The 121,896-nt window shown below is 34.9% G+C and overlaps 3 protein-coding genes and 1 non-coding gene across 7 annotated transcripts; 3 read left to right on the top strand and 1 right to left on the bottom strand.

Moving 5' to 3' along the window:
• Positions 1–200: 200 nt before the first annotated feature.
• Positions 201–74,598, bottom strand: LOC136028942 (apoptosis-resistant E3 ubiquitin protein ligase 1-like). 3 transcript variants are annotated; one of them, XM_065706928.1, is made up of 15 exons: positions 74,502–74,598; positions 62,482–62,619; positions 58,735–58,952; positions 52,018–52,258; positions 47,994–48,157; positions 39,423–39,585; positions 32,839–33,047; positions 27,290–27,431; positions 23,262–23,383; positions 21,356–21,425; positions 20,232–20,515; positions 17,038–17,163; positions 11,273–11,506; positions 9,098–9,315; positions 201–462 (listed from the first exon to the last, which is right to left on the bottom strand). In XM_065706928.1, the coding sequence occupies exons 2-15, from the start codon at positions 62,573–62,575 to the stop codon at positions 360–362; spliced, it is 2,388 nt and encodes a 795-aa protein (XP_065563000.1). In that variant the 5' UTR covers positions 62,576–62,619; positions 74,502–74,598; the 3' UTR covers positions 201–359. The 3 variants fall into 3 exon arrangements, with proteins under 3 accessions (XP_065563000.1, XP_065562999.1, XP_065563001.1); XM_065706927.1 differs by having other exon boundaries at positions 62,482–62,617; positions 74,493–74,567; XM_065706929.1 differs by having other exon boundaries at positions 62,482–62,617; positions 74,474–74,561.
• Positions 2,665–2,736, top strand: Trnad-guc (transfer RNA aspartic acid (anticodon GUC)). Its single transcript has one exon. It is a non-coding gene; the product is annotated as a tRNA-Asp (tRNA).
• Positions 67,552–68,847, top strand: LOC136029615 (uncharacterized). Its single transcript, XM_065708119.1, has one exon. It carries the CDS (start codon positions 67,552–67,554, stop codon positions 68,845–68,847), a length of 1,296 nt encoding a protein of 431 aa, XP_065564191.1.
• A 7,063-nt stretch (positions 74,599–81,661) lies between the features above and the next one.
• Positions 81,662–116,879, top strand: LOC136028941 (ATP-dependent (S)-NAD(P)H-hydrate dehydratase-like). Of its 2 annotated transcripts, none has more exons than XM_065706926.1 (2): positions 81,662–81,861; positions 115,848–116,879. In XM_065706926.1, the coding sequence occupies exon 2, from the start codon at positions 115,894–115,896 to the stop codon at positions 116,812–116,814; it is 921 nt and encodes a 306-aa protein (XP_065562998.1). In that variant the 5' UTR covers positions 81,662–81,861; positions 115,848–115,893; the 3' UTR covers positions 116,815–116,879. The 2 variants fall into 2 exon arrangements, with proteins under 2 accessions (XP_065562998.1, XP_065562997.1); XM_065706925.1 differs by lacking the exon at positions 115,848–116,879 and adding an exon at positions 95,462–97,417 and having other exon boundaries at positions 81,710–81,861.
• The last annotated feature ends 5,017 nt before the right edge of the window (positions 116,880–121,896 follow it).

Raw genomic sequence — 121,896 nt, 5'->3', positions numbered from 1 at the left:
TCTGGCGAAGTCATTGAGTCAGTAGGATATAAAAATAATTTTTAGAGGCGTGCACTCCTTCATCGACCTTAGATGAAAGTGTTCAGATTCACTTTAACCATGCAGAAAATTAACCTCTGGTAACAGAGGACAAATTTTCTGAGGCTGAAGTTCCGCTATAGTTTAATTACTAGACTAATTCAACATTTGTTGGACCAAAACTGGATAAAAAATTTAATATTCGATCAACATATATAAAATAAGCGTTAAATAGTAAAAAACGGACGTCAGGACTTAAAAGAATTGCCAAATATTAGGGTTGAAGGTTCAGTCATGTGCCAATAAATAATCCTTCGGATTGCGTGTCAATCCACCTTAATCTACCCCAGTAGAAATCCTTCCGATCCTTCTTTGATAGCAACTAACATACATCTTTCCATCTTTTCGAAAGACTCATAATCTGGGAGATTAAGCTGATTGAAGCTGAAAAAAGAAAGCAATAAGTAAAAATATAAAATAAAGTAATGTTGACTATAACTAATTAATAGTTACACTAAATTGCAGCTTTCGTTTTAATATGGACTGTAAAATAAATAAGAAAAGATAAGATATACAAGCTCTGTTGTCTTCTGCCAAAACCTAGCATATTAACTAATAATTAACTAACTAATGCAACTAATTAATAGTTGCAGTAAATTACAACTTTCCTTTTAATTTAGACTGTAAAATAAAGAAAAAAGACAACACATACGAACTCAGTTGTCCTCTGCCAAAACCTAGCATGCTAAATAATAATTAATTAAAAAATGCAAATAATTAATAGTTGCAGTAAATTATAATGCTCCTTCTAATTTAGACTGTAAAATAAATAAGAAAATATAACATATACAAGCTCTGTTGTCCTCTGCCAAAACTTAGCATGCTAACTAATAATTAACTAACTAATGCAACTAATTAATAATTGCAGTAAATTGCAACTTTCCTTTTAATTTAGACTATAATATAAAGAAAAAAGATATCACATTTTAACTTAAGAACGGATGATCGTATCTTAATGAAATTCAATATTTAGAAGGATCTCGTGTCTCAAAGCTCTTATTTTAAATCCTGATCAGATCCAGTGGCATTGGGGAGAAACGGAGATATTGGAAAACGCTTAGAGTGGAGAGATCTTAATCAATTTAATAAATAGAAAGATCTCATGTATCAGATGCTCCTTTTTCAATTCGGATCGGATACAGGACATTGAGGGTGGAGGGGGGAAAGGGAAATCTTGGAAACCGGCTATCTTGGAAAACGCTTAGAGTGGAGTCATCGGAATGAAACTTGGTGGCAAGAATAAGCACAAGTCCTATATACGTGATTGGCATAGCCAGACCGGGTCAGCTCTCTTAGGGGGAGTTGGGGGGGGGCATAATTCGGTAATTTGGAAAAATTAAAAAAATGAGGTATTTTTAACTTACGAACAGATGATCGTATCTTAATCCAAATTTAATATTCAGAAGGACCTCGTGACTCAGAGCTCTTATCTTAAATCCCGACCCGACCCGGTAAAATTGGGGGGAGTTAGAGGGGGAAACCAGAAATCTTAGAAAACGCTTAGAGCGGCGAGATCAGGATGAAACTTGGTGGGATGAATAGATACAAGTCTTCAATAGGTGATTGTCATAGCCAGACCGGATCCGCTTTATTTAGGGGAGTTAGGGGGGGGGGATTTCCAGTGCTTTGGCGAGTTCGGTGCTTCTGAACGTACTAGGACGACGGGATGGGAAATCGTGGTAATTCAGGTATGTTTTTCTTACGAATGGGTAATTGGATCTTAGCGAAATTTTATAAATAAAAAGATCTTACGTCTCAGATAACTCTCTTTCAATTCGGATCGGATGCGGGGACACAGGGGAGTGTGGAGGGAAACGGAAATCTTGGAAACCGGAACTCTTGGAAAACGCTTAGAGTGGATAGATCGGGATGGAACTTAATGGGAAAAATAAGCACAAGTTCTAGATAAGTGATTGACATAACCAGTCTCCATCCACTCTCTTTGGGGGAGTTGGGGGGATTTCCGGTGCCTTAGCGAGTTCGGTGCTTCTGGACGTGCTAGGACGATGTAAATTGGCAGGCGTGTCAGGGACCAGCACAAGTTGACTCTATAACAGTCGTTTCCCTGATTCGCACATCAAGGGGGCCTGAAGGGAGGCAAAATCGTGAAAATAGGGGTATGCTTATCTTACGAATGGGTGAGAACCTAATGAAACTTGATACGTACAAAAGATCTTATGTCTTACATGCTCCATTTTGAATTTGGATCGGATCCGAGGACACTGAAGGGTGGAGGGGGAAACGGAAATCTTGAGAGCAGGTAATTTACGCTTTCCCAATGTTTTGGAAATAACTTTTTTTTTGGAATTTGTATTAAGAAAAAAGCCCCATTCTAGGCTTTGAGAAGATATATTTCTTTTTGTGCCTTCTTTAAAGAAAGAACTTAGTAAATGGTTACTCCTCCCTTTTTAAATATTTTTTCTTTTTTTTGCATTTCTATGAATGCTGCCTCTGAATGTTATATACATATAAGAAATTTTTGTCAGTCTTATCGCTTTAGTTTATTTAAAATTACATGTTTATTTATAATTGCCCTGTGGATAAGAATTTATTATAGACTATAGTATGAGCTATAATTCTTTCAAGTCCTCGGTAGTATAGTGGTCAGTATCCCCGCCTGTCACGCGGGAGACCGGGGTTCGATTCCCCGCCGGGGAGGATTTTTTTAATTTAAACAGAGAGTTCCATATTATGTAGTTATTAATAGAAAAATAAGGTTTTTTAACTGAGAGTAAGGGGTGACATTAAAACTTAAAACGAACAAAAATTGTTCTGTACCTCAATGTCTCACTCTTTACGCTAAAGTTTGACTTTGTCACAACTCTACTTTCTAAAACAATACAAATTTTAACGTAATGAGGGAGATGCTGAGAAGGGGAAAGCCCCTTTCATATATGGAATAATTTCTATTCGTTTTAATTTTTAATGTCGCTCCTTACTTTTAGTTAAAAAAGCCTGTTTTTAATTTAATTTCTGAAAGTTTTCATCACTTTTCCGAAATGTGCTAAAGAAGATAAAACATCAAAAAGAAAATTCGACGAGAATAAAAAAAGCCTGCTTTTTACTTTAATTTCTGAAAGTTTTTCATCACTTTTCCAAAATGTGCTAAAAAAGATAAAACATCAAAAAGAAAAATTCGACAAGAATACAACAATGAACCAATAAAAAACAGAATACAATAGAATTCAAAAAGAATAAAAGAAACACCCTATGTAACTAATTTAATTTACCTTCTTTACAGGTAGAATACCGAACAAGAAGAGACTACAGGAACCCTGTATTTGCAAATTTATATTTGTAATTTTTTACCAATAAACAAAGAACAGCAAAATCGACAACTCTAGTACCGAGTCTAATTTTAGGTTCCGACCTCGTCACAAGTGCCATATGAGCTCTTGGCTCTTGTTATTTTCTACGGGTTAATCAGGGAAAATTTCTGATCCCGAGAAAATATCCTGCTTTTATAGGTTGTTTTCAAATTTTTTGTAAAGCACTTAGAATTTTACAGATATTGTAAAATACCACGAACCAGTTAATTTGAGCTAGTTTTGTAATAGCTCATACAATATATATATATATATATATATATATATATATATATATATATATATATATATATATATATATATATATATATATATATATATATATATATATATACTAGCTGTTGGGGTGGCGCTTCAAGCCACCCCAACACCTAGTTGGTGGGGCGCTTCACGCCCCCCCGCGCGCGTAAGTCGTTACGCGCCATATTAGTTACGCGCCATTGTAGTTGTGTCCCTGTGTCCCACCTGTGAATAAAGATAGATATATATGTATATATATTTTTTTAACTACGTAAAACATGCGAATATACAACATTCTTCGCTGTCCCAGTATCTGTGCATATAAATAGATTGTCAGGTTTACCGACTCTTGAACATGCAACATATAATTGTCCATGGGAAAACAATCCGCATTCAGATCTATACCTCATGATTCTAATGATTGCCCTTGAGCTTTGTTGATGGTGATTGCGAATCGACCATTCCCTGTGTCGCCGTCGTCATTTATATATCCCCCTGTGCCCCCTGGCGTCCATGTTGTAGTTGTGTCCCTGTGTCCCGGTCGTCATTTATATTCCCTGTGTCCCGGTCGTCATTTTTGTCCCGGTGTCCCAGTCTGTAATTTCTCTTTGAGTGTCCCGGTCATCATTTATATTCCTTGTGTCCCGGTCGTCATTTGTGTCCCGGTGTCCCGGTCTATATATACATTCGTTTTTGAATTGTTTTTTTTTTTAGTTTTTAGTTTTTTACCTTTTTTTTAGTTTTTTTTTAGTTATACCTCATGATTCTAATGAATGCCCTTGAGCTTTGTTGATGGTGATTGCTAATCGAACATTCCCTGTGTCGCCGTCGTCATTTATATATCCCCCTGTGCCCCCCGGCGTCCCCGTTGAAGTTGTGTCCCTGTGTCCCGGTCGTCATTTATATTCCCTGTGTCCCGGTCGTCATTTGTGTCCCGGTGTCCCAGTCTGTAATTTCTCTTTGATTGTCCCGGTCGTCATTTATATTCCTTGTGTCCCGGTCGTCATTTGTGTCCCGGTGTCCCGGTCTGTATATACATTCGTTTTTGAATTGGTCTTTTTTTTAGTTTTTTACCTTTTTTTTAGTTTTTTTTAGTTATACCTCATGATTCTAATGATTGCCCTTGAGCTTTGTTGATGGTGATTGCTAATCGAACATTCCCTGTGTCCCCGTCGTCAAATGGCGTCACTCGACACACACACACACACACAGACAACTTTATATATATATATATATATATATATATATATATATATATATATATATATATATATATACGTGATTTTTTTGTTTCTGACCATTTACCGCTATCGTTCCAAATCAGTGCACCATTTTATCGAATGTGCGCAAATCGACCTTTAAAATGGAGAACAATCATTGAATGGAGTAAAACCGATTTGACTCAGTATCAGTACTGCTTGATAATCTACTTTTGAAGATAAAAATACCTTTTGACTTGCTCCAAACATCAGTACCTATTCCCACGTCTGAAATTCGTCTAAAACTAAATATGTACTCGTCACTTATTTCGCATGCACTACTACAAGCGGAATTGCACTCTGTCCCTCGATCCAGAGTCCGTGCTGGGTCACAAGTTAAGGGCTGGTCCGGGAACCATCCCTTGTTGAAGCCTGCCAGAAGGCCAAATTTTGGCTCGGCATATGGATAGAATGCGGGAGACCCGAGAACGTCATAGTGAACCAAATACGGATTTCCACAAAGCGCCATTTTTCTAAAGAACTGCAAAAACATAGAGCCGCTATTCGTTCTGATTTTTCAGAAAAGATAATGAGTAATCCGACGCTTCTGTGGAAAAGTTTCACCCGCAACCAGAGTGAAAGAAACGCTCCGTCAGCTCATATCTCTGCTGAGGCCTGGCAACAAAATTTTTTGAAAGAATTTTCAGAACCTGATTCCAAAGTAGAATATCCTCTTAAATGTGATCTAAATCGGATATTGTCAAAAAAGACTGTATCCACGTTTATTGTTTCATTGTCTGATATTATGAATTCTGCGCAAAAAATTAAGAAACCTTTCTCGAGGGGTACAGATAATATTTGTGCAAAACACATTCTTCTTGGAAGTCCCCTACTACTTTGTCACCTTGATCTCATGTTCCAAATGGTGTTCACAACTGGAATAATTCCAACCTCATTCTCTTCTGGTCGTCTTACTCCTGTTCCAAAAAAAAATAAATCGCTGAATGAGTTTTCTTCATATCGCCCTATAACAGTTGCTACTACTTTCTGCAAGATTATTGAAACACTCGTAATGCCAGAACTTACAGATAAATTCTACATGCCGCCATATCAGTTTGGCTTCCAAAAAGGCCTAGGGTGTGCCCACGCGCTTACTGCACTGTCGTCAACACTTATAGATGCTGATAAGTCTGGTGATTCACTCGTCCAAGGGAGTCATGATGTAAGCCATGCTTTCGACTCTCTGATTCACGCACAAATTCTCCTTGAGCTATATAAACGGGGAGTTGACACGTCTGCCATTCGTGCTTTGATATGTATAACCATCTTGCTGTTGTAATCAAGCTACCTGATGGGACCATAACACGTTTCGTTATTCCAGTCCGTCGAGGCGTCAGACAGGGTGCCCTTACCTCTCCAGTTGCCTTTAATAACTGTATCCTGAACGCCCAATCCAGCGCAGTTCCTTCGTGTATTTTAAAAGGGATTGATGTGTCACTAATCGCTTATGCAGATGATATTTTTAACCCCAGTCGAACAGTACAGTCGTTCGAAAGAAATTTTGCTATTTTAAGTAAAGAATATGCTAAGATTAACCTTACATTCAATAGAGAAAAATCGGACGTGGTCCTGTTCAACTGGGTTGAAACTCGAGCAGGATTTTACTATTAATCTCGACGGCGCGCCAGTTTCCCCAAAATCACAAATGAAATATTTAGGGCTTCCTATTGGTGACACTCTTAAAGCAACTAGAAGGCTCTTGATCCTTCATTTCCAGCGTCGAACAGCAACTGCATACGGAAGCTTGGTAGCAAACAAACTTCGACTCAACCGCAAACTGCTAGCGAAACTTTACAATGCTTCTGCACTCCCGAATTTCCTATACCTTGCACCTTTTTGGCGTACGTTTACGATAACCGAGAAGAAGGAACTTCGGCGAATCTATTTCCGGTATGCCAAATACCTGCTTGCCCTTCCACCATGGTCAAGCAGCTCTTGGGTCATTAAAAGATACGGCATCATAGACCCGAATGCTTCTATCAGAAAAAGCATAGAAGCTTATAATAGTAGAATTGGTCGGCACCCATGAAGCGCTATTTTGATTCAATGAATGTTTTGCTTTTGTATGTTTTAATTGTTTTTAAGTAAGGTAAAGTGTTGCAAAGATTTTTGTGTAGTTTTTTAGGTCACTTCCTTTTTCCTCTTTTCTTTTATTCACATTATACTCCGAACTGGTAACGAACTGTAGTAAGGAGCGACCCGGCTCAATAGTAACCGAAACTCTAAAAAACGGAATTTTTATAAAAATAGTTACATCAAAAGAATCACATTTTGATGCTGATTTTAAATATATAAGTTTCGTTAAGTTTAGATTTACCCATCAAAAGTTACGAGCCTGAGAAAATTTGCCGTATTTTAGAAAATAGGGGGATACACCCCTTAAAAGTCATTGCATCTTAACGAAAATCACATCATCAGATTCAGCGTATCAGAGAAACCTGTAGTAGAAGTTTCAAGCGTCTATCTACAAAAATGTGGAATTTTGCATTTTTGCCACAAGACAGATCACGGATGCGTGTTTATTTGTTTGTTTTTTTCCCCCAGGGGTGATCGCATCGACCCATTGGTCCTAGAATGTCGTGTGAGGGCTCATTCTAACGGAAATGAAAAGTTCTAGTACCCTTTTTAAGAGACCAAAAGAATTGGACGGCACCTAGGCCCACTCCCACGCTCATTTTTTCCCCAAAGTCACCATATCAAAATTCTGAGATAGCCATTTTATTCAGCAAAGTCAAAAAACCTAATAAATATGTCTTTGGGGCTGACTTACTCCCCCACAGTCCCCGTGGGAGGGGAAGCAAGTTGCAAACTTTGACTAGTGTTTACGCATAGTAATGGTTATTGGGAAGTGTACAGACGCTTTCAGGGGGATTTTTGTGGTTGGGGGGAGGGGTTAATGGGAGGGGGTTATGTGGGGGATCTTTCAATGGAGGAATTTTTCATGGGGGAAGAAAATTTCCGTGAAGTAGGCGCAGGATTTTTTAGTATTTTTTTAAAGAACAATGAAAAAACAAATATGAAAGTTTTTTCAACTGAAAGTAAGGAGCAACATTAAAATTTAAATCGAACATATTACTTATATTAGAGGTTCACCTCCTTCTAATACCTTACTCTTTACGCTTAAGTAACTTTATTAATTTCAACTATTTATTCTACGGCCTTTGTGATTCAGGGGTGATTCTTAAGGAATTTGGACAAAATTTAAGCTTTAGTGTAAAGAGCGAGGTATTGACGAGGAGGTGAACCCCCTCATATACGTAATAAAAACATACGAATATAGAAGTTTGTTACGTAGGCTAATTCGTAAGTTACGTAAATTTTTACAAATAAAAACGTTCGTAAAAAATTAAAAGTTCTAGTTGCTTTTTTAAATAACCAAAAAATTGGAGGGTAACTATGCCTACTCCCCCGCTCTTTTTTTCTCAAAATCGTCCAATCAAAACTATAAGAAAGCCATTTAGCCATAAAAATAAATTAATATGCAAATTTTGTTTTAATTATTCATGTGCGGAGAGCCAAAATCAAAATATGCCTTAATTTAAAACCGTTCAGAAATTAGATAAAAAAAACAAGTTTTTTTTTTTTTAACTGAAAGTAAGGAGCGATATTAAAACTTAAAACGAACAGAAATTACTCCGTATATAAAAGGAGCTGTTCCCTCCTCAACGCCCCCCTCTTTACGCTAAAGTTTTTTTACTGTTTTAAAAAGTAGAGTTGAGAGAAAGAGTCAAACTTTAGCGTAAAGAACGGGGCGTTGAGGAGGGAACAGCCCCTTTTATATAGGGAGTAATTTCTGTTCGTTTTAAGTTTTAATATCGCTCCTTACTTTCAGTTAAAAAAACTTGTTTTTTTTTATCTAATATATATATATATACATATATATATATATATATATATATATATATATGTATATATATATATATATATATATATATATATATATATATATATATATATATATATATATATGTATATATATATATATAACAACCGGCAATGGTTTGATCTCAACAACGAATTTTCCAGCAAATAAATATACAAATAAGTTTACGACAAAAACAAATTTCGTATTCATTTCAACAAAGCTTAAATATATTATATGTTCACTTCTGTAAAGAATAAGGTTAAAAACCAACGACGGTAAAAAAAAAGCCCAAATTCATTCAAAAAGGCTTAGTGGTGTTAGATACTTACCAAGTGTGGGCTTTGGGCAATATATTATAGGAGAAATCTTCCGTTATTTGAAACTTCGGTATAAGCTGACTAAATCCGCCAGGCGGTAATTGAGAAGATCCTGTAGTAAACTGTAAAAGTCTTGCCATCTCCTCTTGTGTGTAATTACCAACGATTGTCCAGAACCAGCGAAGAACTTTCTGGAACTTTGGTGAACGCCCTGATACGATGCAATTTTTCTATAAATTCAAAACAAAACTAGCCATCATTTCAATCGAACACTGATTATTTTTCTAACACTAGATTGTCTAGAAGAGTTGTAATGTTAGTTTTAAACTGCTTAATGGTGACGGAGAGTTTGAAATAAATAAGTATATCTAATCCCAAACTTTTTCAATATAACGTTAAATTAAATAACGTAAAATAATGAGGGGATTCGGAGTTTGAACCCCCCCCCCCCTACCGAAATACTTGTTTGAATCGTAAAAACATAAAAGAATGCAAATAAAAATTTTCAATGCGTTTTTATAGTTTTTTTTTAAACACATCCCCCTACAAACAAAAGCCTTCCCGAAAAAAATCCTGCATACGGCCCTGTATGACGTCTTCTTTTCAACTGTACACAAAAGATTCTTATTCCTTTTTTAGCGTTTTATAGCATTTTATAAACATTTAGCTATGATTTTCGTATCGGGGTTACGCACTTTGATAGTGCACGAACACGCGTCTTGATTATTCTATGTTCCATCACTGATCAATTTTTTCTCCAGTAATGGGAATTCATCACTCAAATGAGCCTGATATTTCCTCGGGAAATACGGATTCTTTTTTACCACCCAATAGGAGTTGTCGCACCCCCATCAACAAAACCTAAATTAGCATCTAAGTTCCAGGACTTAAAATGTTCAACCAATTAAAGTCATTTAGTGTTATCAAATCTTTTACTACTTTTAGCCATTGACAACGGTAGGCTTTTCGGTTCAACCCTCAACGGTAGTATTTGATCTAGTCTAGATTCGAAAGGAAAGACAAATCTTTTTATACTTTTATCTCTTCTAGACTGAAGTCAATCAAGCAACAGATTGTATTAAGTTAACTGTAATTTAAAAATTATCAATTCTACACATACAACCTGGAGTGAGTTTTAGACATACCCTCCATGCGAGATCATTGATGCTCTTCCACTGGTAACCGAAAGGCACCCGTCATTGAGCAACACCCAAGAACGAACTCCGCAGGACATGCGAAAGTGAGTTTCATCCCAGACTGGTAGGACATCAATGCTATCAATTCTACACAGACAATCTGGAGTGATTTAGCTAGTTTTAGACATACCCTCCATGCGAGATCACTGATGCTCTTCCACTGGTAACCGAAAGGCACCCGTCACTGAGCAACACCCACAAACGCACTCCGCAGGACATGCGAAAGTGAGTTTCATCCCAGACTGGTAGGACATCAATTCTATCAATTCTACACACACAATCTGGACTGATTTAGCTAGTTTTAGACATACCCTCCATGCGAGATCATTGACTTCCAAAAATACTCTTCCACTGGTAACCGAAAGGCACTCGTCCCTGAGCAACACCCAAGAACGCACTCCGCAGGACATGCGAAAGTGACAGAAGAGCCCTTCGGACGAGTTTCATCCCAGACTAGTAGGAAATCTATAGCGACCCACTAGATGGAAGATAGGAGGATGCTTACTGACGCACAGTGTGCCCCTGGAGGAACTAAGATCTAAGGTAAGCCAGTTGTTACAGCATTGCCATTTGTAACACTTGCTATAAATTTAAAATCTGTCTAAAAAGTGATGTATTTAATAATACAGTCACTTTTCTTAAATCTTTAAAATTTAAATATTAAATCTGCCTTTCCTTAGGTATTAAGTCTAGCAATCTCAATGCAAATCCGAACGGACGCTGTGTAGATTCTCCTTTAAGGGAGAGAGGAATGCAAAAGACGAGGAGTAGGTGGAGTTGAGTGAAAAAAATTCTTTCTTACTGAAATTTAAGAGGGATTTTACGGTACACATTTCTTGAATGAGAAAGGACTCAGTCTCCTAGAGCACTCCAAAATGGCATTCCTATACCAACAGATTTTTAAAGTTGAATTTCTAATGGTTACTACTGACCATGAATTCGTGATGATTAATGAAAAAATACAAATTATATAGCAGAAAAATATACATACTTGTAATTCCTTGACGTCATATTCACTAACTCCACAAAGCAAAAGTTCTAATTCTTTCTCATCGAATATCATAATTAAGTCTTCAGGTACAAATGCATTAAAGCCCTTCAGGAAAGCCTGAGTTTCACTTTTAACTTTGGTCACTAGTCTGTACCGAGCTAGCGCATTAATATACTCAATTTTATTTTCGTCACTAACTGGCTTTGCTTTGCCACCAGGCACTAAATCCACAACCTGAAAAGAAAATAAAAAAAAATAATTATGGTAATTCGTTCATCAAGTTTTAATTTTGAATTTAAAGATTTATAATTAATCTATAATTATTGTGCAATTACACCCATTTTTTTGGTCTTTCTTTAGTGTCTAATCAAAGATAGGCAAATTTCCTTATATACCATTTGAAATTTTATCCAGTATTGCTTCTTTCATTCCGTCTTAATTACACATTAATATACTCTGTTTTATTTTTGCCACTAACTGGTTTTGTCTTACAATCATTTGCTAATTTCACAACCTGCAAAGAGGAGTCAGAAATAACAACAAGGTAAGATAGAACCTTTATCGTTGTAGAGAAGAAGAAGAATAAAATACAGAAAGATTCAGTAAAAACATGATACAGTTTTCTAATTTCCCTATAGGTTTTATACATCATTAATGCTGTTTCTTATCGCTATTAAATAAATATTTTTTTTTAAACTGAAAGTAAGGAGTGACATTAAAACTTAAAACAAACAGAAATTACACCGTATATGAAAGAGACTGTTCCCTCTTCGACACCTCGCTCTTTGCGCTAAAGTTTGACTCTTTCTCTCAACTCTACTTTTTAAAACAGTAAAAACTTTAGCGTAAAGAGCAGGGCGTTGAAGAGGGAACAGCCCCTTACATATACGGGGTAATTTCTGTTCGTTTTAAGTCTTAATGTCGCTCCGTACTTTCAGTTAAAAAAAACTTGTTTCTTTTACTTAATTTCTGAATGTTTTTTAGTTAATCCATGTTTTGATTTCGGCTCTTCGCAGATGAATAATTGAAGCGAAACTTGCATATTTATTTATTTGGCTAAATGGCTTTCCCATAGTTTTGATCGAATGATTATGAGAAAAAAGGAGGGGGAGGAGGCCCAGTTGCCCTCCATTTTTTTGGGTACTTAAAAAGGCAACTAGAACTGTTAGTTTTTACGAACGTTTTCATAAGTAAAAGATATATGTAATTTACGAATTAGCTTACGTAACAAACTTCTACATTCGTATTTTTTTATTACGTATATGAGAGGGTTCACCCACTCGTTAATACCTCGCTCTTTACACTAAAGTTTAAATTTTGTCCCCTGAATCACAAAAGCCGTAAAATAAATAGTTGTAATTACTTAAAATACTTTAGCGTAAAGAGTGAGGTATTAGGAGGAGTTGAACCCCTTATATGCGTAATATTTTCTGTTCGTTTTAAGTTGTAATGCTACTCCTTACTTTCAGTTGAGAAAACTTTTTCATATTTATTTTTTCATTGTTTTTTTAAATAATGCTAGAAAATGCTTCGCCCCCTTCATGGAAATCTTCTCCCCCCATGACAAATTCCTCAATAGAAAGTTTTTCCCCACATAACCCCCTCTTCTCAACCCCTCCTCCCAACCAAAAAATCCCTCTGAAAACGTCTGTACACTTTCCAATAACGATTATTATATGCAAACACTGGTTAAAGTTTGTAAGTTGCAGCCCCTCCCACGGGGACTTTGGGGGAGTAAGTCGTCCCCAAAGACATAGTTATAAGGTTTTCCGACTACGCTGAATAAAATGGCTACCTCAAAATTTTCATCCGACGACTTTGGAAAAAAAAATGAGCGTGGGAGGGGGCCTAGGTGCCCTCCAATTTTTTGGTCACTAAAAGGGCACTAGAACTTTTCATTTCCGTTATAATGAGCCCTCTCGCAAAATTCTAGGACCACTGGGTCGATACGATCACCCCTGAAAAAAAAAAAAAAAAAAAAAAAAAAAAAAAAAAAAAAAAAAAAAAAAAAAAAAAAAAAAAAAAACTCATCCGTGATTTGTCTTCTGGCAAAAAATACAAAATTCCCCATTTTTTTAGATAGGAGCTTGGAACTTGTACAATAGGGTTCTCTGATACGCTGAATCTGATAGTGTGATTTTCGTTAAAATTCTATGACTTTTAGGGGGTGTTTCCCCCTATTCTCTAAAATAGGACAAATTTTCTCAGGCTCGTAACCTTTGATGGGTAAGACTAAACTTGACGAAACTTATATATTTAAAATCAGCATTAAAATGCGATTTTTTATGTAACTATTGGTATCAAAATTCCATTTTTAGAGTTTTTGTTACTGTTGAGCCGGGTCACTCCTTACTACAGTTCGTTACCACGAACTGTTTGATTTATTTTGCTCTGTTGATGTACCCCCCCCCTCAGAAAAATGAATTCCCGTGCTAGTTCCGGAGCCAAAGAATTTTAGAACACTAGATACTTCCAGAACACAAGATACTTCCTATCTATAACACTAGATACTTCCAGGTCACTGATATTACCAAAGATAAATATAAGTTAGTACACTAACTAATATACAAGGACATTTAGGAATGACTTAAGCCGACCAGTTTACGCTTGGAGCGATCTGTTACTTCGATGCGAAGGTTTATCAATACCCGGAACACAATACTCCAGTCATCTGCTTAAACAACTTTATTTTGGCATGGAGGCAGGATGGGTCATACTGGTGCCAACCCATTTGCGTTTGTTCCTCCACTCAGTGTGAATTGAGCAACCAAGGAAATCTCTATGTCCCAAAAACCATTGACTTTATCTTTTTTTATTAATGTGTGCAAATGCATCCTTGGTTTCTGTGGAGAATTTTCACCCCTCCCCCTTGACTGTGTCAAAAAAGCACTTGTAATAACAGCTGGATAACAATGCGCAGAGGAGTACTTATTTGAAAAAAAGCAGAGCTGCTTGAGCGAACACTATGTTGAAATATAATTGTGTAGCTTTGAAATGCATATAACAAAAAAAGTTTGGCCCCTCTTGAAACCAGCGGGCCCCTCCCCGCCCGACAAAATGCCAGTAACGGAAAAAAAAAAACTGGTCAAATTCAAATAACTTTTGACTGTGAAAAGCGCGCTAGAACTTGAAATTTTCATTGAAAATACAGAAGTAAAATGCACAACCATAACAAAAAGGTTAAATAGAAAATGAAATATTGGATCCCCCCAAAACAAGGCTCAACAAAACGCCAGAAAAGGGCAAAAACGGGCAAAGGAGAGGAAGTAGTCACACTCAATCACTTTAGATTCTTAATGGGCATGAGGAATGTCTATGTTCAATAGAAGGTACCGCCTCCTAAGTTTCTACGTCCACCTATTTTAAATGAAAAAAGTCCAATAAAAAAAATAGCACTTGGAGGCACATGACTCATTAGTTAGGCAGCACTACAGCATTCCCTCTGATACTTTTTCCTGTTTTAAATTCTTTCCAAAGATGTTCTTTGTTCACGTAAGCTTGCGCTATGGCACCTGCTGGTTGTCAGAAGCATTAACCAAACACATCAAAAACAAGATAAATTAAAACATAAAACTGTCTCAAAATTGTATATAAAAATGAAATACAAGATTAATTTACGCTTCATTTTCAACGCTCAGATTTTACGCTCAGACACTAGTGAAAAGTGTCAGCGAAATATATATCATCTCCTATACTCTGCAGCCAAAAAACCCACCAACGAAATCATAAATTTATGTGATTTACATAGGCCCGATAATTTAGAATGCATTCCCAGAGTATAAAAGGGAGTCAGAGAGTCTCCCACAGCTTAAGCACCGGTTAAAAATGCATTTTTTGAATGATAAATGATCAGGATGGTGAAGAGAAGCGCATTAAATGAGAGTGGGCTATCCATAATTTTTCAGGCCTGAATAATTATTTGAAATATTATACACGTATATATACACATTATTCATTTTTTTTGCGTATTTAATGAGTTAGTATCATTGATGATTAAAGTAACATGAATGTAGTCGCTATTACAGGCCAGAACGGCCTTTTTGCGACTAACTGATATGTATGTGATATAAAGGTTTTAAACAAAATTCTACCTACAAAGAAAAAAGAAAAAAAAACTACCTACCTGATAATGTCAATAACTGATAGCCCACGTGAAGTTCATATTTTATATTTTTATGTGTCTACCCCGCTTTGTCTCACGGCTGGAAGGATCGAGTTGAAACTTCCAGGAAAAAAACTAGGGCAAATAGTAACAAAAGTTTTGCCACAACTTGACCTGAAGCATCAGTAGTTTACGTTAATAACTATACATTTTTATTATATAAAATTCGTCTTATCGTAATTAAATATATATTACATATAGTACCAGGAGCCCAAGCTTCACTCAGTCCCTGGAACTCGACACGCTAGTACATATGCAATTCTCGCTGTCACCTGTATTTATTTTCAAACTTTTCCCCAATAATTATTTTTTCTTTAATTACGTTATTACCGTCAATTCTTCCTTCCATTTCATTCTTTACAGAATCATAACTTTTACAGGATTTGTATTCTCCTGGGAAGCTATCGACAATCTCAGCATTAATTTTAATTACTTCTTAGTTGAGTGGCGCTAGGATAACATGTTTCTTTATTCTGTCGCAATTTTTACTTACAAGGTAATTTCCAAATAATTATTCCATTAGATTACTAACGAAAAGTATATATTTGAACAACTTGACTTCATTGAATTCATTTTTTTTGTTCAATTATTCAGTTATTAGCTATCCAATTATTGTTACTTATTGTTGCTCGATTATTGTTGCTTATCGATTATCAATTATTGTTGCTCGTTGCGGCATGTCTTCTAACCGCATATTTTATTTTGTGCTTCATTTTCGTTTTTTAACTCTTGATTTGACAATGTCCTTGTTTTTCTCATAGGTCTCTTTCCTTCACACATTAGCTCAAAACTCATTACAAACATAATAATATTTCTTTCTATTTCTTTTTGTTTTAGTGGATAGAAGCTCTATAAGTCTAATTCAGAAAGATCGACTGATACAATTATTTGCAATTTCTCATAAGTAATGCTAATTTAAGCAATTTGGGATTTCGCAAGTCGTCAAGAATGAGACCTCTCCCGATATTATAAAACCACAGGTTCAATACGATCATCTCTACGAAAAAAAAAGACTTTTCACGAAGTCATGACTTATCTAAATCAATTTTCAACCTCCAGCGAATAACATATTAATGATAATCAATTATTTAATAAAAAAATCCATTATTCAACGACTATGAATTATTGATGCTTATTGATGCTAAAATATCTTCGAGAAAAAAAAGAATGCATAAGTGTATACATACACTATTACTACTTGCTTGAAGAGAGCAGATATATCAATTTAATATTTTTAAAATTTAATACATATTTTAAATTTGTATAATTTATAATATAAATATTTTAAATATCATATATATTTTATAAAAAAAAATAGCTATGTTTGCGTTATGTAAGCCCCCAGGTTTCAATAAAAGGTGACATATTTATGTTTTTTCTGAATCTTCCCTGATCAGTCGCCTGGCGGGGGGGGGGGGTCGAGTTGGAAATGTCAGGAAAAGATTAGGGCGAATGTAATTTTCCAGTCCTCACAAAAAAGTATACACTACAGTTCTTTTTAGTAGGCCTTCCCTTCTACAGGTTATTTGGGTAGTACTTAATAGTTAATAGTACTTAATAGTAGGTAATAACTAGTTCGAATAGTTTAAGTGTATATACTTACCTTGACTAATTTTCCGTTGTTGTCAAATTCTTCTTCGGTGAAAGTCAAGTCCAGGTCATTCACGGACGAGTTTAGGATGTATTTTATTTTTGATACATACAAGTCGGGGTCATCGTATTCGAAGAACTGCGATGGAAAAAGATGTAAAAATTTGGAACAATTCTACTGAAAAAGCTACCTTCAGACACTAGGTTATATAGGAGTGTGGTTATTAATTTCAACCTATCTAGCAGTACCCAAGAATAAATTACAGCAGATATTTAGGAAGTGTAACTAATTTTCAATTGGTCACGACAATGAAACACAATAAGTTAAGAAGAGTATTCCAATTACAGCTGGATAGGAAATTGTAGAGTTTAGTAATTTGTAATATCGATGACGGATTGATTGATTTTTGAAAAATAGTTTTAAAATTCGATCAAATTTTTTATTTTTTAGTTTCATTACACAGCTTATTACCATCATGGGCGGACTAAAAAAAGGACTTACCACCCCCTCCCTAAAATATAACGACATTGCACCAATAGCCTCTGGGCTATTGGTGTCCCCCTCCGGTATGCAGTTTTGGGAAAGGGCTCACCTATCTGTTTTTCCTCCTTGTAAAACACTGGTCCCTCAAACAAAAGGGGAATGTCACTCACCACTCGCGAGCCCCTAGCACAAGCGGCATCTCATCCTCAAAACTGATACGAGCAAGAAAACTTGTTTCTCCAACCTCAGATTGATGGTCAAGGAATATTTTCTTCAAAACCAATACATCATTGCTTCACTTCAGTTCTTCAATTCTTAAACAACTAAAATAACAATCCAGAAAAATGGAGAAAGAAAAAAAGGCCAGAACATATAGAGATTCAAGAAAAAATTTCTTTCCCAAACTGTTTTATCTAAACGTGGTCAAATAATCTCATGTGCTGAAAATATCTTCAACTTGAGTCGTACCACAGAGCGTATATCAGAAATCTTTTCTTTTTTATATGGTCAATACCGTAATACCAGCCTAAAATGCAATAAAAAAAATATATAAACTGTTCTTTTTAACTGCCGTGGCAATTATTCATCATAGACTATATCCCTTGGCATCTCTGTTAATAAGACCAATGACCGTGTTTCGTACCTAGGCCTCCTTTTTGGTACCTCTTTATCCCAACACTTGCTGTCTTCTGATCACTCACATTTCTCGCCAATTATCTGCCTCCTATGCTTCAATTGTTTCAAAGAAATATCCCTCCATCCATTTATACCTTACCAGTCTTTACATCACCGTTCTGCTGCCTCAAATTCTTTATGTTACGACTTTCTGGCATATTTTCAAAAAAAACTGATAGGGCAAAATTCCCGCTCCATGTTCTTCTGTTTCGCCAAATACCTGTTCAACATACTACCATAAACACGAAACTCAAGATTGATTAGCAAACACAGCTTAGCCAACCCAGAAATCGTAGCTTCAATATTGACTGAAAAACATAAAAGAAAATTGCAGATCCCGTCAGCGTCCTACTTCCAGTGCCCTATTTCAACAACAAAAAAGACGACAAAAAACAAACTGCCACTTTTCGCTCATCGTGTGCCACATGACAGTCTTGAACCGAATAGGATCAAAGTCTAATAGGAATATATAGCGAAATAATCAGTTTAGTACTAATGAAACAATACAGCTAGCACCTTCCGATTTTCAAGGGCGCACTACCACACGATGGCGTCTCTAAGCAAATATTCACTCCATGAAAACTGAAGGGTATTTGACAGTAATTTGAAAGCTTTAGTTGAATAAATTGGTTCACTAAATACTTCAATAGAGTTTTGCCCCATCTAGGATCCCCTAAAGAGACCAGGGATTCTGTTCCATACAGCGTGCTGACGTCGCATGACAGTTGTAAAAAACATGCATCTTTACATTAATTAACAAACTACAACAATATTAACGAAGTTAATGAACTAAAACTTATAATCTGAAAGATTGAACAATGAAACTGGACACGAAGCAGAGATGCTTAGAGTTTTTCTAGGCATAAGTTGTCAACTTAAAAGGTGTTGCTAGCAACTTAGTTACTAGAAGAATTCGAAAAAAAAAAGGCTAGAATTCTTTTTATAAAATCCTTGAACTCTTTCGGTATTCCTGCTGCTGCTGCAACTATGCAGTTTAAGTCACTGATTCTTAAGAAAAGCATTAAGAGATGCTGAACAGATAAACCATTGATTATTTTACAACTAAGCCAGTGATTGGATCATCATTTTACTATGATGATAGGTTTATTATGATTTATTATGATTATGATGATATTATGCTGATTTATTATGATGACATTTTATTATGATTATTATGATAGGGTGGTCCATCACCACCCTATGTTGCAAACTTCGTTAAATAGAGATTTAAAAGAAAGCCTTGCCCTGGATATTCTTAGGCTATATATTAACCGATACATTGTATTTCAATCATATTTTTTCCAAAACACGTCTGCAAAGTTCTTCTTCAAGGAGAGATCAGTAGGTTGATGTAGATATAGACCATCAAGGTACTATCGAACATACAATGCCTTGCTAGTCTTCCCTTTGAGGACAGCTCAGGAGTTGATTTCCGTCAATTAACTCCGAATTATGAAAATTTTAGATTAGAGCTTTGGGCGGGTCCTCGACCCTAATTTCCATGATATTCAAACACAGGCATTTGTCCCAACTTACTAAATACCTTGTAGAAGGACAAGAAAAATGCCAATTGCTAAAGACTAGACTGTATGTAGATTGTGCAGATTACTTAAATTTTTGGGAATATTATTTAAATGTGACTTGGAAGCTTTAAATAGGATGGGGTGTTCGAAGAGCGTTTGTCAGTGTTGGGCTCAGGCAGTTTAACGCTGTGCCAAGTTTTAAACAAGGAATAAAATAAAAATCATAGCATGTTACTATTTTGTCTGCAAAATCTAGGTGATAAATACAATCGAATGTTTTCCTTGACATTGGGCAATCATGAATTGGATGCCCTTGTTTAAAGGTGGACTCTTGAATGGTAGGGTACAGTAGAATTATCAGCAATGAAAAAAATTCATTTCTTTTTTGGAATCTTCTTCAGCTGTTAAAATCGTCCAACTCTTTATGGTATTTTCTATTATCATACAATATAATTAATCATTAAACCACGATTCCCTTTTAATAGGTAACATATAACACTAATTTATTTTAGGCCAAAGAAATACCTTATAGTCCACTCTTAGCCCAATTAGCTGGGCAAGAAAAGATCTACTTAATCTGGCTTTGATGAATTGCTTTGATGAATGTGATGATTCAAAAAGGCACTTTCCAGCAAGTTTTCCTGCAAATTCGTAGAACTTAAGTGTCATCAGTGGAGATCTGTTTGGATTTGGATGCACCAAGGCTTGAGGATTATTTGAAAACGGCACAAAAAGCTCAGTTTCGGGGCTAAAAATCTTTGAAGAGAGAAGATCAAACCATTCTCTGGATACACCGCCATGATCCAAGCCTTAAAAATGATTAAAAAAAAATTGAGCGAACGATAGTTGCAAAAAATATATAAAAAAAAACACTCTACACTAAAAATGGAAACTAAGTCACTGCAGCCGCTGAATGCAAAAACTGATAATTTACTCAATACAAGAGCCTGGGCAATCTCTGGCTACATCCATTATGGTAGTTATACAAAAAAAGAAAAATAGAATAGATACACTTTAAGAAATCCAAATTAGTAGGTTAATATAGTATTTTCATCCACTTTAACTGTTTCTAGTACAACTACCCTATTACTCTGGGAAAGAAAACTTAGTCCAAGTGTCCCAGTTACTATGCCTCTGGAGCCAAGACCCAAAAGCCTAGGAAAATTGTTTCAAAATTTCAAATGACAAGTTCTAAAACTTCGAACTTTTTAGCAACATGACAACATGACTCCATGAGAGGGAGGAGAGAGGGAGAGAGAGAGAGAGAAAGAGAGGAGAGAGAAAGAGAGAGAGAGAGAGAGAGAGAGAGAGAGAGAGAGAGAGAGAGAGAGAGAGAGAGAGAGAGAGAGAGAGAGAGAGGAGAGAGAGAGAGAGAGAGAGAGAGAGAGAGAGAGAGAGAGAGAGAGAGAGAGAGAGAGAGAGAGAGAGAGAGAGAGAGAGAGAGAGAAGAGAGAGAGAGAGAGAGAGGAGAGAGAGAGAGAGAGAGAGAGAGAGAGAGAGAGAGAGAGAGAGAGGAGAGAGAGAGAGAGAGAGAGAGAGAGAGAGAGAGAGAGAGAGAGGAGAGAGAGAGAGAGAACGAGAGAGAGAGAGAGAGAGAGAGAGAGAGAGAGAGAGAGAGAGAGAGAGAGAGGGAGAGAGATAACACTCACCAGGCTCCCCAGAAAAAATCACACGAATCTTCTTGAACCACGCGTAAGATCCCCGTAAGGCATGCATAGACTGAAAAGAGTTTAAATTAGCATAGACTAGCTTTTAATGAAATAGCTGTTAGATATTTTTTGTAATAGGTAATAAAATAATGTTCATCTGAAGGCCTTTGAGGATATGACTTCTCAAAATCTGGTATAAAAGAGCTTTTTCAGATGCTCGTACACTCCTCCAACGAAAATTTCTGACTCTCACTCCTCCTTTCATAGTAATACCAACCTAGAATAGTACTACCATACTCTTTTTTTGTTTTTTACTTAACTTTTTTTCATTATCATTTACTTGTTTTTATTCTTGCTTTATTCTAAACCTGATAAGAAGAATTAAAGACCAAGAGAAAGATCATCCACTTGTCGACTTAGAACCTTGTTTCTTAGTTTTTGGTTAAGATAAAACGAACATAAGTTTAATTAAAACACTTCTCAAATACTTCAAAACAGAACCGTAGAGACGGTTGTATAATATTTCCAATATAAAACGAACAGACGCCAATATGAATTCATTAAAAAATTCTAAAACTATAGAATGAAAAATAAAAAATAATTTAAAAATTAAAGCGAACAGAAAATACCATAGATTCCACGTAGTTTGAGTTGCACGTAGTCAATCCCAATACGGAATAGTGTCATTTGCGGTTTATCAAAAAACTAAATCTTGAGGAGAGCTGTTTTAACCTATTTATTTGAAAATAAAATACATAAAATAAAATCCAATACAATTCAATACAATATTCAATACAATACAATACAAAATACAATTCAAAATGGAATTACAATACACTTATTCCCCCTCCGAAAGGCTCCATGGCCAAGGATACAAGGGGGGTAATGAATGAAGTTTCCAGAAATAATTTATTAAGAACCTATACACTGGTGACAATCTATTCAGTTTTTTAATTTAATAGGTCAATACCTCTTACTTTTCCATTGCAAACTCAAAAACACTAGATTAGCATTTATATTTTGATATAAATGGTAATTTCTGTCTCTCAGTTTGGAGAGACAGAAATTATTTGATAATAATATTCTGAAAAATTAAACATTTTCGATCTCCAGTAAATACAAATCAATCTTCAACGTATCGTTAAACGTGGAAGGCTATAAGAGTCTGCATTTTAGGATAAAGTAAGTCAAATTTGCTCCGGGCCGTTTTGTTAATCCACAACTAAACAAAGGCTTTTTTAATGATGTATACGCATGCGTTATACATATACATTGGATGCTATATATAAGGCTCATTTTTTTTAGAAAACTAAAGTTCAGCTTTTTCTTCTCTTTTTTTAAAAAAAGTCTCGACGAAAACATCGAATAGCACTAGCAACATCATATTTTAAACTTGATTTATGGCTTTTAATTTTAATGAAGCCCGAATAAACATTGAAACCGTGGAATAAACAATTATCAAGAGAAGACTTGACTTGTGCTTGCAATTTATGTCGCAAAAAGCATGAAAAACACACTAAATGGTACAAATTTCTCCTCTTCTTTTACTACTCATAGATACTAGTCTCCTAATTTATTAAAAAAAAACTCTAAATTTTTGGTGTCTATTGTAAAACCAAAAGGTGATGAAAAATCCCGTTTCCATCCATCCATTTTTTTTTTTATTATTTTTTTTTTTTTTTAGCAATTTCTTCAGTTTGGATTTCTCCGGTAAAATGATTGCCAATATCATTTTGTTTATCGCATTATTCTGCTAAAAATTGGAGAAGAGATGATCATGTTTTACTTTAACTTTTTTTGATTATTTATTTGTATGACATATTAGGGTTTCTTTTAGAGAATGATAGAATAGCATAATAATTATAAAAGGATTATAATAATAGCATAATAGAAGCTTACGACTTACCGATGAGAGCAAATTAGACCGATCCACAGTAATACGAGCTTCGCCCAAAAACGAAATATTGTGATGCCGCCTCATAGCACAGTAGAAAAATTCTTGCTTGTCAACAAATGTCTCTGAACCACCTTGATGTATTAAACAAATACAGGTTATAAAAATTCTTCTTTTTACAATTTCACTGAAAAAAAAATGACAAACAACAAAATTCACCCCCTTCCCCTAGATTTTGAGAAATAAATTTTCCCGTATATTTTGTGAAATGACACCCTTCTCGACAAAAACCTGAAATTTAAGAATAGTATGTGCTTTTCCTCGATTTTCACATCATTTTTGTACTACAGAACAAGAAAATTGAAAGGGTAATAAGTTCGTTTGACAAGCTTATGTCAACGCTCCTTTGTTTCCCATTATTGCCTACTAACACTCCGACTATATACCTGAAGCCAGATTTATTTTACTGGTATATTTTACCAACCGAGTACCATATTTATTTTACCAACCGAGTCGGTTGGTGCGCTGGATTTGGGATTCTTTGTCTGAAAGGACGCGGGTTCGAATCCCAGTGTACCCAATTGTTCAGTTTGGGACGGGAGTCAGTGGCGTGACTCTGTAAGCTTAGCCAGAGTCGACTCAGCTTTAAATGGGTACCTGGAGAAAGCTGGGGAAGGTAAACAGGAAGGGTGTGCGAAAGCACAGGATGGTTGGCCCCCAACCCCCCATTGCACTTCCTGGCTGAAGGGCCAAGAAACGGAGATCAGCACCGCCGGTAGGGACTGTAAAGTCTAATGCCGTATCCATTTTTTATAAAAAAGAGTTTCTTAAGAAAAATGTAGGAAAATAAAAACCCGCACAAATAATACCACCTGTGGGAAGTTAGCCAGACCATTTAGAAAATAAAAAAAGGCTAGCTTGGAGTAAGGATTCGACAACATAAATTCAGCGTATAAAAGAGGTGTATGAGACTCTTCAAGCACCGCCTAACCGAGATGATCTACAGCTTGTACAAAATTCTACAGAGAAGGAATTTAGAAGGAAATAAAGAGCACGAAGAGATCTTCTGCACCTGGAATAGATGGCACCCCCATCAGTGTTGCCAGATGTAGCATAATTATGCTGAACATAGCATAATTAGGAAACAAAAGCATCCAAGCATAATCCTCTTTAACATAGCATAATCTAAAAAATGTAGAACAACTTATAATATCACATCTAAAAATAAAACAAACTTTTGCTTTTGAAATGCATTTGCTATTCGGTCCATCTATGTGCTGCTGCTACAGCTGAGAAATTAAGAATTTGTAAGGATGGTGGTCTTCTTTGAAGTTTCTTCAGTTTTGTAAATGCTAAGATGGCTCCAAAAACCAAAAGAAAAAAGATAGTATTTCATCACTAAGTGTGGCAGTGAAAACTCCCGGTGGTGAAAGCTGTCATATATTTTAGTGACTCTAGACAGGAGGAAGGAAAGGAAAGAAAGGAAAACTTGAGGAAGGAAAGGAAAGAAGAGAAAGCTGCCATATATTTTAGTGACTCTAGAAAGGAAGACAGGAGGAAGGAAAGGAAAGAAAGGAAAACTCGGGGAAGGAAAGGAAAGAAGGTAAAGCTGCCATATATTTTAGTGACTCTAGAAAGGAAGACAGGAGGAAAGAAAGGAAAACTCGAGGAAGGAAAGGAAAGAAGGGGAAGCTGCCATATATTTTAGTGACTCTAGAAAGGCAGACTCGAGGAAGGAAAGGAAAGAAAGGAAAGCTGCCATATATTTTAGAGACTCTAGAAACGAAGGTTCGAGGAAGGAAAGGAAAGAAGGGAAAGCTGCAATTTATTTTAGTGACTCCAGAAAGGAAGACTCGAGGAAGGAAAGGAAAGAAGGGAAAGCTGCCATGTATTTTAGTGACTCTAAAAAGGAAAACTTAGGAAGGAAAGGAAAGGAAAGAAGGGAAAGCTGCCATGTATTTTAGTGACTCTAAAAAGGAAAACTTGAGGAAGGAAAGGAAAGGAAAGAAAGGAAGGCTGCCATATATTTTAGTGACTGTATAAAGGAAGACTCGAGCAAAATGGTTACACAGTTGGTAAAGAACAATACATCAAACGAGAAACTTCACAAACGAAAGAGTTTTTTTTTCAGATATCGCAGAACTAGCCAAAAGGGTTCTGTCCCTACTGCATTGGAACACAGACTTAGAAAGAATTTTCACTTGGAAGAGTGATGTGAAGACTAAAAAGCAAAACAGGTTGAAGAAAGTAAGGACTGAAGCCGTCCTTGTCATAAAATCACAACTAAGAACGATATATACACTTTGCTGCAGATAAGTCCCTACACATAATTATATAAGGTTTCAGGATTCTGAATACCATTATGAAGCCCCTTCGAATGCAATCTTTGCTCCGAAAGCAACGATAGCATTTTTTTCTTCCCTTTTTGTGCGTATATGAAGTAAAATTATGATAATGAGGTAAGACAATATGTTTCCAAAGTTGACCACTTCTGGAAGAAAGACAACTCGATACAAAAAGTTTTTATCCTGTATTTAGTCATTTTGTTTGAAGTTTTGCTTTGATATATACCGTACTTTTGCTTCCTTTTTCAGTTAGAAATATATTAATATTATTATAAGATTAGAATATTCTATTCACAGCTTATATTATGATAAGACCGAGTCGGACATGTCTTTCATCTGAAAAAATACCAAACTACAACTGATTAACTTGTTCATAATTTGGGGGAAATGAATAAAAAATATAGCATAATTCTGTCCAAAAAAAAGCATAATTTTGGGTTCAAGAAAGCGCAATCCTCTCTTTAAGATCTGGCAACACTGACACACATTCGTCTCTGGGCTTGGACTAGGACTTGGATGCTTTTATAATTATTTAAAGTATTTTATTCTAAATACTGGTAATGTATTCTGGTACTTTCAAAAGCCTAGTGGTCATTGCAATTGTAAACATCAATTGTAGTCCCGCTTTACAAAAAGGTGACTCATCTTTACATGTAATCTGTAGTAATATTCTCTGTGGCAAGAGTCTGGGTAAGTGCCTTGGTAAGATTCGACGAATAAGATTATGATGTAATCAAGTAGAATACAGGCAGGATTTTGGACGAATTATTCTGCTGTACATCATATTTTTTTTTACAGTGGATTCATTAGCTAAGAAGTATGGTAGGAGGAAAGGTGGCAGATTAGGGTCTCTGTTTCTAGATCTTAGGAATGTATTCGATGAGATTAGAAGGCATTTATTAATATAGAGCATTTTGGATTTAGGCCTTCCGGCACGTTTTGTAGAAATATTAATTGATAATTATTTGATAGCTAAGATAATCTCTTCTAGAGTTCGGTAAGGAACTCAGGGAGCAAGTTACTCGAGAGTAAGGGCGAGAGTAAGGCCCCTCCCTCATACTTTCAAGTTTAATAAATCCTCCGTCGTTGGGAGTGCCAGCGCTATACTTGACCACAGGCATATTTGACCACTGTCATTACTGAGGCTCCCAATATTTTAATGTTGGTTGGAAGAACTATTTTCCTACTCTTCTAAACTTATTTTTAACTGTGAAAAACACGAAGTGCGTATTTCCTTTATACTTTCTCGTATTGCTTTAATGAACAACCCTTTTATACATGATCACAATACTGCAAACTTTCCCAAAAACCTTCCCAGGCAATGGTGCGACGGTCCACACAATCCTCGCAGGCTCCCTCACAATACCCTCTTGACCTCCACCATCAACCAAGTAATACTTCTATGTGGTATGGCACTATCAAGGTGCCGCCAAAGTACCAGGTAAAGATAATACCAACGAAGAAGTTGAATTAATAAAATTCTAAGGTGTTGTTCGCATTTTCATGGATGACTGAGAAAGCTGGAGGAAAAGCTCACAAAGAATTTTAAAAACTTGATTCCGATATTGTTAATTTTCAATAAAAGTTTCGCATGCAATAGTTTGAGTGGAAGTGGCCTGAAAAATTTCCACTGGCTGTATATTCAGGAGATTTAGCGGGTTAAGCCTTAAAGTAGGGAATTTTCATTTTGCTTACCAATATTTTTTGAAAGATGCATTGCAAATATGGACAAAATTTTCATTGCATCCTTCGACGCAAAAGTCACGCTGGCTTGATTGTCATCTGTAAAGGTAACCGCTGGAAAGCCAAGCTTGTCATTCATGCCAACATAATCAAACTAAAAATGGAAAAAAAATTTAAATGCAGAAAAAAAGAGAAAGAGGAAAATAGGAACAGGGGAAGAAAGAAACAAGTTGCCACAGATTTGCACGGTATAAGAAGCAAAGAAAAGTTAACGTAATCCAGCAACTTTCTGTATTAGATGCAAAAGATTAGAAACTTTCTAATAAAATAAATTTACACACCTTTCCCGAATCCTTTGGTGTTTCCCAAAATTTCCCTAAAAGGAAATTAAGTCCATTATCAATAATTTAAGGGTTTTTTTTCTTGGTGTTTACTGTTGTTTTTTTCCGTGTGGTGTTTGCTATTAATATTTTCGATAATGCTAATTACTGTAAAGTAATAATAGTTTCTTGTAGCAGTAATCTTTGCAATTACTTAGCATTTAGAACGATGAGTTGGGAAGGTTAGCCCAACACCACATTTCACAGAAGAAACTATTATACAGAATGGAAAAGGGATTAAAACATAGCATTTTCACTTACCTTGGTTGTATTATTAGTAAAGACGGTGGGTGCAGTGTAGTTTTTAGAAGTAGAATAGCCAAGGCCCAGAGTGTTTTTTCAAAATTGAAAGAAGTTTGGAAGAATAGGAAGATAAGTCCGTGGAAGATAAGAAATGACTGTGGTCATATATAGTTCTGAAGCGCGGGCGCTCTGAAAAACGGAGGAAGATTTGCTAGATATTTTCCAGAGAAATTGTCTGCGGATTGTTTGGGTACCCGACTGACTGACCGTATTTCAAACAGTAGGCTGTGCGAAAAGTGAGGTTCAATCCCACTTTCTAGGGCTATAATGAGAGAAAGGCGGAGTTGGAGAGGGCACGTTCTGCGGATGAAGGATGACATATTGCCAAAGATTGTCCTTTTTGGCCAACCGCTAGGGCTAAAAGGAACCCAGATTGTCCTTGGTTGGAGGAGGTCTTAAGGAAAAATTTAAGGGAAATGGGAACTTCCTGGCAGGCTGTAAAAAGGAAGGCTCTGAATAGATTGGGATGGAGGACGAGCGTGCGTAGCCGTGTTGGTCTCAAACGGTTTTGGTGCCGCGGTGAGTTGATAGTACTAGTACTAGCATTTGACAAACACCCAGTGGCACGTGACGCACATCACATTTTATATGGTAAGAACCATCTAAAAAACTACTTGGAAAAGTGCACTTGAAGTCTCATCTACGTGTCAGTAGAATCTTTACATCCGCGTAAAGCAATGTGTCTCCCATGTTCATACATAAAAAAAAAGTTTTCACAGCTGATAGTGAAGACATTGAAACTTTAAACAAAAAAGACTGCCCTATATATGGAAGGTTACCACCCCTCTAAAACCAATCTTTGCGCTGAAGCTTAATTATTAATTTTCATCAAGCGTTTTTTGAGTGCAGAAAATACAGCTAACAGGTAATTGCAAGTGTTGTATTTATCCACTGCCTTTCAAAACAATTCAACCAAAGATTTCAATATTTGAAGAAAATGAAAATAAATAAGACCTTTCAACCTCAAGTCATTACGATAGAAAATCAAACTTTTTATCATGCTGATTTTGTGATAGAGTATCGATTGTTGAAGCCCCAAGAAAAGAGTCAAACTTGAGAGTAAAAAAGGAGATAAGAGGGGCAAACTCCCCTCTCACATGCAACACAGGATAGTTTCTGCTCATTTAAAGATTTAATATTGTTCTTTATTTTCATCAGAAAAAAAACTTGTCTTTTTATTTATTTTCTGTTCATGTCCAAATATGATTCAGAGTTAAGCTAATTATGAGGGGTTACCATCTCCGCAACCCCACACTCTTTCCACCAAAGTTTAACTTTCAGTGCAATAGGCTAAATAAGATTCATTTCCTTTTCGAAACATCTTTTTCTTCTTTTTCTTAAAAGACGATGTTACCCCCATCAAACACCCGGTCTTTACACTGAAATACAGCTTTGTATACCAGCACTTAGAAACCTAAATACCTGTTAAAAACTCCTTTAAAGGGTTTTTATAAACGCATTTTACAGATACCATTTCTTTTTTCTTTTTTTACAAACGGTTAACCGGTTTTTGACAATTATTTAGATATTTTAAAACCCATTAAAAACTTAAAACGTTTCTTTAAAAAAAAAAAAATACCGTTTAAACGATAGAACGATAGGGGGAGAACACCTGGTCTTTACACTGAAATACAGCTTTGTATACCAGCACTTAGATACCCTAAAACCTGTTAAAAACTCCTTTAAAGGGTTTTTATAAACACATTTTACAGATGCCCCCCCCCCCTTTTTTTTTTACAAACGGTTAACCGGTTTTTGACAATGATTTAGATAGTTTAAAACCTATTAAAAACTTAAAATGTCTCCTTTAAAAAAAAAATACCGTTTAAACGATAGAAGGAGAGCTTTCACCTACTCAGTGGCCTTATTTGGGAGTTAGAATTAATCCCAAATTTTCATTTACGTTGAACGGCCACTTTCTGGCTTACTGTAACATCCACTGTTTTGTATTTTCAAAAAATATTCTTACATTTTATTTATACTAAAGCACCTACTAATAGCTTGCCCCCTCCCCCTCGACTTAGCTTCCAAAAAAGCAAAACAAAGATAGAAAAATTATATGGAGAATATGTAAGACTGAAGTAAACATTCCTAAATATGCACTGAAGCAACATAATAAGCTTAGGTATTACTATTGTTATTGAATCAGTAGGTACGTAGGTAGGTAGGTTTTATTTTTATCCATAATATAAACATAAATAAAAATGACAACACTAATAAATTATTGCAGCAAAAAGAAAGCCCTAAGGAATTGTGCTGCAAATTCATATTATTATTTATCTTTATAGAAATAAAGTTGAATCGAAAATAAATCAGTAATGATAACCAAAACGAAACGGAATTACAAAAACAACCAAGTCAAACTTAAAACGACCAAAAACCATTACAAAGAGGAGTAGGGCTAATGCCGCCCGTGTCTTCAAAGAATCAGACCGTAATTTGCACTTTACTGAAAACAATTTATATTCTGAGCTGTGTAGTTTTATTGTCACAATATCAACAAAAAAAGAAGAAGAAAGAAAATCACATAAAAAACAAGATTATTGAAATGAATTGACGAAATATAGATGACATTTTAATACACATGGATATTCATTCCTGAAATCCCCGAATTTTGTATTTATTAACAATAAAAAATTGAAAACTTTTAAAATGTATTTTATTTTCAGTAAAGTGCAAATTACGTTTTGGTCTTTAGGAGGCAAGAGGGGCATTAGCCCTACTCCTGTTTGTGGTATTTTATTTTCACTTTAAAGCTGACTTGATTATTATTTTAATTTCTGTTTGTTTTGGGTTTCATTTATTTATCAATAGTCATTTGTGTCCATTTACGTTTAAATTATAGTTTTACTTTACTTCTACTCGTCTTTGGCTTAATGTAGCTCTTTACTTTATTTGAAAAACTTTCTTTTGCGGAAAAAGCTTTTTTTAAATTAAATTCTGTTCGTTTTTAATTAACGTAGTTTTTCTTTACTGGTTAATAAAAGGAATATTTGGGAAGCTTTGCTTGATGTTTCTCCTTAAAAAAACAAAACAAGGATTTTGGCTTGTTACTGATGATATTTTGGACAAAGTTTTTGCAACCAATTTTAATAATAGTTGCACATTAGAAATTTGGATAATATTATTCAAATAAATAGACTGAAAATCTACAAAATCATTGAGCCTATTTAGGGCTGAAGTCATTCTGACCAGCATCAAGTTACAACATTGATATATAAATATATTACTCGCAAATTCTCCTCAACATGCCCTGAAATTTTCAACTTAATTACCATAGTCGTTCCTGAAATATCGCAGATAAACGCCTTTTGACAATTTTGAATCCTCAGTGTCTATTGATTTAGTTCAATATTCTCCTAAAATACCGTGTGGATGAACGTAGTGCCATGTAACTTAGTTCAACATCCCCCTCAACATGCCTTGAACGTTTCAAATTAATACCTTTAGCCATCCCTTAAATATTGCAGATGCACCATTTTGAAAACCTCCATACACATAGTTTCTTTTGATTTAGTTCAACATTTCGCTCAATATACCCTAAAAGTTTCAACTTAATAAAACAAAACATTCCTTAGATATCGCAGATACACCCTTTCGAAAACCTTAAAGGCAGACAGCGTCTTCTGATTTAGTTCAACATCCCCAACAACAGGCCTTGAAAGATCCAAAGTAATACCCTTAATTTTTTTGGTATATTGTACAGACGACCTTTTGACAATCTGGAGTTATCTAGTGTCTCTGGATTTAGTTCTACACCCCCTTTAACTTTACCTGAAAGTTTCAACTTCATGCGTCACTTCGTTCCTTATATTGAATATATATCATTTTGACGACCAGGATGCACTTAAACTATTTTGATTTAGTTCAATAGTCGTAGTAGTAGCCGTAATAGTCATAGTTTTAGCAGTAGCGGTCGTAATAGTATACACAGTCTCTTTTGGTTATTTCAACACCCCCTCAACATGCCCTGAAAGTTCCAACTTAATACTCTAAGCTGATCCTGCGATATGTTTGATTGGCCATTTTGACATTTACATAGTGTGTTTTGATTTAGTTCAACATCCTCCTTGCCATTTCTGAGTTTCACCTTAGTACCCTTAGTCTTTTGGGAGAGACACAATGTAACATACTCCCACTTTCCAAGTAACAAAACCTAAATGTAAACAATAGGCAACTTGCATAACTTAGAGCCCATGCCCCAAGGGCTGTTGCATGTCATCTCAAGAGGACCTTTCGACAATTTTACTGGACATTTCGACAATTGTTACTGGACCTTTCGAAAATTTTGAAAAAGATGGTCATCTTAAAATATTGATCGGATGTCTTGTGGAGAGGACAGCTAAAAATGTCGTGGGAGGGGAAGGGGGGATCTGGTGGACATCCAATCACTTTTGACTCTTAAAAAGAGTACTATAACTTTGGATTTAGAATCGAAAGAGCCCCCTCTGAAATTACAACGACAACTCCTTCAATATGAAGCGGTCAGGGAAAAAAAATGTTGAAGACTTCACGCTGTATACTTAGGCAGCGCCATTTCACTGCCTTTAGTCTGTCAGGAAGGATCTGCACTAAGGGCAGCTTAGAGGAAGTTTTCATCGAAATACCCGCATTGTCAAGTGCCCTCCTCAGATTTTATTTTTATGTTAGTGCGTGGATTTTCATAGAGAAGCATCTCTTTAAAGTGTTTCTATTGAAAATAGACAAAAATCAACAGTAGTGCCTCCATAGACTTTAATAAATACATTCCCCCTATAATTTGGTGAACTAACACCTCCTACATCATGCATTGCCAGTGCAGTCTCAGAACATATTTACATCTAAGCTTGTGGTAAATGATTAAAACGAGCTCTAGATTATGCGATTTTGAGTACTTACTGTGGTGGCAAGGGAGACTCGGAAAGTTCTAAATCTCACAGGAAGTAGTCCTAGTATGAATTCACGAAGAACAAGCTGTTTCGAGGAAATATACGCAAAGACCTTCTTTGGCTTACTATATTCTTCCGAGCCAACACATGTAATATATGATTCATGATCTTCACTTTTTTTCTGGCCAACACATTGAGAGACTTCCTCAAACTCAGAGGCTGAATAAAAAAGAAGAAAATGACAAAAACTAAATATAAAAATATGATTCTGCCCAAAACATTGAGAGAACTCCTAAAAACTCAGAAGCTAAATAAAAAGAAAAAAAAGAAGAAAAAATTAAAAAGAAGAAAAGATAAAAAACGCACGATTCTGAGCAAGAGACCTCCTTAAGCTCAGGGGCTAAATAAAAAGAAAAAAAAATGATAGAATAAATACCTTATAAAGAAAAAACTTAAAAAAAACACATTATACAAATGGACTAAACAGGAAAAAATAATTTGTTCGGTTCTAAAGGACACTTTGGATATACATACTTCAAAATTTTCTGAATATTTTGAATATTATGAACTCTTTTAATCAAACTTTATAGAAATTCAAACGTTTCGTGCCATTCAAACTATTCAACTATTCAAACTATTCGTGCCTAGCAATTTATCGTACAAGGATAATTAAATGAAGGCTGTGGATGACAAATTTACAATTCTTTATTTAAGTTTAATGCGCACTACGTTAAAATTTGTACAAGTTGAGTAAAAGAGTTCACAACACTCAAAATATTAAGAAAACTTTGAAGTATGGAGGCTATATCAAAAGTATTCTTTAGAACCAAAAACTTTATTTTTATAAAGTATTTAACCCTTTTTGGTCTTAAATCGTGTAAACTGTACATTCTTAGTTTTTCAATACATACTTTATTAAAATACGAAACATTAAACCAATTCATGCAAGAAACATTTACAGGAAATATAAAAGGAAAAGTATTATGTGAATCACGGCAGGATACTTAACCTTTTATCAGGCTGAACTGAGACGACCCTAAACTCGCAAGGAGGACAATTCTCCAAAACATTGATTGTCATTCCATTAATCTTGGTAAATTCAAGCATTTATAGACCACTACAATTAAAAAGAGGACAATATTATTTTTCTTTTTAATTTTCATTAATCTTTAGTAGGACATTCAGCTTATGAATGCCACAGCCAGTGTTTCCACTTCATAATGGCAAGTTTTCCGTTCTGGTAGACCAAAAATCCGTAAAATTCCGACGCCTGAGAACGAAAAATCCGTCAAATATTCCGCTAAAAAAATCCTAAAAATCCACAAAAAAAATCTGCTCAAAAAGAACTCTTGTGGTAAGCGGTTGTTACAAGTAGAACAGTGCGGTCTGTTGAAACACTTCCAGGAGTTCAATGCTGCCCTTAAAAAAGATTCCACCAGATCCGTGGGCAGTCAAACGAGAAAAAAAAGCTAAAAATTCCATTTATTCACCTCTTGAAAAAGGTGGTGTGAACGGGATAGATAAGAGGGTTGGAAAAATGATGCACTGGCTACTTGAATTTCACCTAAAATATCGTCAAGCCGAACTGCGGATCAGTAAGTGCGTTCTTACCCAGAGTGTTCTTTCCAGTTCACATCTCGTTTCTCCCTTTTTGTGTTTTTAATGTAACTAATGACCCCCCCCCTCCCACAAAGATACCAAAAGAGTTTTAAGACCGATGTTTAACAGTTCATGGATATTTTTTCATATAGTCCAGAATGTCGCCGAGTATCTCGTTGCCTGTAAATTGCTAAATGAATCCTGAAACTATCTCATTGTGAAAAAGAACACAACTTCACGAAACCAAGTGTGTCAGTGACACTTCTGCTTGAGTTGGACTAGAGTATATCTCGGAACGCTCGTTTATCAGTCTATAGACTACAATTCCTATCTGATCGTACAGCTCAAACATACAATATTCTGTTAAGTGGTATACAAATCAGCCTGTTGTCTAAATTATTAGACAGCTAAGCTAACTCAGTAAAAATTGCCGTTTTATCGTGATAGACTACGATCTGCAGTTACTTTGGGCTAAAAAAGCTCGAAGGATTTGATGTTTATGTACGGTAGACCTATTAGAACTCATGAAGGCCAATAAATCGGAAGCTAGATCCTTTGAAAGCCTCTAAATTTTGAGAAAATACACGCTTAGTGACTAGAACGGATACGGATATAGATTAACTATAATATATAATGCTGTATAAAAAAACAAACAACCATTTTCTGGGGTACTGGGATACAATGGAAATCAGCTACCACTGCATATCGGCGACGGAATCAGCTCCAGAAGCAAGAGCTTCACGTTGTATACTAGCTAGTGTTTGACACTCTTCAACCGTCATGTTTGCCTTGACCGACATGATTCTTTTGGTCAGCTTTTGGATCAAGTTGATCGATTCGGAGTGAACGTTTATCCTTCTCATCCCTGCCTTTGTTTGCATCGCAGTCCTTAGCGAGATGGATGAGAGACGATTCCAAGAATCAGTTTTGATGTTTTTTGGACAAAAAAAAATGTTCAATGACGGCGTATAAGAATGGTAGCGAAAGCAAATACCTAATCACGACCATGCCGTTTGCAAACCTTGGATTTCCAGTGGGAGTATTGATATCGGAAATCTTTTTCCAGAAGCCCAAAGTTTCAGTACTTTTGGGGAGGTCTGAGACCAGCATTTCCCGCCACTCGTCATGAATGCTTTTAGCATTCCAGTTCAGAAGTTCGTATTTGAGAAGAAATTTTGATAGTTTTATTGGAGCTGTCGAGTCGGTGGCCATCACAGGGTCTAACAAATCAGCGCACACGAACATTTCGTTGTCAAATACGAATCTTTGCTGTATCTGCTTAATCGCCTCGACGTAAAGACAACGGGCTGACAAATACACCAAATTAACAGAAAGGTCTTCAGTGCGAGTTCTTTGGTTTGACTGCAACGTCTCCAGAGATTCACAGCCGAGTATCCCAAGATATAACTCTTCCAAAGCAAAGTATTCCCTGACATTTTCAGGGTTCAACTCTAGCACAGAAGTCCCTCTGACGTAGGCTGCTTTCATAAGGTTTTTTGACAATCTACGGATCAGCAGCTTCACTTCTGGCTGAATGATGGAAGAGCAGCTTTTCACTCTAGAAGATTTTATTAAAATCATTGAATAACTCCAGAACATAGCTTTCAAATTCCAACTCGATTCTCAGAAATGGATTAGCCAACTCCCTGTATAAATAAATCGCAGGAATCAACTTGACCTGATGACTCATTGCATAGCTCACGGTTGCTTGAAGAGTAGATACGACTTGATCGTGTTAACCCCAAACCGGTTTCTGGACTGGAGTAGGTGAGCTAATTAGTCCGGGAATCAACTATGGTTGAAAAATAGTCGGAACGGAAAACAACAAAGAAACAGCAGTAAAGATTAATACTTAAAAAGATCAGTGTGATTTGAGAATAAAAACAACTAAGTTCAATTCTTACGTAAAATCTTAGAAAATCTGTCAAAAATCCGGAAATCCTACAGATCAAATTCTCATCCGTCGAAGACCCAAAAAATCCGTTTTTGACGGAAAAATCCATCAAAGTGAAAACGGAAAAATCCACAGCCTATATAGACACCAGTTGCGCGGAGTCGTATCTTGCCCATAGAAGAATTTCAACCTGCATCTTTAGACTAGGCGTTAACCTCTTGCAATCCCACAGCCAATCAGTGCGGAAAGATCTTGGCTCTATTCAGGGAGTGGCTCTATCCGCCAATAAGTGCAAAAAGATCTTGGCTCTATCGTCGATGTCGCGACGATAGCTATGTGTTGCTTTTGAAAAATGTTCGCACAACTGGTGTCTGCTGAAGGCTGTGATGAATGCTGAATCTGAAATTTACTTCTTTCTCAAATCTCAATTCCTGTTATGAAATAACGCAGATAAATCCAGTGGCGAGGTGAGGAATTTGCATCGGTTTTTATGATGAAATTTTTGTTTTCTCTGCCGTCTCTACTCCTACGCAAAAATAGCTTAAAGACCAGAATGCTTGTCCAAATACTTTTATCGTGAATTGATTATTATTATTAAATTGCGACTAGATTGTAGAATAATTAAGTAGTTTTGACATTCAAACATATCAAAATATTAAATTGTTAGGTAAAGAACAAGGGGGTCGAAATAGGCACCTCAAATTTTGGCGACCAACAGACAGACAGAAAAAGCAAGTTAAGAAAAACATGGTAAAAACGAAAAGATCAAAATATATGTTTTATAGTCTTCACTCTTTGTCTTTCCAACACACAGAAAAACTTCCTCAAGCTAAGAAGCTAAATAAAAATATGATAAAATCATAAATACATTTCTTTTTTATACAGTGATATTATACTCATCTCTCTTTTATTTTTCATCTTAAGTTATTATATAACTTGCAGAATAAGCTTTTGCAGAGTAAAAGTTTTTTTTTACTGCAATTTAATGACAAATCCTGTGTTATTCTCATTATTGCTAAAGGTGGCTAGTTTATTCCATAGAACGTGGGTACACACGCAAGTACACAAGGCAGGGGAAGAGAAAGGAATTTCCAGCTTTTGAATAAAAAAAAATGGCAGGTTTAAAAAATAGAGGATGAGGTTTTGAAGCAAGAATCCCGCTTGTTCCTTTTTCTTTTAGCCTTTTTTATTATTATTATCATTATTATAATTCCACCTTTACTGAAACATTTCGTGTAGGGTGGGGGAGGTATTTTCTAATTTAGAAGGAATATGGAACCGGTGAATTGCACAGAAATACACAAAAGCATGGTAACGAATCACAAGGTTTCACGGAGAGGTTAGGGAAGGGGTCATACCTATCTAGAGTGCCACACTCTACATAAATGACCTCTTTAATTAATAATACTGCATACGATTCTTAGTATTATTTTTCTGCCATAAACATTACTTTCTTCCTCCCAAAAGCCACCCCTTTTCAATCCATTTTTTTCGCAAACGAGTTATTTAGAATAACTATAAAAATAGTCATAATAAAAACTAAAAATAGTCATAAAATATTCCAGTATTCTATAGCAGTCACAGAATAAATTCTTTATAACGGGTAAGTAGCTGGACAAAATTTAAATGGAATTAATAAACCAAAAAAATATACAATAATAGATGGCCCAATTTTTATTAATTGAGTTAGGAAACTAAGTTTCATAGCAGAAGGTTATAGCTTTTCTCAATTTAACACCGAGAGGATAGATTTTGTCCAACTTAAAAATATAGCCGTAAGGTTGGTCTTTGAACATAGAGATGGTGCACCAAAGTAAAGGGATGAACAACGTCAAAATATAAAATTTTATAAAATATTTTCAACTAAAACCACCTTGAGATCCCAAAAGTACCAAAACATTTTTTATTTTATTCAGAAGTAATTCACACATATTTAAACCATTTTTTTCGGGTTCACTTAATATTGCCGTAAACCTTACCTGAAAGAAAGTTAATAATTCTTTAATATAAATAACATATTAACAAATAATTTATCTAAACACATAAGTGGAGGACGGGACTAAAATATAAACTTTAGGTTACTTGTGATCTGATTTATGCAATTCATCTGCGGATAGAGATCTTATTCGACAAACGGATATTCGAGACAGCTTGGATACGTTTACGGATGGATCGAATGCTTGTGTTTATTCTTCGGCAATTTTTCCCTGTTCCCCTGTCTTGTTTATTATTTTCCAATGTAATCGAACTATAGTCTACTTTAAAATTAAAATTTCCCCATTTTTATCACAATATTTCTAATAATGGTGAACTGCATCTATTTGAGGCAGTTGAATGTAAATATATTGAATATAAAATATTTTATGTAAATATATTAAATATATTTAATATTCACATTATCAAATATGAATATGATTCCCCTAAAATTCCGCTTAAGACCTTGTAGATAAACCATACAGACCGACTACATAAGAACTAACTTGGTTAGAGAAATGTGTGCAATGTTTGGTATTAAAAATTTATTTCATGGAATAAACTAACCTAAAAATTAAAAGAAGAAAATTTCACTTCTTCTAAAAATACACATGGCAATCCTTATAATTTCAAACTTGACTCATTCAATAGGTGATATTCTAAGAACAGCTGTGAAAGAAATAGAAAGGCTACGGAAGAGTTTCCCAGAAGTGAGGGGCACAGATTCAGGAAATAGAAAGGAATAGAAGAAATAGAAAGGCTACGGAAGAGTTTCCCAGGAGTAAGGGGCACAGATTCAGGAAATAGAAAGGAATAGAAGAAATAGAAAGGCTACCAAAGAGTTTCCCAGGAGTGAGGGGCACAGATTCAGGAAATAGAATGGAATAGAAGAAATAGAAAGGCTACGGAATAGTCTCCCAGGAGTGAGGGGCACAGATTCAGGAAATAGAAAGGAATAGAATAAATAGAAAGGCTACGGAAGAGTTTCCCAGGAGTGAGGGGCACAGATTCAGGAAATAGAAAGGAATAGAAGAAATAGAAAGGCTATGGAAGAGTTTCCCAGGAGTGAGGGGCACAGATTCAGTAAATTTAATTTTCTGTCCGAAAAGCTGACAAAAACCTCTTACCTGATAAAGAAATAACTTTGAATTTTCCTCCACTAATTGTCCTTCCTTTTAATGTTACACACGCTGCATATATTCCAGCAGCAAAAGTCTTACTGAAGAAAAGAGTGTTGAGCAGTCCCGAAGCACGAACTTGCAAAACTTCAGGTTTACATTCTCTCACCAGCTAAAATATTTGATAATTACAAACCTCTTAGTCAATGAACTAAATATGTTTGGTATTGTTATTGCTGCTAGACAATAAATCAGAAACGTTTTGAATATCAAAAAATTCAACTTCTGACATAAAAGTCAAATTCTGACATGAAAGCTAAAACGTAGTCCTTTTTTAAAGAAAGCAAACATAGAATTGGCGCAGTTCTGATTCGATAATAACCAAATTTGGAGGGGGTGGTGTGTCGCATTGAAAAAGAAAAATTACTTGAAATTTACCCCACCACTCTCCCAAAATAATGTTCGTTCAAAAAATTCTAAAACAGTTTGTGAAAAGATATTTAATAAAAAAGAAAAACAAGAAGGAATTCAAGTTATTAAGAAAACATTTAAATAAATAAACCAATATACGCCGCATGCTCAGTTTAGAGGAGCTAGGCGTTTTCAACATGCAGAAATCTCAGTGAGAAAAAAAAAAGAAAAAAAAAGTGCAAAGTGCATTTTTTTCGAGCCATAAGGTTGTTAGTTATACATCGAAGAACAAATTGCTGCATGCCTGAGGATGACCCTATTTGATTTTGCTTCGAAATTAATCCTTGCCTTCACAAATCCCAAGGACTTTATTTGCCTAATAAAACACCAAATAGGGTATCAAACAGTTCGTGGTAACGAACTGTAATAAGGAGCGACCCGGCTCAATAGTAAACGAAACTCTAAAAAACGGAATTTTGATGCTAAAATATACATCAAAAGAATCAGATTTTCATGCTGATTTTAAATATATAAGTTTCATCAAATTTAGTCTTTGTCATCAAAAGTTACGAGCCTGAAAAAAATTTGCCTTATTTTAGAAAATAGGGGAAAACACCCCCTAAAAATCACAGAATCTTAACGAAAATCACATCATGGCATTCGGCGTATCAGAGAACCCTACAGCAAAATTTTCAAGCTCCTATCTACAAAAATGTGGAATTTCGTATTTTTTGCCAGAAGACAAATCACGGGTGCGTGTTTATTTGTTTGTTTGTTTTTTTTCCCCCAGGGGTCATCGTATCGACTAAGTGGTCCTAGAATGTTGCAAGAGGGCTCATTCTAACGGAAATGAAAAGTTCTAGTGCCCTTTTTAAGTGACCAAAAAAATTGGAGGGCACCTAGGCCCCCTCCCACGCTCATTTTTTCTCCAAAATCAACAGATCAAAATTTTGGGTTAGCCATTTTAACCATAATAGCCATTAAATAATAACTATGTCTTTGGGAATGACTTACTCCCCCACAGTCCCTGGGGGAGGGGCTGCAAGTTACAAACTTCGACCAGTGTTTATACATAATAATGGTTATTGGGAAGTGTACAGTCGTTTTCAGGGGATTTTTTTTTGGTTTTGGGGGTTGAGGTTGAGGGGAGGGGGCTATGTGGGAGGATCTTTCCTTGGAGAAATATGTCATGGGGGAACAGAAATTCAATGAAAAGGGCGCAGGATTTTCTAAAATTACCATAAAAAACAATAAAAAAATAAACATGGAACAGTTTTTTTCAATTGAAAGTAAAGAGTAGCATTGAAACTTAAAACGAACAGAGATTATTACGCATATGAGGGGTTCTAAAAATACTTTAACATGAAGTGCGAGGTATTTAGGAGGAGATAAATACCTCGCTCTTTATGCTATAGTATTTTTGGCAATTTCAACTATTTATTCTACTGCCTTTCTGATTCAGGGGTCATTCTTTAAGAATTGGGACAAAACTTACGATTTAGTATAAAGAACGAGGCATTAACGAGGGTACAAACCCCCTCATATACATAATAAAAATTAAAGAATATAAAAGTTTGTTACATAAGTTAACTCTTAAGTTACGTATATTTTTACTAATAAAAAAATTCGTTAAAATTAAAGTTTATAGTTGCCTTTTTATGTAACCGAAAAATTGCATGGCAACTAGGCCTCCTTCCACATCCCTTATTTCTCAAAATCGTCTGATCAAAACTAAGAGAAAGCCATTTAGCCAAAAAAGGAATTAATATGCAAATTTTATTTTAATAATTTATGTGTGGAGAGCCAAAATCAAACATGCATTAATTCAAAAACGTTCAGAAATTACATAAAAAAAACTAGTTTTTTTAACTGAAAGTAAGGAGCGACATTAAAACTTAAAACGAACAGAAATTACTCCGTATATGAAATGGGTTGTCCCCTCCGCAATCCCTCGCTATTTACGCTAAAGTTTGACTCTTTGCCACAATTCTGCTTTTTCAAACAATTAAAAGCTTTAGCGTAAAGAGCGAGGGATTGCGGAGGGGACAACCATTTCATATACGGAGTAATTTCTGTTCGTTTTAAGTTTTAATGTCGCTCCTTACTTTCAGTTAAAAAAACTGTTTTTTTTTTATGTAATCTTTCAAGGAACAAGAAACAAAATCTCAACTCCAAGGAGAGATCTTCTACTAATCAGACACTTAGGTAGATATGAATAAAAAAAACGGCTCCTATTGTGGTGAAAAGTAAGGAAATGTAAAAACAAATAATTTTAGCTGTCAAAAGAAAACATTTTTATCATTCTTTTTAAAATGAAACCATTAAAAGCACAATTAATTCAAATTCAAACACAAATTTAAAACAAGTAGCATCAATAGGAGTGTTAAGCGGCGTTCATACTACTTACGTAATTTCTTTGCTACTAATTTACGTTACCTTAACTAAAACTTTTTACACTTAAACAAGACTTTTCACCCTAGGCTAACACAAAAATCCATAAAATCATCATAATAATCATCTTCGTTACGACCATCACAAGCAAAGTATTCAAAAACTGAAAATATGGAAAGGGGATGGAGAATTCTGATTAAATCAAGTTCTAATTAAGCATGAAACACTTTAGCAAAAGTTTATTAATTTGTTTCAAAATCTTTATAAAAATGTACACACCATATAAACACAATAACTCATACTAAGCCAACGTAAAATTCTAAGTAGAGCTCAAGTACTATTACGGCATGTCTACCAGAAAACTTCGCTTCGTTGCATTACGCAACGTATCGGAATCGTAAGGTATCACGTCAGGCTAGTGTGACAGGTTCAGCGGTGTAGTGTTGGAGAGTTATTATTATTATATATGTATATATGTATATATGAATATATATATATATATATATATATATATATATATATATATATATATATATATATATATATATATATATATATATATATATATATATATATATATATATATATATATATATATATATATATATATATATATATATATATATATATATAGGTTCAATAGCCGGCATATAAGCCTAATTAGTGCTTGGCGACCTTCAGACACACACAGTCTGTATGAATTTAGTACAGTGTATGCTGTTTTTTAATTTTCTTTTTCAATGAAAACATTGAAAATGAAATACCCACCTAAAAGGCATTTTTGAATTACATGAGTGTCCGTAATTATGCAATCTGCGGACAGAGATCTTATTCGACAAAGGGATATCAGAGACAGCTTGGATGCATATGCAGGAGGATCAAACATGCTTGTGTTATCGGTGGATTGGAGAAGTGTGGTATATCTCTCCACATACTCTAACAATCTCGTAATTTGCAAATTCTTCAACCCAATCCTAAAAATCACCTCGTTTTCCATTTGTGCTTTTCCTTATTTTAATAAATATGCTTTCATTCCATCGCTTCCTCATTGCTTTCATTCCATAAAATCTATTGAGTTTCAACTAAATTTTAACCTAAAATAGTTACCGTGTGTAGTTTTGCTCAAAACTGTTTAAATTCTATTTTAGCTGAATTATCAGTAACGTAAGCAGTTACCATAGCATGGTGGCTAAGAGACTCTCTTTCAGATTTGAGGGCTCTGAGTTCAAGCCACTTTATGGTAACATATGAATTATACTCTTCAACCTTTAACAATTCAGAATCGTGTTTCTTCGAATTTGTCCTGTGGTGACACAGTGGCTTTAACCTTAACTTGGCAATACGGGACCCAAAGATCGAACACAGTTGTGGCAGCGTACTGTAGGGCCAACGCAGGGACCCTAGTAGTCAAGAAGCGTCGTTAATCCGATTACTTACTTAATTTTGGTAACTTAATTATCTTTAGGATTAAATACTTTTTATCAATAAATATCTATTTTAACATGTTTCTAATCCAAATTAAATAAAAAAAAACAGTTTTTCAACTGCAAGTAAGGAGCGACATTAAAACTTAAAAAAACGAATAGAAATTATTCCGTATACGAAAGGGGTTGTCCCCTCCTTAAGGCCTCGCTCTTTACACTAAAGTTTGACTGGTTTCTCACAATTAAACTTTTTAAAACAATAAAAAACTTTAGCGTAAAGAGCGAGGCGTTAAGGAGGGGACAACCCCTTTCATATACGGAATATTTTCTGTTCGTTCTAAGTTTTGATGTCGATCCTTACTTGCAGTTGAAAAACTTGTTTTTTATTTAATTTCTGAAAGTTTTTTAATTAATGCATGTTTTGATTTTGGCTCACCCCACATGAATAATTAAAATGAAATTTGCATATTATTTTTGCTAAATGGCTTTCTCATAGTTTTTTATTAGTAATAAATATACGTAAATTGCAAATTAACTTACGTAATGAAATTCTATATTTGTATATTTTTATTACGCATATGAGGGGACTCTCCCCCTCGTCAATACTTCGCTCTTTACACTAAAGCTTCAATTTGGTCCCAATTCTTTAAGAATGACCCCTGAATCACAAAGGCCGTAGAATAAATAGTTGAAATTACTAAAAAATACTTTAGCGTAAAGAGTAAGGCATTGTCGAGGAGACGAACCCCCTTATATACGTAATAGTTTCTGTTCATTTTAGGTTCTAATGCTGCTCCTTACTTCCTCCTGAAAAAAACTCTTTTTAAATTATCTTCTCATTGTTTTTTTCTTTTTTTAAATAATGCTAGAAAATCCTGCGGCCCATTCATGGAAATTTTCTTCCTCGTGGTAAATTCCTCCAAGGAAAGGTCCTCCCACGTAACCCCTCCCCGACCCCCTTTAACGTGAAAAGTCCCCCTGAAAACGCCTGTACACGTCCCAATAACCACTACTATATGTAAACAATGGTCAAAGTTTGTAACATGCAGCCCCTCCCCCGGGGACTCTGGGGGATTAAGTCGTCCCGAAAGACATAATTATTAGGTTTTTCGACTATGCTGAACAAAATGGCTATCTCAAAATTTTGACCTAGTGACTTTGGGAAAAAAATGAGCTTGGAAGGGGACCTAGGCACCCTCCAATTTTTCGATCACTTAAAAAGGACACTAAAACTTTTAATTTCCGTTAGAATGCCCTCTCGCGACATTCTAGGGCCACTGGGTCGAAACAATCACCCCTGGGAAAACAAATAAACACGCATTCGTGATCTGCCTTCTGGCGAAAAATACAAAATTCCGCATTATTGTAGATGGGGGCTTGAAACTTCTACATTAGGGTTCTCTGATACGCTGAATCTGATGGTGTGATTTTCGTTAAGATTCCATGATTTTTAGGGGGTGTTTCCCCCCATTTTCTAAAAGAAAGCAAATTTTCTCTGGCTCGTAACTTTTGATAGGTAAGACTTGATGAAACTTATATGTTTAAAATCAGCATAAAATGCGATTCTTTTGATGTAACTATTGGTATCAAAATTCCATTTTTTAGAGTTTCGGTTACTATTGAGCCGGGTCGCTCCTTACTACAGTTCGTTACCACGAACTTTTTGATATTTATTTTGAATGCAAATATCTAATCAAAATTCTCAATAGGAGCAATAGTTTTTCGTAAATTTTTCTTTTTTTTCTAAAGTCTTGATGATTTCTAACAATTTCCTTTGAATAACCCTAGTTGTGTTCACATTACTGACGGAGTACAACATTTTATTATGAATGTAATAAAAACTCTTTAATCTCCAATAGATGGCTCCCAAAGCAGGTTTCAAAAGATGCTAAACCAACAGCTTCAACTGCATTATAATTTATGGCCCCGATTATACAACTAAAGTGACATACAGTTTGTTTCATATTTCAGGAACTGTATCCATTGCCCGTTGTATCCAAACTAAGAGTTTGCCTGGGTCAAAATTTGACATTGTAGCACAAAATTAGTCCCAAAGAAAGAGAAAATACACATTCAGCCAACTAAAACTGACTTTTTTCTTTATAAATAACCTTTTTGGTTTAAATAATAATTAAATAATAAAATAACATAAAAATACTATAATATAATAATAATATAATATAATAATAAAATAATGAATATATATAATAATGTAAATAATAAACAATAAATATAAATAATATAAATAATAAAATATAGTATAATAAGAATAAATAATAATAATAATAATAATTAAATAACCGTATTTCATATAATACTCTTGTCCCAGAATTGCCCTAATTACCAGAATTACCAGAAAAACGACGGGACTCATCCTTGTTAACCTCAGGGGCGGATAAGGAATTAATTTTTAGAAGAGGGATCAACGAGACTTGGACTCCTCTGTTATTATTTAGGATAGGATAGGGAGGATATTAAAAAGAAAAATCCGTTTAGTTTCTTAGAAAAATATTTAGTAAAATATACCTCCACAATCAAACACAACTTGAAAAATTGATAAAGAATAAATTAATCTTCTTTTTGCATTTTTTGAAATAAAATGGACTAATATTTGAAAATATAAACTTAAGAAAGGATTATCCACAAAATATTGGATGTTCTAAATTTTGTCCCAGGTTGTGTTTTTGTAAAATCAATAAGTTCAAAAATTCTGAAACAGTGCTTTATATCATTTTTTTTTTTACTTTTTAGGTTAGTATATAGTGACGATAAATCGAATTTGTGCGACAAAACATACACTGGTTCTTTTGGTATTACTGCATGTTACTATCGTTTGATACACATGGGACCATGCTCCCTATCCAGATGGGAATGTACTCCCTATCCGTTACCCACTCTATTAGTAACTTCGTCTACAGTAATTACCATATTTCATATAGCACTCTTGGTCCTAGAATTGCCCTATGCCCTATTTTGTGCACTATTTCATATAGCACTCTTGGTCCCAGATTTTCCCTATACCTTATTTCATACCCTATATCCTATTTTATACCCTATTTCATATAGTATTCTTGGTCCCAGAATTTTCCTATACCCTATTTCATACCTTATACCCTATTTCATATAGCACTCTTGGTCCCAGAATTTCCCTATACCTTATTTCATACACTATATCCTATTTTATACCCTATTTCATATAGTATTCTTGGTCCCAGAATTACCCTATTTCATACATTAAACCCTATTTCATTTAGCACTCTTGGTCCCAGAATTGCCCTATACCATATTTCATACCCTAGACCCTATTTTATACCCAATTTTATATAGCACTCTTGGTCCCAGAATTGCGTCCAAATTAAAATCTTAACTTTTTTTTTAAAACATATTAAAAAGTAGCCTATATTCTCAGTAACTTTGCTTAATGTCTTCTTTTGTTATCAGAACCATAATCATTTATTACTAAAAACAACAATCATACTCACTGCCGAGGTTGGACTAAACGGCAGATAAAACAAATACTGTTTATAAGGGAGGCTTCCCACTCTTTATTTCCTTGTCCTTTACGTTAAAGATTGATTTTTTGTCACAGTTCTATAAGAGCGATTTCTGAAAGACAATTTAAATAAGAAGTATTTTTTAAGAGGTTAGAAAATTAAAGAAAAAAAAGAAAGATTTTAGCGCAAAGAGCGAGGGATTGAGGAGGGGGGCAACTCCCGTTTATATACGAAATAATTTCTTTTCGGTTTAAATTTTTACGTTGTTGCTCCTTACTTCCAGCTGCCATAGAAACTGTGTTTTTTTATTTAATATTAAATTAAAACGCAATTAATACTACTAATGTATATACAATCAATACCACACTAATACGCAATCGATTTGATATACCTATGCAAATAGGTTTTTTTGAAGATAATGACAAGCAAAAAAATATATAAAAACTACACAATAACAGCACTTCAATAACTAATGGCAAAAAACAAGCAGTGGCCAAAACTTAAGATCGGGGGGAGGGGGTATTAAGGAGAACCGGCTGAAGGGTTAGGAACGCTAAAGAGGGCACCCGCGTCAGAAAAAAAGTGTCTGAAATGTTAGCTTATTGAAATACTCTAATGTGACCTATGCAAAAAAGGCTCGAAGAACCTTTGAACCTTTTTTTTACCTTGACTTTTGAGAAAAAAAAACAAACAAGTACACAGAAGTAAAGACCTCTCCCTCACCAGGCAACAATTTTACCTTAGCCCCCTCTAGACAGAATTCCAGGGAATAACTATGCTTAATTTTCGTTTCTATAGTAGTTCTACTAAACTGCTACACTTAAACTTTTTTTTAAGTAGCAAAACTCAATTCCAAATACCTCGGTTACTGTCATTTCAAAATCATCGAGACATAAACTATCAACGCAACAGCGGTTTTCAAATTCGTCAAACGGGTCCAATGCAACCTGTGTATGACCTTGATTGCTAGTTACTATAGTAGACAACTTTTGAACAACTGATGTTTTTCCTGGATCCGGTGAACCTAAAAAAAAGAAAATATTAAACATTTCCTGTATTACCAAATTTAAAAAAACGATATTTCTAAAGAGCCTTTGTGGGGTCTAATGCTTGTAATTTTTCTTTATTTTCTCTTAATAAATAGATTGATTGATTGATAACCAGATTTAATAATACGACGTACAGTATACAATTAAAAATACATTATCTAATCATGCATGTAAAACAAAAATTGATGCTCGAGGCTTTACTGAAAACAACTCATATTTCAAGCTGTTTATTTTTATCTCTCATGAAATCAAGAGAAATGCAACAACAAAATACTATAACAAGGCTAATAAAGGTTTAAAAACAATAACTACCTCAAATACGAGTGGTGTCATACCACAACACCCTCACTAATTTCAAACCTTCTAAACGTCATGAGTGTTAAAGTTTCTGACCCTTTTTGGATCTCGTTTCTGGGCAGACGTTGTCCCTAATTTGATTTTTTTTTTCTTAACATTAGGCTCTCTTTGTTTCAAGGATTTACGACTGGGAGTTTCAAACTCACCAAGGACAACAATTTTTTCGGCTCATTTTGTGTAGTCTACTCTAACACCGTTTTCTCTCAAAATTTCTTTTGGATCCTCTTAATCCAGGCAAAAATTTTATGACTTTTGTCCCCAGTCCGGGGTAATACCATCCCTAGAGTCATATTCATTGGACTTTTGAATAAATTGGCCAACTAAAATAACAGCAAAAAAAGGACGAGAGGGGGCTATCCTCTAATCACTTTTGACCTGGCCAACAGGGCACTAGAACATTCTACTTTTAATCAAATGAGTTGCCTCCGAAATCTTTACGAAGGCTCCTTCCGTACAAAGTGGTCGTGAGAAAAAAATTTATCCAGATTCGTATGTTTTTTCATTATAGCCAATGCTAGAACGATGCCTCCGATAAAATATGTTATGACCTTTCCTTTACTTTAATTTTAAAACTTTCAGTTTTTCGGATAGCAAAGAATTTTTTTTATTTTATAGTACATTCGAATACGAAAGTTTTTTTTCTTCCAAAACTTACCTTATTCTTCCATATATCTTGCATACATCAATTTCGTGCCTTTCATATTTAGATATTCTTTTTAATATACATTATGTAACTATTAATGGGCCTATCAACACCATTAACTATTCAACAACAAAGCAGTAAGTCAACTTCAGATACCAACAAACCACGCCTACCTCTTCGTAAAAACCAATAACAATGGATTTAATTGTAAAGAAATATGTAAAGAAAGAGTAGGAATGCCTTATTTATGGAATAATGGTCTTTTTTCTACTGATATAATAACATATTTAGAAAGCCAGGTACGATTTATATTAGAGAGTCAGGAAACTCAGCATTGGCAAGGGCTGGTTTTAGATTCTACAACTCTACAACATTATAATCAGGCAAAACCTAGTTTTGGAGAGGAGGTTTATTTTAAATTCAATTTACCAGCTATGATTCTACGGCGTTGGATTCAGCTTAGGGTGAATTGTCTTCCAATCCAGAACAGGCAAAAAATGCTCGACAAAAAAAATGATAGTTAGTCCTGATAGGCGGTATGTTTGTCCCCTTTGTAAAGATGAGGATGAAGACTTGGATCACTTTCTCCGGAAATGCCCGGTGCTCTTGGATTTACGGGAAATTTATTTGCATGGGATTAATTTGATGCTTCCGGGTATTCTGCAAAATAGTAACCCAACCACAATATTTCGAGTGGGAGTGTATATAGACAAATCCTTAATAAGAAGAAAAAGTTTTACATGATTAATTTCTTTTGTTGTTAGATTAGGCGTTTTCGCGTTGTATTCTGTTCTTGTGCGTGTTTGTAATTCATACTGTTGTTTTCCTTGCTTGTTTGTTATCTATTTATATTTTTGTGTGTATATGGCCTATGGGCTTTTGAAATACACTTATCTATCTATGTGATCTTCATAGATTCGATGTTAAATCAAAACAAATGAAGTTAGACAAAGACGTTTTGAAAAGGAAAACTTAAAACTGAATCCATAGAGTATATAATAAGAGCAAACTCCACATCTTCTAAGTCCATTGATCTATGGACTAGATGTATCACGGACTACGAATGACCATGAAGTATCATCACGGATTATAGACTGCTAGAATGTACCTAATAAGAGTAAAATTCAACCTTCACAGTCCATTCATATAGGGACTACAAGGACCACGGACTGTATCTAGAACCATGATGTACTGTGAACTCATTGAGTACACGAATAAGAGTAAAATTAAAATTCATACCTTCATAGTACATACATCGACGGACTAACAAGGACTATGATCTATGAACCCACAGGGTATACCAAATAAGAGCGAAACTTCTACCTTCACAGTCCATTCATCTATCTACTAGAAACAGACCAATCAGCTTGTTTGTATAGTTTATTCACAAGCAAATAATATGGTCGTGACGATGTTGATTAAACCAAATCAAATACAACATCTATTTGGTATTAATTCAGAATCAGATTAAGAAATAAACCATTTTCGGAATTTCATCAGACACACTTTACGGATTCTGATTACAAATACAAACTTTTCCGTCTTAGAATAATTGTTTGCGAGTTTTAAATGTTTAGAATTTTTTATACGCAGACGCTGGATAGTGAGACAACAATTCAGAACAGGTCTTTAAGAATTATCTCTAACGATTATAACATGTCATATTTTTCCCTCCAAGAAACACACCTTACAGCCCTCAAAGAAAGAGGAAACAATGGGACAAAAGCCATTCCCATTTACCTCAGTCTTCAAGATCTTGTTAAACCCACCCTCCCTCCTTTAGTCTCTCCAAAATTCCCAAAATCCTTAATTACCGCCTGAATTTCTTGTGCTCTTGCAACAAATAGACACGTGATTAATGTCGTTTTGACGTTCGATATTTCAGCGTTGGCTCACAATAACAATCGCACAAAACCATCCTGCCGTAATAACGAATAAGCAAAGGTGTTGAATTTTTATTAATAGTTTTTGACAATCTTTCCGAAGTCTCGTGAAATTATCCTATGTATTAAATTTAATATCATGCTTTGCAAACAATTAGACTACAAGGACTTACTTATTATACTATGGCGAATTACCTGCCAGAAAAGTTCTCACAAACGGACTAAACCAACCAAACCAAATAACTCAGATAAAACCAAACAGACAAAACCAAACGACGCGGAAGGCCAACAGTGGCCTTTAATGCTGTTTTGACTTCGATATTTCAGCGTTGGCCCACAATAACAATCGCACAAAACCATCCTGCCGTAATAACGAATAAGCAAAGGTGTTGAATTTTTATTAATAGTTTTAGACAATCTTTCCGAATTCTCGTGAAATTATACTACGTATTAAATTTAATATCAAACTTGACAAACAATTAGACTACAAGGGCTTACTTGTGACTTACTTATTATACTATAGCGAATTACCTGCCAGAAAAGTTCTCACAAACAGACTACACCAACCAAACCAAATAACTCAGATAAAACCAAACACAAAACCAAACGACGCGGAAGGCCAACAGTGGCCTTTAATGCTGTTTTGACTTTCGATATTTCAGCGTTGGCCCACAATAATAATTGCACAAAACCGTCCTGCCGTAATAACGAATAAGCAAAGGTGTTGAATTTTTATTAATAGTCTTTGACAATCTTTCCGAATTCTCGTAAAATTGTCCTATGTATTAAATTTAATATCATACTTGGCAAACTTGTGACTTTCTTATTATACTATAGCGAATTACCTGCCAGAAAAGTTCTCACAACGGACTACCCGATACAAGCTATAGCGAATTACCTGCCAGGAAAGTTCTCACAAACGGACTACACGATAAAAGCTACAGCAAATTACCTGCCAGGAAAGTTCTCACAAAAGGACTACCAGATACAAGCTTGTCTGATATCCTTATAATAAAAACATAAACACCCGCTCTTTTGGCAGTAAAACATAAAGAAATGACGTTTGACTTTTGCGAATTTTCTTTTGCAACATCAACGGCAACATCGATTGGTGTTCCACCACAAGTAGCTCTTGCTGAAAAATTGACATCCTCCACATGATGTACTAGATACGGCTTTCCTCTCTGATACAACTAGAAGAAAATAAAACCAGCATTAGTAAGAGCATAAGACATACCCAGCCAAAAATGATATGGGTCACATGTTTTTCTGGGAAGATTAGCTGCTTCAGATACGCTCTTTATTTACCCAAAGATTTTAATCTATGATACCAAAAACATTGTAGAGAGAGCGAGGAGTTTCTCGGATATATTTTGGAGATCATCCACTCCATATTCCGACTGCGTAAAGCTAAAATTGGGAGTTAACTTTTACATAGAGTAATTTCAAATGATTTTAAGCGATTCAGCATTAATGTTATTACTGTATATTTATATAAATCTAAAATAATAAAATAAAAAAGATCTATCTAAATTAATTCGAAATAAAATTCCAAATTTAATTTCAGATGGAACTAATTTAAAATAGAATGTATTGATATATTCAAAATATTTTCAAAATAAAATAAAATCATTATTAAAATATAATATAAGTATTAATCAATACGATGGCTTGTTTATGTATATGCCTCTGATAGATTTCCTTAATGTAGACAACTACTTTTTATTAGCAAAATTTCTCAACACTTTTCTTCTTCACTCAGAACATATAAATTCAAATAAAGTTTTAGGAGACATATTATTGACATTTATATACCCCAAATTACAACCTGTCCAATACTTCCGTACTTAAACAGAGATAATCAAACAAAAAACATTATTATTTCCATTTTTAATTTATATTACTCCTATAGAACGATGTGGCTACCATTAATTTACAAATAATAATATAGTTTATACCATTTAGCTTTACCAACTAAGTCATGAAGTTAAACCAAAACCTGAACAAAAATATGTGCATATGTGCTTTTTTTGCTTCTTACCAAAGAGCATGGTTAACGGATATGTATGGGTATCAGTTACCCATACTCTTTGGCTTCCTACATTAATTTTGGTTGGACCACATATTACAAAAGAAATTCTGTCAAAAGGGCACGTCAGTTAATTTCGTATTCAATTTCGTTTTCCTCCATTTCTCTTTGCATTTAAGTGACCAAGGATTTGAGTGTCCTTGAAAAACAGCAGAATTAAAAATTTGTGAGGTTGGAATGTCAATATATAAGTAATGACGAAGACTACACTGCCTTTCCATAATATAACAACAAAAGCGAGAATAATGAGGACTTTTTTCCCAAGACAGTGAATCAACAAAACCTATTTGAATATTTCGGCCCTATATCTAAGGGCCGTCTTCAGCAAAGAAAAAATAAAAAACAATAAAACACTTACAATAAAAATTCTCAGTTAAAAATCCATTTTTTTAAAATAGCCTTGGCATCATTACTTCTTAACGAAAAGTTCAGCCAAGACTGTCTGATAAAAGCTAACATTTTGCAAGATAAAAAGGTTCATTCATTTCACTAACTGCATTTATTAAAAATTGGAATGATTTCTTATTGCGATATTTGCCTTCTCTGCAGCTAATCTGATAGTTCTTTTGATATTGGGCTTGTTTTTGTTCGTTCCTATTTTTGTTTTATTTTGAATTAGATTATTTTCTATAATTAATTTTGTGTACATAGGGTTGAGTGTGTATTCACCCAAGTCTCTATTTAGGGATTTGTTATTATTTAAGTTTCGTTTGATTTCGATTGCCTCATGGACAGTTTGTTTGATTCCTAGGTCATTGCTAATTAGAATTGTTTCGTCAAATAGAACATATTGGTCTGGATTTTCAAAAATATGATTACTTAGAGCTGAATCTTTTCAGCTCTTTGAATCTTTCTTTGAATCTTTCGATTCAGCTCTAAGTAATCATATTTTTGAAAATCCAGACCATTATGTTCTATTTGACGAAACAATTCTAATTAGCAATGACCTAGGAATCAAACAAACTGTCCGTGAGGCAATCGAAATCAAACGAAACTTAAATAATAACACATCCCTAAATAGAGACTTGGGTGAATATACACTCAACCCTATGTACACAAAATTAATTATAGAAAATAATCTAATTCAAAATAAAACAAAAATAGGAACGAACAAAAACAAGCCCAATATCAAAAGAACTATCAGATTAGCTGCAGAGAAGGCAAATATCGCAATAAGAAATCATTCCAATTTTTAATAAATACAGTTAGTGAAATGAATGAACCTTTTTATCTTGCAAAATGTTAGCTTTTATCAGACAGTCTTGGCTGAACTTTTCGTTAAGAAGTAATGATGCCAAGGCTATTTTAAAAAAATGGATTTTTAACTGAGAATTTTTATTGTAAGTGTTTTATTGTTTTTTATTTTTTCTTTGCTGAAGACGGCCCTTAGATATAGGGCCGAAATATTCAAATAGGTTTTGTTGATTCACTGTCTTGGGAAAAAAGTCCTCATTATTCTCGCTTTTGTTGTTATATCAATATATAAGCAACTGAAAGAAGGAATAGGTAGAAAAAAAGTATGAGTAAAAAAGACTGGATGCTTTTTGATTAGCTTACAAACTAAAATCTTTCTCACAAAACTTACTAAAGATAAAGCATTTTTTACTAAATAGCAAAGCAGTACTTTATAATAATGAGCTGAAGTGCAGAAGATGGATTGTGTAGTGCGGTACAGAAAAAGGTACAATAGAATTTAAGACGACAAGCTGTATTTTTTTTCCTATTTTTATACGTGATAGAAAAAAAAATACAAAGTTACAATATTTCGACCATCTTTAGGAGGGGAAGAACACAAAACTAGGAAGGACAAAGAAGAGGATGGTCATCCTCCAATCTGTCTTCAGCATTCCATCGACACGCTTTGAAAGTTTTGGATTCAGGACCAAGCATGACCTCTTTTCTAGACAAAGACCTCAGCAACAGTAGGCAACTTGCTTAACTCGAAGCCCATCCACCGGAGGCTGAGAGATTTGTCAACCCGGAGGATTCGTTATTTGATCTTTGATCTTTGATAGTGAAGTTAGGTTAATTCTAATGAAATATTTCGAAACATAGGTGATAATATAATACTTCAGAAACAGAATTATGGAAACTATGACAAAGAATTATGGAAAGCAGGCAGCGCAAAACGCATTACATTAAATACTTACCCTTACCCTAACCCCTAACCACCTCTAAAAATAAAATATTTAATTGAATTATAAATACATCGTAGTTTTCTCATTCGAAATAAGCAAATCATAACCGATTCAAACCGGTTTTTATCAGATCTTAAATAAAGTAATTCTTGAAGATATTCTGTTTAACAGACAAGCACTAAAAACAGCTATTTCAAAAATTTGATCGGATGCATTTGGGGAAAAAAGGACGCGGAGGGTTAGTTGTCCTTCAATTACTTCTAGTTCTTAAAAAGAGAACTAGATATTATGATTTCCAATCAAATAAGCCCATTCCAAAGTTTATACGACCACCTCTTGCATAAGAACCTTATATGTTATCAATGGGCAGCTTGCATAAGTTACAGACCTTGCACCAGGGGTTGTGGATGGTTTGTAAAGCCATAAGTTATAGTCATCTGACTTTTGGATTTTTTTTTTGACAATTAGCTATCCCAAAATTTAGATCGGATGCATTTGGGGGGGGGGGGGAGACGGGGGGGGGTAGTTGCCCTCCGATCGCTTTCGACTCTCAAAGGGGCACTAGAACTTTCCATTTCCGCATGAGTCCCTCCAAAGTTTATACTACTACTCCTTCCATTAAAACCCCTCTATATTAACAATGAGCAACATAAATAACTTACAACCCTTATTCCTGGGCTCTGGGGAGTTTTGTCAACCCCGGAAGCATAATTATATGATCTTTTGACTATTTCGAATCAAAATGCCGATCGGAGGCATTTAGGGAAAAGAGGGTGTGGGATGCGTTGGGAGGACGCTAGTTGCCCTTTGATCACTCTTGAATCTTAGGAAGGGCCATAAAACTTCCAGTTTCCAATCAAATGAGGCTCCTCCGAAGTTTTTACGACAATCCTTTCTATAAAGTGCCTTAGCGAAAAAAACAGACAATAATACTAAAACATTAAAGCTTTATGGCTCTTTAGTATAGACAACGCTATAACGTTGCCTCTGATATACAAAAATGGAGTGTTCCGATGAAAACGGAAGCGAGTGATACAAGAATAGTATCTGGCAATCTTAAATCTACATCTCCTCCAAGTAAAGTCTTTACCTCCTTTCGAAAACAGTGTCATCTTTTTAGCGCTCTTTACTTTTAGCGGTTTCATATGAATAAGATAATAATGGTTAGACACTAATTTAATAATAATTTAATACGACTACAATAACAAATAGTAATTTAATATATGCTAATTCGCCAATAAATTATTTAATAGAGCAACATGTTTCATCCTTTACCTTATATACGGGAAATGACCCAAGCGTTGAATAGTTAAGTTGATGATTCAGGATATGTTTGGCATTTTTATAAAGATGTTTTAAAAATCTGAGTAACCTCAGAAATCATTCTATTTTCATTTGCAGCGCATATGTTCTGATGCTGTTTATGTTTAGATTCCAGCATTTATGCTCTATCTAGTCACTCATCAAGATCATAAAGTATTTTAGGGACGTTTTTCTCTGAGCAAGATTTCTCAGGCTCAAAACTTTGTTGAGCAGTTTTGAAATTGATGAATTTGATTTTTTTGGGGATCAGAATAAAAAGGACAATTCTCCTGATGAATATACTGTTACAAGAATTTCGTTTTTAAGACTTTCGGCTATATTCTTACGAGTGATTAAAATTCAGTGGAATAATGATAATGCATGAAGCTTGTGACTCTGAAAAAATACCAAACATTTTCAAACAAGTACTAATAAGGCCCAAATATTCAAAGCTTTCTCAAAACGAGAAAGAAAAAGGAAAAAGAAATAAAAAGAAAGAAAGAGAAAGAAAAAGAAATTGACACATGCAAAAACTAATTGCAGGATCTTTACTAAACACTAGAAAAAATGTAATGCCAAAAATACAAAGCGTACGCATATATTACCCTGCTATTGTCGAAAATTTTAAGTGGGCAAAACTCGAAAAATTTTGGAAAATAGAATCCAACAGCAACAGATCCTTTACTAAAATAAAAAAAAAACAAAAAACTTTCAATTCAACGGTTTTGACCACTCGCATCATAATACAATATTTGATCAAATAGAAAAAAAAATAATTTCGTTAGACTGTTACAAAGTGTTAAGATAGTTAAGAGTGAGTTAAGAAGATAGTGAGTTAAGATAGTTAAGAGATAGTTAAGAAGTGTTAAGTTAAATAGAGATTTGGGAAAACACAGATTAAATTCTATTCATGACATTGAAAGAAAAGGCCAGAGCTTTTTAAAGTTCTAGTAATGAAGAAAAGGACACTCAACCCCAATAAAGTTTGAATTTCCAAAATAAAGGTCAAAACGAAATAAATTTCGGAGATATCAATGCCGATTTGACATGATAATTTACTTCCACTAAACTAGCAATGAAAGAATTCTTTGAATTTTTCAAAAATAATAGTATTTAAAGACCTTTGAACTGTTTTGACTTAAATTACTCTAATCTAGGTTACACCTGAGACTTTAAAATAAATAGGTTGTTTCCTTTTGTTAGAGTCTTGAAAGAAAATCACGCAAATAACCAATGTTATGCAACTGTTCCACTAATTGGTGTTTGTATTCTATTATAATTTCAAATCATTTTAATAATAAATGGAAAAGCAGCGTGGTCTAAGAAATTATTACTAGGAGTTGCTCTTTACATAAAGTTTATTGCCAGGGAGGTTCTTGTATGATATAGCGCTGACCTCAAATTCTTCATCTAAGTAGAACCTGCTTCTCTGACGCTCAATTCTAATGGAACACCACAAAATATGATGAAAACATAATACCTAACCAAACTGGATTTTAATAAAATAATATTCATTTTTATATGATATAGCACTGACCTAACCACTTGTATGATATAGCACCGACCTAAGATACAATCCTAAAAAAGGGTTATGCCAGCTTCGCTTAAGCAAGACAGATAGTCTAAGCGAGAGGTAAAGGTGGCATAAGCCTTTTTCAGGATTGTATCTTAGGTTGGCACTATATCATACAAGTACCGTCAAGGAGTGTTACATAATGAAGAGATAGGAAAAGAAAGGAATGCTCAAAAGGTGATAGAAAGATAAAGAGAAAGAGAGAATGGGATGAAGAAAGAGGATAAGAGAGAAAGACAAAAGTAGGGTGGGGTGGAATAAAGTAGATATAAAGCGTGAAAATAGATAGAACTCGATTTATGAACCTGAGGAGCCCAAAACAAAAACTACTTCGTAAAATTTTAATAGCATTTTATTAAAGCATGCATCTTTGGATATGACTTAGTTGACATACAGGGGGGTTAATTAATGAAAATTTGGGATTGGAAGGAGGAGGGGTAAATGTATTTTTGAGAATCGAAGAGGGAGAAAATTGTGTTGTTTTTCAATTTTTTGAATAGAAATACCAAAAAAAGATATTTTTGAAAATCTAGGAGGAAGAGAGTGGATATTTAGGTAGGAAAATACCTTAACATGTAACTTCATGGAATTTCCAACAGGATGGGGGTCATTCCAGGTGAACTGAACTTTTGCTGATTCTGCTAGATTTCCACTGGGTTTTAAATAATGGGCAAACGCACGACAAACATCCAAAGCGGAAAACGAATTTTCTGGGTCAAACCGGTTTAGACGTAAAAACTTCGCATAAAGCCATCGAACTCCAAAAATTAGCAATACACCACCGCCTAGAAATCCAAAAAACCAAATGATTTTGTCAACGAGTCATTATGGTATAGTGCTTCTGTTAATCGATGAATTAAAATATGAATAGTTCGACACAAAGTCGAGCCAATCTCTTTTTATTCAAAACCATTCCTATTCAAAAAAAAAGTCAAGACAAATGTCCATTACTATAAGCGCGAGAAGAACTGGCTAACAATGAAATTGTTTGCCAAGAAATATCTAAATACATATTAATAATATAAATATTATATTCAAATAATCTAAAACATTAAATATATTTTTTTTTTATGAACTAAATGACTACTTTGAGCTTTACTATAACTTTTGCTACTTATAACTCATCGAAGTACCAACTCTCCTTAGGTCTAAGTAGCGGCGCAAATTCTTTCTCCGCCCCACACATATAGGAACTTCACTCTTTAATCTCTCCGTGAGCTTCCAACTCATTTTTAATCGTTTCTTATGATCTATCCTCTTTTGGACAAGCGGTCAAACCAAGAGAAGAAAAAAATTATAGGACAAAATTGTTCTCCTTTTGTAGGGGAAGTTCTTCAGTCCTATGGTAATCAAGGGATCTATCAGTGGGCTATTTCCAGGGAGGAAGAGGAAGTAATAACAAAAAAATATTTGGGCCCAAACTTTTCAATTTTTGCACAGGTCCTTTGGATCCTACTTTACAGGATTCCCCCTGTGTGCAGGCATGAAGACAATCATCCAAAGGCAATAGTTTCGAAGCATAAATTTGTTTTCCAAGTATTGAAAAGCCCTCTATAAACAAATCTGGCTCACTATATCCAAGCAAGATAGAGAAGAATACAAACCCCATTGTGGCTCTTATTTTGAGCCACAAGAGAACTGTGTGAGCCACAAGAAAACTTATTGTGAGCCAAAAGAGAAGAGAACTGCGGCTCCAGTTCTCTTCTTGTCTCTTATTTTGTCAATCCGGAGCGTTAGCTTTATTATCATAGTAAGGTTTTGTTTTCTTTCTTTACAATCTCCTCATTACCTCCTTGACAGAGAAAATAAGTATGACAATGAAAATAGCTCTCTTTTCTGTACAAAAGGTAACAAAAATAAAATTTCTTAGAACATAGAGCGCCTAAAAATTTCTTGGATACTCTCACAAAGGCCATGTAAACAAGCAAGCAAAGTTACATTCATAATTTGTATAACCGTACGTGTGAATAGGGATGGGGGGGGGGAGAGTCCATCATAGAAGTGAGCCTAAGCACCCCCCATACCTCATTAGAAAGATTGAACAACAAAAATGAAAACATCTTTTTTTCTAAGTTTATTTTTTACACACCCATACGCCAATCTCTCTCCCATTGGTACAGTGAACAAAGCCTTTTGTTAAAAATTTTTTATTGCAACTTCCTTCTTAACAAACACTTTCTTCTAGTAAAGTCAACCTCTTTTCTTTTAATAAAAGTTTCAGGTCTTAGAGACTCAGGTTTATCTATGTACAAGTATCCCAACCACAAGAACCTTGTGAACCTCCTACTCTTTAATTAAAATGTTCTCCCCATTTTCTCTTGTGAGAAAATTGGTCCTTTTACCAGACAAATGAAACCACACAAGCTCCAGCTAAATAATGCAGAAAGAGAAACTCTAAAAAAAGAGAGAATTGCGATCTCTTTTTGAAACCTATAATTGAGATGTAATCGATATTATAGAGGTTCAAGCACAAAAAACTGCACATCACTAAAGTCATAAAACCCTCCCAGTTCATTAAATAAGACCAAAGCCTCCCATTCGGCACAAGAGAAGGCGGAGTCCTTGTCTTCGTATATAATTGGCTGCATTCCTCTGATATCCTTGCCCTGTTCTTAACTACGTGATTAAATAATCTTGGTAGGTATTAGACCTACACATTTTTGCATATCCTGTCAATTTAATTGTCAATTTCTTTTTTCATTACACCCCAGGTCAAAATTCGGCCAACTCTATCAATTCTACGAAACTGCACAACGGTGCAGATCTAAGTAAATACTCGAATCTTTGGATTGTCCTATCAAGAAATATTAGCCACTTAAAAATTGATTTCACTTGTGGCTTCTTTTACTTAGAAAAGTATTTCTTGGCCACAAGTTAATTTTCTAGTTCTCTAGACGAAAAGTTCTCTTGACTTATCTCAAAGGGACTGCTCTTCTTATATTACCCTAGAAAAGAAACAAAAATTCTCAAAAGAACTAATATAGCTTTAATTCATGGACGACTGAGGTTTGAAAATATTAAATTCTTCATAGGTGTAGAAACACTGCAGTAAGACATGCCTTATAGGCTCCCTAAAAACTTCAGCGAAAATCAGTGCCATTACTAACCTTTCCAGCCTTCCAAACGCCTGTCAAGTAATGCTGAAAGTTTCAAACTGAAAATCAAAGGAATTACAATGATTTCCTGAAACCTTGAATAAAAATTTGACACTCTTGACAATAACAAGCATGGAACAAGTCAAAGAACAGTCTGGTTAGGTGTTCATCCTAAATTTATTCTATCTCCTTTTAATCTAATTTCCCTCTAAATAATTTCTCCAACGAATTTACTCAAATTAATTTAATCTAGTTTTAATCGTAATTTCATTTAGTTGTTTCTTATTACTAAATATTAATTTGCCCATAATGGCCAAGTTGGCAAAATTGTGGCAAAGTACAATTTTATTACTTTATCCATGGCAAAGTTCTGAAAAGAGCAACTTTGTTAGAGAAAAACACAATTATGCAAAAATTTGTTTCTTAAATGCCCACAGAATCGTCCTATTAGATGATGCTAACCATTTAAAATAGAATTCACTTGTTGCCTTTCCCATTTAAAACAAATGGTTAATATATGCACCACTTAAGGCAACACGACCCTTTACCTGATTTGTATACATACGTCTCCCGGGCTTCTAGAAGCAAGTTGCAACCCTACCCCTGTAGGGGGGTGGGGCAGCTATCACATTAGCCTTCTTTCGTCTCTTATTAAAAATTTAAACAATTCTTTTCTGTTAGCAACATCTGGACCTGACTCTGCGTTTTCGCATTATTGCCATACAAGCAATACATATACATTATTGCAATACAAATGTCATATACAAAAAGCTTACTTTATTGACAAGATATTGACCAGACTTAATTAAGAATAAATACAGATTATATCTCGAAGAGAATGATGTGAAAACGGGAGCTCCATTAATATACCTTGTGAAAACTGAGCCCTTTAAATATTATCCAAAAGAGGGTTATCTTTTCAAGTAAGGTTATATTTACAAAGGAAACAATATATGGAAGCTAACTTAAAATTCCTATGAACTCTGTAAATATTGAATGAATTGAACTTAATTTATTTCAAAAACTCACCACAATTAAAGAGAAGGATGGAAGAATAAACAAAAAGGGGAAGTAAAGAAATATGAGACATAAAACTAAAATACATGAATAATAAACTTATTTTTCCTGGCATTAGCAATGATGACTTAAAAACTAACTTAGAATATTAAAACAGACAAAAGACCAAGAAAAATACAAAGATGTGAAATGTTTTACATACAGATCCGAGTATAGAGCCAACTTCTAGTCTCCACTGCTTGAACAATTTCCTCCAATAAAGCTCTTTTCATGTTTCCCAACTCTTGTAGCATCATAGGTTGATCTTTCAGACGTCTTAGACATCAACCAAACAGCATCTTTCAGCATTAAAATGGTAGTTTTTATTAAGTCTGATAAAACTGTTAGTAAAAGCTTACAACAGAAAAAAAAGAAAGAAAAAAGGAAGAATCATTGTCTAAATTTAAGACGATAGACAAATTCTGCATTAGTGCATAATAGTTAGATTCTAAAATATAAGATTATCACTTAAAGGATGATTTTATAGACCTTAGAACAAAAAGCCTGCTGCTTTCCTAACTGAATCCATTGTTGCCTAAAAGGTTGAATTGCTACTTAAAAGGCCATTCACTAAAGAGATGACATTGCTTCTTTTCAGAAAATTATATATAGACTTTTGAATTATATTATAATATAAAATAAATTGTGTTACAATCAAATTGTATTTAGAATAGTGATATTTATATTGCAGAGCAACACCGTTGCAACTGGAGCTTTCTCTTTGTGATTAAATAAAAAAAAGCTTTTTTTAAACTGCAAGTAAGGAGCGACTTTAAAACATAAAACGAACAGAAATTATTCCGTATATGAAAGGGGTTGTCCTCTCCTCAATGCCTGGCTTTTTATGCTAAAGTTTGAATCTTTCTCACGACTCTACTTTTTAAAACAATAAAAAACTTTAGCATAAAGAGCGAGGCATTGAGGAGGGGACAACCCCTTTCATATACAGAATAATTTCTGTTCGTTTTACGTGTTAAAGTTGCTCCTTACTTGCAGTCAAAAAAACTTGTTTTTTTCTTTTATTTAATTTTTGAACGTTTTCAAATTAATGTATGTTTTGATTTTGGCTCACCACATATGAATAATTAAAACAAAATTTGCACATTAATTTTTTTTTGGCTAAACGGCTTTCTCATAGTTTTGATCAAACGATTTTGATAAAACAAAAAGGAAGGGGAATTAACTTAAAAAAAGGACTTACGAATTAACTTACGTAACGAGCTTCTATATTTGTATATTTTTATTACGTATATCAGGGGGTTCGCCCCCTCGTTAGTACCTCGCTCTTCAAACTAAAGCTTGAGTTTTGTCCCAATTCTTTAAGAATGACCCCTGGGTCACAAAGGCCATAGAATAAATAGTTGAAATTACTAAAATTACTTTAGCGTAAAGAGCGAGGTACTGTGGAGGAGACGATCCCCTTTATATACGTAATAATTTCTATTCTTTTCAGATTTTAATGCTACTCCTTACTTCCACCTGAATTTTTATTTATTTATTTTTTCATTGTTTTTTTTTTTTTAAATAATGCTATTAGGTTTTTCGACTATGTTGAACAAAATGGCTATCTCAGAATTCTGATCTGGTGACTTTGGCAAAAAATGAGCGTGGGAGGGGGCCTAGGTGCCCTCCAATTGTTTTGGTAGCTTAAAAAGGGCACTACAACTTTTAATATCCGTTAGAATGAGCCCTCTCGCGACATTGGATCAATGGGTCAATATAATCGCCCCTGAAAAAAAAAAAAAACATGCATCCATGATCTGTCTTATATAGGAGCTTGAAACTTCTAAAGTGGGGTTCTCCAATACGCTGAATCTGACGGTGTGATTTTCATGAATACTCAATGAATTTTGGACTGTTTTCCCCTATTTTCTAAAATGGCAAATTTTCTCAGACTAGTACCTTTTGACGGGTAAGACTAGACTTGATGAAACTTATATATTTAAAATCAAAATTCGGTTTTTTAGAGTTTTGGTTACTATTGAGGTGGGTAGCTCCTTACTACAGTTTGTTACCACAAATTGTTTGATCAGCTATCTTTAGTTCAAAAGTATCAAGTCATTAGAGAATCCAGAAAAAGCTGAGTTTTGAATTTCATTCAAACTTTGTGAAAACTAAGAAAATACGCAATGGGTGGGTTTTCTATGAGTCTTTTGAGCTAGTACTTCCTCTGTGGTTCCAAGTGTGAGGCTCTAAGTTCTTGTATTCAGGATATCCATCAGAAAGAAAGTATCCAGCAAAAGATGACTTTTGAATCTCTGTCAACCTTTGTGACAACTAAGAATTTATATAATAGTTGGGTTTCCTAGGAGTCTTTTGAGCTAGTCCTTTCTTTGTGGTTGGATGAAGGAGGCTCAAAATTCTTATAGTCAGGATATCCATCAGAACGAAAGCATCAAGCAAAAGACGATAATTGAATGTCAGTCAAAGTTTGTGAAAACTAAGAAAATATGCAATAATTGGGTTTTCTGTGAGTCTTTTGAGCTAGTCCTTCCACTGTGGTTCCAATTCGAAGGCTCTATATTCAGGATATTCATCAGAAAGAAATCATCCAACAAAAGACGACTTTTGAATCTCTGTCAAACTTTGTGAAAACAAAGAATATATACAATAGTTGGGTTTTCTGGGAGCCTTTTCAGCTATTCCTTTCTTTGTGGTTGGAGTAGGGAGGCTCTAAGTTCTTATAGTCAGGATATCCATCAGAAAGAGCTAGTGCCCTAGCTACACTCTAAATTTTGGTCATGGGAGCAACTAACAAAACGGGTTGTTGGATTTCAACCAAACCTGGTCAGTAAAAGTATATGCGTTGTTTTTGAGGGAAAATCTATTATATTTATTTTCAACAAAAATCAGCAAATTATAAGGTTAGATTTTAGAAGTTTAATTTCCATTGACTTTACTATAGGAAAATATTGGGTTGTTGAATATAATAGAAAAAACCTGACCTGTAACCAAAACGAGTTCAAAAGCCTATAAAACAGAATTATATTATTTCCTGTGACATTAATGGGCCTATATTGGCACTAGTTGATTTCATTCCGTTCTTGGCAGCATGGAGGGAGGAGATGGAACTTAGGAAATGATGGATATTGATGCCATTCATTTTGCAAACTCTCTTCTATTATATTATCATCATTATTCATTACAAAACCCATTATACAGAAGATCAAAAAAGGAAACTGGCTACATTAAAAATAAATAGAAATTGTACTTAAATAAATAAAAAGCAATAGGAAGTTAAGTCAATATTAGGGATACTAACTCCCAACTAAACACTAAGCACTAGCAGAAGAAACTACTCTGACCGTCAGGACAATTCTTGAATTTCGAGCCATTGAGGGGATTGAGGCGTTATTTAGTGAACCTGAAAAATCATGAACAAGTTTTTTTTGTGTCAGGCCCAGTAAAAATCTTCTAATGGACTTTGGTAAAAGAAAAATTGACTGATAAGAATCCAAAAAAATTGTCAGTTGAAGCACAATTTTGCAGTAGCTTTGGGCTGTGCAGCCGAATTTATTTTGTTTCTTTTCACTGTTTCTTTTAAATAGACAAACCATGAATAAAACAGTTTGTGGTAACAAACTGTAAGTAAGAAGAAATTCAGTCCAAAAGTAACTAAAACTCTGAAAAACAGAATTTTGACAAAAATTTATACATACAATAATTGGTTTTATGTTTATTCCAAATCTATAAAATGCATTAAGTTTATGTAGCCCATCAAAAGCTACAAACCTAGGAAAATTTGCCTCATCTTTAAAAAGGGGGGAAACATCCCATGAAAGTTAACCATTGAAAATGGCACAATCAGATTCAGAATATCAGAAAACCCTGCTGGAGAGGTTTCAAGCTCGTATCTCCAAAAATGTTGAATTTTGTATTGTTTCTCAGAAGAAAGATCATGGATGTGTTTATTTGTTGTTTTTTCTGCAGGAGTGATTGTGTCCAATCAATGATCCTAAATGATTGTGAAAGTGCTCATTCGAAAAGAAATCATAAGTTCTAGTGAAGCATTTAAATGACCAAAAAGATTAGTGAGCAACTAGCCCCCCTAACACTCCCTCTCCTTCCCCAAAGACATCCAATGAAAATTTTGAAACATGTGTTTGGTTCAAGATATTTGAAAGGTCAAATAATTATGTCTTTGGTAATGATAAGCCCCCCCCCACAGCCCCTTGAGACATCTATGCAATTTGATCACTGTTTGCAAATGGTATTTGCTATTGGAAAATATACGTTTTTTTGACAGGGGGAGTTTTCTGTGGGGGAAGGGAAGGAGATTTCCTGGGATGATTTGAAAAATGGTTAGAGTTAAATTAAAAAAAAATATATTTTTCAACTGAAGTGAAGAGCAGCATTAAAATGAACAAAATTTATTCCGTATATGAGGGGGGCTACCACTTCCTCAATCCTTGCTCTTTATGCTAAAGTGTTAAGTTCTTTAAAAATAGTTCTTACTCAAATTCAACAGACCTTGAGTTTGAGCAAACTTTTTTGAAGAATTGTGACAAAAAGTCAAACTTTAGCATAAAGGGCAAGGGTTGAGGAAGGGGTAGCCCCCCCCCCACATACAGAATAACTTTTTCTTGGTTTAAGTTTTAATGTTACCCCTCAATTTCAGCGATTTTTTTTTTAATTTAACATAATTTATAGAATTATACATTATGTACGAAAAAACAACTTAATTATCTTATCAAAATACCTCCATGGCAGTAAAAAAAAAAAAAAAAAAAAAAAAAAAACTTGGTGACTATTTGAATACCATATTGAGTTAAACTTTTGGGACTCAAAACTCGTTTTGCAAAAAACTCAATTTTTTTATTTTTTTTCTAATCACTAATTTTAGACAAAATCATTTGTGCTATTTAATTGGCAGCATTTCAATTTCTTAAAAGAATTGTTCTTAAAAGATGCTTGAAATCAAACAAAAATACAGTAGGAAATTCTTTCCCAGAAAATAAAATAAATAATTTATTTTCACAGTTGTACCCAGAACAATAGGCAGCATGCTGTGCTTTCTTTTAAACAACTTAAAAAGCAAAATACAGGTGAAATATCTGTGTTGCTTTAATTTGTCTTTTCCTTCTACTGGCTGTAGTCCCACTTGTTTTCTTCATCTCGAAATTTCTCTCTCTCTCTCCCTCTTTATTTTTAGCATAAAAATCAAAAAAATTCTTCAAGTAAATCTATTCAAATTTAGAGAGACCAATTTCCGATTATTTTAGGAAAGACAGCCATGAAGTGTCTTTTGGTTGATGTTAAATTGCCTTATCATAGTACTTACATGTGTATTGCAGCTTTTTATCGTAGTCCTACTGTGAATTTATCGAGTCCAGTTAATAATGCCAATATTCTAGCGTGTATTTCTTGTCTTGTTGGTCGTAGTTCAAAGTTCCTTATTCTAGGTGACTTCAATTTACCTTTGATAGATTGGAGTGCGCATAGAACGAGTTTGTCCACTTCATCGTATGAGCAGCAATTTTTAGATAGATTGGATGATCTGTACTTATACCAACATATTGTTAGGCCAACTCGAGCCAGGAATGATGCTATTCCATCGATTTTAGATCTGGTTATTACCAAGTCAATCGATGATATTTTGAGTGTAGATTTCCGTCCGCCTTTAGGTAAAAGTGATCATGTTGTGTTAGATATTTACATGAATATTGATGCTCAACAGAGAGGTTTTGAGTTTTATCAGCATGATTATGCTAAAGTCGATTATGAATCAATGCGACAATTTATTTTGTCTTTTAATGTCATGGATGAACTAAAAAATAATCATGTTTCTCCGGACACCGCGTTTGATTTTGTAAAAAAGGTGTTGAGGGAATGTAGGGATAAATTTGTTCCTTTGGTGAGGAATTTTTCCGGTCGCAGAAATAATCCTAAACTTCCGAGACACATACTCCAAGCAATACGTGAAAAAAATAGTCTTTGGCGGTCTTATATTGAGTCACGACATAGTAAAGTAGTAAGACAAGGGAATTTGGATACTCAGTTGCAAGAGGATTCAGGTGAATGGCATGCGTATTCACTAGCGAGAAACAAGGTCACTCGGCTTCTTAGGGCTAATCGTGAAGAGCTTGAGTCGCGTATTATTCACTCAAGCACCGCATCACCTAAAATATTTTGGAAATATGTAAATAGGAATAAGCCTAACCTTGCACCATCTTCATCTACGTTCACACATCAGGATACACACCAAAAGATTGATAGTGATTCTGAGAAGGCTCTTATTTTTAACCAAATTTTTTCTTCAGTTTTTGTTAAAACACAGCCAATTCATTCAAATGAAGCTAATTTTGCATCTCAAGTAGAGTTGATTGCGTCGCCAGACATTCTTGTTCCATTTGATGATTCAGGTTTCTCATTGACTGAAGTTTATACTATTCTTATAAAATTGGATACGTCTAAAGCGCCGGATATAGACGGTTTCTCGAACATAATGACAAGACAAATTGCTCAAGAAATTGCAGAACCACTTACCTATATATTTAACTTATCTTTGGCGCATGGACTGTGTCCGTAAGGGTGGAAGACGGACAGGGTGGGCCTTGGTAAAGCCGCTTCACAAAAGTGGCTCCAGGTCAGATTTTAAAAACTATCTGCCAATTTCAATCACGTTTTTTTTTTGCCGAGTGATGGAAAAGTTGATTGTTTCACGCGTTCAAAAGTATTTTGACGGAAATTATCTTTGGAATCCTGCTCAGCATGGTTTCCGAAAAAATAGGTCTTGTAATACTCAGCTTCTTGAGGTTACTTTGGATTTTCAACGTTTTGCCGATTTAGCTATACCCTTTGACTGCATTTACATCGACTTCTCGAAGGCATTCGACGAAGTCTCAATACCCACCGTTCTTAAAAAATGTGCAGCTTACAAATTGGGTAAAAAAACAATTGTATTTATTGCTGATTATCTAAATAGACAAACTCAGCAGGTTGTTGTTGGTGAAGCTATGTCATCCTCAATTGATGTGTTAAGTGGAGTCCCCCAGGGTAGCTGCCTGGGTCCAATTTTATTTTGTTTATTTATTTATGATCTGCCTTCCTCTGTTCAGCATTCTACTGTCAAGATGTTCGCGGATGATGTAAAACTTTATCTACCAGTACAAGACCAAAACGATGTGCAACTTTTACAGGAGGATCTTGACTCTCTAACTTATTGGTGCGAATCTAATTCCATGTTCATAAACCCTTCTAAGTGTGTTGTTCTACACTATGCTCATAAACTCCCACCTGTGCATACTTACCAGCTGTCTGGCATACAAATCCTTTCTAACGAAATAGTGCATGACCATGGTGTTTACTTTGATACCCAATTGAAATTTGATAAGCATGTTTCAGAAATTGTAAAGAATGCGAATTATCGTTTATCGTCTATAAGGAGAAGCTTTAGTAAGTTCAACCTTCGTAATTTCTTACTACTATACAAATCAATGGTCTGCCCTCTTCTTGAGTATAATACTTCTGTTTGGTTTCCATTAAGTCTAATGGATGAGCATAGGATAGAAAAGGTTCAGAGAAGGGCCACTAGATTGGTCCCATGCCTTCAGCGCCTTTCTTATCCGCAGAGACTTTCTAGGCTTCAACTCCCGTTGTTGAAGTTTCGCAGACGTCGCAGTGACCTTGTAAATGTGTTTCGTATAATTAAAGGAGTGGATGATGTTGATCCAAATTTATTTTTTAAATTTAGCCATTATCACTCTACTCGTCAGCATGATTATAAATTATATCCCCCAAAACCACTGAAAAAAATTGGTCAATTATCTTTTGTTAGTAGAGTTGCCAGACCATGGAATGGTTTGCCTTTGGAGGTTGTCAAGGCAGAGAGTGTTTGAAATTTTAAGAGTGCATTAGTAAATACGCCTTTTTATTTAGACGCTTTTGTTGTGTAGTGTCGTTTTATTTAGAAGTTTTTTGCTGTTTAATTTGTCATTGCCAATTTACTTTAGATTAGTATTATGATTTTGTGTTTTTGCGACAAGCATTAATGCTTACCGCTATTCATAGTAATAAATAAATAAAATGAAAGGGACAGAGATGTTCCAGTATCTCATCTTAAAAAACTATCAAACATAATAGTCCATGCTAAATGAATGCTCATCCCTCAACTAAATGCTAACTTTATGCATTTATTTTTTTCTCAATCAAATTTTTAGAAAAAACCTGTGTCTGAAATGTTGATGAATTTCTTTTATACTTTTTAGAATGGAAACTGTGTGAAAGAAAACTCTATGCAAGTCAAGAAGGGAAGGGGATTCCCCCTCCCATGCTTGATATGCTAATGATAGTGAGTGTTTATTAGTTAATATGCAAATATGTGTCCCCAACTGTAATAGCAACAAAGATCACACTGCCTTTCCATCACAAACAATAAAAGGCACAATGGTGATTTTTTTGCTCAAGACAGTGGAATTCAAACTTTAAATGAATATTTTGGCCCTATCTTCAAGGGCTGTCTTCAGCACAACACAAGCAAAAAGATAAAAAAGAAATTTACATTAAAATATGAACTTTTAAATTAAAAATGTTTTTGAAAACTTTTAACACAGCCCTAGCATCATTACTTCAACGAGGTTCAACCAGAACTTTTTGCTTGTGTTGTGCTGAGGACAGCCCTCAGATATAGGGATGAAATATTCATTTAAAGTTTGAATTCTACAGTCTTGAAAAAAATTCTCCCCATTGTTTCTAAGGTTGTTTTGTCCTCCAGTGTATAGAGTAAACAGCAAAGGAACCAGTATTTTAGCAACTGGAGAGGCAGAGTTGATGCAAAGAATTTCAATAATTTTCTAATTTATTTATGTGTAAACTGTGTAAAACCTAAGGGGGTATTCACCTCTTCTCCCTGCCCATCTTGATCTAAAGCTGACAGTGAGAATTAATTCATATCTTATTTGATTTAATTTTATCTGAAATCAGCCAGACTTGGTGGAAAGAAAAAGCAAGCGGCCTAGTAGCAAATTTGGGAGTCTCTACCAATCCCACTTATGTGGAGGGAAGGATCAGGGGTGCAGCTAGCTTCTTAAAAACTTGATGGAATTAATACCTAGTGTCTTAGTTAAGCCCTTCCCATTGCTTTGATGGGAAAGCGATAATTCTTATCATAAGGACATCTAGAAGAGGGCATGTTCTCTCTTCTCTTGCAGCCATTTTCCACTTCACTTGGCATCTGAAATTCAGATTATACTTTGGAATGTATAGCCATAAGCTCCCCTGACTAAGGGTTAGAAGAAGGCATCAGGTGCCAGTCATGCATGAGTAAAAGTAAGTGTTCTAGTGTGCCTATAGTGGTACAGTAGAAGGATCAATATTTTGCAATATGGGGCCCAGGGTTCAATCCTTGCTGCTGCAGTGCCTTTGCAGTCAAAAAACATTGTTAACACATAGATTAGACTAGGTACTATGTTTCATAGTTGTTCCATTTTGGGATCTGTACATATTTTGTAATCATCCTTGTAATAGTCATTTTATAATAATCATTGTAACACTGATAAATTAACTAGAGCTAAGAGCTCATATGGCACTTGTGATGAGGTCAGAAGAGCCAAGAGCTCATATGGCATGAGCTCTAGCAAAATTCAAAGAATCAATAGACTGATTCAAAAGGAAAATCAGAGGCTTAATGCCAGTTGTGATTTAAATTAGCTCTGAGACATGAGGCCATTCTAAATATCAAAATTCATTAAGATCCAATCACCCATTTGTAAGTTAAAAATACTTCACTTTTTCTGATTTTCCCAAATTATCCCCCCCTCCACCAACTCCCCCAAAAAGAGTGGATTTGGTCCAGTTATGGCAGTCATGTATCTTGGACTTGTGCTTATTCTTCCCACCAAGTTTCATCCTAATCTCTCCACTTCAAGCATTTTCCAAGATTTCTGCCCCCTCACAACTCCCCCCAATGACAATGGATCCAGTCAGGATCTAAATCATAGATCTGAGTTATGAGGTCCTTCTAAATATGAAATTTCATTAAGATCCGGTCACTCCTTTGTAAATTAAAAATCAGTTTTTTTTTTATTTTTTCAAAATTAACCCTTCCCTCAGCTCCCCCAAAGAGAGCAGATCTGTTCCAGTTATATCAATCATGTGTCAAGGACTTGTGCTTATTTCTCCACCAAATTTCATCCTGATCCCTCCACTCTAAGTGTTTTACAAGATTTTAGGTTTCCCTCTCTAACTCCCCCCAATGTCACCAGATCCAGTCAGAATTTAAAATAAGAGCTTTGAAATTTCATTAAGATCCAATCACCTATTTGTAAGTTAAAAAAAAACTCATTTTTTCTAATTTTTCATAATTAACCATCCCCCCACTCTCTCCCAGATAGTTGAATCAGGGAAAAAAACTATTTCTAATTTAATCTGGTTTGGTCCCTTAAATGCCTGCCAAATTTCATTGTCCTAGCTTATCTGGAAGTGCCTAAACTAGCAAAACCAGGACCAACAGAATTTGTGATTGCTATATGTCACTTGGTAAATATCAAGTCCCATAAAAATTGCCCAAGCTTCACTAATATCATTAAATTTTAAAGAATCAATCTAGTTCCATCAGTTTGATATGTAGAAAATCTTCAACAATACTTTTTCTTCTTTAAATAAATTCCTTCAAAATGTCTAAAGAATCAATTAGTAAGTAATTTGTCAATTCAAAATATTGATTAAACAAAAAAAAAGTTTTTTCCATCTGAAAGTAAGGAGCAACATTAATGCTTAAACCACAGAGATATTATTCTATACATAAGGAGGACTGCCGCTTCCTTGTCCTATCTCAAATCCAATGGCTCTTGTGTTTGAGCAGTCCTTATTAAGGAATTATAACAAAAGGTCATACTTAAGCATAAAGAGAAAGACTATCATCCCCCCCCCCCCCCAGCAGCAATGATAAAGGCATAGACAAAAGACATTCCCAGGAATCAATTGGGATTGTATATCCTTTTCTAACACCTTTCTATATTTCTGAAATTCATTCTATATTTATCTTAAAGCTCAATGATAGTAAGGATGTTTATTTTTGATTTATCCTAAAAAATGGAGTAGACTATAGACATGTCTTGTTGCAAACTGAAACTAAACAAGAATTGGACCCTTAGGTAATTGGACTGTTACCAGAATAACAAATAAATTCCTTAGGCTAGACACATTACAGAAATAACTAAATACATCATAATGCACAAAGAGACAAATTCATGACACCCTTCTCAGAGGCACTGAGCAAAACAGATAATACAAACACAATAAATATTATGGCTTTATATACTGTATTTCATAAAAAGAGGTTCTAACCAAAGCTGAACATTAATTCTTGAAACAATATGGTCAAGCAACATGGTTCATGAGTTAATGTACTGAGTTACAAAACAATCTTGTCTAACCTTTCTTAAAACCCTTTTTCTGGTATAATTTTAATTACTTCTGCTGTACAGGTGAATAATGGCTGAACAGAAAGAAACCACTAAAAGATAAATTATTAACACCTTTAACAGTTTGAAGTGTATTAATTTAAGTTTAATCTATCCTTCCTGAATTGCAGAGATGGTAGGTTCAAAGAGCATAACAAAAACTCATAAGGCAAATATTTAGGCATTAAAATGTACACTTTGAGGCATCTCCTTACCCTCTCTCTTCATAATAGTTGGTGTATTTACATATAGGCTTACTGTAGCCTATATAATTTTATGATCAATGAAGCAAGTCAGTTTAGTTAAATGAAGTTTTTAAATAAATGTCACACACATTTTCTTGCAACAAAAATGGATGTATTATACCAAATCACCTTTATTCATTAATTGTCCAAATGAAGGATACAAGAAATTAATTTCTAACCTATGCCTCCCCATGAAGAGGCACAATTTTTTGAAAATCATGGGAGGGGGGGCAAAGTGAGAAACATTCTTTCAAAATATATGTAAGAGCTGGCCCGAACCCCATGGGCAAATGTCCCTAAATTAATGTCATCTGATCAATACCCATAAGAGTCTGCAACATTTTTTTTTTTGAAGGACTATGGACATTTACACAAATTAGGTATTGAATTTGTTTTTAGACATCTGCCCCCTGCCTAGTCTTCATAATAGCAGATGTGCCATTATGCCTCACTAAACATAATTTGATGAAGAAATTCAGTGAATCTACAAAATGAAATCAAGCATTACAATAAAAACTCGTATCAACCATTTATCTCGCATAGACTATCTGACTTTCGCGACAGGTTCTTGAAATTTGAATAAGACGCAAAGAAAACAGTTTTTTGCAGGACTTGCACCATTTTTCACTAGTTCACACTGACATGATTTCCGTTTTAAGCATAACGCTTCACAGATACGATCTGTTTGAAAATGTATTAGTCCCCGGTTTTCCCTACCAGTCCAGTGGAAAGTCTGTCATGAGTCAACCCATAAATCTTGGTCACCCCCACTATAGTTCCAACAGGCTTTTCCGGTAGCAAAACTTATACTATATGAACAATCTCAGTCGGCCACAGATGCAGTAAAATTGTTGCTGTAGGTGTTGAAGTGCGGAAACTAATATGGTCTGTTTAAATACCATAAGAATAGGGTAAATCAAGTTTTAGAAGCGAAGAACAAATATTAAAAAGGCATGTCTGTGTTAGCGTTGGCTAGCTATGCCTAATTAGTAATACAAGTTTACCTTCAGTGTGCAATTCCCTGAAAATACCTTCTAACAAATAAACTTTTATGACAAATATGACTCCTCACAAAAGTGGTTAGTTTATGAGATACTTCAATTGTCTGGTTAAAAAGGGTTTCAAATCAAATTAATAGGTTTGGTTTCCACGGACCACATACAAACACAGTCTCTTTTGCGTAAAAACGCAGCAGCAAGAACCGAGGGTCAGAAATATTAAAGATATTACCCGGACAAGAGTCAAGCCCAAGACCTTATCATCATTAATAATAATTAACTGGCGTGGCAGCCACCCATGTTACTCTCTCTAAACAAAAGAAAAGCAGAGTATGAACTCAGCAAAAATGCGCCTTTTTAGAGTCTATATGTTAACTTAGATTTATTATGCCTTAAATAATCCTTATTGCAATTAATTTTAAGTAGTTTGGTGCTCAAAATTAATTTTGATTATTTCACTTGTGTCCAAAATCCCTTATTGCGACTAACCGAAGTTACTAGATTTCTTATTGTACTTCACAGCTCAATAAGCTGCGATCTCTTCTTAAAAGAATAGAAACATTTTTGCGTAATCGTCTTTTAGAACTCTGTAAGTCATGTAAGTCATATGGTGGCTCAATGGGACAGTAATACAGCACGGGAAAGTGTGGGACGGTAACGAGACAGTAATCTCTGTTCAGTAATAAGAAATCCAAAGCTCGATCTTAACTGCTGCAACTTCCCACAGGGTCTGTAATTTTCTTCCAGTTGCACTTTGATGCAAAAACATCTCTGCAACAATTCAAGTAAGAAGAATCATAAGAAATAAATTCAATAGAGACAAATAATTACGATTATTCTATACGTAAATTCAATTAGCTGCAACAAGCATTATTGAATAGGTTAGAAACAGTATGTCTCCTTATTTCTTTCCGAACTCATATAAAAATACAATTTCATAAAAATATGGCAATGGTCTCGATCCTTTGCAAGTTGAAATTTGAAATATTTATTTAAAATTTAAAAATAACTTGAGGGCATCCAGCCACGCCCTGACACATTTTTTCTTACCCCAATACCAGCCAAAGGCATCGGTTCTATAGTTTTGTGTTATAATTTCCCCAAATTAAGTTAAAGAAATAAGTGCAATGAAAAGAAAGATTAAAGGGAAGGAGTCCAAGAAAGGGACTTCATCTCTTCAGCATTCGTGACAAGGGCCCTGATTGAAATAAAAAAAAGTTTTAGCCTTTGGTATCTAAAATGTACAGGTCACACTTTGCTAAAAATGAAATTACTGCGGGAATTTAAATGTGTATTATTGTTATCAGAAATTGAGCCCTCTCAAAAATCCTTCCAGTGCCATATTTTCAGCAGAAAGGACAGAATACTACTCCTTATTTAACTTATTATTAAGTAGGAAAATTATACCTTTAAAATTGGAGTTCAGAAATGGAAACCGCCCAAACTAGGCGCAAAAACTTGATGCTTCATGAAACTTCGTACTATAATCTGAAGACAGATTCAATACGATAACAAGTGTAGCAGAGCTGACTATATAAAGAGTTATAAATTGATTTTAATAAAACAAATTAAAATCCACATAATATAAATTGATCGGATAAAAAAAAAGATTTCGAAATAACCACTTTACTGAGATGTGGAGTTATAAAACAAGATTTTTACTGAGAGCCTACAGAATATGTAGCTTAGACACGAAATTTTGGAATATGTATCTCCCCGATATAACACAGGAAGTGTGGTCAGAGCATCAGGCGTTAAAGCTGATAACCATCGGTGACATAGAGATCACGTCACAGCACAAGACAAGTCCAAACTGTGGAATATCACAAAATATCAGTAGACTGACTTAGGGCAACTACATCTTGCTTAGGTATAAAAGCGAAATAATTCTTCAAGCGGTGGAAAATGAATCAAATGCCGCATCGGTGCAATAAAGAAATAAGTCCTAATCCACTCAAAAACTTGCCTAGTCCAAGCTGTGTTTAGTTCTCAACCACTTTAAATGTTTATCAAAAATATTCGCAGGTAGAATTCTGCCTAAAGTAAAAACATAAGATTTTTTTGGGTGGGGGCACAGAGTAGGTGGCCATTAAATACCTCTTTATTGTTACCATCAAATTCTTAAAGGAAAGACAAGCATTTTGCACTTTCTTAAAAGCAGAACTATGCAATTATTTTCCATCTGAATTTTGTGAGGCAGAAAATGGGCCCATGACTTGTCCAACCACGTGCTCCATCACCAACTTTTTATTATCCACCAGCTCCATCAACAGCAATTATTGGTACGATTGTCCCATTCCCCCTCCAAGATTGTGGTCTAGATGCACCCCTGCGTGAACCTGTGTTTTACGCTTGACTCGATCAATAAAGGCATGTTTTTCCTTTTGTCTAGCTCTCATTGAGCTAGATGAAGAGCTAGAAGATTGCTACAATTAGTAAATGGGCGGTTCCTTCTAGTTTCGATTCGAATCAAAACCTACTATAGTATTTCCAGCCTTCAAAACTTGTAAGCATTGGTTCCTTCATTTTTAACTGACTTACTGTGTTTGATTAAAGCATACCTTCCTCGCAAACAGTGGCGTAATTTCGTCAAAATCCTGGGGGGGGGGACAAAGTTGGGGCCAATTTTTCCAAATCGAGTGAAAATTATAGTGAAGACTGAACAACGAGCCATATAGTACTATAAAGGTAAAGATATACTAAAGAAAACTGACCCGTTTCTATGCGTGCTTGAATTATGCATGATTATCTTAGTTTTGACAGGATTTTTGAAAAAACTAAATTCCAAATTGGAGGGGGGCAAACTAGGGTCAGGGGTGGTAAATCGAGGCATGGGAAGAGCAGTTGCCCCCCCCCCCTGCTCCATAGAAAATTATGTCCCTGCTCACTAAGCATAATAAGCGGTGGTAACTACAGATATTGATATAAAATGTTTAAAACAAACACAAGGGACCATCGATCACTTAGCTTATTTAATTTTTTAATTGTTTTTGCTTCCCGTATCGTGAAATGAAGTGAATATGTCAAATTTGAATTAGATGGTAACCTTTAGAATTATATTATCTTATATATAACAAAAGTTTGTCCAATTTTGCAGCCTCTAATAGCATGTCCTCATTACTGCAAGTCCAGTCAGAATCTTTGAGTACTTAGATATTTTCACGAACGATTCTCTGGTCTCTGTACTTATTTGCTATTGAATTGATTGCTAAAAATGTGATACCTGCTCACTAGAAATGTTCCATCTCTATAGTAGGTAATGGCAACAGTTACCATGATATAGCTGTATTGACATTTAACGTTTTATGCACAAACTGAAAAGTAAATCAAACTAATCAAACTGCGACAAAACAGTGTTTTGGTTTTTTCATTTGTGGATTTGATGTCTGGTTTGTCTGCAAAGCTCATTGGTGTTATTTGAAGGTTAGCCAGGGGGCCAGCTGTCTCTCTTATAATTTGGGAAACCTTATCATTGATTAAGTAAACCTAGAAAATGATGATTGCTGAGAAACTGGTTCATGTGTAGCCAATTTCTTTTTTTCTCAAAAGAAAATTGGACTAGGTTAAGATGCACATCTTAAATCGGCTTTCTATTAAATTAGCGTTGATGCGGCAAATTTACGATTAGCTAGTTATATTTGTAGTTTGTAAAGTTTGACAGGGTAAGGCACCAACTTGTACTTGGACTTGAATCTGAACATAAGTTTTGCAGTTCCCCTCGCGCTAGGAGGTGGTCACAGTCCATTCGGTGTGGTAATGAAATAGAGAGGCAATAATTTTAAGCCAGAAAGGATCCCATCGGCAGCCGTGTCATCTAAATCCCATAATTGGGTCAATGTTGGATTTGATGGTGTTCTTCCAGGATTTTGACTCGCCTTCACGACTTTTTTCCAACCTGGGAGTAAGTAGTTTGTACCTAAGTGCCCAGAGTCAAAGGATTTATAAGATCCTCATATAAGAATTTATAGCAGGTATGATCAAACGAGGAGAAACAGTGGTGGAAAATGATGTTAGCTAGGTGAATCTTTTGTTAGGTAAGTTGTCTTATTATTGCGTTCAGGACTTGTTCATGTAAGTTTAGTTCGAGTATGTGCATTATGCACCTATAATGAAACAAATTCAGACCCTGAGTGTCAAAAATGTTTATTGGTTATGTTTTGCGTCCGTATGAAAGGATGGAACAAACAAGTGATTAACATTGGGCTTTTAAGCTTATTGTGAATCTCCCTCCTGTGAATCCTCCCTCCACACAACAGTCTATGCTGCTGTAAAAAGACAAGAGAGGCTACTGATATGCTGGAACTGATTTCATCATTGGATGTATCATTAATGTCTATGATCGATTTTAAGCATTTAAATTTGTTGACAAGCTTAACTTGCCAATGTGTCAGTATTAGAGCTTTGGCGAGAATCATCGTTTGTCACCACTTTTGTCTTCTCAATACAGGTATTCAGTATCGAACGAAGATGACAGTTCCACGTTGACTTGAATGCAGATTCGTGTATGTGGCAGGCCTTATTCCATTTTGCAGCATTACCTTCAATAGAATTGCATCCAATTACTTAATTCAGTAATTATTGCGTCTAAATTGCATTTGAAAGATTCAAGATCAGTTGCCATTTGAACTCGATATCTGTAGCAATTATAGAGGTTTGGTTTGTGGCATTGCTTCCGGAGTTACTCGAATTCGGTTGACACCCTGTACCTGCTTACTTGCTGCTTCTTCGATGCGAGTTTGATATTCTCGTCAGAGATTCATTATTTTCATTTCTGTTTTGTTTTTCCCAAAAATCTTTTCCACTACTTCTTTTATGTTGTCTTTGATTGACCACAATTCGTACTCGATATTGCTTCTTGACCCAGAACCAGGAGGCATAATTAGGATGATCAACCGAATAGATAGCTTTGAGCAGAATTGCTCTAGGATTGGTTGAAGTGCCGTAAGTTTCACACTTACGGAGGGAGAACAACTATTCTTCATGCTGCTAGTTTGAGGGCAAAGACAGACCTCACTAGTTTGTGACTAGACTCGTTTTGAATCCAGTGGCAATGCATCCAAGGACTGTACAATTCGTGATAGACCTCATTCAACTTTCAGATATTGTAATGTAGTCAAGTTTAGATCATGTTCTTCCATCTTCGCATCAGCAGAAAATCCTGCGCAACGGCTTGTGCTTAAAACAGGGTATTTCCTATGGTTTGGTTATGACTTCGGCAAAATCCACAGGTCTTCTCCCACATTCGCATCAATCATGAATATGAATTTATGTACAGCTCATTCATTGTTGGCTGGGCAGCTATCAACATAGGCATTGAAATCACTCGCGACGATCAGAAGATCACATGCTTATCTGGATCTATCTGAATCTGTTAGATTATCATAGAACATATCTGTTATGAATTCTTCGGAAATTTTCATGGAAGCCTATGTGGCAATAGCAGTGATATTTAATAAGGGGCTCTTAAAGTAAGCCACGTCTAATCGCAATAGAGAAAAACTTGTCTTTCAAGAAGACCAATTTTCGCTTTGTCATTCAGGAGGAGTTCTACACTAGCTTGACTTGAAACACTGTTTAAACCGAATTAAAAAAATGGAAAGAGTCCCGTTCATCTAGAGTAAAAACAAATTCCTTTTTTTCGTGGTTTCTTTCACGCTCGTTTCAGATAGGCCAAGAACGTCCACGTCGTAGAATTTGGATTCTCCACCAAGTAACCAGTCTAGTATCCCACGCTGATTGCTACTGTTTAAATAGAGGGTCAGTTCACTGACTTTTTTGGTGGAGCCTCTGGTGCATCTCTTTCAAGGGTTGCCGTTGATGCAAGATCTCTTTAATAATTATCTGCCATTTCCACATAGTTTACATTAATATGTTTAACCGTCTAGTTCTTAATCCAAAAAGACACCCCTTATGAATGTTAGCTGACATTTGTCAAAGTTTAGGTTTGACAAAGCGGTTGCCACACTTCTTCCCCGGCGAGGCCACGTAGCTGAATTTCTAGTGAATGGGTGCAAAGGGATCTCCATTGGCTCGTATACATCAGGCAAACCGTGTGATAAGAATCCACCAGTGAGTCTCCACCACCTGAACGAGCGTGGAAGCAGGAATACCAACTTTTTTTTTGTGTTTGTTCAGTATGTGTGTATTTCTTATCATGTAGTGCGTAATAGGTTTGAGGTTATTCGCGTAACGTCGCTGCTAAATAGTAGTTTTATTCCTTACCGCCTGAACAGTAATTTGCAATTTAAGACTTAAGGCAGGCATCTACGACCTTTACTTTTTTACTACTTGGTATCTATTATAAAATAGTTTCCATTCCATAAACAAGTTTGCAGACTGCTTAAAAACACCTTTAGGCTTTTATTAAAATAAATTTCTTGGACACAGTAAGGTATGTCTATTTCCCTTTAAGAGCATCGAGCCCCTCAGATTTTGATCCCTTCCCCAATCAAAATACTGAAATTAGACCCATGGTAAAACGTCACACACGAATACAGCTTATTAAAGTCTGGGTTATATAAATCTAGCACAGCCCGAAAAAAAGTATAATAACTCTCTTCAAAATTATTGTATGAATACTTTGGGTTTTATTCCCAAAAGAAGGTTATAAGGCCAAGGATTCGAAAGGTTCAGGCTCCATCTTTTTAGTCTGCCTCTGTACAACTTTTGTCACGCACAATGTAATCATTACATAAAATTGAATAACTATATTCCAATAAGAAATTTTGTAAACCAGGGGAATTCAACCAGGATGTAAAACAAAATAAAACTGATGACTTGAGCGGGTTTTTAAGATGGATTTGAAGCGATTTAATGGATTTGAACCCTATGTTTCAGCGAAGAAGTAGAGGAATTAAATATTGACTGGCTGAAAATTTCTGAAGTAAATTTAAGAAAGGTAAAGTTATCCATCACTAAGTACTATATTGGCTACTTAATGCTCATAATTAAGCTTATACATTGTCTGGACTCCTGTGAAAATGCGAGTTTCTGGAATAGGATAAAGTTTATGTTAACAAACTGTTTAGGGAGCTAAAAAATAAACTTACCCCTATAGTCAGAATTGCATCCTGAATCCAAATTTAATACACATTTGCATTGGGAATTAACTTTACCCCTACTCCTATATATACAAGTCTTGTGTATATTCCAGGTCAGGGTACATATTTGCACATAAGACTGGTGGGGAGTAAAGCTTATTTTTGATGCAAATGAATATTGGATTATGATTCAGAATGCGATTCTAACAATAGTGGTAAGTTTGAAATACACCCCATGGTGTAAATGTTTAAGCACTCCAATACATAAGGAGGCAAGTGAAAAAAGTAATTCTTACTTCATTATATGCAAAATGATCCTAGGCTAGTTAATGTTTTTTCCAGGGCTAGAATCTTTATCTTTACTTTTTTCCTTGTTTTTCCAACTTTTCAATACAATTTGTGAAAAGCCATGTGTTTTCTGGCCATTTGAAACTTACTTAGTTTTGTAGAATGAACATCTAGGCTCTTTGAAATATTGGGTAAAATTCTAGCTAATTGACTTCTTGATATCTCAGAAAGGGTTTAGGTTAGGAAAAATGAAACTTTCAGGGATGAATCTACAGCCTAAAGTATATCCCAGGAAGGTATTTTGAAGCAACTACCTCTGCTCCGTTTCCCTCTAGAGGGCCCTGACCTTTGATGACCTTTAAAAATATGCATATTATAAAAGTGAAACCTTGCAAAATAGACCTTCTGCTTAGTTGAAGTACAACAAAATTGTTTTCAGCTTCATAACTTTGCTCAATTTCATTTTATAAGGTTTTAAAGATATGCAAATGTATTTTCTAAATTTTGAAAAAAAACATTGATATGGCTCAAAATTCTACTCAAATAACAGGAATAGCATTTTCAGAACTAAGGTAGAGAAAAAGCAACTAGTAACTGAAAATTAAGATAAAATGTTGTTTTGTCAAAATTTCAATAGGTATAGGCCTGTCATGTAGACAAATTTCAGGGCCCTCAAGAGGGTGAAGGAGTAGAGATAGGTACTTTAAAATATCTTCCCAGGACATATTTTAGACTATAGACCCATCCCTGAAAGTTTCATTTTCCTAACCTAAACCCTTTCTGAGATAACAAGAAGCCAATTAACTTACCAAAAATTGTAGGATGGCATATCATTCAGCACAAATTTGCAAAAAAAAACAACAAATTGTTTATTACAAGCTTAGCTTTTTTCATAAATTTTATTACAAAGATAGAAAAAGAAGGAAAGAAATGAGGATAAAGGTCCTCCTGGTAAATAGGCTATGTTAACTAGGATCATTCATGGAATAGAATGCTCATGTATTTACACCAAATTTGCCAGTTAACCTAGCCTAGTCCTGTGGACCAGGAGAAAATTGTGAATTTTCCTAATTTTTAGTTTGTGTACCTTATAAAGCATATTCTTTGGCTAAAAATGGTAGATCTCTACAGTCTGGGAGAGCAGTTCTTCTGAAGATATCAATTTAGTAAGATATAGAAGATGACTAGGCATATATCCCAGTTAGGTCCTGGGTCTACCCTTTAATCAATCAATCAATAGGGTTTATTATCAATTCAAAAAATTAACTACACATAAAAACAAAACTCTGTTGATTCCTGGATACCAAGATCCTTAATCACTACTTTTTAAACATAGGCTAATAAGCAGCATGGTCTCTGCTCTTAATCTCAGAAACAAACTTACCTCTCACTTATTCAACAAAACTACCAATTATCATCCTGCCCTTGCCCTGGGGGGAAACTGCCTCATCATTACACCAATAAAAAATTACTTTATTTCAATCTTTTTATATTTAATACTTTATATAAAATTCATTTTATTAATCATTATTTAACTAGTCTTTTCCACTGCTAATAAATTATTTTTGTTCTTCTTTTAAAAGGTGTAGGGGTGCTCTCAGCTCTTCTTGGAACAAGTTCCATAACCTTGCACAAGTTAATATTTAGAGCAAAATCCAATTGTATAGTTGGGGAGAAAGGTATTTGCAGGTTTGATGATGATTGGGTATTTACTTTATTCTGGTCCAAGATTGGCTGAAACAATGTTTTAAATGCAGACAAGAGTTCACCAGCTAGAAACCTAGAATACAAAGGTCAAGCAAGACCAATGATGCAGTCTAATTAATTTCAAAGATTGCTTATGAATCAAATTGAGCTTCTGCAGGTGAGATTAAAAATCCAATTGCCAGATCATTGTACAGTACTGTAAATGGGGTTTGATAGAGCATTGTATAGTAGGACTAGTGTTTCCTGGGGCAAAGTGTTCTTTAGTTTCTTTATTATTCCAAAATTCAGGGATATCTTCAGCTCTACTGCTTGAATGCAATGCAGGAATGACGGGCTCTCATCAAGCAGGACTCCCAGGTATTTTGCAAAATGGTTTTCTGACTGACTGATCAAACCTCTGGATGTTTTGATACCACATATTTCTAGATGGACACTTCTGACCTGGCAAAAAAATAAAATGCAAGATGTATCAATGTTAATCACAAAATGGTTAGAATCTATCCAGCATGTAAGGGTGACTTTTATTTTAATATAAATGTAAAAAAAATTTTCCTGGACTACAGTCAGTCAATCCTAGCTGGCCCAGTCCTAACCATCAGTCAATTCCAACTATCTACATCATATTTGAGAGTAGGTTGCTTGTCATGTGCTGCTGCAATATAAAAAAAGGAAATTCAAGGGAAAACCTCCTGTACAAAAAATTCTTCTCTACACCAAATCCCTCTACCTCCTTGAAAATTCTCCTGCATAGTAATAACAATTATATTTTTAAATTAAAAGAATTACTGAAACCCCCTCCATTTTCAACTCTTCTGTTGGAAAATTCTCTCCATGCAGATTCTCTTTCCCTCTCTACAGACCCACCCTTTTGCAAATTCATCCCTAGAAAATCCCTCTGACAATTTCTGTTCATTAGGGATTGATTCTATCAATAATAAAAAAAACATGATGATTTAATGATTCAATCAACATGAATATAATTTTTTGTTTCATGCATCATTCTTTCCACATTAGAGTTAATCCAGACTGAATAAAGTTGTTCTTTACCCTGTATTTCTGTAAATTATCTATTTTATTCATTCTGATAAAATATGCAAAGAGTTAGAAAAATATACTACTACTACTACTAATAATAACTTACTGTAGCACCAAGCTGCCTGAGGCCAACACAGCTATCATCACTCCTCCAACCTAATCTATTCAAGGCCTCCCTCTTTACACCCTCCCAAGCAATTCCCATTTCCTTGCAAATCAAATTCATTTTAATGTGGAAAACCCCCACCCCCTGCAGAAAATTCCCCTCTAGAAATTTTATCTTTAGTTGTAAAATAGTGAGAGTATTTTAAAATTCGAAAAGTATTTAAAAAATCAGGCTCAGTATCAAACTAACAAAACTGTTGAACAACAAATTTAGAGAATTTATTGAAAAATAATTTTATAATTCCAAAAGTGTGTCTAATTTATTGTTTCTGCTCCTCACTTATGTGTCTTGTATTGTATCTGCATCTCACGTATGTGTCTGATCTTGTATCTGCAACTCACCTATGTGTCTTATATTGTTTCTACACCTCACTTATGTGTCTTGTATTGTATCTGTGCCTCACTTGTATGCAAGGTTTGAGAGAATTTTCAGCAAACATCTGAATTTGGCAAAGAATCCAGCTCAAATGCTAAGAACCACCCAAGATCTGTAGTGTATAAGGAATAGTATAAAATAATGATTATCTATGAGGGTTTGGAAAGAGCTTCCTGGGTAAATTCAGGCTATAAATGGTTAAATAAAATTCAAACTTGTTTTCACCATGGTTTTAAGCTTTTGTTTCCAAATTAGTCCTACTTATTGAGATTTGGGTAAAATTGTGGTTTAGCAGCTTTTCAGTATAACTAAAATGAAGGGAAAAATATTTAAAGCAGGTAAAATATGTAATAAGAAACTTATTGCACAAACAGTATTAATAGTCTCAACATTATGGCTTCACTTTCAGAAGCCTTTACCATTGTCAAAAAAAAAATAGAAGAAGAAAAATCTAGCATAAACAAATTAATGCATACATACAAAAATGCTCGTCTTTGTTTAAACATTTGGGTGTAACCTTTATTCTTGATTTTCTTTTTTCATGAAGTTTATGTTTTTTCTTGTCTTTTTATGTTTACACTAATTTGTTTGAGCTATTTTTTTCTTCTTATTTTCTCCCTTTTTCCATTGATAAAGGTGCATTAGTAATTCAATTATTACTATTTAAATAAAGAACTTTATTTTAAAGTTATCTGTCTTATTAGAGGTTTTACCCGTTCTGAATATTTTCATGTTGTTTCAACTATAGATGGAAAGGCAGTTCAGTCTAAGAAATTGTTTGAGTTCCATTGTCTCCAAGAAGGGCTATGCAACATGAATGAATCTTTCATAAACAGATCTGTTGCCTAAAATTAGGGCCAGAGAAAGTACTTTGAGCTCCCAAGATTCTAAGGTCTTCAAAATTTGATAGATTCTTAAAAAAATGACTTTGGAATGAATTTCAGACAAAGAAGAATTGAAGCTTCAGTAACAGACAAAGACCATAATTTTTAACAGAAGAAGAACAAATAAATAGCTATTTGTAGCCATACCTTAGTTTTGAGTAACATGCTGTTATCCAATTTGTATTATCCTTAGAACTTGCAAAATTTTTTATGGAAACCCTGTTTTTTCACAACCTGGATTTTTTCAGTAACTATCTAGGCTTCTTCTAAATTTATCATTGCAAGTCCTGATCCAGGCATCAACAATGAAAAGTATCAAAAAACATAGCCTGAGTAATTTAAAATCAAAATCTGTTGAAAGGATTGTGGAAAAAACTGTTGATGCAAGTTTTAAAGGGCAAAAGTAGAAACCAGATTAATTGAAAGGAGTGGAAAGATAAAATGTTTGAGTTCTTCTGGAGGAAAAATTACAAACTAATTAATATTAATTGAAAAAAGCTGGGGTAATAAATACCATTCAAATAGTAGTATGTCTATTTGGATTTGTTATAAAAGGACAACTTATATGAGACAAAACCAAATCTGTCAATAGTGTTAATTAGTTTCATATATATTGACTGCACATTTAGTGCCTTTCCCTCCTTTATGAATGTCTTCAAAGCTTAAGGTCAATGTCAGATGATTTGTATTTTTTCTGATTTTAATGTCTATTTTGTCCTTCACATTCACAATATTAGCTGGCCATTTTCAGGATGCAGGTAATATTTTGCACTCCCCAGCCAGGGCACTATAAGCCTGGCCCTGAATTCAATGATGACATTCAACCTATAGATCCACTTGTACACTTCATCTTCCCATTGGATCTTTTTGCTTTTTGTACTGCCAGTGCCATTTGGAAGTTTTTTTTTAATTACCTATTCTTAGATAATCTGGATAGCCCTCTAGGGACCTTGGGCCTAGGCTCCAGCAAAATGCTATGTTTTCCAGAATTTCTGAGCTGCTCTTACTCAAATTTTTTGGTTGTTAGCCCCACTTTCCCCCAAAAAACTCCGTGTATGTATATTGGACCCTCCCTTATGTTTTGTATGCTGTACTCTTCTGGAAGCTTTTAATCAGAACTGTCCATATCAGTATTTGGTTTCTATTACTTCATCTTGTAACATATTTTGGATACTTTGTTTGCTCCCCTCTCCCATGGTACTGGAACTCTAAATGGTTTGGTAATTGAAAGCTGCTAGTGCTGATGTATTCTCAATTCATAGTTAGGCATAATGGGAAAACTGAGTGAAATTGATATAGTGTTATGTTGTGCATTATATTTTTGTCATTTTGTGGATTCTCAATAAATAACACCTTTTAATATATCTGATTTTCAAGGCAAAGAAATAAAACTGTACTAAATTGAAAACTGGATATTTCACCTAAGTTACATATTTATGGACTTGGATCAGCAGTAGATTTAATAAAACTTGCTCTATTGTCATGTGACTTACAGCTCTTGTCATGATGATGAGCAATGAGACCAGCTTCCTCTAGGTTGGCCTGAGGCTTGTGGTTTCTTCCACTGAGATGTGGGTTTGGGAAATTGGAGCTTGTTGGCTTTGTTTTTACACATAGTAGGGGGAATCCCCTGAGATGTTTTCATGCATGCAGGGTATACTCAAAGTCTACCACAACCCCATGCTGGTACATCATGTGGTAGACAAAGGAGGTGGCTGTACCAGCAAAGAATGCCCTGGGAAGCTGTGTTGAGACAGGAACTTTTATGTGTTCTCTAAAGAGAAGTAGTAACTGAATGTAAAAACATCCATTTTTCTTCTCATTTCGGTCTTAGAAAGAGTTCTTTCTTTATTTGTCTCCAGGGCAGAGAAAGAATGGAAGATAAAAAAAAGTCTGTTGTTTAAACTTGGTTCAGCTATCCAGAAATACTTAAGTCAGTTTTTTGAAAAGATTTGGTAAGTAGAAAAAAAGAAAAAAAATCTAAAGGAAGATATTTGAGTTGCCTTTCAACAATGCAATGATAATTTAGTTGTAGAAATTAGCTAAATGACTTCTTTATATTTAACAAAGATGTGCTTTTCTTAGCCAGTGTTTATTAGTCCTGGTTTGAATCTTCTTAACCTAGATGTTGAGATATCTTTCTGTTTTAATGCTTGTTTTTTACTTTTACATCTCTTTCATGTACCTAAGGTTTTACAATTTTCTGACTGTTTGACTTATTTGAGTTAAAGATTTTGCAGGAATATTTATTCTACAAATGTTACTCAGAAAGTACCTCAATATTGTGAAATAAAAAATTTACAATGTAAAGGAATGTTTTCAATGTTATTGTTGGTACAAAGCTATACTCTTGAACTGAAATTCAGTACAGTCCTCTTTTGGTTGTGTTTGGTTTGAATTTCAGTTTTTTTTTTGCCAGATTAGTTCCTCTCTCTTCCCAATAAAATTTGTAAACCATTTTTGTGTTAGAAAATAGTATTTAGATATCATTGGAGGACTTCATTTCCAAATTGTACATAATCTTATAGTGCAAATCAGAAACAACATAGGGGCACTGGTCACCTCTTTAGACATGTGTTAATTTGAAGAGACCTTAGACACAAAAAAGATGGGGATATCCCACCTGTGCCATCTGTCTCCTCAAGAAAGTGGTTGAAGTTTCAGGTGGCATAACATGATTGCAAGTTATTGATACACATCTATTCTCAACCACACATATATGTTCAATGTGTAAATGCCTAAGGGTTATCAAGTCGGAAATTTTTGGGATTGTTGAGGGAGACGTTGAACTAAGTCAAAAGACTATGTGCATCCAGGTGCTCAATAGGGTATATTTGCAATATCTTAGCAACTGCTAAGAATATTAAGTAAAAACTCTTGAAGCATTTTGAGAGGGATGCTGCACTAAATAAAAGAAAAACACTAGGTGTATTCAAGTTTCAAAAGGACATATCTGGGCGTATCTGTATTAATCTCAGGAAGAGCTCCAAGTATTGAGTTCAAATTTTCAGAGAATACTCAGGTGTATGTTAAATTAAATTCAACTAGATCTACGTTGCATGGACAACGTGAGGTGTTGCAATAACCTTTGTTTGTCTTCGACTAGTAAAGTGTTGCGAGAGCAACACTTTGGCAATGTTTCCTTGCCTCAATTAAACGCTGAAGTTGTTAATCTGTAAGGATATTAAAATAAATACTATGCACACAAACTTGCAAAGGTTGCAAACCCCTCATTGCAACTAGCTAAAGTTGCAAACCCCTCATCACTGAAGATGATTGTAGCCTAACAACCGATTATTACTTACAAGTCCTCTACATGTCTTACCACTGGAGCCAAATTGATCTTACCATCAAATACACTGGAAACAAATAATAGGTACACCAACTAACAAAAGTTGCGAACCCCTCATTTCTGATTATTAGCTAACAACCGACTGTTGCTTAAAACTCCCCTACATATTTCACAATTGGTATCGGCCTATTTTTGGTTTCAGTTTGTAACTTACTACTGAAGTTGTCAACCCCTTTAAACTTTCAAGCTGATATGTCTCATGAAGGAATTTTTCTACCAAAAAATGGATGACATATACTTTGCTCAGCTCATCAAGAGCTATCGACTGCCATCGAAAGAAAAATCTATCTATCTTAGTTCAAAAGTTGACTTTTTTACTGTTGGCTGAGTTTTTAACTTCATCATTTAGAAAGGAGCAAAGGATAAACTCTGATTTCTTTAGCAATGAGAGAACTTTAAAAGTTTAAGAAACACATCTGATATCATTTCTGTATTGGTCTATTTTTGGTTTCAGCGTGTACCTTATTACTGAAGTTGTCAACGCCTTTAAACTTTCAAACTGGTATATCTCATGAAGGAATTTTTTTTACCAAATAATGAATGACATATACTTTGATCAGCTCATCAAGAGCTATCCAATGCTATCGAAAAAAAATCTATCTGTCTCAGTTCAAAAGTTAACTTTTTTGCGGTAGACCAATTTTCTAACATCATTACTTAGAAAGGAGCAAAGGATAAACTCGAACTTTTAAAGCTTAAGAGGCCATCTGATACCATTTCTCTATTGTAATCCCAAGTGCAAAAAGCCGAATGATAAACTCAGTTGAAATCATGAACAAAATGGGTTGAAACACAAGCAAAAACCTTCCTTTTTGGCCCCAGACAAGAGTTCTACAAAGCTTTTCAAAATGCAAAGTCACATTCATCAATCCGGCCCAAGGTCCACACTTTCCCTAAAAACCGCAGAGGCTAGACCCTTACCACTTTCTAGGAATAAGCTGAAATCAGGTGCTAGGAAAAAAAAACATGACAAAACCAAAGTGTTGCTCTTGCAACACAAATACAGTATATGCATCACTATTAGAAACTATTAGTTTTTTTTATTTGCCAGAGGCTATACTCTAGCATAGACTAGCAAAGAACTATAAGGCTTCAATGTATTATTATTTTTTTTCCTTGAGCCACTTTGTATGGAATGGGGGAGTCTTAGAAGTTTTAGGAGGTACTTATTTGATTGGTGATTGAAAATTCCACTGATGTTTTATGGGTCAAAAATAATCAGAGAGTCACCAGCCCTCCTCCCACTTAGATGCCATCCCCTCAGATACATCCATTCAAAATTTCCATATAGCCATTTTATTTGAAATAGTTAAAAGGTCCAATAACTATGGATCCAGAGAAGACATGACCACTTACAGCTCTCAGGGAAGGTGTTGTAAACTTTGCAATATGTCCATTGTCTCTATATTGGTTATGTTACTGGCGAAAGGGGGGAGTGCTTGATCCTAAGTGTGTCAGCAATGGCTAATGGTATTAAGGTGAAACTTCAGGGAATGTTAAGGGGGATCTTGAACTGAAAAAAAGAAAATATGTGCATCCAGGTTATCAAAAGGGCATATTGGCAATGTCTTACAAATGGCTAAGGGTTTTAACTTGGAAATTTCAGGGCTGCTACTGCTACTACTACTACCACTGTGAGTGCAGCTAAGAGTACTTGCAGATAGGACTACAACTACTTGATGCAGTGCCAACTTGCAACTGTGACTACTTGTTACTAATACTTCTTGTGATTGCAAGTACTTGTGACTGCTTGAGGATGTGACTTCGACTCATTGCGACTGTGACTACTTGCCACTATTACTACAACTAATTGACAACGGGACTAAGACTTATTGTGACTGTTACTACTTGTGACTGCGACTGTGACTGCACTAATTGTGACTGTGACTGCTATTGCTCCGATTGTGATTAAGATTATTACTGGTGCTACTGCTTCTACTATTGTTAATGCTATCATGAATGCTACTACTATTGAAATAAATAAAACAACTGTAAGTGCATTTGGGTTGCCAAAAGTGCTTTTCTGGAATATCTCAGGATTGGCTAAGGCTATTAAGTTGGAAATTTATGGGAATGCTCAAGGATAAGTTGCACTACACCAAAAGACTATATGCATCTAGGTGTGCTATAGGACAAATTTGAAATATCTCAGCAACTTTTAAGAATATTAAGTTAAAACTCTCCGAGAATGTTGAGAAGGGTGTTGCCAAAAAAGAAAAAGAAAAAAAAGATACTAGGTGCATTCAGGTTTTCAAAAACACATATCAGGGTGTTTCTATATTAATCTCAGGAACAGCTACAGGTATTAATCTAAAATTTTCAGAGAATGCTAAGATTGATGTCAATGGCCAATCTGCAATATCTCAAGAATATTTGGGAATAGTAGGTTGAGCCTTTCAGAGAGTGGTCAGGAAGATCCTGAAATTAAAGTTACTATATGCATCCTGGTTGTCAAAAGGACATAACATTCAGGAAATGTTGCTTGAATGTTGGAGTAAATCAAAAGAGAGCATTTGCATCCAGGTTGTTAAAATGACATATTTGAAATATCTCAGGAATGGTTAAGGTTGAAATCTCCAGAGAGTGTTGAGGGGAATATTGGACCTTATCTGAAGACACTATATGCATCCTGGTTGTCAAAAGGAGATAACATTCAGGAAATGTTGGAGTAAATCAAAAGAGAACATTTGCATCCAGGTTGTTAAAATGACATATTTGCAATATCTCAGGAATGGTTAAGGTTGAAATCTCCAGAGAGTGTTGAGGGGAATGTTGGACCTTATCTGAAGACACTATATGCATCCTGGTTGTCAAAAGGACATAACATTCAGGAAATGTTGCTTGAATGTCGGAGTAAATCAAAAGAGAGCATTTGCATCCAGGTTGTTAAAATGACATATTTGCAATATCTCAGGAATGGTTAAGGTTGAAATCTCAAGAGAGTGTTGAGGGGAATGTTGGACCTTATCTGAAGACACTATATGCATCCTGGTTGTCAAAAGGACATAACATTCAGGAAATGTTGCTTGAATGTTGGAGTAAATCAAAAGAGAGCATTTGCATCCAGGTTGTTAAAATGACATATTTGCAATATCTCAGGAATGGTTAAGGTTGAAATCTCCAGAGAGTGTTGAGGGGAATATTGGACCTTATCTGAAGACACTATATGCATCCTGGTTGTCAAAAGGACATAACATTCAAGAAATGTTGCTTGAATGTTGGAGTAAATCAAAAGAGAGCATTTGCATCCAGGTTGTTAAAATGACATATTTGCAATATCTCAGGAATGGTTAAGGTTGAAATCTCCAGAGAGTGTTGAGGGGAATGTTGGACCTTATCTGAAGACACTATATGCATCCTGGTTGTCAAAAGGACATAACATTCAGGAAATGTTGCTTGAATGTTGGAGTAAATGAAAAGAGAGCATTTGCATCCAGGTTGTTAAAATGACATATTTGCAATATCTCAGGAATGGTTAAGGTTGAAATCTCCAGAGAGTGTTGAGGGGAATATTGGACCTTATTTGAAGACACTGTTTGCACCCTGGTTGTAAAAAAGGACATATATGTAATGTCTAAGGAACAGCAAAAGTGGAAACTCTTCAGGGATTTTCAAAGGAGCATATGCAAAGTAGATCAAGAACTGCTAGGGTATCAATTTTATAACTTTCAAGGAATTTTGAACTTAATCAATAGACATTATGTCAACATAGATTGTCAGTTTGACATTTTTCCCATACCACACTACACAAACGCTTATGTCAAAGTCACAAATAAAAGTTTCATATATTTTATATAAGTGGCAGACCATTTTAAGTACATTTCCTAGATTTTGCTGGTGAATCAAAATCCTAGTTCAAGAACCATTCCAACCTGGACTTCAAATTCAATGGAATTTATTCTATCAAATGCAATATTAAATACAGAGACAGCATTCAGATCACCTTATGCAACTATACAAAATACATTATTTTCCTTCATAAGCTTAAATCTGAAAAAAAAACTAGAGAAATATGAATTATATTTACCAATGATCAAACTTTGACAATTTGAATTGAACAGAAAATAATTCTTGAAAAAACTTCATGAAAAAAAGAAGTTTTTCATAAAAAACTAAAGAGCCTTATTGAAACTTAAGACGAGCAGAAATAAAATTCTGTCATAATTCAAAATTAAAACAACCAAAAATTACCTGGCAAAGAATAAATAAACGCATAACAAACAGAAACTAAAACCAATACTCACATCAATCATACATATAACAGATACTGATATAAATGAATAATTTAATTCTAAAAGAGTAAAAATGAAAATGAATGCTCAAGTCAAACTTAAAATGAACATGAATTACTACAAACAGGACTTCAACTGCTCCTCCTCCCTCTAATCGTAAACCTTCTAAAAGCTACTGTGTTGTTTACAGTTTACTGAAAACAAGATATATTTCAATTTTTTTTTTAGAATTAATACATCAAAAAATGCAAAAAATAATGATATAGCCTGCATGTAGTTTTCAATAAAACGGAAATGACACAGTAGCCTTTAGAAGGTTTATGGTTAAGAAGGGGGCAGTAGCCAATGTCCTGTTTGTAATAATTTGTTTGTTTTGGTTTTGACTTGACTCTTAATTTTTTATTGTTATATGATTGAATTATTCATTCATATTCGTATCCATTATTTTTGTGTTTGATTATTTATTTCAATTTCTGTTTGTTTTAGGTTTCCCTTATTGTTTGATGGTAATTTCTGTTCTTTTCAAGATTGAATTATTATAGGACTTTATTTCTGCCTGTCTAATGCTATATATCGTTTTTGGGATTCTTTTAATTATTTAATTTGAAAGCACAAGCAACTTTTGCAGCAGCTTCCTCAACTGGAATGGAATTTTTTGTTCTCTATCGGATTAATTCATTGGATATATGAATGCTCTGATAGTTCTGTGATACCAGGTTAGTTATTTCATTCGAAATGCTGAGGATGATGTACACAGACTGTGTGAGCGACTTTCATTAGATCATTGGTCAATCAACATAAGAAATTTTTGAATGAGATTTGACTGAGCAATATATACATTGTATTTGATGGATCTGATTAGTTTCTGCATCTACTAGTAGTGAAAATACATGAAAAATGGATGGAGCCAAATAAACATAATTTGGTGCTTTACAGTGGGCCGAATCCATCAAGTGTTCAAACCCAATGAGCATTTTTTATGGTGCATTTGTTTGTGTGAGTATTTATTTATGGGATTGATTTTAGCTGATTGCTACTGGGGAAACCATAAAGAGCAGTTTGAATAGTAGCAGGACTGTCGCTACGTTTTTGCCAATGTAGTTTGCACTCACCTTCATATTAAAATTAAGCTGGCTGCCCTTCTGGCTAACTGGTTGAGATCGAGTGGCAAGGGGTTTCTTGGTCTTGCTCTGGGAGGTTCTTATATTTACTGTCTCTTTTATTATATATAAAAGAAAACCTCTGAACTATATTTGTAAAGATATAGCAATAGTCCTGCTACTACTCACACGGCTTGTTACTGTTATGTAAACAGAAAAACTATATACCCCTGCAGCATCTGTATATTCATTAATATGTGATTTCGTCCTTTTCTATTGTGTTCGTTTCTTGGACTAACCAAATATTCTCTTGTTCTAGATGTCTTTGAGTACTCAGCCTCACATAAAAATTAAGCTGCCTGCCCTTCCGGCTAACTGGTTAAGATGGAGTTGCAAGTGGTTTCTTGGTCTTGCTCTGGGAGGTACTTGTATTTACTGTCTTTCTTATTATATGCAAAGGAAAAAGCATCCTCCTTTTGTTCCTCGTCAAAGAGGAAAAGCAGGAGCAACAAGTCCAACCTCTGAACTACATTTGCAAAGACGTAGCCATAGTCCTGCTTCTACTCACACTGCTGGCTATGGCTTTTTAAATGGAAAATGTGTTACACACAATCCACAACAATTAGGTGCTATGGGTGTTGAGGCCTTAGATGTTTCTGTGCAATATTGGCAGGATGCACTGGAGGCTTTTAAATCAGGTAATCCAAACGCACTTCCATCTGCTAGTGAAGTGAGTCTCTGCCGGAAACTAGAGCATATTTTAACTGCTGCTTATGCACTTCAGGATGAAGCTGAACATCTATTTCTGCATGATCAGTCTATAATATTTCAGACTGAAGAAACGCGTACTGTTACACCAACTCCATCACTTTGGAGTAAGCGTACTTTTAGTACTTCATCTTTTGGATCTTTTTACTCAGCAGAGGGTGATATACTCGAAGATGTGAATTCTTTTGAACATCAAGAAACGGTCCCCGAGCTCTATGACCAGGTCTTACATTTAGTAGAAGAACATTCACAAGATTCTTTTGTGCCATGTAGATGTTTAAGAACAGAGATGCTAGGCTGTAAAAGTGACAATGATTTTTTAGTCAAGTTACATTGCGTTCGCCTTGCCTTTCAAAATATCACTAATGATTATTCTAGAAAAAATTGGCTGATTGAATCTGGAAGAAATTTGCTTAGTAGTCTTTTTAAAAGACTAAATCGGGAAGCAGCTGATTTAATATCTGCATATGACTCCCTCGTACGGCTTCTTGCTGAACCAGAGCGCTGGAAAGAATCTTTGGAAGAATTCAAGACGCGCGGTATTGTGTGTGTAAACTTCTTTGATATTGTTCTTGATTTTGTACTGCTGGACTCATTTGAAGATCTTGAAGCCCCTCCTAGTGCTGTTTTAGCTATTATAAAAAATAGATGGCTATCAAACGGATTTAAGGAATCAGCCATGGCAACAGCTTGCATGTCCGTGCTGAAAAACAAACAGCGAAAGTTAAAATACAGTGATGCATTCCTTGCTAGATTCTATGCTCTTAATCAGCACCTTGCTCCCGCGCTTGCTTGGGGGTTTTTAGGGACTGATGAAGCATTAAACAAGACTTGTTGTGAATTTAAAGATGATGTGATTGATGTGCTTTGTGGTATATTCGACACACGTATTGTGAGTTATGATAATATTGGAACGTTAGAGCTTGATATAGTGAGGCTGCTGGAGTCTAAACTAAGTGATATGAGCAATCGATGATTGTTTTTCAAACAAAATACCTCCCAGAAACTGATGACCGTTTTGTTTTTAGTTTTATGTCTTCACATTGTTTGGGTCTACCTGCACAGCTGGAACAGGGGAATGGGAGTTTCAGGTTGAGGATCCTCCCTCCTCCAAGATTGCTCTGAATGACCCAGCATTACCTAAATAGAACTTATTTCGTATTTATTACCCGTCAGATTTCTCCTAGGATCTTATTGCTCCCTCAAAGTTCTGATTTATGTTAAGCTTTCGTTTGGCTATTTTTGGATTTTCAGTGAAAGAATCAAGGCATATCTAATTGCCAAGCATCAAGTGAATCAATGAAGTTGAATAATTTTTTTTTAATTAGACATTCCAATATTTCATTTAAATTTGCAATTCTCTTATAAGAGTTTCTGCACAGTCGATAATACTGATTCGAAATCAAAGAATTCTGTAGTACCTGGATAGACTAATTTGTATTGATTTCTTGGTTTATTTGTTTTGAAGTTTTCTTAGAAATTGGAAATAAAATCGATTTTATTTGAACATTGTGCCTTTTAAAAATTAGATCAATACTTATATATTTTGGTGTGAAGTCACAGAAAAGAGAGGGAGACCGATTATTCTCCCCCTCCCTCTGAGAAGGCAAGGGAAAGGTTTTCTGGAAAACTTAAATTCAGAGGCAATGCTAAAGTGTTACCTATAGTAAAGATTCATTAGGATTCATTGTTTTATGATCTATTTATTTTATCTTTTTTCCCAGAGATATTTCATATGGAAGAAGTGGTCATATGAAATTCGTAGGGGGCTCATTCGATTCGAAATAGGAAGTTCTAGGGTCATTTTTAAGATTACAAGGTGATTGAATTGCAACTAGGCCTAGGCCCCCCCATGTCCACTTTTTCCTTAACATATCTGATCAAAAGTTTGAGATGACATTTTTGTTCGGAAGAGTTCAAGATCAAGTATCTATGCCTCCCCCCACAGCCCGAGGCAAGGGCTGTAAGTTAAACAAGTTTACCATTGTTAACACAATGATTTTATTGAAGGAGTGGTTGTACAAATTTCAAAGGAGGCTCATTTGATGTGAAATCTTAAGTTCTGGTTTACCTTTCAAGAGTCGAAAGTGGTTGGAGGGCAACCCTGCCCATATCTTTAAAAAAATGAATTCGATTAAAATTTTAAATAGCTATTTCGTTCAAAATAGTCCATAGGCAATGCGACTATGTGTGCGGGGGTTAGACCCCCTCCTTCCGCCCCAGGACAAGGGATGTAAGTTACGCTAGTTACCCATTCCTAACATTTAAGTTTTCTATAGAAGAGGTGGTTGTATAAGCTTTGGAGGGGGCTCATTCGATTGGAAATCGATAGTTCAAGTGCCCTTTTTAAGAGTCAAAAATGACCGGAGGGCAGCTAAACCTTGTTGCGTCATTTTTGCTTTACTGTATGTTTACTACAATAAAACATAAACATAGAAATTACCGTAACTGCTATATGTATCTTTTCTATGATTGTTTGTCTCAATTTCTGTTCGTTTCGGATTTCAATTATTGTTTAGTAGTAAGTTTTGGTCGTTTTGAGTTTAAATCTTTATAGGAATTCATTTCTGGTGGTCTTGATGTATCTCTTTACTTTTCTTTGAAGAACTTCTTTCTCAGAAAATTTTTATTTAATCAGAGGTATTACTATGGCGTCGCCTATAGTAAAGGCCATACGGCTCCAATGTTTTATTATTTATTTTTTTTTTATTAGAGGCACTTCAAATGGAAGTTGTCGTTCTATAAACTTCAAAGGGCGCTCGTTTGATTGGAAATAATGAGTTTTAGTGCTCTTTTTAAGAGTCAAAAGTGAGAGAAGGCAACTAGCCCCCTTCCCACGTGCCATTTTCCCCAAATACATCCGATAAAATTTTGAGGTAGCCATTTTATTAAAAATAGTTTAAAGATCATATAAAAAAAAACTGCAGGGCCTGGTGTCAGGTGTTGTCAGTTATGCCCTGAGGGCAGATGTGGTTCTTATTGAAGGAATGTATGTATCAACTTCAGACAGGGTTCATTTGATCGGAAATTGAAAGTTCTAGTTCATTTTTTAAGAGTAAAAACAGAGATCGGAGTGCAACTAGCCCCCACACCCTTTTTCCCTAAATGTATCAGATAGAAATTTTAGATAGCAATTTTGTTAAAAATAGTTCAAAGATCATGTAACAAAAACTCCTGGATCGACACAACCCACCAGGGCCCGGGAGTAAGCGTTTTAAATTATGCCCTGGGGGCAAATAAGGTTCTTACAGAAAGGATACTCGTATAAACTTCAGAGAGGGCTCATTTGATTGGAAATTAAAAGTTCTAGTCTAATTTTTCAGAAGAGATCAGAGGGCAACTAGCCTCCCCCACGCCCTTTTCCCCAAATGCTTCAGGTAAAATTTTTAGATAGCCTTTTTTTTAAACATAGTTCAAAGGTCAAATAAAAAAACTTCAATGTTGACACAACTCCCTAGGGCCCTGAGGCAGGGTCCATAGCCCCCGGGACAAAAACTGCAACTTATGTAAGTTGCCCACTATTAGAATATAAGTTTTTTTTGGAAGGGAGGAGGATCGTACTAACTTTGGAGGGGGTTCATTTGATCGGAAATTGAAACTTCTATTTTTTTTTTTTTTAAGTCAAAAGTGATCAATGGGCAACTACCCCACGCTCCGCTTTTTCAAAGGATCATTTGGAGATCAGCCAATATTTGGAGATTGTCATTTTGTTCCAAAAAGTTCAAAGGCCAAATAACCATGCTTCCGGGATGGAAACCCCTGCCCCCAACCCCGAGAAAATGGGTCTGAGTTATGGAACTTGCTTATTGTTACTTGACACTTATAAATTTTTTGTTGTTACACGAACAAAATTAATTAACAAAAAATTTTCCGAAAAACAAGTTTTTCAGAGAAAAGTAAAGGCCATACTAAACTTAAGGTCAGCAGGTACAAATACCTGTTAAAATTCGAACTAGAAACGACCAGAAATTACTATTAAAGAATAAATGAAATCCAAAACGAACAGAAATTAAATATACAATCATAGCAAAAAAATACAACAAGTAATAATATAAATGAATAAATAAATCTTAAAACGAGCAATGCATAAATTGAATGTGCAAATTAAGCTTAAAACAAAACAAATATTATGCTACTGGAGTATAAATGAAACCCAAAACGAACAAAAAAAACAAAAAAAAAACAATCAATGCAAACAAACGTACAATACATACTAACATAGAGCGATTAAGATATCTTAAAATGAGTGAAACTTAAATTGAATATGCAAATCCAGCTTGAAACGAACAAAAATCACAACAAAAAAGAGTTTGGATATCGCCTCCTTCTCTCACTGTAAAAGTCTTAAAATTTACTGCGTCATTGGCGCTTTGCTGAAAACGAATTATATGACACATATTTTTTTTTCTTTTTACTAAATATTGGAAATAAACATTGAGATTACTGTAAAATTTTGAACTGATGAGCTTTGAGCAATTAATAGCATTATACATCAAATATTCAGTTTAATTTACTATTTCTCTCTAAGAATGTTCAAGACGAATATACTTCCACTACAAACAAGAGTGTGGATACTGCGCCCTTCATTAACTGTAAAAACCTAAAGCCTACTGTGTCATTGGCGCTTTATTGGAAACGAATCATATTACAAATATTTTCTTTTCCAGTTATTACTGCATTGAAAATGAAAATAAAAATTACAATGAAACAAAATCTTGAACTGACGATCTTTCAACAATTAACATCACTATATATCAAATATTCAATTTGATTTTGTTTTATACTTTCCAAGGCTGTTCGAGGCATATAGTTTTCAGTAAAGCGCCAATGGCACAGTTGGTTTTGGACTTTTACAGTGACAGAAGGAGGCGATAACCCTCCCCCCATCCAAGCCCAAATTATATATTCCCCATATATTCTATCAATTGTGTTTGCCTTGTCTCACGCTAAGCTGAAAGAAACAAACGAAGAAACCAGTTTGTTCTCGAGTTTAACATAGCGTAAACTTGAGTGAGTAGCGTATAATACACAAGTACAAAAATTCCTTCCCCCTACGGAAAAAAACAAAGCTCAAACAAAATTCCCAAATTTTGAAGGCCTTATTTTCCATGGGTGGTATTCTCTGGGCAGAATTTTCCACGGGGGATATTTTCTACTCGAAAGGTATGTATTTTCCAGGGGGGGGGGGTCGCCTAGAACCCTAGAAAATACTGCAGATCATAAAACCATATTTTCAAAACCTGGCCAGGAGCAAAAAACTAAGGGGGCAAAGAGATCCCTTTCCCTCAATTACCGCCGTTAGAACTAGCACACATGCTTCGTTGCAGAGTGAAGATTGAAGCTTCAATTCAAAACTGTTCAAGACTAGTTCAATTCAAAACTAGTTCAATTCAAATTGAACTGTTCAATTCAAAACTACCTTAAAATTGATAGATTTTAGTTGTAAAGTTTTTAGTTTTAGATAATTTATTTTTGCAATAATCTTAAACTTTTAAGATGAGTAGGCGATTTTTAAAACTTACTAAGAGGGTCCGGAGGAGGAGTATATGTGAGGGGTACTTATAAACTTCCAGTTAAGGGCATTGGACCATAACTATTTGAATTGTGCCGTTTTATGGTTCCAATCTCTTCCTCTTAAAAAATGGCGCCAAAAATACCGTTGTAGCGCTATATGACACTTATGGACGGTAAAATTGATATAAAGCACGTGTATATGAGTAATAGGTTTATAATGAGCCTTCCCGGGATATGCTTTAAAAATGAGTGCATCACATTTGCAAAAATAGTGGATTATCTGAAAAGTAATCATAATTTAAAAAAAGATTTATCCAAGCAGGAATCGAACGCACGATAATCTAATATGAAGTCCAGCGCTGTAATAACAGAACCAGGCCTCTAATATTGTAATTTAATATATTGGTGTTTGCAGGACTGTAATTGTGTAGCTTATTAAGGGGTCCTGGAGGAGGAACATGCTGGAGGTGTTCTTGCAAACTTCCATTTCAGGATTTTGGACCATCCGTATTACAATGATACCGTTTTATACTTCCAAGACTTTCCACTTAAGAAGTGGTTCTAAAAGTGTTGTTATCAGTGCTATATCTCACTTACGAATGGTAGGATTGATAGAAAGCACGTAGATAGTAGCAAAAGTTACCAAATGAGCCATTACGCATCAGTCTAAAAAGTTCTGGTAGCCCACTAGCCTCAGCTTTTCCACTTGAGGCATGGTACCAAAAGTGCCGTTTTTAATGCCATTTGAACTTGCAGATGGCGGAATCTATAAGAAGAACGTAGATGTTAGTAATATTTTTTATATGAGCTATCAAAAATCTATCTAATATGTTCTGGTAGCCCGTTAGTCCAACCCCTTGAGAAACGGCATAAAAAGTACGATTTTTCGTGGCATATGGAACTTGCAGATGACTCAATTTATATATATCCCGTACACATGAGAAATAGCGTTTGAATAAGCTCTTCAACATCTACCTCCCCATGCCCATGAGGCATGGGGAGGGCCACTGTCCCATCCAGAACCCAGTTTGCCGCCTAGCTGAAATATTGTCTCTGCAAAAAAGCATGGGAAAACTAAGATAAACCTGAATGAACAGTTCGTGGTAACGAACTGTACTAAGGAGTGACCCGGCTCAAAAGTAACCGAAACTCTAAAAAATGGAACTTTGACACCAATAGTTACATCAAAAGAATCGCATTTTAATGCTGATTTTAAATATATAAGTTTCGTAAAGATTAGTCTTACCAATAAAAAGTTACGAGCCTGAGAAAATTTGCCTAGTTTTCGAAAATAGGGGGAAAACCCCCCTAAAAGTCATGCAATCTTAACGAAAATCACACCATCAGATTCAGTGTATCAGAGAACCTTATTGCAGAAGTTTTAAGCTCCTATCTACAAAAATGCGGAATTTCGAATTATTTGCCAGAAGACAAATCACGGATGCGGGTTTATTCGTTTTTTTGTTGTTTTTTTTTTTCTTCCCCAAGTGTGATCGTATCGACTCAGTGGACCTAGAATGTCGTAAAAGGGCTCATTTTGACGGAAATTAAAAGTTCTAGTGCCCTTTTTAAGTGACCAAAAAAATTGGAGGGCATCTAGGCCCCCTCCCACGCTAATTTTTCCCCAAAGTCACCGGATCAAAATTCTGAGATAGCCATTTTATTCACCATAATCGAAAAACCTAATATCTATGTCTTTGGGGACGACTTACTCCCCGAAGTCCCCGTGGGAGGGGCTGCTAGTTACAAACTTTGACCTGTGTTTACATATAGCAATGGTTACTGGGAAGTGTACAGACGTTTTCTGGGGGATTTTTTTTCGGTTGGGGGTTGGGGGCACGTGGGAGGATCTTTTCATGGAGAAACTTCTCATGGGGGAAGACACTTTCAATGAAGGGGGCGCAGGATTTTTTAGCATTATTTAAAAAAACAATGAACAAATAAATATGAAAAGTTTTTTCTACTGAAAGTGAGGAGCAGTATTAAAACTTAAAACGAACAGAAATTATTACACATATGGAGGGTCTACCTCCTCGTAATGCCTCGCTCTTTGCGCTAAAGTATTTTTATTAATTTCAACGATTTATTCTACGGCCTTTGTGATTCAGGGGTCATTCTTAAGGAATTGGGACAAAATTTAAACTTTAAATGTAAAGAGCGAGGTATCGACGTGGGGTGAGCCCCCTCATATACGTAATAAAAACATTTGAATATAGAAGTTCGTTACGTAAATTAATTCGTAAATTTTTTACTTATGAAAATGTTCGTAAAAAATTAAAAGTTATAGTTGCCTTTTTAAGTAATCAAAAAATTGGAGGGCAACTAAGCCTCCTCCCTCGCTCCTTTTTTCTCAAAATCTTCCGATTAAGACTATGAGAAAGCCATTTAGCCAACAAAAATTAATATGCAAATTTTGTTTTAATTATTTATGTGCGGGGAGCCAAGATCAAAACATGCATTAATTCAAAAACCTCCAGAAATTAAACAAAAAAAAAAAAAACAATTTTTTTTTTAAAAATGAAAGTAAGGAGTGACAGTAAAACTTAAAACGAACAGAAAGTACTCCGTATATGAAAGGGGATTTTCCTCCTCAACGCCCCACTCTTTACGCTAAAGTTTTTTACTGTTTTAAAAAGTAGAGTTAAGAGAAAGAGTCAAACTTTAGTGTAAAGAGCGGGGTGTTGAGGAGGAAAAGGACCTTTCATATACAGAATAATTTCTGTTCGTTTTAAGTTTTAATGTCGCTCCTTACTTTCATTTTAAAAAAACTTGTTTTTTCTTGTTTAATAATTCAAGCATCCAGAGAAAAATAAGTTTTTTTTTGTATATGTGTGCTTTTATGGTACTATCTGGCTCATTTTTCATTTTCATTATGATTTGTGCTTGATTTGAGAAAATTGATTCGACCTCCTCCTCCCCCAGGATTGTGAAAGTTAGTCAAAAAGTCCGTGGTAACAAACGTAATATCTTAGATCATGCTACTTTTTATGGCACTTGGTATCTACCAAGTGACATATAGCGATCACAAATTATGTCGGTCGGTCAGTCTGTCGGTCTGTCTGTCTGTCTCGGTTTTGCTACTTTAGGCACTTTTTGTGCCTAAAGTAAACTTTTTGTGCCCAGTTTTGCAAGTTATAGATACGTGATTAGAATTTGGCAGGCGTATCAGGTACCAGACTATATTAAATGAAAAGTTCTCGTTTCCCCGATTCGACCATCTTGGGGGGAGGGAGTGGGGGGACGGTTAAATCGAAAAAATTAGAAAAAATGAGGTATTTTTAACTTACAAAGGAGTGATCGGATCTTAATGAAATTTCATATTTAGAAGGACCTCGTAACTCAGATCTCTTATTCTAAATCCCTACCGGATCCGGTGACATTGTGGGGGAGTTGGGGGGAAACCTAAAATCTTTGAAAACGCTTAGAGTGGAGGGGTCGGGATGAAACTTGGTGGAAAAAATGAACACAAGTCTTATATACGTGATTGTAATAACCGGAATAGATCCGCTCTCTTTGAGGGAGTTAGGGGGGAGGGTTGATTCCTAAAAATTTGAAAAAATGAGTTGTTTTTAACTTACGAAGGATTGATCGGATCTTAATGAAATGTGATGTTTGGAAAGATATCATGTCTCAGAGCTCTTATTTGAAATTCTGACTGGATCCGGGGACATTGGGGGGATATGGGGGGGGGGCCCTGAAATCTGTGAAAAGGCTTAGAGTGGAGGGATCGGGATGAAACTTGATGGGAAAAATAATCACAAGTCCTAGATATGCGATTGACATAACTGGAACGGATCCGCTCTCTTTGGGAAAGTTGGGGGGGGGGGGGGTAATTCTGAAATTTGGAAAAAATGAGGTATTTTTAACTTGCGAAGGAGTGATCGTATCTTAAGGAAATTTGATTTTTGGAAGGATATTGTGTCTCAGAGCTCTTATATTAAATCCTAACCGGATCTGGTGACATTTGGGTGAGTTGGGGGGGGACCTAAAATCTGATGAAACTTGGTGGAAAAAATAAGGGCAAGTCCTAGATACGTGATTGACATAATCGAAACGGATCCGCTCTCTTTGGGGGAGTTGAAGGGAGGGTTAATTTTAAAAATTAGAAAAATAAGGTATTTTCTACTTACGAAGGAGTGATCGGATCTTAATGAAATTTTATATTTAGAAGGACCTCGTAACTCAGACCTCTTATTTTAAATCCTGACCGGATACAGTGTCATTAGGGGGGGGGGGGACCAGAAATCATGGAAAACGCTTTAAGTGGAGAGATCAGGATTATCCGCTCTATTTTTTGGAGTTGGCGGGGGGAAAGTAATTTGGAAAAATTAGAAAAATGAAATATTTGAAACTTACGAACGGGTGATCAGGTCTTAATGAAATTTCATATCTAGAAGGATCTTGTGCTTTAGAACTCTTTTTTTTTTTTAAATCCAGACCAGATTCGTTAATATTGGGGCGAGTTGGAGGGGGAACCTGGAATTCTTGAAAAACGTGAAATTCGAGGTATCTTACGATGGGTGATCGGATCTTAATGAAACATGATATATAGAAGAATCTTATGTCTCAGATGCTCCATTTTCTATTTGAATCGGATCCGGGGACATGGAGGGTTGGAGGGGGGAAACAGAAATCTTGGAAAACGTCTATAGTGGAGACTTCGGGATGAAACTTGATGGGAAGTATAAGCACAAGTTATAGATACGTGATTGACATAATTGGAACGGATTCGTTCTCTTTGGGGGAGCTGGGGGTCCCAAAATATATGGGTTCTACCACATATATTTTTTCATTCGAAGCAAAATATGATTTGAAGAAGAATCACAATCCCTAAAATACTAGCTTTAAGTAAAATTAAATAAAAAAAAACTAGTTTTTTTAACTGAAAGTAAGAAGCGTCATTAAAACTTAAAACGAACAGAAATTACTCCGTATATGAAATGGGTTGTCCCCTCCGCAATCCCTCGCTCTTTACCCTAAAGCTTTTAATTATTTTAAAAAGTAGAATTGTGGCAAAGAGTCAAACTTTAGCATAAAGAGCGAGGCATTGCGGAAGGGACAAACCATTTCATATACGGAGTAATCTCTGTTCGTTTAAGTTTTAATGTCGCTCCTCACTTTCAGTTAAAAAAAACTAGTTTAAGGAAAGGTAAGGAAGTTGTAAGGAAAAAGGCACGCAAAATTGCAGCTCATAGCGGTCAGACGCCTGTCTTTTGTACCCTTATTATGACTCTAAAATTTATTCATCATAATTACAATATAATTATTTAGTGTTGTTTCGATTTGATTTATAATCTAAAGTTTTTGGTACCATAATTTTTTGTTTCAATTCGGAGCAAAATTTGGCTTGAATCAGAGTTTCATTCGCTGGATTCTGAAGTAGAGTCCTGTTTCTAATAACACTTGTTTTAACTGTAACAATAATTTGTTACAGTTTTTATTTATTTTTTTATCCAGTTTTGGGAAATGCAGGAAAAATTGCTGCTCGTAGCTGTCCAACACTATTGTTTCTCCCCTTGTTATCCTTTTGAATTATCCCTCGTAAACTGTCATGCTTATTAATGTTGCTTCAATCTAAGATGTAATTTGAAATTTACCAGTTATATTTCTTTTTAAAGTTGAAGTAATATTTGGTTGGAAGAATTCTCATCCCTATCAAACTAGTTTGGAGTAAAATGTCAATTTCTAATCCCACTTAAATAATTTAATTCTACTGTCTTTTTGTAGTATAGGGACACTGAAAAAAAATAAAATAAAAATCATAACTACCCGATGTATATTTTTTCTCTGCTTCTTATGGATTTTAAATTTGTCCTTTAAAAGTTTGGTTTGACTTCTTTTTAACTTCTTTTAAAGTTGAAATAATATTTGGTTTGAAGGAGAATTCCCATCCCTATCAAACTAGTTTGGGGTAAAATCGTAATTTCCAGTCACACTTAAAAAATTTAATTCTACTGTCTTTTTGTAATATAGGGACACACACACACACAAAAAAAAAAAAAAAAAAAAAAAAAAAAAAAAAAAAAAAAAAAAAAAAAAAAAAAATAGAACTTAGAAATAGCCGATGTATATTTTTTCTCTGCTTGTTATGACTTTTAAATTTGTCCTTCGTTTCTGACCGTGCTTATTTAAATTTAGTTAATTTTAAAATGTAATAAAAAATTCGTTGTACGACATTTCTTAAATTTGAAGGAGAATTTGTCTAGATGCTGAATCAGAATCCCTAATGCATTTAAATAATTATTACTTTCGTCTTTTTTCTTTTTCTTTTCTAATGTAGGAAAATAGGCAGGAATAACTGACTGACATTTGACTGTAATTCAAAATGAGAGCTATTTGGATCTATTAACAGGAATCTGTCAATGTAGTTTTTCTCAAAGAAATCTGGAATCATTAGTTCCAGTCAGTGATAGACTACATTTTTTTCCAAACATATTTTAGATCAAGTCTAGGCTATATGAGACTGGGATCGTTCTTTCATTTGTTCTTCATGTCATAAATGCAGTAGTTGGTTACAGTATTAAAAAAGCGGAAAGAGAATGTCTTCCCCCTAGAAACGGTTGGCTGGTTATGATATATGCTATTAGCTAGTGGCTTTACTTTATGTTTTAAGCAGAACATTTCCTTTTTGTTCGACTCGCCTTAAAAATGTAGGGGCAAATAGTGTTCTGGGTCGATACCAGGTCTTCCTGTTTTAAGATTCTATAAACGATACATTATAGGATCATGAAGTTTCCAAATATCAGTGTTTGCCATGGTACGGAATTATTGGGGTGTATTTCTTCGCAGTAATTAAAGCATGTTGGTTGTATGTTGTACATATATTTTTTGCAGGCGAGTTGAAAGACCTAAAAATATTTTTTTTAGTACTATTGGTGATCATTTGTCTTGTTTTTTTTTTATTAACGCTAAAATAATCGAGTATAAAAGATAAGTAAATAAAGTTGCAAAAACACTCCAGCAAGTCAAACAAAGTAACAATCTGCAAAAATATAAAAGTGTGCCTGGAAAAATAACTGAAAAGAATGCCACTAATTTTTGATGCTAGAAGCTCAAATTTATAGCTTTTTCGTCACGTGAGAAAAATAAATATAACAAATTTTGAAAAAGATAAATGTTTTAAAATATTTTAAGAATTTTACGGGATGAATTAGAACGATCGACTAAGTGTTTTGAGCTCAAAGAAAAAGATAGTACGTGAACCCCAAATAGACAAAGAAATTTCAAGAAAGTTTATTTGAGTTACTGTAGCCGATGTGTAATCAAGGTGAGGGAGATTTAGTTACTCTTGTTTCTAAGTAACTAGAAAATTCGCACAAACTTATTGCTATTAAATTCAGTTTGTTCATTTTATTGGAAACAGTTGTTTTCAATTAACACCAAATTTTATATAAGTCTTTTTGATCAGAGATGTAACCGCATGTGTTCCTAATTAACTAGAAAGTTTAAAACGAACTTACTTTATTAAATTCAGTTTGTTCAATTTGTGAAAACAGTTGTTAATTTAAACATATATGGAATGCAGCTATAAAACAGATTTTAATGCCAGAAGCTAAACCTTCTTGGCATACGAGAAAAAGAAATATAGCGCATTTTAGAAAAGACAAATGTTTAAAATATATCGAGAATCTTACAAGGTACGGGAAACTGAACGGATTAGATCGATTGATTCAGTATTTTGAGCTAAAATAGATGGATTATAAATCTCAAATAGACAGTAAATTTGGTACAAGATTTTTTTATCAGGAGTTATAGCTGCTCTTGTTTCTAAGTAACTAAGACATTACTACTACTATTGCTTAAAACTCACCGCAGCACTAAGCCGCCTGAGGAAAACGCAGCTACGCTCGCTCCTCCTCTATCCCAATATGTTCGAAGCCTCCGTCCCTACACCCTCCCAGTAAGTCCCCATTTCCTTTAAATCTTTCCCTGCAACATCCTCCCACCTCAACATTGTACGACCTAATTTTCGTTTAGACGGTTAGCCGAAAAGGAAAATCTCTGGCAATCTTTCATCCGCAGAATATGCCCTAGCCATCTCAACCTTTCTCTCGTTATAGCCATAGAAAGTGGGATTGAATCACATTCTTCGTACATCCTATTGTTTGAGATAAGGTCAGTCAGTCGGGTACCCAAAATAATCCGTTGGAAATTTATCTGGAAAACATCTAGCAAATCTTTCTCCGCTTTTCGGAGCGCCCTTGCTTCGGAACCATACTTGACCTCTGTCCGCAATAAATAAAAAAAACAATTTTTTTTAACTGAAAGTAAGGAGCGACATTAAAACTTAAAACGACCAGAAATTACTTCGTATATGAAAGAGGCTGCTTCCTCATCAACGCCCCGCTCTTTACGCTAAAGTTTGACTCTTTCTCTCAATTCTTCTTTCTAAAACAGTAAAAAAACTTTAGCGTAAAGAGCGGGGCGTTGATGAGGAAGCAGCCTCTTTCATATACGAAGTAATTTCTGGTCGTTTTAAGTTTTAATGTCGCTCCTTACTTTCAGTTAAAAAAAATTGTTTTTTTTGTTTAATTTCTGGACGTTTTTGAATCAATGCATGTTTTTATTTTGGCTCTCCGCAGAGGAATAATTAAAACAAAATTTGCATTTTTTTTTTGGCTAAATGGCTTTCTCATAATTTTGATCGAATGATTTTGAGAAAAAAAGAGCGGGGGAGGAAGCCTAGTTGCCATCCGAGTTTTTGGTTAATTAAAAAGGCAACTAGAATTTTTAATTTTTTACGAATATTTTTATTAGTAAAAGATTTACGTAACTTATAAATTAGCTTACGTAAAGAACTTTTGTATTCTCATATTTTTATTACATATGTGAGGGGGTTCGCCCCCTTGTCAGATCCTCGCTCTTTACACTAAAGCTTAAATTTTGTCCCAATTCATTAAGAATGACCCCAGAATCAGAAAAGCCGTAGAATAAATAGTTGAAATTGCTAAAAATACTTTAGCGTAAAGAGCGAGGTATTAGGAGGAGGTGAGCCCCTCAAATGGTAATAATTTCTGTTTATTTTAAGTTTTAATGCTGCTCCTTACTTCCAGCTGAAAGAACTTTTTCATATTTATTTTTTCATTGTTTTTTTTAAATAATGCTAGTAAATCCTGCGCTCCCTTCATGGAGATTTTCTTCCCCCATGACAAACTATCGATGGAAAGTTCCCCCAGCATATCCCCCTCTTCTCAACCCCTCCCCCAACCAAAAAAATCCTCCTGAAAACGCCTGTACACTTCCCAATAACCATTACTATATGTAAGCACTGGTCAAAGTTTGTAACTTGTTGCCTCTCCCACGGGGACTGTGGGGGAGTAAGTCGTCCCCAAAGACATAGTTATAAGGTTTTTCGACTACGCTGAATAAAATGGCTATCTCAGAATTTTGATCTGTTGACTTTGGTAAAATAATTAGCGTGGGAGGGGGCCTAGGTGCCCTCCAATTTTTTTGGTCACTTAAAAAGGGCACTAGAACTTTTCATTTCCGTTAGAATGAGCCCTCTTGCAACATTCTAGGACAACTCGGTCGATACGATCACCCCTGGGAAAAAAAAACAAAAAAAAAACAAAAAAACAAATAAACACGCATCCGTGATCTGCCTTCTGGCAAAAAATACAAAATTCCACATTTTTGTAGATAGGAGCTTGAAACTTCTACAGTAGGGTTCTCTGATACGCTGAATCTGATGGTGTGATTTTCGTCAAGATTCTATGACTTCTAGGGGGCGTTTCCCCCTATTTTCTAAAATAACGCAAATTTTCTCAGGCTCGTAACTTTTGATGGGTAAGACTAAACTTGATGAAACTTATATATTTAAAATCAGCATTAAAATGCGATTCTTTTGATGTATGTATTGGTATCAAAATTCCATTTTTTAGAGTTTTGGTTACTATTGAGCCGGGTCGCTCCTTACTACAGTTCGTTACCACGAACTGTTTGATTTTATCTTGCTATTTTGCCAATCTTTTTTTTTTTCAATTGTAAAAGACACCCTGGGCCTTGGCTATTCTACTGTTAACATCTTTACTGCGCCCACCATTGTTTTCAGTAGTACCACCTAGATAAGTGAAGTTGTCCACTTGATAGATTTTTCCATTAGCCAACATCACCTTTTCATCTTCACTTATTCCTAGCCTTAGCGACGTGGCTGTCATTTACCCTTAGTTGTCATTCTTGTACCCTTGACTGACAGAAAATAAATGATTTAAAATGTTTTGAGAATTTAAGGAGCTACGGCAAATCAAACGGTTGAACCCATCGATCAAGGATCTTGAGATTAAAGAAATGGATTATAAATCTGAAATAGACAAAAATTTCAAATAAGCTCCCCAGATTTGCTGCGTCGGTATAATCATAGGTAATACAGAGATATGAGCTGCTCTTGCATTGAAGTAACTAGGAAATTTGAAGCGACTTGAATTTAATGAAGTAATATTGTTCAATTTACCATAAACAATTGTTTAATTAGGTATAGCTGGTAAATTGTAGTGTTATTGTAGTGTTATATATAAATTGTAGTGTTATACATCAATTTTTGAGGACAGAAAAATTAAAAATCGTTCTTTTTTTACGTTCGTATGCTACGCACTTGACAAAAATATATTTTTTCCACTAGACATATTGAATATTTCAACATTGTGGTCGGGCTACTTCTTGGGGGAGGGGCTTTAAATTAAATCATAAAATTAGGTGAATTGCACGGAAATTTACAGAAAAAGAGAGATTTTGAGGAATTGTGGGCAAGAGATAGCGTCATGTGCCAAACAAAACAGTGTGTCTCCCATTTTCCTAATTTCATAGAAATGCGAAAATGAGTTATTTTCAATGGAGACAATAATTTGTTTAAAAGTGAAAACTTTAAGAAAAAAGATAGGAAGCCTAGTAGCCTGGGTCTATAATGCTACTCCAAAAGAAGACATACTTACCAATGTATTTGGGCATTCATATTACCATAAATTGAGTAGATAACTGCTTGAAAAAAAATGCTGAGAACAACGTTGTTTTTCTATGAGACTTTGAACAAAAATTGAGAAATAGTTGAATGATATCGCTTTGTTATGGTATATAGTATATATAATAACGCTAAGTAGTATTTGAAGTAGAGATGCCGTTCCACTTTGCCTTTTACTGCCTTCTGTCATGTAATCCAAATAATTAGTGCTAAAGAACAGTAACTAGTGAGCGAAACTGACAAATAGCAGCCAAAATCCTAAAAAAGGAGTTTTGATAGCAATTTATGCATAGAAAGAATCAGATTTTTTTTATGATGGTTCTAAATGTTCAAATATTGCCCTTTGGAAGTTTGAGGAAGTCTAAAAATTCTACTTTGGGTAAGCTTTTAAAACGTGCGTAAATTAAATTTAAGAGACAAGTTTTTCAAATGAACATAAAGAGTGATGTTGCTTGTAGAGTAGAACAGAGACTGTTTGTAGAAGGGAGGGTGGTACTTATTGAAAACAACTATTGATGGTGCATCAAAGCTCTCAGTAAGAGGTTGTGAAGATACTCGATCGGTACTTTCAGCTCGGACTTGTGGCCCTATTTTGAATCATCTGAAGTAGTTTCTTGGATCTGAAACTGGAAAAAGTCCAGCCAGTTGTTTCGAATCCCTTCAAATAGCTTATTATAATCTATCATAATATTATATATATATATATATATATATATATATATATATATATATATATATATATATATATATATATATATATATATATATATATATATATATATATATATATATATATATATATATATATATATATATATATATATATATATATATATATATATATATATATATATATATACATATATATAATTATTATTTTTGTATAATTTATATTATGTGTTATATTATATTTTAAGCGGGTTTGATGATGTATTCTAGTGGCACATATCTTACTCTTGTTTCTAGTACTAAAACTAAAAGAGCGAAATTTTCTAGCTAGACACAACCCCTTTATTTGTATTCAATTCCATGTCATACTCTGCTTGATGAAGTCGAAGATTGAAAAATTGTTGTTCTCTTTTCACTGGTAAAATCTCAAAGAAGCACTGAGTCTGACTGTTTCATTCTTTTCTGCTATATAAAAAGTCAAGACAATAATTATCCTAAGCTTGAAAGGGAATTTAAGCATGGGTGGTTTTATTGTTGTAACTCTATGCAGGAAGTACTTGTATGCAACTTTAAGTTGGAAAAGAAATTACTTAAGATCAACATTAATCATTCTTAAAAACCCTACTTATCTTCTGTTGCTAATTGGAAAAATCTTGAGAATATTTTCTGTAGTATCCCAAATTCACTTGCAGTTCTTTTTGCTCAATACAGAAGAAGTGACATATATTTCACCTTTGGTTAAAAAAAATATCAAGTGCTTCTGTTCTGTTTAAAAAAATATCAAGCGGCTAAACTTAAGCATGAATTATAATTTTATTAAATCAGACTTTTATATTTCGAATTGAATTTTTTCTACCTCTTTGAAAAAACAAAGCTTGTTCATACAGAAGGTATATAAAATAAAATCATTGACAAAGACACATTTGGCCACTGCCATCAGTGGTACCGCCATTCTAGTCAATGGACAAGTATAAACGAATTATTTTCTTTCTTTTAACCGCCAGGTGTATATAGCATCATAAATACTCATACAAAATAGAATGTTTTTTAATAAAAAATCACATACTGTGAAAAGCTTAATCTCACTTTTAACGCCTCTATATAAAACATGAAAACGTAGACGGGATGAAAACTCCTAGGTTTTTGAAAATCTCTGACAAGGAGAAATCTCTGCCTAAGTCCTTGGTGAATGGTTTTTTTAAAATCTTGCAACATCGTAATTCCCCATAAAAATATATCAGCAAATAAAAAATAAAAATTCACATTTTGCAAAAAAAACAGCTCCTTAACAGTTTTTCTAAATATAAGTGGATCATCAATATTCGTACCATCACTTTTTAAGCTATCCCGTTTTTCAGTACCTCTGTCTAAAACAGAAAAATAAGATGGGAAAAATGGCTCTAGGTACATGAGAATCGACTCTACCCCTTATATTGTGGGAATGTATAGTAAACCCAACACACTGTAAATCACTGAAACAGCGAGTCTGAAAATGCTGCTGCAGTTCGAAAATGAACACAGTTTCCAAAACTCACGAAGACTTGTAGCTTGCAGATATTTTTAAAGAATGTTCCAAGCAAACTGACGAGGAGAAATATCTCCTAAAGTTCTTTAATTGAAGTAAATAATAACCCTGTGATTTATCCTATTTATTGAAATCTAGCTCCATTATTTCTCTTTAATATGATTAAGCCCTTAAAATTCAGGTAGAGGTCTCAGAATAATTCCCCTGGTTTCCATCAAAATTTAGAATTCAATTTGTCATGAATTCCCTTATCTTAATGAACCCTGTCGATCTCAAAACCAATTAAGAATTTGTGGAAAGTTTTATTTATTTTCATCTGCTGTATTTGCGTTTTTGTCTTATTTATGAATTGCCGATAGACCTTCATTCAATTCAATTCAATTTATTTATAACCTATTTTCTACAAAAAGAGGGCGAAATGCCCTTAGGGTGGAGAAATAAAAAAGAAATAGCTATAAATAAATACAAATCAAATCAACACCAAGAGACAATCAAATAAATAATGAATATTCATCCAATGAATATTTCGGCCCTGTAGCCATGGGCCGTCTTCAGAAATACAAAAATATATATGAAGAAAAAACTTAACAACAGGATAAGAACAATAAAACAAAAATTAAAAAATTTTCAAAACAGTCCCAGCATCCTTACCTCAGCGAAGTTCAACCAGGACTCCATAATGAAATATTCATTCTAATTTGTTTCCCACTGTCTTGAAAAATTCCCTATTGTTCTTCTTGTTTTTGGTGTTGGTGATGGAAAGGCAGTTTGGTTTTCGTCGCTATTTATGTCTCGCTTATGGGGAGCAGTTAACCAATGATATATTTCGCTTTATCGGTTAAGTTAAAAAAAAAAGTCCTGGTTAACTTCGCTAAGGTAAGGATGCTGTGACTGTTTTGGCAAATTTTTAATTTTAGTTTTATTGATTTTATCCTGTTGTGAGTTACCAATGATATATTTTGCTTTATCGGTTAAGTTAAAAAAAAGTCCTGGTTAACTTCGCTAAGGTAAGGATGCTGTGACTATTTTGGCAAATTTTTAATTTTAGTTTTATTGATTTTATCCTGTTGTGAGTTTTTTTTTCTTATATATTCTTGTATTGCTGAGGACGACACTTGGAAATAGGGCCGAAATATTCATTCTAATTTGTTTCCCCCTTTCTTGGGAAATTAACTATTGTTCTTCTTGTTTTTTGGTGATTATTCTTCTACAGATAAAAAATTCGAAGTAAAGCATTTTCTTTTGGCTTTTGTGTATTAATATATTTTATTATAGGTAGCTGGACCAGAAAAATATTAGAGCTGCTGAAAATTAAAAGAAGATGGCCAATTCGAACGCGGTGACATTCATCCAAGCCTTCAAGAATATAATCCCTCCTCTTGGAAACAAGCTTCACAAAGGACAAGCAGGTCGGTTAGCTGTTATTGGAGGGAGTTTAGAATACACAGGTGCACCGTATTTTGCCGCCATTTCTGCCCTAAAAGCTGGTTGCGATTTAGTGCATGTTTTTTGTGTCAAGGATGCTGCTACAGTAATTAAAGGATATAGTCCTGAACTAATTGTTCACCCTATTTTAGATTCCACAGACTGTTTGGAGCAACTTAAGCAATGGCTTCCTAAGTTTCAAGCAGTTACAGTTGGCCCAGGTCTTGGCAGACAAGAGGGTACCTTAAAAATGGTAGCTGAAATTATTGGCGAAGTAAGAAAATTAGACTTACCGATGGTTGTCGACGCCGATGGGTTGTTTCTAATTGGCCAAAGACCAGATTTAATCCAGAATTATGGAAAGGCCGTTTTGACGCCAAACGCAATGGAATTCTCCCGACTTTATACCTCAATTATGGAAGAAGAATTGGCTCCTCAGAATGATCCGGATCCTCAAAAAGTTGTTCGTCTTGCTCGACAACTAGGTTCGTGCATCCTTCTCAAATCTCAGCGAGACATTATAAGTGATGGTGAAATGGCTGTTTCTTGCGAGGTACATGGCTCTCCTCGTCGCTCTGGTGGACAGGGGGACATTTTGAGTGGGTCATCGATGACATTCCTGCACTGGTGTTTCAACTGTGACAAATGGCTTGAAGACATGGAAATGTATCCTTCAAATCCTGCTGTTTTGGCAACCTATGCTGCATGCGTACTTACGCGTACCAGTGCACGCCTTGCTTTTGAAAAATATAGACGATCTACAACGGCGACCAATGCTATTGAACATATCCAAGCTGCTTTTGAGCAAACATTCTAAATTAACGTCATATTTTGGACCTGAAATTACCTGATTGTTTGTTGTAATAAATGCATTTTGTCATATTTTGCTCATGTTACTACGCTTCATTAGGTACATCATTGGGTTCTGATATGTCGCTATTCCAAAAGGCTTAGAGGTAATAGCCCCCCCCCTCTCTTCGTCGTTGAAAAATTAACCTTAGGTTTGCTGCCAATAATTATCCAACTTATAAACATTAGAGGATTGTCAGTACCAATTAAGCTAAAGCAATAATTTTTCATGAAGCTCTGTTTGAAGCCTAGGCCTTGGTCACCAGACTTTCCTTTTGACTTTATACAAGTTTTTTAGTTTCATCCTAGCCTTGTCTTAGATCTCTGATGCTATCTCTCGCCCGCTTCAGGGTTTCTGTTGAAATCATTCTAGGGCCATGGTTTTTGTAGTTAATAAGGACGTGCCCAAGCTGCTCTTTTGTAGTTCACATACTGAGAAAGCTATGATCTCCTTATCCGAGAGGACTAACACTTGGTAACTGATCGCCAAGTTTTATGAAGCAAAGTTTCCCTTGGGAATTTCTCTTTAAAATGCCCATCACATCCTCATTTTCTTTAACGTTTTAAAGGTTAATGCTCATTTTCATGTTTGCCCATTGCCCATTAAATGCCAGTGCCCATAGTTTCTCAATGCCCATTCACGTTTGCCTTTCAACGAAAATACAGAGCTGTTAAGATTTTTTCACCCCTCCCACTGTTTTAAGATATATGCGATAGTGAATTAATCCAACAACGTACATGGGGAGTTGGGGGGGGGGGGGTAATGAGTGGTTTAACATCGTGCCCTTCACTGTCACTCTATCGAAATTTTAATCCCCCACACTAAAATTTTGGCCTTTCTGGAAACAGATTCTAGCGTATGATTCTGGTTCATTCATCCGAATCAGTCCTGGATAAATAGTTGAATACCGAAATAGTTGAATACCACTTTTCCTTCCCTGAGTTCTGTCTGCGGTTAATTAGCATTTTATATCTTACTTAACTAATCAGAATCAAAGAAAACATTCTTATCGGCAATTAATTGGCGCTGACTAGAATTAAAAGCCAGTGCTGGATGTTTTTGGTGCATCATCTATGCACATTTATAAGGCTAGGGAAAGTCAGTCATTTTTAGGGACGGCTCTTTCCTAAGCTTTAACAAGAAAATTCTGCTCCGTTTAATCAAAACAGTAAAATTCATATTTTCTAATATTCTAAATTTAATTAAAATAGCTCTATCTCCGGTACAAAATGGGAGAAGTTAAACGGTTTTTCTAAGATTTCTGGGAAAGCAGTTGTCAGATTTTAATGTTCTGTCGTTGATTCAGATTTCTTATCCTAGCTCAACAAATTATGGCTGGGCCGCCAAATCAATTCTTAGTAGTTTGGCCACAAAAACTAAAAATCTTCTAATGAGGGTGATAATTTATAGCATATCACAGTTATAATTATATTTTATAGTTAATAATTATATAGTTTATAGTTTCTAACAGAAAATAAAAGAACAAATTTTAACCGATTAAATTTTGAAGCATTTTTGTTTTTGCTTTATCAACTTTAGTGCTGAAGCATCCACCTGACTTCTTGCAAATTGCTCAAACTTGTTGATTTTATCGCTATCTAACTCCTAAGAAGAAAGTAGGTGGCATTACTAAGCTGCAATATTTTTGATTTGGTTTAAGTTCAATACTTGATAACATCCAGAATAAGGCTTATTGCTTTTCTTTTTCACATTCATTAAGTCCCTTATTTTTAGTTGGTGCTGAACTCAACTGCATCAATTTAATAATTCAAAATAGGAGGTTTAAAGTATCCTCTAAATAAAAGGCTTAAAATAAGGCTCTAAGTATTTATTAGATAGTTAAAACAGATACAAAAGTCTGGATATTTCGACATTTACAGTGGTCGTCATCAGCGTAAATTTTTAAGTTTTAACTTAAATGCTTTAGTATTTCTGCTGACGACGACCGCTGTATTTGTGGTCGAAATATCCCGACTTTTATATCTGTTTTTAATATCTAATAAATGGAATTATTCCCATTTGAGCGTTTATTTGTTCGTCACAGAAAGGCAGTGTGGTCTTGGAAAAACACCTTATTTAAGATATTACGTCGAAAATACATTGTATATATGGGTTCAAAATTCAAAACATTTAAACAAAATTCAAACAAGATTCAAAATTCAATCAGTTCAAAACATTCTTTTGGTGATTAGAAGACAGAGAAGATTTTGCCACCTCCATTATAAATTCAACTTACATTTAGGTAATATTAAAGAAGAAATTTAAAACTCAAGACTTTGATGACCTTCGTTGTTACACTCTCTTAGACAAGTCTAGTAAATGAACCGATGAGTAAACTTGCGTAATTTTTGAAAAAATAGGGAAACACCCCTAAAACTGATAGAATCTTAATGAAAATCAAACCTTCAAATTGGGCGTGTCATAAAACCAAACTGTAGAGGTTTCAAGCTCCTCTCTGCAAAAATACGGAATTTTGTATTTTTTGCCAGAAGAAAGATTACGGATGCGTGTTTACTTCTTCTTTTGTTTTTTTTTTCCAGGGGTGATAGAATCGACCGATTGGTCCTAGAACACCATGAGAGGGCTCATTCGAACGGAAATAAAAACTTCTAGTGCCTTTTTTAAGTGATCAAAAGGATTGGACGTCAATTAGGCCCCTCTACCGCCCCCTTTTCGCTCAAAATGGCCCGATCAAATTTCGGGATATTCATTTTGTTCATCATAGTTGAAAGGCCCAGTAATTATGCCTTTGGATGCAACATGATCCCCCAGAGCCTCAAATGAAATGTCTTTAAGTTATAATATTTGCCCATTGTTTGCACATAGTATTTGTTATTGAGAAGTATGCATAAATTTTGGTTGGGGATGGGGAAAAATTTTCTGCTGGTGGTTTTTCTACAGGGAATTTCTTGTTGAGAGGGAAATTTCCGGGGATGAACTTTTCAGGGGAAATTATACACTGGGGAAGTTTGTCAGAATTCCTATACAAAATTCCTTTCGTATGTCTTGCTCTCTCTTTTTTGTCTCATTATTACGTGTGGAGCTGTTAAGGGTTATTGTCCGGGGTAAATATTCATCGGGATCGGATTGTCTAGAGGATATTTCGTGGGAAGAGGGGTTTCTACGTGAATTTGAGACCAGATTTCCTGGCATTATTTAAAAAAAAAACGATAAAAAAAATTTCAAATGAAAGTAAGGAGCAGCATTAAAACTTAAAACAAACAGAGGTTATTACGTATATGAAGGGAGTTGGCCCCTCCTCAACACATCACTCTTTACGCTAGAGTTTAAATTATGTCCTAATTCTTTAAGAACGACTCCTGAAACGCAATAGTCTTTTAATTAGAACAATAAGAAGTTTTTAAAACTACTATAAAACTTTGGCATAAAGAGTGAGGTGTTGAAGAACGGGCAACCCATTTTATATACGAAATACTTTCTGTTCGTTTTAAGTTTTAATATTGCTTCTTACTTTCATTTGAAAAAAAAATTGTTCTTTATTTAGTTCTGTGTAAATATGATAAATTTAACTTGCTGATGACGATCGTTGTATAAGTGGTCGAAATATATTGACTTGTGTGTCTATTTCCACTGTCTAATAAATGGACATGTCCCCATTTTAACGTTGATAAGTCCGCCCGAATATTAGGGGAGCTGAACCCTGGCCCACCATGACCTTCCCCCTCTTAAGAAATACTAATGATATTTTATTCCGAAACTTATGGGATCCAACCCTTGGCTCTTCATGGCCCGAACCCCCTCCCCCAAAAATTATTTACGAAATTTTAGTCTAAAACTATGGTAGCTGGCCCCTGGCCCTCCATAGCCCTACCACCCTTCTCTAAAAGAACTTATTAAGGATATTTCATTTCAAAACTTATGGGAGCTGACCCTTGGTCCTCCATAGCCAAACCCCTCCCCTCATAGCTTATCAGTGACCAAACTCGATTAAATTAGAAATTGTCATTTCCCCGACTCAACCATCTGGGTGGGAGTGGGGGACGGTTGATTAAAAAAAACATTAGAAAAAAAAAGTATTTTTAACTGACGAATGAGTGATCGGATCTTAATGAAATTTGATATTTAGAAGAATATCGTGTCTCAGAGCTGTTATTTTAAATCCTGACCAGATCCGGTGAGATTGGGGAGAGTTGGAGAGGGAAATCTAAAATCTTGGAAAACGCTTAGAGTTGAGGGATCGGGATGAAACTGGGTGGGAAAATAAGCACAAGTCCTAGATACATGATTGCCATAACTGGAACGGATCTGCTCTGTTTTTAGGGTTAATTCTGAAAAATTAGAGAAAATGATGTATTTTTAACTTACGAAGGAGTGATCGGATCTTAATGAAATTTTACGTTTAGAAATTTGAAGTTGGGAGTTTGGATATTTAGTCTCAGAGCCCTTATTTTAAATCCCTAACGGATCCGGCAACATTGGGGGGAGTTGGGAGGGACCTAAAATCCTGGAAAACGCTTAGAGTGGAGGGATCGGGATGAAACTTGGTGGGAAAAATAAGCACAAGTCCTAGATACGTGATTGACATAACCGGATCGTATGCACTCTCTTTGGGGGAGGGGGGAGAAGGGTTAATTCTGAAAAAAATAGAAAAAATGAGGTATTTTTCACTTACTAAGGAGTGATCGGATCTTAATGAAATTTCAAATTTAGAAGGACCTCATAACTCAGCTGTCTTATTTTAAATTCCGACTGGATCCATTGTCCTTGGGAGGAGTTTGGGGGGAGAAACCAGAAATCTTGGAAAACGCTTAAAGTGGAGAGATCAAGATGAAACTTGGTGAGAAGAATAAGCACAAGTCCTAGATACATGATTGAAAAAACTGGACTGAATCCGCTCTTTTTGGAGGAGTTTGAGGGGGCGTTAATCCGGAAAAATTAGAAAAATTGAGGTATTATTAACTTAAGAACGGGTGACCGTTCGTGAGGTATTTTTTAATTTGATATTTAGAAGGAACTAGCGTCTCAGAACTCTTATTTTAAATCCTTGCAAGATCTGGTGACATTGGGGGGGGGAAGTTGGAGGGGGAA

This window comes from Artemia franciscana, chromosome 7, assembly GCF_032884065.1.
Source record: "Artemia franciscana chromosome 7, ASM3288406v1, whole genome shotgun sequence".
Taxonomy (NCBI): domain Eukaryota; kingdom Metazoa; phylum Arthropoda; class Branchiopoda; order Anostraca; family Artemiidae; genus Artemia; species Artemia franciscana.
This window is presented reverse-complemented; position numbering and strand designations above follow the sequence as displayed.

Bases quoted from the DNA above. Each gene is read 5' to 3' on its own strand.
- LOC136028942 (XM_065706928.1), bottom strand. From the start codon at position 62,575: ATGATGCTACAAGAGTTGGGAAACATGAAAAGAGCTTTATTGGAGGAA. The intron at 52,259-58,734 runs GTATTTTCCTAC...ATTTTCTTCTAG, and splicing joins CCATGAAGTTACATGTTAAG to TTGTATCAGAGAGGAAAGCC. The intron at 9,316-11,272 runs GTATGTATATTT...TTGAATTTATAG, and splicing joins ATGACGTCAAGGAATTACAA to AAAAATTGCATCGTATCAGG.
- LOC136029615 (XM_065708119.1), top strand. From the start codon at position 67,552: ATGAAGTGTCTTTTGGTTGATGTTAAATTGCCTTATCATAGTACTTAC.
- LOC136028941 (XM_065706925.1), top strand. From the start codon at position 95,462: ATGTCTTTGAGTACTCAGCCTCACATAAAAATTAAGCTGCCTGCCCTT.